This window comes from Orcinus orca, chromosome 7 (genome assembly GCF_937001465.1).
Source record: "Orcinus orca chromosome 7, mOrcOrc1.1, whole genome shotgun sequence".
In the NCBI taxonomy this organism is placed as follows: domain Eukaryota; kingdom Metazoa; phylum Chordata; class Mammalia; order Artiodactyla; family Delphinidae; genus Orcinus; species Orcinus orca.
Window position 1 is genome coordinate 2075737 of NC_064565.1, and position 144179 is coordinate 2219915.

Genomic DNA, 144179 nt, shown 5'->3' on the forward strand with positions numbered 1-144179 from the left:
CCCAGTTTGCAATTTCTGCGGAAGATGAAAAGGAATAGGGAGAATCAATGACAGACTAGCTGGAGGTGTCTGGACGGGCAAATTTAACTCTCATTTCCCACCAGGAAGAGGAATTAACCAAAGGCTCAGCATGCCGTGCCAGAACCAGATTAGGGCCTGAAGCAATCCTGCGGAGTTGCGGCCAGCTCACAAGAAAACGAGTTGAAGAAAGGAGCTCAGGGGCACTGTAATTCACAAACCTGCAGAGTTATAAATGACAGCTATCGTCCAAAAATATACTGAAGTAAGGCTGCCAAGAGGACTTGAAAGCAGGGCAGAATTGCAGGAAACCGATTTCAGGAGGTAGACTGGAATTGCATTTAAATCATAGGAAAAGAGGCAGAACGTTGACAATGATGCACTTGGCCAAAAAGGGCGTATGCGTTTTTTCCTGAATATATTCAGGAAAAAACGCATACGCACTTTTTGACCAACCAGGCAAGCTTGCAAAGGAAATCTGCACTACAATGAAGTCTCACTTCCCCCCACTCAAAAGGGCCATCTGAAAAAAGTGTAAAATCCAGAAAGGCAGGACAGGCCATGGAGAACTGGGAGCCTTGTTATGCTGATGGGCGGGATGTAAATTGCCAACAGCCACTCGGGAGAAGTGTATGGTGTTTCCTGAAACACCTAAAAAACAAAGCAACAGAGCCTAGGGCACTTCCACTTATGGTCCTATAGCTCACAGTAATTAGAATCAAAAAGACAGAGCCACCCAAAAGTTTGGGATGGCTCTGTTTACAAGAAACTCATTTACGGTACAAGTTCAATATCGCAGAAATTGAAAAATGGATAAAGAAGTTGTGGTACTTAGGTACAATGCAATATCACTCAGCAATCAAATCTATGTCATCAGGCCCGTAGCAGCATAATGAGTGGATTCAGGTATGATGAATCTAACTGAAATAATTCACACAGAAATAGAAACATCATAAGATATCACTAATAAACGGAATGTAAACTTGGCTACACAGGAACAGAATTACAAACAGAACAGGGTCTCAAATTTAGAAAACCAACTTATGCTTGCTTAAGGGGAAACGTGAGTTGGGGTGCTGCATAAAACCAGAGATTGAAATGAGCACAGATAAAGTTCCTTAAGCCAAATATGGAATAGACAAGAGCTACTCCTTGCTCAATGAAATGGACTCAACACCCCATATTAAACGCCTAAGAATGTACCTGACTAGTAAGTATCTTAAAACCTATGGATTGCTGTCTCTGAAAGAGAATCAAGCATGTGTACAGGGGTATAAACGCTGTAGTGATAGGATTGGAGAGGTTCGGTGAACAAATGAAGACCCTTTGAAGTCATATTGCATGGTACCCATTCCACGGGTCTCAACTCTCCAGGTTTAACGTATTCTTCCTTCAGCTAAAACATGCATGTGGAACCCAGAGTATGATCAACCGTGTGATCGGGAGACGTGTTCCAATATGTCTCAGTTTTCGTCCCTGGTACTCGGGTGCAACATTCCAGACGCTTTACTAACACTCTCCCGACTTGGAGAGTCAGTGCCTTTAACCTCCTGTTTGGCCCAGTTTGCAATTTCTGCGGAAGATGAACAGGAATAGGGAGAACCAATGAGAGACTAGCTGGAGGTGTCTGGAAGGGCAAATTTAACTCTCATTTCCCACCAGGAAGAGGAATTAACCAAAGTCTCAGCATGCCGTGCCGGAACCAGATTAGGGCCTGAAGCAATCCTGCTGTGTTGGGGCCAGCTCACAGGAAAGCGAGTTGAAGAAAGGAGCTCAGGGACACTGTAATTCACAAACCTGCAGAGTTATAAATGACAGCTATCATCCAAAAATGTACTGAAGTAAGGCTGCCAAGAGGACTTGAAATCGGGGCAGAATTGCAGGAAACCGATTTCAGGAGGTAGACTGGAATTGCATTTAAAGCATAGGAAAAGAGGCAGAACGTCCACAATGATGCACTTGGCCAAAAAGGGCGTATGCGTTTTTTCCTGAATATATTCAGGAAAAAACGCATATGCCCTTTTTGGCCAACCAAGCAAGCTTGCAAAGGAAATCTGCACTACAATGAAGTCTCACTTCCCCCCGCTCAAAGGGCCATCTGAAAAAAGTGTAAAATACAGAAAGGCAGGACAGGCCATGTAGAAGTGGGAGCCTTGTTATGCTGACGGGCGGGATGTAAATTGCCAACAGCCACTCAGGATAAGTGTATGGTGTTTCCTGAAACACCTAAAAAACAAAGCAACAGAGCCTAGGGCACTTCCACTTATGGTCCTATAGCTTAGGGAAATTAAAATCAAAAAGACACAGCCACCCCAAAGTTTGGGACAGCTCTGTTTACAAGAACTTAGTTTATGGTACAAGTTCAATATTGCAGAAAGTGGAAAATGGATAAAGAAGTTGTGGTACTTACGTACAATGCAATATCACTCAGCAATAAAATCTATGTCATCAGGCCCATAGCAGCATAATGAGAGGATTCAGGTATGATGATTCTAACTGAAATAAGTCACACAGATAATGAAACATCATAAGATATCACTAATACACGGAATGTAAACCTGGCTACACAGGAATTGAATTACAAAACAGAACAGGGTCTCAAATTTAGAAAACCAACTTATGCTTACTTAAGGGGAAAGGTGAGTTGGGGTGTTGCATAAAACCAGAGACTGAAATGAGCACAGATAAATTTCCTTAAGCCAAATATGGAATAGACAAGAGCTACTCCTTGTTAAACGAAATGGACTCAATACCCCGTGTTAAACGCCTAAGAATGTACCTGACTAGTAAGTATCTTAAAACCTATGGATTGCTATGTCTCCGAAAGAGAATCAAGCGTGTGTACAGGGGCATAATCGCAGCAGTAATAACACTGGAGAGGTTCGGTTAGCAAATGAAGACCCTTTGAATTCATATTGTATGGTACCCATTCCACGGGTCTAAACTCTCCATGTTTAAGCTATTCTTCCTTCAGCTGAAACATGCATGTGGAACCCAGAGTATGATCAACCGTGTGATCGGGAGACGTGTTCCAATATGTCTCAGTTTTCGTCCCCTGGTACTCGGGTGCAACATTCCAGATGCTTTACTAACACTCTCCCGACTTGGAGAGTCAGTGCCTTTAACCTCCTGTTTAGCCCAGTTTGCAATTTCTATGGAAGATGAACAGGAATAGGGAGAACCAATGAGAGACTAGCTGGAGGTGTCTGGACGGGCAAATTTAACTCTCATTTCCCACCATGAAGAGGAATTAACCAAAGGCTCACCGTGCCGACCCGGAACCAGATTAGGGCCTGAAGAAATCCTGAGGTGTTGCGGGCAGCTCACAAGAAAGCGAGTTGAAGAAAGGAGCTCAGGGGCACTGTAATTCACAAACCTGCAGAGTTATAAATGACAGCTATCGTCCAAAAATATACTGAAGTAAGGCTGCCAAGAGGACTTGAAAGCGGGGCAGAATTGCAGGAAACCTATTTCATGAGGTAGGCTGGAATTGCATTTAAAGCATAGGAAAAGAGGCAGAATGTCCACAATGATGCACTTGGCCAAAAAGGGCGTATGTGTTTTTTCCTGAATATATTCAGGAAAAAACGCATACACACTTTTTGGCCAACCAAGGAAGCTTCAAAGAAAATCTTCACTACAATGAAGTCTCACTTCCCCCCGGTCAAAAGGGCCATCTGAAAAAAGTGTAAAATCCAGAAAGGCAGGACAGACCATGGAGAACTGGGAGCCTAGTTATGCTGATGGTCGGGATGCAAATTGCCAATAGCCACTCAGGAGAAGTGTATGGTGTTTCCTGAAACATCTAAAAAACAAAGCAACAGAGCCTAGGGCACTTCCACTTATGGTCCTATTGCTTAGGGAAATTAAAATAAAAAAGACACAGCCACCCCAAAGTTTGGGACAGCTCTGTTTACAAGAACCTCGTTTACGGTACAAGTTCAATATCGCAGAAAGTGAAAAATGGATAAAGAAGTTGTGGTACTTACGTACAATGCAATATCACTCAGCAATGAAATCTATGTCATCAGGCCCATCGCAGCATAATGAGTGGATTCAGGTATGATGATTCTAACTGAAATAAGTCACACAGAAAAAGAAACGTCATAAGATATCACTAATACATGGAATGTACACTTGGCTACACAGGAACTGAATTACAAAACAGAACATGGTCTCAAATTTAGAAAAGCAACTTATGCTTGCTTAAGGGGAAAGGTGAGTTGGGGTGCTGCATAAAACCAGAGATTGAAATGAGCACAGATAAAGTTCTATAAGCCAAATATGGAATAGACAAGAGCTACTCCTTGCTCAATGAAATGGACTCAACACCCCATATTAAATGCCTAAGAATGTACCTGACTAGTAAGTATCTTAAAACCTATGGATTGCAGGGTTTCCCTGGTGGCGCAGTGGTTGGGGGTCCGCCTGCCGATGCAGGGGACGCGGGTTCGTGCCGTGGTCTGGGGAGATCCCGCATGCCGTGGAGCGTCTGGGCCCGTGAGTCATGGCCGCTGGGCCTGCGCGTCCGGAGCCTATGCTCCGCAACTGGAGAGGCCACGACAGTGAGAGGCCCGCGTACCACAAAAAAAAAAAAAAAAAAAAACTATGGATTGCTATGTCTCCGAAAGAGAATCAAGCGTGTGTACAGGGGCATAAACGCAGCAGTGATAGGATTGGAGAGGTTCGGTGAGCAAGTGAAGACCATTTGAAGTCATATTGCATGGTACCCATTCCATGGGTCTCAACTCTCCAGGTTTAAGGTATTCTTCCTTCAGCTAAAACATGCATGTGGTACCCAGAGTATGATCAACCGTGTGATTGGGAGACGTGTTCCAATATGTCTCAGTTCTCGTCCCCTGGTAAACGGGTGCAACATTCCAGACGCTTTACTAACACTCTCCCGACTTGGAGAGTCAGTGCCTTTAACCTACTGTTTGGCCCAGTTTGCAATTACTGCGGAAGATGAACAGGAATAGGGAGAACCAATGAGAGAGTAGCTGGAGGTGTCTGGATGGGCAAATTTAACAATCATTTCCCACCAGGAAGAGGAATTAACCAAAGGCTCAGCGTGCCGTGCCGGAACCATATTAGGGCCTGAAGGAATCCTGTGGTGTTGCGGCCAGCTCACAAGAAAGCGAGTTGAAGAAATGAGCTCAGGGGCACTGTAATTCACAAACCTGCAGAGTTATAAATGACAGCTATTGTCCAAAAATATACTGAAGTAAGGCTGCCAAGAGGACTTGAAAGCGGGGCAGAATTGCAGGAAACCGATTTCAGGAGGAATCAGAATTGGATTGCATTTAAAGCACAGGAAAAGAGGCAGAACGTCGACAATGATGCACTTGGCCAAAAAGGGCATATGCGTTTTTTCCTGAATATATTCAGGAAAAAACGCATACGCCCTTTTTGGCCAACCAAGCAAGCTTGCAAAGGAAATCTGCACTACAATGAAGTCTCACTTCCCCCCGGTCAAAAGGGCCATCTGAAAAAAGTGTAAAATCCAGAAAGGCAGGACAGGCCATGGAGAACTGGGAGCCTTGTTATGCTGATGGGCGGGATGTAAATTGCCAACAGCCACTCGGGAGAAGTGTATGGTGTTTCCTGAAACATCTAAAAAACAAAGCAACAGAGCCAAGGGCACTTCCACTTATGGTCCTATAGCTTAGGGAAATTAAAATCAAAAAGACACAGCCAGCCCAAAGTTTTGGACGGCTCTGTTTACAAGAACCTCGTTTACGGTACAAGTTCAATATCGCAGAAAGTGAAAAATGGATAAAGAAGTTGTGGTACTTACGTACAATGCAATATCACTCAGCAATGAAATCTATGTCATCAGGCCCGTAGCAGCACAATGAGTGGATTCAGGTATGATGATTCTAACTGAAATAAGTCACACAGAAAAAGAAACATCATAAGATATCACTAATACAAGGAATGTAAACTTGGCTACATAGGTACTGAATTACAAAACAGAACAGGGTCTCAAATTTAGAAAAGCAACTTATGCTTGCTTAACGGGAAAGGTGAGTTGGGGTGCTGCATAAAACCAGAGATTGAAATGAGCACAGATAAAGTTCCTTAACCCAAATATGGAATAGACAAGAGCTACTCCTTCCTCAATGAAATGGAGTCAACACCCCATATTAAATGCCTAAGAATGTACCTGACTAATAAGTATCTTAAAACCTATGAATTGCTATGTCTCTGAAAGAGAATCAAGCGTGTGTACAGGGGCATAAACGCAGCAGTGATAGGATTGGAGAGGTTCGGTGAGCAAATGAAGACCCTTTGAAGTCATATTGCTTGGTACCCATTCCATGGGTCTCAACTCTCCAGGTTTAAGGTATTCTTCCTTCAGCTAAAACGTGCATGTGGAACCCAGAGTATGATCAACCGTGTGATCGGGAGACGTGTTCAAATATGTCTCAGTTTTCGTCCCCTGGTACTCGGGTGCAAAATTCCAGACGCTTTACTAACACTCTCCCGACTTGGAGAGTCAGTGCCTTTAACCTCCTGTTTGGCCCAGTTTGCAATTTCTGCGGAAGATGAACAGGAATAGGGAGAACCAATGAGAGACTAGCTGGAGGTGTCTGGACGGGCAAATTTAACTCTCATTTCCCACCAGGAAGAGGAATTAACCAAAGGCTCAGCGTGCCATGCCGGAACCAGATTAGGGCCTGAGGCAATCCTGCGGTGTTGCGGCCAGCTGACAGGAAAGCGAGTTGAAGAAAGGAGCTCAGGGGCACTGTAATTCACAAACCTGCAGAGTTATAAATGACAGCTATCGTCCAAAAATATACTGAAGTAAGGCTGCCAAGAGGATTTGAAAGCGGGGCAGAAATGCAGGAAACCGATTTCAGGAGGTAGACTGGAATTGCATTTAAAGCATAGGAAAAGAGGCAGAACGTCCACAATGATGCACTTGGCCGAAAAGGGCATATGCGTTTTTTCCTGAATATATTCAGGAAAAAACGCATACACACTTTTTGGCCAACCAAGCAAGCTTGCAAAGGAAATCTTCACTACAATGAAGTCTCACTTCCCCCCGGTAAAAAGGGCCATCTGAAAAAAGTGTAAAATCCAGAAAGGCAGGACAGGCCATGGAGAACTGGGAGCCTTGTTATGCTGATGGGCGGGATGTAAATTGCCAACAGCCACTCTGGAGAAGTGTATGGTGTTTCCTGAAACATCTAAAAAACAAAGCAACAGAGCCTAGGGCACTTCCACTTATGGTCCTATAGCTTAGGAAAATTAAAATCAAAAAGACAAAGCCACCCCAAAATTTGGGACGGCTCTCTTTACAAGAACCTCATTTACGGTACAAGTTCAATATCGCAGAAAGTGAAAAATGGATAAAGAAGTTGTGGTACTTACGTACAATGCAATATCACTCAGCAATGAAATCTATGTCATCAGGCCCATAGAAGCATAATGAGTGGATTCACGTATGATGATTCTAACTGAAATAAGTCACACAGAAAAAGAAATATCATAAGATATCACTAATACACGGAATGTAATCGTGCCTACACAGGAACTGAATTACAAAACAGAACAGGGTCTCAAATTTAGAAAACCAACTTATGCTTGCTTAAGGGGAAAGGTGAGTTGGGGTGCTGCATAAAACCAGAGATTGAAATGAGCACAGATAAAGTTCCTTAAGCCAAATATGGAGTAGACAAGAGTTACTTCTTGCTCAACGAAATGGACTCAACACCCCATATTAAACGCGCAAGGATGTACCTGACTAGTAAGTATACTAAAACCTATGGTTTGCTATGTCTCCGAAAGAGAATCAAGCATGTGTACAGGGGCATAAACGCAGCAGTGACAGGATTGGAGAGGTTCGGTGAACAAATGAAGACCCTTTGAAGTCATATTGCATGGTACCCATTCCACGGGTCTCAACTCTCCAGGTTTAAGGTATTCTTCCTTCAGCTAAAACATGCATGTGGAACCCAGAGTATGATCAACCGTGTGATCTGGAGACGTGTTCAAATATATCTCAGTTTTCATTCCCTGGTACTCGGGTGCAACACTCCAGACGATTTACTAACACTCTCCCGACTTGGAGAGTCGGTGCCTTTAACCTTCTGTTTGGCCCACTTTGCAATTTCTGCGGAAGATGAACAGGAATAGGGAGAACCAATGAGAGACTAGCTGGAGGTGTCTGGACGGGCAAATTTAACTCTCATTTCCCACCAGGAAGAGGAATTAACCAAAGGCTCAGGGTGCCATGCCGGAACCACAATAGGGCCTGAAGCAATCCTGCGGTGTTGCGGCCAGCTCACAAGAAAGCGAGGTGAAGAAAGGAGCTCAGGGACACTGTAATTCACAAACCTGCAGAGTTATAAATGACAGCTATCGTCCAAAAATATACTGAAGTAAGGCTGCCAAGAGGACTTGAAAGCGGGGCAGAATTGCAGGAAACCGATTGCAGGAGGTAGACTGGAATTGCATTTCAAGCATAGGAAAAGAGGCAGAACGTCCACAATGATGCACTTGGCCAAAAAGGGCGTATGCGTTTTTTCCTGAATATATTCAGGAAAAAACGCATACGCCCTTTTTGACAAACCAAGCAAGCTTGCAAAGGAAATCTGCACTACAATGAAGTCTCACTTGCCCCCGCTCAAAAGGGCCATTTGAAAAAAGTGTAAAATCCAGAAAGGCAGGACAGGCCATGGAGAACTGGGAGCCTTGTTATGCTGATGGGCGGGATGTAAATTGCCAACAGCCACTCGGGAGAAGTGTATGGTGTTTCCTGAAACATCTAAAAAACAAAGCAACAGAGCCTAGGGCACTTCCACTTATGGTCCTATAGCTTAGGGAAATTAAAATAAAAAAGACACAGCCACCCCAGAATTTGGGAAGGCTCTGTTTACAAGAACCTCGTTTACGGTACATGTTCAATATCGCAGAAAGTGAAAAATGGATAAAGAAGTTGTGATACTTACGTACAATGCAATATCACTCAGCAATGATATCTATGTACTCAGGCCCGTAGCAGCATAATGAGTGGATTCAGGTATGATGATTCTAACTGAAATAAGTCACACAGAAAAAGAAACCTCATAAGATATCACTAATACACGGAATGTAAACTTGGCTACACAGGAACTGAATTACAAAACAGAACAGCGTCTCAAATTTAGAAAACCAACTTATGCTTGCTTAAGGGGAAAGGTGAGTTGGGGTGCTGCATAAAACCAGAGACTGAAATGAGCACAGATAAAGTTCCTTAAGCCAAATATGGAATAGACAAGAGCTACTCCTTGCTCAACGAAATGGACCCATCACCCCATATTAAACGCCTGAAAATGTACCTGACTAGTAAGTATCTTAAAACCTATGGATTGCTATGTCTCCGAAACAGAATCAAGTGTGTGTACAGGGGCATAAACGCAGCAGTGGTAGGATTGGAGAGGTTCAGTGAGCAAATGAAGACCCTTTGAATTCATATTTCATGGTACTCATTCCACGGGTCTCAACTCTCCAGGTTTAAGGTATTCTTCCTTCAGCTAAAACATGCATCTGGAACCCAGAGTATGATCAACCGTGTGATCGGGAGACGTGTTCAAATATGTCTCAGTTTCGTTCCCTGGTACTCGGGTGCAACATTCCAGACGCTTTACTAACACTCTCCCGACTTGTAGAGTCAATGCCTTTAAACTCCTGTTTGGCCCAGTTTGCAATTTCTGCGGAAGATGAACAGGAATAGGGAGAACCAATGAGAGACTAGCTGGAGGTGTCTGGACGGGCAAATTTAACTCTCATTTCCCACCAGGAAGAGGAATTAACCAAAGGCTCAGCGTGCCGTGCCGAATCCAGATTAGGGCCTGAAGCAATCTTGCAGTGTTGCGGGCAGCTCACAAGAAAGCGAGTTGAAGAAACGAGCTCAGGGGCACTGTAATTCACAAACCTGCAGAGTTATAAATGACAGCTATCGTCCAAAAATATACTGAAGTAAGGCTGCCAAGAGGACTTGAAAGCGGGGCAGAATTGCAGGAAACTGATTTCAGGAGGTAGACTGGAATTGCATTTAAAGCATAGGAAAAGAGGCAGAACGTCCACAATGATGCACTTGGCCAAAAAGGGCGTATGCGTTTTTTCCTGAATATATTCAGGAAAAAACGCATACGCCCTTTTTGGCCAACCAAGCAAGCTTGCAAAGGAAATCTGCACTACAATGAAGTCTCACTTCCCCCCAGTCAAAACGGCCATCTAAAAAATGTGTAAAATCCAGAAAGGCAGGACAGGCCATGGAGAACTGGGAGCCTTGTTATGCTGATGGGCGGGATGTAAATTGCCAACAGCCACTCGGGAGAAGTGTATGGTGTTTCCTGAAACATCTAAAAAACAAAGCAACAGAGCCAAGGGCACTTCCACTTATGGTCCTATAGCTTAGGGAAATTAAAATCAAAAAGACACAGCCAGCCCAAAGTTTTGGACGGCTCTGTTTACAAGAACCTCGTTTACGGTACAAGTTCAATATCGCAGAAAGTGAAAAATGGATAAAGAAGTTGTGGTACTTACGTACAAGGCAATATCACTCAGCAAGCAAATCTATGTCATCAGGCCCGTAGCAGCACAATGAGTGGATTCAGGTATGATGATTCTAACTGAAATAAGTCACACAGAAAAAGAAACATCATAAGATATCACTAATACAAGGAATGTAAACTTGGCTACATAGGAACTGAATTACAAAACAGAACAGGGTCTCAAATTTAGAAAAGCAACTTATGCCTGCTTAAGGGGAAAGGTGAGTTGGGGTGCTGCATAAAACCAGAGATTGAAATGAGCACAGATAAAGTTCCTTAACCCAAATATGGAATAGACAAGAGCTACTCCTTCCTCAATGAAATGGACTCAACACCCCATATTAAATGCCTAAGAATGTACCTGACTAATAAGTATCTTAAAACCTATGAATTGCTATGTCTCCGAAAGAGAATCAAGCGTGTGTACAGGGGCATAAACGCAGCAGTGATAGGATTGGAGAGGTTCGGTGAGCAAATGAAGACCCTTTGAAGTCATATTGCTTGGTACCCATTCCATGGGTCTCAACTCTCCAGGTTTAAGGTATTCTTCCTTCAGCTAAAACGTGCATGTGGAACCCAGAGTATGATCAACCGTGTGATCGGGAGACGTGTTCAAATATGTCTCAGTTTTCGTCCCCTGGTACTCGGGTGCAAAATTCCAGACGCTTTACTAACACTCTCCCGACTTGGAGAGTCAGTGCCTTTAACCTCCTGTTTGGCCCAGTTTGCAATTTCTGCGGAAGATGAACAGGAATAGGGAGAACCAATGAGAGACTAGCTGGAGGTGTCTGGACGGGCAAATTTAACTCTCATTTCCCACCAGGAAGAGGAATTAACCAAAGGCTCAGCGTGCCATGCCGGAACCAGATTAGGGCCTGAGGCAATCCTGCGGTGTTGCGGCCAGCTGACAGGAAAGCGAGTTGAAGAAAGGAGCTCAGGGGCACTGTAATTCACAAACCTGCAGAGTTATAAATGACAGCTATCGTCCAAAAATATACTGAAGTAAGGCTGCCAAGAGGATTTGAAAGCGGGGCAGAAATGCAGGAAACCGATTTCAGGAGGTAGACTGGAATTGCATTTAAAGCATAGGAAAAGAGGCAGAACGTCCACAATGATGCACTTGGCCGAAAAGGGCATATGCGTTTTTTCCTGAATATATTCAGGAAAACACGCATACGCCCTTTTTGGCCAACCAAGCAAGCTTGCAAAGAAATCTTCACTACAATGAAGTCTCACTTCCCCCCGGTCAAAAGGGCCATCTGATAAAAGTGTAAAATCCAGAAAGGCAGGACAGGCCATGGAGAACTGGGAGCCTTGTTATGCTGATGGGCGGCATGTAAATTGCCAAGAGCCACTTGGGAGAAGTGTATGGTGTTTCCTGAAACATCTAAAAAACAAAGCAACAGAGCCTAGGGCACTTCCACATATGGTCCTATAGCTTAGGGAAATTAAAATAAAAAGACACAGAAAGCCCATGGTTTGGGATGGCTCTGTTTACAAGAACCTCGTTTACGGTACAAGTTCAATATCGCAGAAAGTGAAAAATGGATAAAGAAGTTGTGGTACTTAAGTACAATGCAATATCACTCACCAATGAAATCTATGTCATCAGGCCTGTAGCAGCATAATGACTGGATTCAGGTATGATGATTCTAACTGAAATAAGTCTCACAGAAAAAGAAACATCATAAGATATCACTAATACACGGAATGTAAACTTGACTACATACGAACTGAATTACAAAACAGAACAGGGTCTCAAATTGAGAAAACCAACTTATGCTTGCTTAAGGGGAAAGGTGAGTTGGGGTGCTGCATAAAACCAGAGATTGAAATGAGCACAGATAAAGTTCCTTAAGCCAAATATGGAGTAGACAAGAGTTACTTCTTGCTCAACGAAATGGACTCAACACCCCATATTAAACGCGCAAGGATGTACCTGACTAGTAAGTATACTAAAACCTATGGTTTGCTATGTCTCCGAAAGAGAATCAAGCATGTGTACAGGGGCATAAACGCAGCAGTGACAGGATTGGAGAGGTTCGGTGAACAAATGAAGACCCTTTGAAGTCATATTGCATGGTACCCATTCCACGGGTCTCAACTCTCCAGGTTTAAGGTATTCTTCCTTCAGCTAAAACATGCATGTGGAACCCAGAGTATGATCAACCGTGTGATCTGGAGACGTGTTCAAATATATCTCAGTTTTCATTCCCTGGTACTCGGGTGCAACACTCCAGACGATTTACTAACACTCTCCCGACTTGGAGAGTCGGTGCCTTTAACCTTCTGTTTGGCCCACTTTGCAATTTCTGCGGAAGATGAACAGGAATAGGGAGAACCAATGAGAGACTAGCTGGAGGTGTCTGGACGGGCAAATTTAACTCTCATTTCCCACCAGGAAGAGGAATTAACCAAAGGCTCAGGGTGCCATGCCGGAACCACAATAGGGCCTGAAGCAATCTTGCGGTGTTGCGGGCAGCTCACAAGAAAGCGAGTTGAAGAAAGGAGCTCAGAGGCACTGTAATTCACAAACCTGCAGAGTTATAAATGACAGCTATCGTCCAAAAATATACTGAAGTAAGGCTGCCAAGAGGACTTGAAAGCGGGGCAGAATTGCAGGAAACTGATTTCAGGAGGTAGACTGGAATTGCATTTAAAGCATAGGAAAAGAGGCAGAACGTCGACAATGATGCACTTGGCCAAAAAGGGCGTATGAGTTTTTTCCTGAATTTATTCAGGAAAAAACGCATACACACTTTTTGGCCAACCAAGCAAGCTTGCAAAGGAAATCTTCACTACAATGAAGTCTCACTTCCCCTCGGTAAAAAGGGCCATCTGAAAAAAGTGTAAAATCCAGAAAGGCAGGACAGGCCATGGAGAACTGGGAGCCTTGTTATGCTGATGGGCGGGATGTAAATTGCCAACAGCCACTCTGGAGAAGTGTATGGTGTTTCCTGAAACATCTAAAAAACAAAGCAACAGAGCCTAGGGCACTACCACTTATGGTCCTATAGCTTAGGAAAATTAAAATCAAAAAGACAAAGCCACCCCAAAATTTGGGACGGCTCTCTTTACAAGAACCTCATTTACGGTACAAGTTCAATATCGCAGAAAGTGAAAAATGGATAAAGAAGTTGTGGTACTTACGAACAATGCAATATCACTCAGCAATGAAATCTATGTCATCAGGCCCATAGCAGCATAATGAGTGGATTCAGGTATGATGATTCTAACTGAAATAAGTCACACAGAAAAAGAAATATCATAAGATATCACTAATACACGGAATGTAATCGTGCCTACACAGGAACTGAATTACAAAACAGAACAGGGTCTCAAATTTAGAAAACCAACTTATGCTTGCTTAAGGGGAAAGGTGAGTTGGGGTGCTGCATAAAACCAGAGATTGAAATGAGCACAGATAAAGTTCCTTAAGCCAAATATGGAGTAGACAAGAGTTACTTCTTGCTCAACGAAATGGACTCAACACCCCATATTAAACGCGCAAGGATGTACCTGACTAGTAAGTATACTAAAACCTATGGTTTGCTATGTCTCCGAAAGAGAATCAAGCATGTGTACAGGGGCATAAACGCAGCAGTGACAGGATTGGAGAGATTCGGTGAACAAATGAAGACCCTTTGAAGTCATATTGCATGGTACCCATTCCACGGGTCTCAACTCTCCAGGTTTAAGGTATTCTTCCTTCAGCTAAAACATGCATGTGGAACCCAGAGTATGATCAAGCGTGTGATCTGGAGACGTGTTCAAATATATCTCAGTTTTCATTCCCTGGTACTCGGGTGCAACACTCCAGACGATTTACTAACACTCTCCCGACTTGGAGAGTCGGTGCCTTTAACCTTCTGTTTGGCCCACTTTGCAATTTCTGCGGAAGATGAACAGGAATAGGGAGAACCAATGAGAGACTAGCTGGAGGTGTCTGGACGGGCAAATTTAACTCTCATTTCCCACCAGGAAGAGGAATTAACCAAAGGCTCAGGGTGCCATGCTGGAACCACAATAGGGCCTGAAGCAATCTTGCGGTGTTGCGGGCAGCTCACAAGAAAGCGAGTTGAAGAAAGGAGCTCAGGGGCACTGTAATTCACAAACCTGCAGAGTTATAAATGACAGCTATCGTCCAAAAATATACTGAAGTAAGGCTGCCAAGAGGACTTGAAAGCGGGGCAGAATTGCAGGAAACTGATTTCAGGAGGTAGACTGGAATTGCATTTAAAGCATAGGAAAAGAGGCAGAACGTCGACAATGATGCACTTGGCCAAAAAGGGCGTATGAGTTTTTTCCTGAATATATTCAGGAAAAAACGCATACACACTTTTTGGCCAACCAAGCAAGCTTGCAAAGGAAATCTTCACTACAATGAAGTCTCACTTCCCCCCGGTAAAAAGGGCCATCTGAAAAAAGTGTAAAATCCAGAAAGGCAGGACAGGCCATGGAGAACTGGGAGCCTTGTTATGCTGATGGGCGGGATGTAAATTGCCAACAGCCACTCTGGAGAAGTGTATGGTGTTTCCTGAAACATCTAAAAAACAAAGCAACAGAGCCTAGGGCACTTCCACTTATGGTCCTATAGCTTAGGAAAATTAAAATCAAAAAGACAAAGCCACCCCAAAATTTGGGACGGCTCTCTTTACAAGAACCTCATTTACGGTACAAGTTCAATATCGCAGAAAGTGAAAAATGGATAAAGAAGTTGTGGTACTTACGTACAATGCAATATCACTCAGCAATGAAATCTATGTCATCAGGCCCATAGCAGCATAATGAGTGGATTCAGGTATGATGATTCTAACTGAAATAAGTCACACAGAAAAAGAAATATCATAAGATATCACTAATACACGGAATGTAATCGTGCCTACACAGGAACTGAATTACAAAACAGAACAGGGTCTCAAATTTAGAAAACCAACTTATGCTTGCTTAAGGGGAAAGGTGAGTTGGGGTGCTGCATAAAACCAGAGATTGAAATGAGCACAGATAAAGTTCCTTAAGCCAAATATGGAGTAGACAAGAGTTACTTCTTGCTCAACGAAATGGACTCAACACCCCATATTAAACGCGCAAGGATGTACCTGACTAGTAAGTATACTAAAACCTATGGTTTGCTATGTCTCCGAAAGAGAATCAAGCATGTGTACAGGGGCATAAACGCAGCAGTGACAGGATTGGAGAGGTTCGGTGAACAAATGAAGACCCTTTGAAGTCATATTGCATGGTACCCATTCCACGGGTCTCAACTCTCCAGGTTTAAGGTATTCTTCCTTCAGCTAAAACATGCATGTGGAACCCAGAGTATGATCAACCGTGTGATCTGGAGACGTGTTCAAATATATCTCAGTTTTCATTCCCTGGTACTCGGGTGCAACACTCCAGACGATTTACTAACACTCTCCCGACTTGGAGAGTCGGTGCCTTTAACCTTCTATTTGGCCCACTTTGCAATTTCTGCGGAAGATGAACAGGAATAGGGAGAACCAATGAGAGACTAGCTGGAGGTGTCTGGACGGGCAAATTTAACTCTCATTTCCCACCAGGAAGAGGAATTAACCAAAGGCTCAGGGTGCCATGCCGGAACCACAATAGGGCCTGAAGCAATCTTGCGGTGTTGCGGGCAGCTCACAAGAAAGCGAGTTGAAGAAAGGAGCTCAGGGGCACTGTAATTCACAAACCTGCAGAGTTATAAATGACAGCTATCGTCCAAAAATATACTGAAGTAAGGCTGCCAAGAGGACTTGAAAGCGGGGCAGAATTGCAGGAAACTGATTTCAGGAGGTAGACTGGAATTGCATTTAAAGCATAGGAAAAGAGGCAGAACGTCGACAATGATGCACTTGGCCAAAAAGCGCATATGCGTTTTTTCCTGAATATATTCAGGAAAAAACGCATACGCCCTTTTTGACCAACCAAGCAAGCTTGCAAAGGAAATCTGCACTACAATGAAGTCTCACTTCCCCCCGGTCAAAACGGCCATCTAAAAAATGTGTAAAATCCAGAAAGGCAGGACAGGCCATGGAGAACTGGGAGCCTTGTTATGCTGATGGGCGGGATGTAAATTGCCAACAGCCACTCTGGAGAAGTGTATGGTGTTTCCTGAAACATCTAAAAAACAAAGCAACAGAGCCAAGGGCACTTCCACTTATGGTCCTATAGCTTAGGGAAATTAAAATCAAAAAGACACAGCCAGCCCAAAGTTTTGGACGGCTCTGTTTACAAGAACCTCGTTTACGGTACAAGTTCAATATCGCAGAAAGTGAAAAATGGATAAAGAAGTTGTGGTACTTACGTACAAGGCAATATCACTCAGCAATGAAATCTATGTCATCAGGCCCGTAGCAGCACAATGAGTGGATTCAGGTATGATGATTCTAACTGAAATAAGTCACACAGAAAAAGAAACATCATAAGATATCACTAATACAAGGAATGTAAACTTGGCTACATAGGAACTGAATTACAAAACAGAACAGGGTCTCAAATTTAGAAAAGCAACTTATGCTTGCTTAACGGGAAAGGTGAGTTGGGGTGCTGCATAAAACCAGAGATTGAAATGAGCACAGGTAAAGTTCCTTAACCCAAATATGGAATAGACAAGAGCTACTCCTTCCTCAATGAAATGGACTCAACACCCCATATTAAATGCCTAAGAATGTACCTGACTAATAAGTATCTTAAAACCTATGGATTGCTATGTCTCCGAAAGAGAATCAAGCGTGTGTACAGGGGCATAAACGCAGCAGTGATAGGATTGGAGAGGTTCGGTGAGCAAATGAAGACCCTTTGAAGTCATATTGCTTGGTACCCATTCCATGGGTCTCAACTCTACAGGTTTAAGGTATTCTTCCTTCAGCTAAAACGTGCATGTGGAACCCAGAGTATGATCAACCGTGTGATCGGGAGACGTGTTCAAATATGTCTCAGTTTTCGTCACCTGGTACTCGGGTGCAAAATTCCAGACGCTTTACTAACACTCTCCCGACTTGGAGAGTCAGTGCCTTTAACCTCCTGTTTGGCCCAGTTTGCAATTTCTGCGGAAGATGAACAGGAATAGGGAGAACCAATGAGAGACTAGCTGGAGGTGTCTGGACGGGCAAATTTAACTCTCATTTCCCACCAGGAAGAGGAATTAACCAAAGGCTCAGCGTGCCATGCCGGAACCAGATTAGGGCCTGAGGCAATCCTGCGGTGTTGCGGCCAGCTGACAGGAAAGCGAGTTGAAGAAAGGAGCTCAGGGGCACTGTAATTCACAAACCTGCAGAGTTATAAATGACAGCTATCGTCCAAAAATATACTGAAGTAAGGCTGCCAAGAGGATTTGAAAGCGGGGCAGAAATGCAGGAAACCGATTTCAGGAGGTAGACTGGAGTTGCATTTAAAGCATAGGAAAAGAGGCAGAACGTCCACAATGATGCACTTGGCCGAAAAGGGCATATGCGTTTTTTCCTGAATATATTCAGGAAAACACGCATACGCCCTTTTTGGCCAACCAAGCAAGCTTCCAAAGGAAATCTGCACTACAATGAAGTCTCACTTCCCCCCGGTCAAAAGGGCCATCTGATAAAAGTGTAAAATCCAGAAAGGCAGGACAGGCCATGGAGAACTGGGAGCCTTGTTATACTGATGGGCGGCATGTAAATTGCCAAGAGCCACTTGGGAGAAGTGTATGGTGTTTCCTGAAACATCTAAAAAACAAAGCAACAGAGCCTAGGGCACTTCCACATATGGTCCTATAGCTTAGGGAAATTAAAATAAAAAAGACACAGAAAGCCCAAAGTTTGGGACGGCTCTGTTTACAAGAACCTCGTTTACGGTACAAGTTCAATATCGCAGGAAGTGAAAAATGGATAAAGAAGTTGTGGTACTTAAGTACAATGCAATATCACTCACCAATGAAATCTATGTCATCAGGCCTGTAGCAGCATAATGACTGGATTCAGGTATGATGATTCTAACTGAAATAAGTCTCACAGAAAAAGAAACATCATAAGATATCACTAATACACGGAATGTAAACTTGACTACATACGAACTGAATTACAAAACAGAACAGGGTCTCAAATTGAGAAAACCAACTTATGCTTGCTTAAGGGGAAAGGTGAGTTGGGGTGCTGCATAAAACCAGAGATTGAAATGAGCACAGATAAAGTTCCTTAGGCCAAATATGGAATAGACAAGAGCTACTCCTTGCTCAACGAAATGTACTCAACACCCCATATTAAACGCCTAAGAATGTACCTGACTAGTAAGTATCTTAAAACCTATGGATTGCTATGTCTCCGAAAGAGAATCAAGCGTGTGTACAGGGTCATAAACAAAGCAGTGATAGGATTAGAGAGGATCGGTGAGCAAATGAAGACCCTTTGAAGTCATATTCCATGCTACCCATTCCACGGGTCTCACCTCTCCAGGTTTAAGGTATACTTCCTTCAGCTAAAAGATGCATGTGGAACCCAGAGTATGATCAACCGTGTGATCGGGAGACGTGTTCAAATATGTCTCAGTTTTCGTCCCCTGGTACTCAGGTGCAACATTCCAGACGCTTTACTAACACTCTCCCAACTTGTAGAGTCAGTGCCTTTAACCTCCTGTTTGGCCCAGTTTGTAATTTCTGCGGAAGATGAACAGGAATAGGGAGAACCAATGAGAGACTAGCTGGAGGTGTCTGGACGGGCAAATTTAACTCTCATTTCCCACCAGTAAGAGGAATTCACCAAAGGCTAAGCGTGCCATGCCGGAACAATACTAGGGCCTGAAGCCATCCTGCGGTGTTGCGGCCAGCTCACAAGAAAGAGAGTTGAAGAAAGGAGCTCAGGGACACTGTAATTCACAAACCTGCAGAGTTATAAATGACAGCTATCGTCCAAAAATATACTTAAGTAAGGCTGCCAAGAGGACTTGAAGCGGGGCAGAATTGCAGGAAACCGATTTCAGGAGTTAGACAGGAATTGCATTTAAAGCATAGGAAAAGAGGCAGAACGTCCACAATGATGCACTTGGCCAAAAAGGGCGTATGAGTTTTTTCCTGAATATATTCAGGAAAAAACGCATACACACTTTTTGGCCAACCAAGCAAGCTTGCAAAGGAAATCTTCACTACAATGAAGTCTCACTTCCCCCCGGTAAAAAGGGCCATCTGAAAAAAGTGTAAAATCCAGAAAGGCAGGACAGGCCATGGAGAACTGGGAGCCTTGTTATGCTGATGGGCGGGATGTAAATTGCCAACAGCCACTCTGGAGAAGTGTATGGTGTTTCCTGAAACATCTAAAAAACAAAGCAACAGAGCCTAGGGCACTTCCACTTATGGTCCTATAGCTTAGGAAAATTAAAATCAAAAAGACAAAGCCACCCCAAAATTTGGGACGGCTCTCTTTACAAGAACCTCATTTACGGTACAAGTTCAATATCGCAGAAAGTGAAAAATGGATAAAGAAGTTGTGGTACTTACGTACAATGCAATATCACTCAGCAATGAAATCTATGTCATCAGGCCCATAGCAGCATAATGAGTGGATTCAGGTATGATGATTCTAACTGAAATAAGTCACACAGAAAAAGAAATATCATAAGATATCACTAATACACGGAATGTAATCGTGCCTACACAGGAACTGAATTACAAAACAGAAGAGGGTCTCAAATTTAGAAAACCAACTTATGCTTGCTTAAGGGGAAAGGTGAGTTGGGGTGCTGCATAAAACCAGAGATTGAAATGAGCACAGATAAAGTTCCTTAAGCCAAATATGGAGTAGACAAGAGTTACTTCTTGCTCAACGAAATGGACTCAACACCCCATATTAAACGCGCAAGGATGTACCTGACTAGTAAGTATACTAAAACCTATGGTTTACTATGTCTCCGAAAGAGAATCAAGCATGTGTACAGGGGCATAAACGCAGCAGTGACAGAATTGGAGAGGTTCGGTGAACAAATGAAGACCCTTTGAAGTCATATTGCATGGTACCCATTCCACGGGTCTCAACTCTCCCGGTTTAAGGTATTCTTCCTTCAGCTAAAACATGCATGTGGAACCCAGAGTATGATCAACCGTGTGATCTTGAGACGTGTTCAAATATATCTCAGTTTTCATTCCCTGGTACTCGGGTGCAACACTCCAGACGATTTACTATCACTCTCCCGACTTGGAGAGTCGGTGCCTTTAACCTTCTGTTTGGCCCACTTTGCAATTTCTGCGGAAGATGAACAGGAATAGGGAGAACCAATGAGAGACTAGCTGGAGGTGTCTGGACGGGCAAATTTAACTCTCATTTCCCACCAGGAAGAGGAATTAACCAAAGGCTCAGGGTGCCATGCCGGAACCACAATAGGGCCTGAAGCAATCCTGCGGTGTTGCGGCCAGCTCACAAGAAAGCGAGTTGAAGAAAGGAGCTCAGGGACACTGTAATTCACAAACCTGCAGAGTTATAAATGACAGCTATCGTCCAAAAATATACTGAAGTAAGGCTGCCAAGAGGACTTGAAAGCGGGGCAGAATTGCAGGAAACCGATTGCAGGAGGTAGACTGGAATTGCATTTCAAGCATAGGAAAAGAGGCAGAACGTCCACAATGATGCACTTGGCCAAAAAGGGCGTATGCGTTTTTTCCTGAATATATTCAGGAAAAAACGCATACGCCCTTTTTGACCAACCAAGCAAGCTTGCAAAGGAAATCTGCACTACAATGAAGTCTCACTTGCCCCCGCTCAAAAGGGCCATTTGAAAAAAGTGTAAAATCCAGAAAGGCAGGACAGGCCATGGAGAAATGGGAGCCTTGTTATGATGATGGGCGGGATGTAAATTGCCAACAGCCACTCGGGAGAAGTGTATGGTGTTTCCTGAAACATCTAAAAAACAAAGCAACAGAGCCTAGGGCACTTCCACTTATGGTCCTATAGCTTAGGGAAATTAAAATAAAAAAGACACAGCCACCCCAGAATTTGGGAAGGCTCTGTTTACAAGAACCTCATTTACGGTACATGTTCAATATCGCAGAAAGTGAAAAATGGATAAAGAAGTTGTGGTACTTACGTACAATGCAATATCAATCAGCAATGAAATCTATGTACTCAGGCCCGTAGCAGCATAATGAGTGGATTCAGGTATGATGATTCTAACTGAAACAAGTCACACAGAAAAAGAAACATCATAAGATATCACTAATACATGGAATGTAAACTTGGCTACACAGGAACTGAATTACAAAACAGAACAGGGTCTCAAATTTAGAAAACCAACTTGTGCTTGCTTAAGGGGAAAGGTGAGTTGGGGTGCTGCATAAAACCAGAGATTGAAATGAGCATAGATAAAGTTCCTTAAGCCAAATATGGAATAGACAAGAGCTACTCCTTGCTCAACAAAATGGACTCAACACCCCATATTAAACGCATACGAATGTACCTGACTAGTAAGTATTTTAAAACCTATGGATTTCTATGTCTCTGAAAGAGAATCAAGCGTGTGTACAGGGGCATAAATGCAGCAGTGACAGGATTGGAGAGGTTCGGTGAGCAAATGAAGACCCTTTTAAGTTATATTGCATGGTACCTATTCCACGGGTCTCAACTCTCCAGATTTAAGGTATTCTTCCTTCAGCTAAAACATGCATGTGCAACCCAGAGTATGATCATCCATGTGATCGGGAGATGTGTTCAAGTATGTCTCAGTTTTCGTCCCCTGGTACTCGGGTGCAACATTCCAGACCCCTTACTAAACCTCTCCCGACTTGGAGAGTCAAAGCCTTTAACCTCCTGTTTGGCCCAGTTTGCAATTTCTGCGGAAGATGAACAGGAATAGGGAGAACCAATGAGAGACCAGCTGGAGGTGTCTGGACGGGCAAATTTAACTCTCATTTCCCACGAGGAACAGGAATTAACCAAAGGCTCAGCGTGCCGAGCCGGAACCAGATTAGGGCCTGAAGCAATCCTGCGGTGTTACGGCCAGCTCACAGGAAAGCGAGTTGAAGAAAGGAGTTCAGGGGCACTGTAATTCACAAACCTGCAGAGTTATAAATGACAGCTATCGTCCAAAAATATACTGAAGTAAGGCTGCCAAGAGGACTTGAAAGCGGGGCAGAATTGCACGAAACTGATTTCAGGAGGTAGACTGGAATTGCATTTAAAGCATAGGAAAAGAGGCAGAACGTCCACAATGATGCACTTGGCCAAAAAGGGCGTATGCGTTTTTTCCTGAATATATTCAGGAAAAAACGCATACGCACTTTTTGGCCAACCAGGCAAGCTTGCAAAGGAAATCTGCACTACAATGAAGTCTCACTTCCCCCCGGTCAAAAGGGCCATCTGAAAAAAGTGTAAAATCCAGAAAGGCAGGACAGGCCATGGAGAACTGGGAGCCTTGTTATGCTGATGGGCGGGATGTTAATTGCCAACAGCCACTCTGGAGAAGTGTATGGTGTTTCCTGAAACATCTAAAAAACAAAGCAACAGAGCCTACGGCACTTCCACTTATGGTCCTATAGATTAGGGAAATTAAAATCAAAAAGACACAGCCAACCCAAAGTTTGGGAAGGCTCTGTTTACAAGAACCTCGTTTACGGTACAAGATCAATATTGCAGAAAGTGAAAAATGGATAAAGAAGTTTTGGTACTTATGTACAATGTAATATCACTCAGCAAGCAAATCTATGTCATCAGGCCTGTAGCAGCATAATGAGTGGATTCAGGTATGATGATTCTAACTGAAATAAGTCACACAGAAAAAGAAACATCATAAGATATCACTAATACACGGAATGTAAACTTAGCTACACAGGAACTGAATTACAAAACAGAACAGGGTCTCAAATTTAGAAAACCAACTTATGCTTGCTTAAGGGGAAAGGTGAGTTGGGGTGCTGCATAAAACCAGAGATTGAAATGAGCAGAGATAAAGTTCTATAAGCCAAATATGGAATAGACAAGAGCTACTCCTTGCTCAGCGAAATGGACTCAACACCCCATATTCAACGCCTAGGAATATACCTGACTAGTAAGAATCATAAAACCTATGGATTTATATATCTCTGTAAGAGAATCAAGAGTGTGTACAGCGGCATTAAAGCAGTGAAAATCAGCTAAATACCATAATAAAAATAAAATTCTTAAACAAAACACAATGACAGTGAAATAGAGAGCAATACTTAAGTAATTCATTCAAGACTTCTAATGCAACCTGCATTTACCACATCTACACGCAGAGCTGGGTGACACATAAGGGTGGACACTTGGGGCTCATAAGATTTGTGAGGTTCGGTGAGCAAATGCAGACCCTTTGAAGTCATATTGCATGGTACCCATTCCATGGGTCTCAACTCTCCAGGTTTAAGGGATTCTTCCTTCAGCTAAAACATCCATGTGGAACCCAGAGTATGATCCACCATGTGATCGACAAAAGTGTTCAAATGTATCTCACTTTTCGTTCCCTGGTACTCGGGTGCAACATTCCAGACGCTTTACTAACACTCTCCCGACTTGCAGAGGCAGTGCCTTTAACCTCCTGTTTGGCCCAGTTTGCAATTTCTGCGGAAGATGAACAGGAATAGGGAGAACCATTGAGAGACTAGCTCGAGGTGTCTGGACGGGCAAATTGAACTCTCATTTCCCACCAGGAAGAGGTATTAACCAAAGGCTCAGCATGCCGTGCCGGAACTAGATTAGGGCCTGAAACAATCCTGCGGTGTTGCAGCCAGCTCACAAGAAAGCGAGTTGAAGAAAGGAGCTCAGGGGCACTGTAATTCACAAACCTGCAGAGTTATAAATGACAGCTATCGTCCAAAAATATACTGAAGTAAAGCTGCCAAGAGGACTTGAAAGCGGGGCAGAATTGCAGGAAACTGATTTCGGGACGTAGACTGGAATTGCATTTAAACCATAGGAAAAGAGGCAGAATGTCCACAATGATGCACTTGGCCAAAAAGGGCGTATGCGTTTTTTCCTGAATATATTCAGGAAAAAACGCATACGCCCTTTTTGGCCAACCAAGCAAGCTTGCAAAGAAATCTGCACTACAATGAAGTCTCACTTCCCCCCAGTCAAAAGGGCCATCTGAAAAAAGTGTAAAATCCAGAAAGGCAGGACAGGCCATGGAGAAATGGGAGCCTTGTTATGCTGATGGGCGGGATGTAAATGGCCAACAGCCACACCGGAGAAGTGTATGGTGTTTCCTGATACATCTAAAAAACAAAGCAACAGAGCCTAGGGCACTTCCACTTATGGACCTATAGCTTAGGGAAATTAAAATCAAAAAGACCCAGCCACCCCAAAGTTTGGGACGGATCTGTTTACAAGAACTTCGTTTACGGTACAAGTTGAATATCACAGAAAGTGAAAAATGGATAAAGAAGTTGTGGTACTTATGTACAATGCAATATCACTCAGCAATGAAATCTATGTCATCAGGCCCGTAGCAGCATAATGAGTGGATTGAGGTACGATGATTCTAACTGAAATAAGTCACACAGAAAAAGAAACATCATAAGATATCACTAATATTCGGAATGTAAACTTGGCTACAATAGAACTGAATTACAAAACAGAACAGGGTCTCAAATTTAGAAAAGCAACTTATGCTTGCTTAAGGGGAAAGGTGAGTTGGGGTGCTGCATAAAACCAGAGATGGAAATGAGCACAGATAAAGTTCCTTAAGCCAAATATGGAATAGACAAGAGCTACTCCTTGCTCAACGAAATGGACTCAACACCCCATATTAAATGCCTAAGAATGTACCTGACTAGTAAGTATCTTAAAACCTATGGATTGCTATGTCTCCGAAAGAGAATCAAGCGTGTGTACAGGGGCATAAACGCAGCAGTGACAGGATTGGAGAGGTTCGGTGAGCAAATGAAGACCCTTTGAAGTCATATTGCATGGTACCCATTCCACGGGTCTCAACTCTCCAGTTTTAAGGTATTCTTCCTTCAGCTGAAACATGCATGTGGAACCCAGGGTATGATCAACCATGTGATCGGGAGATGTGTTCAATTATGTCTCAGTTTTCATCCCCTGGTACTCGGGTGCAACATTCCAGACGCTTTACTGACACTAACCGACTTGGAGAGTCAGTGCCTTTAACCTCCTGTTTGGCCCAGTTTGCAATTTCTGCGGAAGATGAACAGGAGTAGGGAAATCCAATGAGAGACTAGCTGGAGCTGTCTGGACGGGCAAATTTAACTCTCATTTCCCACCAGGAAGAGGAATTAAGCAAAGGCTCAGCGTGGCATGCCGGAACCAGATTAGGGCCTGAAGGAATCCTGCGGTGTTGCGGCCAGCTCACAAGAAAGCGAGTTGAAGAAAGGAGCTCAGGGGCACTGAAATTCACAAAACTGCAGAGTTATAAATGACAGCTATTGTCCGAAAATATACTGAAGTAAGGCTGCCAAGAGGTCTTGAAAGCGGGGCAGAATTGCAGGAAAACGATTTCAGGAGGTAGACTGGAATTGCATTTAAAGCATAGGAAAAGAGGCAGAACGTCCACAATGATGCACTTGGCCAAAAAGTGCGTATGCGTTTTTTCCTGAATATATTCAGAAAAAAACGCATACGCCCTTTTTGGCCAACCAAGCAAGCTTGCAAAGGAAATCTGCACTACAATGAAGTCTCACTTCCCCACAGTGAAAAGGGCCATCTGAAAAAATGTAAAATCCAGAAAGGCAGGACAGGCCATGGAGAACTGGTAGCTTTGTTATGCTGATGGGCGGGATGTAAATTGCCAACAGCTCCTTGGGAGAAGTGTATGGTGTTTCCTGAAACATCTAAAAAACAAAGCAACAGAGCCAAGGGCACTTCCACATATGGTCCTATAGCTTAGGGAAATTAATTTCAAAAAGACACAGCCAGCTCAAAAATTTGGAACGGCTCTTTTTACAGGAATCTCTTCTATGGCACAAGTTAAATATCCCAGAGAGCAAATGATGGATAAAGAAGTTTCGGTACTTATGTACAACAGAATACCACTCATCAATGAAATCTGTGTCACCAGGCCCATACAAGCATAATGAGTGGATTGAGGCATGATGATTGTAAATGAAATAAGTCACACAGAAAAAGAAACATCATAAGATATCACTAATAAACGGAATGTAATCTTGGCTACACAGGAACTGAATTACAAAACAGAACAGGGTCTCAAATTTAGAAAACCAACTTATGCTTGCTTAAGGGGAAAGGTGAGTTGGGGTGCTGCATAAAAGCAGAGATTGAAATGAGCACAGATAAAGTTCCTTAAGCCAAATATGGAATAGACAAGAGCTACTCCTTGCTCAATGAAATGGACTCAACACCCCATATTAAACGCCTAAGAATGTACCTGATTAGTAAGTATCTTAAAACCTATGGATTGCTATGTCTCCGAAAGAGAATCAAGCGTGTGTACAGGGGCATAAACGCAGCAGTGATAGGATTGGAGAGGTTCGGTGAGCAAATGAAGACCCTTTGAAGTCATATTGCATGGTACCCAATCCACCGGTCTCAACTCTCCAGGTTTAAGGTATTCTTCCTTCAGCTAAAACATGCATGTGGAACCCAGAGTATGATCAACCGTCTGATCGGGAGACGTGTTCAAATATCTCAGTTCTCGTCCCCTGGTACTCGGGTGCAACATTCCAGATGCTTTACTAACACTCTCCCGACTTGGAGAGTCAGTTCCTTTAACCTCCTGTTTGGCCCAGTTTGCAATCTCTGCGGAAGATGAGCAGGAATAGGGAGAACCAATGAGAGACTAGCTGGAGGTGTCTGGACGGCTAAATTTAACTGTCTTTTCCCACGAGGAACAGGAATTAACCAAAGGCTCAGCGTGCCGAGCCGGAACCAGATTAGGGCCTGAAGCAATCCTGCGGTGTTACGGCCAGCTCACAGGAAAGCGAGTTGAAGAAAGGAGTTCAGGGGCACTGTAATTCACAAACCTGCAGAGTTATAAATGACAGCTATCGTCCAAAAATATACTGAAGTAACGCTGCCAAGAGGACTTGAAAGCGGGGCAGAATTGCACGAAACTGATTTCAGGAGGTAGATTGGAATTTCATTTAAAGCATAGGAAAAGAGGCAGAATGTCCACAATGATGCACTTGGCCAAAAAGGGCGTATGCCTTTTTTCCTGAATATATTCAGAAAAAAACGCATACGCCCTTTTTGGCCAACCAAGCAAGCTTGCAAAGAAATCTGCACTACAATGAAGTCTCACTTCCCCCCGGTCAAAAGGGCCATCTGAAAAAAGCGTAAAATCCAGAAAGGCAGGACAGGCCATGGAGAAATGGGAGCCTTGTTATGCTGATGGGCGGGATGTAAATGGCCAACAGCCACACCGGAGAAGTGTATGGTGTTTCCTGAAACATCTAAAAACAAAGCAACAGAGCCTAGGGCACTTCCACTTATGGTCCTATAGTTTAGGGAAATTAAAATCAAAAAGACCCAGCCACCCCAAAGCTTGGGATGGCTCTGTTTACAAGACCCTCATTTACGGTACAAGTTCAATATCGCAGAAAGTGAAAAATGGGAAAAGGAGTTGTGGTACTTACGTACAGTGCAATATCACTCAGCAATGAAATCTATGTCATCAGGCCCGTAGCAGCATAATGAGTGGATTCAGGTATGATGATTCTAACTGAAATAAGTCACACAGAAAGAGAAACATCATAAGATATCACTAATACACGGAATGTAAACTTGGCTACACAGGAACTGAATTACAAAACAGAACAGGGTCTCAAATTTAGAAAACCAACTTATGCTTGCTTAAGGGGAAAGGTGAGTTGGGGTGCTGCATAAAACCAGAGATTGAAATGAGCACATAAAGTTCCTTAAGGCAAATATGGAATAGACAAGAGCTACTCCTTGCTCAACGAAATGGACTCAAAACCCCATATTAAATGCCTAAGAATGTACCTGACTAGTAAGTATCTTAAAACCTAGGGATTTTTATGTCTCCAAAAGAGAATCAAGCGTGTGTACAGGGGCATAAGCATAGAAGTGACAGGATTGGAGAGGTTCGGTGAGCAAATGAAGACCCTTTGAAGTCATATTGCATGGTACCCATTCCACGGGTCTCAACTCTCCAGGTTTAAGGTATTCTTCCTTCAGCTAAAACATGCATGTGGAACCCAGAGTATTATCAAACGTGTGATCGGGAGACGTGTTCCAATATGTCTCAGTTTTCATCCCTGGTACTCGGGTGCAACATTCCAGACGCTTTACTAACACTCTCCCGACTTGCAGAGTCAGTACCTTTAACCTCCTGTTTGGCCCAGTTTGCAATTTCTGCGGAAGATGAACAGGAATAGGGAGAACCATTGAGAGACTAGCTCGAGGTGTCCGGACGGGCAAATTGAACTCTCATTTCCCACCAGGAAGAGGTATTAACCAAAGGCTCAGCATGCCGTGCCGGAACTAGATTAGGGCCTGAAACAATCCTGCAGTGTTGCAGCCAGCTCACAAGAAAGCGAGTTGAAGAAAGGAGCTCAGGGGCACTGTAATTCACAAACCTGCAGAGTTATAAATGACAGCTATCGTCCAAAAATATACTGAAGTAAAGCTGCCAAGAGGACTTGAAAGCGGGGCAGAATTGCAGGAAACTGATTTCGGGACGTAGACTGGAATTGCATTTAAAGCATAGGAAAAGAGGCAGAATGTCCACAATGATGCACTTGGCCAAAAAGGGCGTATGCGTTTTTTCCTGAATATATTCAGGAAAAAACGCATACGCCCTTTTTGGCCAACCAAGCAAGCTTGCAAAGAAATGTGCACTACAATGAAGTCTCACTTCCCCCCAGTCAAAAGGGCCATCTGAAAAAAGTGTAAAATCCAGAAAGGCAGGACAGGCCATGGAGAAATGGGAGACTTGTTATGCTGATGGGCGGGATGTAAATGGCCAACAGCCACACCGGAGAAGTGTATGGTGTTTCCTGATACATCTAAAAAACAAAGCAACAGAGCCTAGGGCACTTCCACTTATGGTCCTATAGCTTAGGGAAATTAAAATCAAAAAGACCCAGCCACCCCAAAGTTTGGGACGGATCTGTTTACAAGAACTTCGTTTACGGTACAAGTTGAATATCACAGAAAGTGAAAAATGGATAAAGAAGTTGTGGTACTTACGTACAATGCAATATCACTCAGCAATGAAATCTATGTCATCAGGCCCGTAGCAGCATAATGAGTGGATTGAGGTACGATGATTCTAACTGAAATAAGTCACACAGAAAAAGAAACATCATAATATATCACTAATACTCGGAATGTAAACTTGGCTACAAAAGAACTGAATTAAAAAACGGAACAGGGTCTCAAATTTAGAAAAGCAACTTATGCTTGCTTAAGGGGAAAGGTGAGTTGGGGTGCTGCATAAAACCAGAGATGGACATGAGCACAGATAAAGTTCCTTAAGCCAAATATGGAATAGACAAGAGCTACTCCTTGCTCAACGAAATGGACTCAACACCCCATATTAAACGCCTAAGAATGTACCTGACTAGTAAGTATCTTAAAACCTATGGATTGCTATGTCTCCGAAAGAGAATCAAGCATGTGTACAGGGGCATAAACGCAGCAGTGACAGGATTGGAGAGGTTCGGTGAGCAAATGAAGACCCTTTGAAGTCATATTGCATGGTACCCATTCCACGGGTCTCAACTCTCCAGTTTTAAGGTATTCTTCCTCAGCTGAAACATGCATGTGGAACCCAGGGTATGATCAACCGTGTGATCGGGAGATGTGTTCAATTATGTCTCAGTTTTCATCCCCTGGTACTCGGGTGCAACATTCCAGACGCTTTACTGACACTAACCGACTTGGAGAGTCAGTGCCTTTAACCTCCTGTTTGGCCCAGTTTGCAATTTCTGTGGAAGATGAACAGGAGTAGGGAAAACCAATGAGAGACTAGCTGGAGCTGTCTGGACAGGCAAATTTAACTCTCATTTCCCACCAGGAAGAGGAATTAAGCAAAGGCTCAGCGTGGCATGCCGGAACCAGATTAGGGCCTGAAGCAATCCTGCGGTGTTGCGGCCAGCTCACAAGAAAGCGAGTAGAAGAAAGGAGCTCAGGGGCACTGAAATTCACAAAACTGCAGAGTTATAAATGACAGCTATCGTCCGAAAATATACTGAAGTAAGGCTGCCAAGAGGTCTTGAAAGCGGGGCAGAATTGCAGGAAACCGATTTCAGGAGGTAGACTGGAATTGCATTTAAAGCATAGGAAAAGAGGCAGAACGTCCACAATGATGCACTTGGCCAAAAAGGGCGTATGCGTTTTTTCCTGAATATATTCAGGAAAAAACGCATACGCACTTTTTGGCCAACCAGGCAAGCTTGCAAAGGAAATCTGCACTACAATGAAGTCTCACTTCCCCCCGGTCAAAAGGGCCATCTGAAAAAAGTGTAAAATCCAGAAAGGCAGGACAGGCCATGGAGAACTGGGAGCCTTGTTATGCTGATGGGCGGGATGTTAATTGCCAACAGCCACTCTGGAGAAGTGTATGGTGTTTCCTGAAACATCTAAAAAACAAAGCAACAGAGCCTACGGCACTTCCACTTATGGTCCTATAGATTAGGGAAATTAAAATCAAAAAGACACAGCCAACCCAAAGTTTGGGAAGGCTCTGTTTACAAGAACCTCGTTTACGGTACAAGATCAATATTGCAGAAAGTGAAAAATGGATAAAGAAGTTTTGGTACTTATGTACAATGTAATATCACTCAGCAAGCAAATCTATGTCATCAGGCCTGTAGCAGCATAATGAGTGGATTCAGGTATGATGATTCTAACTGAAATAAGTCACACAGAAAAAGAAACATCATAAGATATCACTAATACACGGAATGTAAACTTAGCTACACAGGAACTGAATTACAAAACAGAACAGGGTCTCAAATTTAGAAAACCAACTTATGCTTGCTTAAGGGGAAAGGTGAGTTGGGGTGCTGCATAAAACCAGAGATTGAAATGAGCAGAGATAAAGTTCTATAAGCCAAATATGGAATAGACAAGAGCTACTCCTTGCTCAGCGAAATGGACTCAACACCCCATATTCAACGCCTAGGAATATACCTGACTAGTAAGAATCATAAAACCTATGGATTTATATATCTCTGTAAGAGAATCAAGAGTGTGTACAGCGGCATTAAAGCAGTGAAAATCAGCTAAATACCATAATAAAAATAAAATTCTTAAACAAAACACAATGACAGTGAAATAGAGAGCAATACTTAAGTAATTCATTCAAGACTTCTAATGCAACCTGCATTTACCACATCTACACGCAGAGCTGGGTGACACATAAGGGTGGACACTTGGGGCTCATAAGATTTGTGAGGTTCGGTGAGCAAATGCAGACCCTTTGAAGTCATATTGCATGGTACCCATTCCATGGGTCTCAACTCTCCAGGTTTAAGGGATTCTTCCTTCAGCTAAAACATCCATGTGGAACCCAGAGTATGATCCACCATGTGATCGACAAAAGTGTTCAAATGTATCTCACTTTTCGTTCCCTGGTACTCGGGTGCAACATTCCAGACGCTTTACTAACACTCTCCCGACTTGCAGAGGCAGTGCCTTTAACCTCCTGTTTGGCCCGGTTTGCAATTTCTGCGGAAGATGAACAGGAATAGGGAGAACCATTGAGAGACTAGCTCGAGGTGTCTGGACGGGCAAATTGAACTCTCATTTCCCACCAGGAAGAGGTATTAACCAAAGGCTCAGCATGCCGTGCCGGAACTAGATTAGGGCCTGAAACAATCCTGCGGTGTTGCAGCCAGCTCACAAGAAAGCGAGTTGAAGAAAGGAGCTCAGGGGCACTGTAATTCACAAACCTGCAGAGTTATAAATGACAGCTATCGTCCAAAAATATACTGAAGTAAAGCTGCCAAGAGGACTTGAAAGCGGGGCAGAATTGCAGGAAACTGATTTCGGGACGTAGACTGGAATTGCATTTAAACCATAGGAAAAGAGGCAGAATGTCCACAATGATGCACTTGGCCAAAAAGGGCGTATGCGTTTTTTCCTGAATATATTCAGGAAAAAACGCATACGCCCTTTTTGGCCAACCAAGCAAGCTTGCAAAGAAATCTGCACTACAATGAAGTCTCACTTCCCCCCAGTCAAAAGGGCCATCTGAAAAAAGTGTAAAATCCAGAAAGGCAGGACAGGCCATGGAGAAATGGGAGCCTTGTTATGCTGATGGGCGGGATGTAAATGGCCAACAGCCACACCGGAGAAGTGTATGGTGTTTCCTGATACATCTAAAAAACAAAGCAACAGAGCCTAGGGCACTTCCACTTATGGACCTATAGCTTAGGGAAATTAAAATCAAAAAGACCCAGCCACCCCAAAGTTTGGGACGGATCTGTTTACAAGAACTTCGTTTACGGTACAAGTTGAATATCACAGAAAGTGAAAAATGGATAAAGAAGTTGTGGTACTTATGTACAATGCAATATCACTCAGCAATGAAATCTATGTCATCAGGCCCGTAGCAGCATAATGAGTGGATTGAGGTACGATGATTCTAACTGAAATAAGTCACACAGAAAAAGAAACATCATAAGATATCACTAATATTCGGAATGTAAACTTGGCTACAATAGAACTGAATTACAAAACAGAACAGGGTCTCAAATTTAGAAAAGCAACTTATGCTTGCTTAAGGGGAAAGGTGAGTTGGGGTGCTGCATAAAACCAGAGATGGAAATGAGCACAGATAAAGTTCCTTAAGCCAAATATGGAATAGACAAGAGCTACTCCTTGCTCAACGAAATGGACTCAACACCCCATATTAAATGCCTAAGAATGTACCTGACTAGTAAGTATCTTAAAACCTATGGATTGCTATGTCTCCGAAAGAGAATCAAGCGTGTGTACAGGGGCATAAACGCAGCAGTGACAGGATTGGAGAGGTTCGGTGAGCAAATGAAGACCCTTTGAAGTCATATTGCATGGTACCCATTCCACGGGTCTCAACTCTCCAGTTTTAAGGTATTCTTCCTTCAGCTGAAACATGCATGTGGAACCCAGGGTATGATCAACCGTGTGATCGGGAGATGTGTTCAATTATGTCTCAGTTTTCATCCCCTGGTACTCGGGTGCAACATTCCAGACGCTTTACTGACACTAACCGACTTGGAGAGTCAGTGCCTTTAACCTCCTGTTTGGCCCAGTTTGCAATTTCTGCGGAAGATGAACAGGAGTAGGGAAAACCAATGAGAGACTAGCTGGAGCTGTCTGGACGGGCAAATTTAACTCTCATTTCCCACCAGGAAGAGGAATTAAGCAAAGGCTCAGCGTGGCATGCCGGAACCAGATTAGGGCCTGAAGGAATCCTGCGGTGTTGCGGCCAGCTCACAAGAAAGCGAGTTGAAGAAAGGAGCTCAGGGGCACTGAAATTCACAAAACTGCAGAGTTATAAATGACAGCTATCGTCCGAAAATATACTGAAGTAAGGCTGCCAAGAGGTCTTGAAAGCGGGGCAGAATTGCAGGAAAACGATTTCAGGAGGTAGACTGGAATTGCATTTAAAGCATAGGAAAAGAGGCAGAACGTCCACAATGATGCACTTGGCCAAAAAGTGCGTATGCGTTTTTTCCTGAATATATTCAGAAAAAAACGCATACGCCCTTTTTGGCCAACCAAGCAAGCTTGCAAAGGAAATCTGCACTACAATGAAGTCTCACTTCCCCACAGTGAAAAGGGCCATCTGAAAAAATGTAAAATCCAGAAAGGCAGGACAGGCCATGGAGAACTGGTAGCTTTGTTATGCTGATGGGCGGGATGTAAATTGCCAACAGCTCCTTGGGAGAAGTGTATGGTGTTTCCTGAAACATCTAAAAAACAAAGCAACAGAGCCAAGGGCACTTCCACATATGGTCCTATAGCTTAGGGAAATTAATTTCAAAAAGACACAGCCAGCTCAAAAATTTGGAACGGCTCTTTTTACAGGAATCTCTTCTATGGCACAAGTTAAATATCCCAGAGAGCAAATGATGGATAAAGAAGTTTCGGTACTTATGTACAACAGAATACCACTCATCAATGAAATCTGTGTCACCAGGCCCATACAAGCATAATGAGTGGATTGAGGCATGATGATTGTAAATGAAATAAGTCACACAGAAAAAGAAACATCATAAGATATCACTAATAAACGGAATGTAATCTTGGCTACACAGGAACTGAATTACAAAACAGAACAGGGTCTCAAATTTAGAAAACCAACTTATGCTTGCTTAAGGGGAAAGGTGAGTTGGGGTGCTGCATAAAAGCAGAGATTGAAATGAGCACAGATAAAGTTCCTTAAGCCAAATATGGAATAGACAAGAGCTACTCCTTGCTCAATGAAATGGACTCAACACCCCATATTAAACGCCTAAGAATGTACCTGATTAGTAAGTATCTTAAAACCTATGGATTGCTATGTCTCCGAAAGAGAATCAAGCGTGTGTACAGGGGCATAAACGCAGCAGTGATAGGATTGGAGAGGTTCGGTGAGCAAATGAAGACCCTTTGAAGTCATATTGCATGGTACCCAATCCACCGGTCTCAACTCTCCAGGTTTAAGGTATTCTTCCTTCAGCTAAAACATGCATGTGGAACCCAGAGTATGATCAACCGTCTGATCGGGAGACGTGTTCAAATATCTCAGTTCTCGTCCCCTGGTACTCGGGTGCAACATTCCAGATGCTTTACTAACACTCTCCCGACTTGGAGAGTCAGTTCCTTTAACCTCCTGTTTGGCCCAGTTTGCAATCTCTGCGGAAGATGAACAGGAATAGGGAGAACCAATGAGAGACTAGCTGGAGGTGTCTGGACGGCTAAATTTAACTGTCTTTTCCCACGAGGAACAGGAATTAACCAAAGGCTCAGCGTGCCGAGCCGGAACCAGATTAGGGCCTGAAGCAATCCTGCGGTGTTACGGCCAGCTCACAGGAAAGTGAGTTGAAGAAAGGAGTTCAGGGGCACTGTAATTCACAAACCTGCAGAGTTATAAATGACAGCTATCGTCCAAAAATATACTGAAGTAACGCTGCCAAGAGGACTTGAAAGCGGGGCAGAATTGCACGAAACTGATTTCAGGAGGTAGATTGGAATTTCATTTAAAGCATAGGAAAAGAGGCAGAATGTCCACAATGATGCACTTGGCCAAAAAGGGCGTATGCCTTTTTTCCTGAATATATTCAGAAAAAAACGCATACGCCCTTTTTGGCCAACCAAGCAAGCTTGCAAAGAAATCTGCACTACAATGAAGTCTCACTTCCCCCCGGTCAAAAGGGCCATCTGAAAAAAGCGTAAAATCCAGAAAGGCAGGACAGGCCATGGAGAAATGGGAGCCTTGTTATGCTGATGGGCGGGATGTAAATGGCCAACAGCCACACCGGAGAAGTGTATGGTGTTTCCTGAAACATCTAAAAACAAAGCAACAGAGCCTAGGGCACTTCCACTTATGGTCCTATAGTTTAGGGAAATTAAAATCAAAAAGACCCAGCCACCCCAAAGGTTGGGATGGCTCTGTTTACAAGACCCTCATTTACGGTACAAGTTCAATATCGCAGAAAGTGAAAAATGGGAAAAGGAGTTGTGGTACTTACGTACAGTGCAATATCACTCAGCAATGAAATCTATGTCATCAGGCCCGTAGCAGCATAATGAGTGGATTCAGGTATGATGATTCTAACTGAAATAAGTCACACAGAAAGAGAAACATCATAAGATATCACTAATACACGGAATGTAAACTTGGCTACACAGGAACTGAATTACAAAACAGAACAGGGTCTCAAATTTAGAAAACCAACTTATGCTTGCTTAAGGGGAAAGGTGAGTTGGGGTGCTGCATAAAACCAGAGCTTGAAATGAGCACATAAAGTTCCTTAAGGCAAATATGGAATAGACAAGAGCTACTCCTTGCTCAACGAAATGGACTCAACACCCCATATTAAATGCCTAAGAATGTACCTGACTAGTAAGTATCTTAAAACCTAGGGATTTTTATGTCTCCAAAAGAGAATCAAGCGTGTGTACAGGGGCATAAGCATAGAAGTGACAGGATTGGAGAGGTTCGGTGAGCAAATGAAGACCCTTTGAAGTCATATTGCATGGTACCCATTCCACGGGTCTCAACTCTCCAGGTTTAAGGTATTCTTCCTTCAGCTAAAACATGCATGTGGAACCCAGAGTATTATCAAACGTGTGATCGGGAGACGTGTTCCAATATGTCTCAGTTTTCATCCCTGGTACTCGGGTACAACATTCCAGACGCTTTACTAACACTCTCCCGACTTGCAGAGTCAGTACCTTTAACCTCCTGTTTGGCCCAGTTTGCAATTTCTGCGGAAGATGAACAGGAATAGGGAGAACCATTGAGAGACTAGCTCGAGGTGTCCGGACGGGCAAATTGAACTCTCATTTCCCACCAGGAAGAGGTATTAACCAAAGGCTCAGCATGCCGTGCCGGAACTAGATTAGGGCCTGAAACAATCCTGCAGTGTTGCAGCCAGCTCACAAGAAAGCGAGTTGAAGAAAGGAGCTCAGGGGCACTGTAATTCACAAACCTGCAGAGTTATAAATGACAGCTATCGTCCAAAAATATACTGAAGTAAAGCTGCCAAGAGGACTTGAAAGCGGGGCAGAATTGCAGGAAACTGATTTCGGGACGTAGACTGGAATTGCATTTAAAGCATAGGAAAAGAGGCAGAATGTCCACAATGATGCACTTGGCCAAAAAGGGCGTATGCGTTTTTTCCTGAATATATTCAGGAAAAAACGCATACGCCCTTTTTGGCCAACCAAGCAAGCTTGCAAAGAAATGTGCACTACAATGAAGTCTCACTTCCCCCCAGTCAAAAGGGCCATCTGAAAAAAGTGTAAAATCCAGAAAGGCAGGACAGGCCATGGAGAAATGGGAGACTTGTTATGCTGATGGGCGGGATGTAAATGGCCAACAGCCACACCGGAGAAGTGTATGGTGTTTCCTGATACATCTAAAAAACAAAGCAACAGAGCCTAGGGCACTTCCACTTATGGTCCTATAGCTTAGGGAAATTAAAATCAAAAAGACCCAGCCACCCCAAAGTTTGGGACGGATCTGTTTACAAGAACTTCGTTTACGGTACAAGTTGAATATCACAGAAAGTGAAAAATGGATAAAGAAGTTGTGGTACTTACGTACAATGCAATATCACTCAGCAATGAAATCTATGTCATCAGGCCCGTAGCAGCATAATGAGTGGATTGAGGTACGATGATTCTAACTGAAATAAGTCACACAGAAAAAGAAACATCATAAGATATCACTAATACTCGGAATGTAAACTTGGCTACAAAAGAACTGAATTAAAAAACGGAACAGGGTCTCAAATTTAGAAAAGCAACTTATGCTTGCTTAAGGGGAAAGGTGAGTTGGGGTGCTGCATAAAACCAGAGATGGACATGAGCACAGATAAAGTTCCTTAAGCCAAATATGGAATAGACAAGAGCTACTCCTTGCTCAACGAAATGGACTCAACACCCCATATTAAACGCCTAAGAATGTACCTGACTAGTAAGTATCTTAAAACCTATGGATTGCTATGTCTCCGAAAGAGAATCAAGCATGTGTACAGGGGCATAAACGCAGCAGTGACAGGATTGGAGAGGTTCGGTGAGCAAATGAAGACCCTTTGAAGTCATATTGCATGGTACCCATTCCACGGGTCTCAACTCTCCAGTTTTAAGGTATTCTTCCTCAGCTGAAACATGCATGTGGAACCCAGGATATGATCAACCGTGTGATCGGGAGATGTGTTCAATTATGTCTCAGTTTTCATCCCCTGGTACTCGGGTGCAACATTCCAGACGCTTTACTGACACTAACCGACTTGGAGAGTCAGTGCCTTTAACCTCCTGTTTGGCCCAGTTTGCAATTTCTGTGGAAGATGAACAGGAGTAGGGAAAACCAATGAGAGACTAGCTGGAGCTGTCTGGACAGGCAAATTTAACTCTCATTTCCCACCAGGAAGAGGAATTAAGCAAAGGCTCAGCGTGGCATGCCGGAACCAGATTACGGCCTGAAGCAATCCTGCGGTGTTGCGGCCAGCTCACAAGAAAGCGAGTAGAAGAAAGGAGCTCAGGGGCACTGAAATTCACAAAACTGCAGAGTTATAAATGACAGCTATCGTCCGAAAATATACTGAAGTAAGGCTGCCAAGAGGTCTTAAAGCGGGGCAGAATTGCAGGAAACCGATTTCAGGAGGTAGACTGGAATTGCATTTAAAGCATAGGAAAAGAGGCAGAACGTCCACAATGATGCACTTGGCCAAAAAGTGCGTATGCGTTTTTTCCTGAATATATTCAGAAAAAAACGCATACGCCCTTTTTGGCCCACCAAGCAAGCTTGCAAAGGAAATCTGCACTACAATGAAGTCTCACTTCCCCACAGTCAAAAGGGCCATCTGAAAAAAGTGTAAAATCCAGAAAGGCAGGACAGGCCATGGAGAACTGGTAGCCTTGTTATGCTGATGGGCGGGATGTAAATTGCCAACAGCTCCTTGGGAGAAGTGTATGGTGTTTCCTGAAACATCTAAAAAACAAAGCAACAGAGCCAAGGGCACTTCCACATATGGTCCTATAGCTTAGGGAAATTAATTTTAAAAAGACACAGCCACCCCAAAAATTTGGAACGGCTCTTTTTACAGGAATCTCTTCTATGGCACAAGTTAAATATCCCAGAGAGCAAATGATGGATTAAGATGTTGCGGTACTTATGTACAACAGAATACCACTCATCAATGAAATCTATGTCACCAGGCCCGTACAAGCATAATGAGTGGATTGAGGCATGATGATTGTAAATGAAATAAGTCACACAGAAAAAGAAACATCATAAGATACCACTAATAAACGGAATGTAATCTTGGCTACACAGGAACTGAATTACAAAACAGAACAGGGTCTCAAATTGAGAAAACCAACTTATGCTTGCTTAAGAGGAAAGGTGAGTTGGGGTGCTGCATAAAAGCAGAGATTGAAATGAGCACAGATAAAGTTCCTTAAGCCAAATATGGAATAGACAAGAGCTACTCCTTGCTCAATGAAATGGACTCAACACCCCATATTAAACGCCTAAGAATGTACCTGACTAGTAAGTATTTTAAAACCTATGGATTGCTATGTCTCCGAAAGAGAATCAAGCGTGTGTACAGGGGCATAAACGCAGCAGTGATAGGATTGGAGAGGTTCGGTGAGCAAATGAAGACCCTTTGAAGTCATATTGCATGGTACCCAATCCACCGGTCTCAACTCTCCAGGTTTAAGGTATTCTTCCTTCAGCTAAAACATGCATGTGGAACCCAGAGTATTATCAACCGTCTGATTGGGAGACGTGTTCAAATATCTCAGTTCTCGTCCACTGGTACTCGGGTGCAACATTCCAGACGCTTTACTAACACTCTCCCGACTTGGAGAGTCAGTGCCTTTAACCTCCTGTTTGGCCCAGTTTGCAATCACTGCGGAAGATGAACAGGAATAGGGAGAACCAATGAGAGACCAGCTGGAGGTGTCTGGACGGGCAAATTTAACTCTCATTTCCCACGAGGAACAGGAATTATCCAAAGGCTCAGCGTGCCGAGCCGGAACCAGATTAGGGCCTGAAGCAATCCTGCGGTGTTACGGCCAGCTCACAGGAAAGCGAGTTGAAGAAAGGAGTTCAGGGGCACTGTAATTCACAAACCTGCAGAGTTATAAATGACAGCTATCGTCCAAAAATATACTGAAGTAAGGCTGCCAAGAGGACTTGAAAGCGGGGCAGAATTGCACGAAACTGATTTCAGGAGGTAGACTGGAATTTCATTTAAAGCACAGGAAAAGAGGCAGAACGTCCACAATGATGCACTTGGCCAAAAAGGGCGTATGCGTTTTTTCCTGAATATATTCAGGAAAAAACGCATACGCACTTTTTGGCCAACCAGGCATGCTTGCAAAGGAAATCTGCACTGCAATGAAGTCTCACTTCCCCCTGGTCAAAAGGGCCATCTGAAAAAAGTGTAAAATCCAGAAAGGCAGGACAGGCCATGGAGAACTGGGAGCCTTGTTATGCTGATGGGCGGGATGTAAATTGTCAACAGCCACTGGGGAGAAGTGTATGGTGTTTCCTGAAACATCTAAAAAACAAAGCAACAGAGCCTACGGCACTTCCACTTATGGTCCCATAGATTAGGGAAATTAAAATCAAAAAGACACAGCCACCCCAAAGTTTGGGAAGGCTCTGTTTACAAGAACCTCGTTTACGGTACAAGATCAATATTGCAGAAAGTGAAAAATGGATAAAGAAGTTGTGGTACTTATGTACAATGTAATATCACTCAGCAATGAAATCTATGTCATCAGGCCCGTAGCAGCATAATGAGTGGATTCAGGTATGATGATTCTAACTGAAATAAGTCACACAGATAAAGAAACACCATAAGATATCACTAATACACGGAATGTAAACTTGGCTACACAGGAACTGAATTACAAAACAGAACAGGGTCTCAAATTTAGAAAAGCAACTTATGCTTGCTTAAGGGAAACGGTGAGTTGGGGTGCTGCATAAAACCAGAGATTGAAATGAGCAGAGATAAAGTTCTATATGCCAAATATGGAATAGACAAGAGCTACTCCTTGCTCAGCGAAATGGACTCAACACCCCATATTCAACGCCTAGGAATATACCTGACTAGTAAGATCATAAAACCTATGGATTTATATATCTCTGTAAGAGAATCAAGAGTGTGTACAGCGGCATTAAAGCAGTGAAAATCAGCTAAATACCATAATAAAAATAAAATTCTTAAACAAAACACAATGACAGTGAAATAGAGAGCAATACTTAAGTAATTCATTCAAGACTTCTAATGCAACCTGCATTTACCACATCTACACGGAGAGCTGGGTGACACATAAGGCTGGACACTTGGGGCTCATAAGATTTGTGAGGTTCGGTGAGCAAATGCAGACCCTTTGAAGTCATATTGCATGGTACTCATTCCATGGGTCTCAACTCTCCTGGTTTAAGGTATTCTTCCTTCAGCTAAAACATGCATGTGGAACCCAGATTATGATCAACTGTGCGATCGGGAGACGTGTTCAAATATGTCTCAGTTGTCATCCCCTGGTACTCGGGTGCAACATTCCAGACGCTTTACTAAACCTCTCCCGACTTGGACATTCAGTGCCTTTAACCTCCTGTTTGGCCCAGTTTGCAATGTCTGCGGAAGATGAACAGGAATAGAGAGAACCAATGACACACTAGCTGTAGGTGTCTGGATGGGCAAATTTAACTCTCATTTCCCACCAGGAAGAGGAATTAACCAAAGGCTCAGCATGCCATGCTGGAACCAGATTAGGGCCTGAATCATTCCTGTTTTGTTGGGGCCAGTTCACAGGAAAGCAAGTTGAAGAAAGGAGCTCAGGGGCACTGTAATTCACAAACCTGCAGAGTTATAAAGGACAGCTATCGTCCAAAAATATACTGAAGTAAGGCTGCCAAGAGGACGTCAAAGCGGGGCAGAATTGCAGGAAACCGATTTCAGGAGGTAGACTGGAATTGCATTTAAAGCATAGGAAAAGAGGCAGAACGTCCACAAGGATGCACTTGGCCAAAAAGGGCGTATGGGTTTTTTCCTGAATATATTCAGGAAAAAACGCATACGCACTTTTTGGCCAACCAAGCAACCTTGCAAAGGAAATCTGCACTACAATGCAGTCTCACTTCCCCCCAGTCAAAAGGGCCATCTGAAAAAAGTGTAAATCCAGAAAGGCAGGACAGGCCATGGAGAACTGGGAGCCTTGTTATACTGATGGGCGGGATGTAAATTGCCAACAGCCACTTGGGAGACGTGTATGGTGTTTCCTGAGACATCTAAAAAACAAAGCAACAGAGCCTAGGGCACTTCCATTTATGGTCCTAGCTTAGGGAAATTAAAATCAAAAAGACACAGCCACCCCAAAGTTTGGGATGGCTCTGTTTACAAGAACCTCGTTTAAGGTACAAGTTCAATATCGCAGAAAGTGAAAAATGGATAAAGATGTTGTGGTACTTACGTACAATGCAATATCACTCAGCAATGAAATCTATGTCATCAGGCCCGTAGCAGCATAATGAGTGGATTCAGGTATGATGATTCTAACTGAAATAATTCACACAGATAAAGAAACATCATAAGATATCACTAATACACGGAATGTGAACTTGGCTACACAGGAACTGAGTTACAAACAGAACAGGGTCTCAAATTGAGAAAACCAACTTATGCTTGCTTAAGGGGAAAGGTGATTTGGGGTGCTGCATAAAACCAGATTTTGAAATGAGCACAGATAAAGTTCCTTAAGCCAAATATGTAATAGACAAGAGCTACTCCTTGTTCAATGAAATGGACTCAACACCCCATATTAAACGCCTAAGAATGTACCTCACTAGTAAGTATCTTAAAACCTATGGATGGCTATCTCTCTGAAAGAGAATCAAGCGTTTGTACAGGGGCATAAATGCAGCAGTGATAACATTGGAGAGGTTCGGTGAGCAAATGAAGACCCTTTGAAATCATATTGCATGGTACCCATTCCATGGGTCTCAACTCTCCAGGTTTAATGTATTCTTCCTTCAGCTAAAACATGCAGGTGGAACCCAGAGTATGATCAGCCATGTGATCAGGAGACGTGTTCAAATATGTCTCAATTCTCGGCCCCTGGTACTCGGGTGCAACATTGCAGACGCTTTAGTAACACTCTCCCAACTTGGAGAGTCAGTGCCTTTAACCTCCTGTTTGGCCGAGTTTGCAATTTCTGTGGAAGATGAACAGGAATAGGGAGAACCAATGAGAGACTAGCTGGAGGTTTCTGGACGGGCAAATTTAACTCTCATTTCCCACCAGGAAGAGGAATTACCCAAAGGCTCAGTGTGCCGTACCGGAACCAGATTAGGGCCTGAAGCAATCCTGCGGTGTTGCGGCCAGCTCACAAGAAGGCGAGTTGAAGAAAGGAGCTCAGGGGCACTGTAATTCACAAACCTGCAGAGTTATAAATGACAGCTATCGTCCAAAAATATACTGAAGTAAGGCTGCCAAGAGGACTTGAAAGCGGGACAGAATTGCAGGAAACCGATTTCAGGAGGCAGACTGGAATTGCATTTAAAGCATAGGAAAAGAGGCAGAACGTCCACAATGATGCACTTGGCCAAAAAGGGCGTATGCGTTTTTTCCTGAATATATTCAGGAAAAAACGCATACGCCCTTTTTGGCCAACCAAGCAAGCTTGCAAAGGAAATCTGCACTACAATGAAGTCTCACTTCCCCCCGGTAAAAAGGGCCATCTGAAAAAAGTGTGAAATCCAGAAACGCAGGACAGGCCATGGAGAACTGGGAGCCTTGTTATGCTGATGGGCGGGACCTAAATTGCCAACAGCCATTCGGGAGAAGTGTATGGTGTTTCCTGAAACACCTAAAAAACAGAGCAACAGAGCCTAGGGCACTTCCACTTAAGGTCCTATAGCTTAAGGAAATTAAAATAAAAAAGACACAGCCACCCCAAAAGATGGGACGGCTCTGTTTACAACAACCTGGTTTATGGTACAAGTTCAATATCGCAGAGAGTGAAAAATGGATAAAGAAGTTGTGGTACTTATGTACAATGCAATATCACTCAGCAATGATATCTATGTCCTCAGGCCCGTAGCAGCATAATGAGTGGATTCAGGTATGATGATTCTAACTGAAATAAGTCACACAGAAAAAGAAACATCATAAGATGTCACTAATACTCGGAATGTAAACTTGGCTACACAGGAACTGAATTACAAAACAGAACAGGGTCTCAAATATAGAAAACCAACTTATGCTTGCTTAAGGGGAAAGGTGAGTTGGGGTGCTGCATAAAACCAGAGATTGAAATGAGCACAGATAAAGTTCCCTAAGCCAAATATGGAATAGACAAGAGCTACTCCTTGCTCAACGAAGTGGACTCAACACCCCATATTAAACGCCTAAGAATGTACCTGACTAGTAAGTATCTTAAACCCTAGGGATTGCTATGTCTCCGAAAGAGAATCAAGCATGTGTACAGTGGCATAAACGCAGCAGTGATAGGAATGGAGAGGTTTGGTGAGCAAATGAACACCCGTTGAAGTCATATTGCATGGTACCCATTCCACGGGTCTCAACTCTCCAGGTTTAAGGTATTCTTCCTTCAGCTAAAACATCCATGTGTAACCCAGAGTATGATCAACCGTGTGATCGGGAGACGTGTTCAATTATGTCTCAGTTTTCGTCCCCTGGTACTCGGGTGCAACATTCCAGACGCTTTCCTAACACTCTCCCGACTTGGAGAGTCAGTGCCTTTTACCTCCTGTTTGGCCCAGTTTGCAATTTCTGCGGAAGATGAACAGGAATAGGGAGAACCAATGAGAGACTAGCTGGAGGTGTCTGGACGGGCAAATTTAACTCTCATTTCCCACCAGTAAGAGGAATTAACCAAAGGCTCAGCGTGCCGTGCCAGAACCAGATTAGGGCCTGAAGCAATCCTGCAGTGTTGCGGCCAGCTCACAAGAAAGCGAGTTGAAGAAGGAAGCTCAGGGGCACTGTAATTCACAAACCTGCAGAGTTATAAATGACAGCTATCGTCTAAAAATATACTGAAGTAAGGCTACCAAGAAGACGTGAAAGCGGGGCAGAATTGCAGGAAACCGATTTCAGGAGGTAGACTGGAATTGCATTTAAAGCATAGGAAAAGAGGCAGAACGTCCACAATGATGCACTTGGCCAAAAAGGGCGTATGCGTTTTTTCCTGAATATATTCAGGAAAAAACGCATACGCACTTTTTGGCCAACCAAGCAAGCTTGCAAAGGAAATCTGCACTACAGTGAAGTCTCACTTCCCCCCGCTCAAAAGGGCCATCTGAAAAAAGTGTAAAATCCAGAAAGGCAGGACAGGCCATGGAGAACTTGTAGCTTTGTTATGCTGATGGGCGGGATGTAAATTGCCAACAGCCACTCAGGAGAAATGTATGGTGTTTCCTGAAACACCTAAAATATCAAGGTAACAGAGCCTAAGGCACTTCCACTTACAGTCCTATAGCTTAGGGAAATTAAAATCAAAAAGACACAGCCACCCCAAAGTTTGGGACGGCTCTGTTTACAAGAACCTCGTTTACGGTACAAGTTCAATATCGCAGAAAGTGAAAAATGGATAAAGAAGTTGTGGTACTTACGTACAATGCAATATCACTCAGCAATGAAATCTATGTCATCAGGCCCGTAACAGCATAATGAGTGGATTCAGGTATGATGATTCTAACTGAAATAAGTCACACAGAAAAGTATACATCATAAGATATCACTAACACACGGAATGTACACTTGGCTACACAGGAACTGAATTACAGAACAGAACAGGGTCTCAAATTTAGAAAACCAAGTTATGCTTCCTTAAGGGGAAAGGTGAGTTGGGGTGCTGCATAAAACCAGAGATTGAAATGAGCACAGATAAAGTTCCCTAAGCCAAATATGTAATAGACCAGAGCTATTCCTTGCTCAACGAAATGGACTCAACACCCCATATTAAACGCCCAAGAATGTACCTGACTAGTAAGTATCTTAAAACCTATGGATTGCTATGTCTCCAAAAGAGAATCACGCATGTGTACAGGGGCATAAACGCAGCAGTGATAGGATTGGAGAGGTTCGGTGAGCAAATGAAGACCCTTTGAAGTCATATTCCATAGTACCCATTCCACGGGTCTCAACTCTCCAGGTTTAAGGTACGCTTCCTTCAGCTAAAACATGCATGTGGAACCCAGAATATGATCAACCATGTGATCGGGAGACGTGTTCAAATATGTCTCAGTTTTCGTCCCCTGGTACTCGGGTGCAACATTCCAGACGCTTTACTAACACTCTCCCGACTTGGAGAGTCAGTGCCTTTAACCTCCTGTTTGGTCCAGTTTGCAATTTCTGCCGTAGATGAACAGGAATTGGGAGAACCAATGAGAGACTAGCTGGAGGTGTCTGGATGGGCAAATTTAACTCTCATTTCCCACCAGGAAGAGGAATTACCAAAGGCTCAGCATGCCGTGCCGGAAGTAGATTAGGGCCTGAAGCAATCCTGCGGGGTTGCGGCCAGCTCACAAGAAAGCGAGTTGAACAAAAGAGCTCTGGGGCACTGTAATTCACAAACCTGCAGAGTTATAAATGTCAGCTATCATCCAAAAATATACTGAAGTAAGGCTGACAAGAGGACTTGAAAGCGGGGCAGAATTGCAGGAAACCGATTTCAGGAGGTAGACTGGAATTGCATTTAAAGCACAGGAAAAGAGGCAGAACGTCGACAATGATGCACTTGGCCAAAAAGGGCGTATGCGTTTTTTCCTGAATATATTCAGGAAAAAACGCATACGCCCTTTCTGGCCAACCAAGCAAGCTTGCAATGGAAATCTGCACTACAATGAAGTCTCACTTCCCCCCGGTCAAAAGGGCCATCTGATAAAAGTGTAAAATCCAAAAAGGCAGGACAGGCCATGGAGAACTGGGAGCCTTATTATGCAGATAGGTGGGATGTAAATTGTCAACAACCACTCTGGAGAAGTGTATGGTGTTTCCTGAAACATCTAAAAAACAAAGCAACACAGCCTAGGACACTTCCACATATGGTCCTATAGCTTATGGAAATTAAAATCAAAAAGACACAGTCACCCCAAATGTTGGGATGGCTCTGTTTACAAGACCGTAGTTTACGGTACAAGTTCAATATCACAGAAAGTGAAAAATGGATAAAGAAGTTGTGGTACTTACGTACAATGCAATATCACTCAGCAATGAAATCTATGTCATCAGGCCCATAGAAGCATAATGAGTGGATTCAGGTATGATGATTCTATCTGCAATAAGTCACACAGAAAAAGAAACATCATAAGATATCACTAACACACGGAATGTAAACTTGGCTACAGAGGAACTGAATTACAGAACAGAACAGGCTCTCAAATTTACAAAACCAACTTATGCTTGCTTAAGGGGAAAGGTGAGTTGGGGTGCTGCATAAAATCAGAGATTGAAATGAGCACAGATAAAGTTCCTTAAGGAAAATATGGAATAGACAAGAGCTACTCCTTGCTCAACGAAATGGACTCAACACCCCATATTAAACGCCTAAGAATGTACCTGACTAGTAAGTATCTTAAAACCTATGGATTGCTATGTCTCAGAAAGAGAATCAAGCGTGTGTACAGGGGCATAAACGCAGCAGTGACATTATTGTAGAGGTTCGGTGAGCAAATGAAGACCCTTTGAAGTCATATTGCATGGTACCCATTCCACGGGTCTCAACTCTCCAGAGTTAAGGTATCCTTCCTTCAGTTAAAACATGCATGTGGAACCCAGAGTATGATCAACCGTGTGATCGGGAGACGTGTTCAAATATGTCTTAGTTTTCGTCCCCTGGTACTCGGGTGCAACATTCCAGATGCTTTACTAACACTCTCCCGACTTGGAGAGTCAGTGTCTTTAACATGCTGTTCGGCCCAGTTTGCAATTACTGCGGAAGATGAACAGGAATAGGCAGAACCAATGAGAGACTAGCTGGAGGTGTCTGGACAGGCAACATTAACTCTCACTTCCGACAAGGAAGAGGAATTAACCAAAGGCTAAGCGTGCTGTGCCGGAACCAGATTAGGACCTGAAGCAATCCTGCGGTGTTGCGGCCAGCTCACAGGAAAGCGAGTTGAAGAAAGGAGCTCAGGGGCACTGTAATTCACAAACCTGCAGAGTTATAAATGACAGCTATCGTCCAAAAATACACTGAAGTAAGGCTGCCAAGAGGACTTGAAAGCGGGGCAGAATTGCAGGAAACCGATTTCAGGAGGTAGACTGGAATTGCATTTAAAGCATAGGAAAAGAGGCAGAACGTACACAATGATGCACTTGGCCTAACAGGGAGTATGCGTTTTTTCCTGAATATATTCAGGAAAAAACGCATACGCCCTTTTTGGCCAACCAAGCAAGCTTGCAAAGGAAATCTGCACTACAATGAAGTCTCACTTCCCCTAGGTCAAAAGGGCCATCGCAAAAAAGTGTAAAATCCAGAAAGGCAGGACAGGCCATGGAGAACTGGGAGCCTTGTTATGCTGATGGGCGGGATGTAAATTGCAAACAGCCACTCAGGAGAAGTGTATGGTGTTTCCTGAAACATCTAAAAAACAAAGCAACAGAGCCTAGGGCACTTCCACTTATGGTCCTATAGCTTAGGGAAATTAAAATCAAAAATACACAGCCACCCTAAAGTTTGAGACGGCTCTGTTTACAAGAACCTCGTTTACGGTACAAGTTCAATATCGCAGAAAGTGAAAAATGGATAAAGAATTTGTGGTACTTACATACAATGCAATATCACTCAGCAATCAAATCTATGTCATCAGGCCCGTAGAAACATAATGAGAGGATTCAGGTATGATGATTCTAACTGAAATAAGTCACACAGATAAAGAAACACCATAAGATATCACTAATACACGGAATGTAAACTTGGCTACACAGGAACTGAATTACAAAACAGAACAGCGTCTCAAATTTAGAAAACCAACTTATGCTTGCTTAAGGGGAAAGGTGAGTTGGGGTGCTGCATAAAACCAGAGATTGAAATGAGCACAGATAAAGTTCCTTAAGCCAAATATGGAATAGACAAGAGCTACTCCTTGCTCAATGAAATGGACTCAACACCCCGTATTAAACGCCTAAGAATGTACCTGACTAGTAAGTATCTTAAAACCGATGGATTGCTATGTCTCCAAAAGAGAATCAAGCATGTGTACAGGGGCATAAACGCAGCAGTGATAGGATTGGAGAGGTTTGGTGAGCAAATGAAGACCCTTTGAAGTCATATTGCATGGTTCCCATTCCACGGGTCTCAACTCTGCAGGTTTAAGGTATTCTTCCTTCAGCTAAAACATGCATGTGGAACCCAGAGTATGATCAACCGTGTGATCGGGAGACGTGTTCAAATATGTCTCAGTTTTCGTCCCTGGTACTCGGGTGCAATATTCCAGACGCTTTACTAACACTCTCCCGACTTGGAGAGTTAGTGCCTTTAACCTCCTGTTTGGCCCAGTTTGCAATTTCTGCGGAAGATGAACAGGAATAGGGAGAACCAATGAGAGACTAGCTGGAGGTGTCTGGACGGGCAAATTTAACTCTCATTTCCCACCAGGAAGAGGAATTAACCAAAGGCTCAGCGTGCCGTGCCGGAACAAGATTAGGGTCTGAGGCCATCTTACGGTGTTGCGGCCAGCTCACAAGAAAGGGAGTTGAAGAAAGGAGCTCAGGGGCACTGTAATTCACAAACCTGCAGAGTGATAAATGACAGCTATCGTCCAAAAATATACTGAAGTAAGGCTGCCAAGAGGACTTGAAAGCGGGGCAGAATTGCAGGAAACCGATTTCAGGAGGAAGACTGGAATTGCATTTAAAGCATAGGAAAAGAGGCAGAACGTACACAATGATGCACTTGGCCAAAAACAGCGTATGCATTTTTTCCTGAATATATTCAGGAAAAAACACATACGCCCTTTTTGGCCAACCAAGCAAGCTTGCAAAGAAATCTGCACTACAATGAAGTCTCACTTCCCCCAGGTCAAAATGGCCATCGCAAAAAAGTGTAAAATCCACAAAGGCAGGACAGGCCAAGGAGAACTGGGAGCCTTGTTATGCTGATGGGCGGGATGTAAATTGCCAACAGCCACTTGGGAGAAATGTATGGTGTTTCCTGAAACATCTAAAAAACAAAGCAACAGAGCCTAGGGCACTTCCACTTATGGTCCTATAGCTTAGGGAAATTAAAATAAAAAAGACACAACCACCCCAAAGTTTGGGACGGCTCTGTTTACAAGAACCTCGTTTACGGTACAAGTTCAATATTGCAGAACCTGAAAAATGGATAAAGAAGTTGTGGTACTTGCGTACAATGCATTATCACTCAGCAATGAAATCTATGTCATCAGGCCCATAGCAGCATAATGAGAGGATTCAGGTATGATGATTCTAACTGAAATAAGTCACACAGATAAAGAAACATCATAAGATATCACTAATACACGGAATGTAAACTTGGCTACACAGGAACTGACTTACAAAAGAGAACAGGGTCTCAAATTGTGAAAACCAACTTATGCTTACTTAAGGGCAAAGGTGAGTTGGGGTGCTGCATAAAACCAGAGATTGAAATGAGCACAGATAAATTTCCTTAAGCCAAATATGGAATAGACAAGAGCTACTCCTTGCTCAATGAAATGGACACAACACCCGGTTTAAACGCCTAAGAATGTACCTGACTAGTAAGTATCTTAAAACCTATGGATGGCTATGTCTCTGAAAGAGAATCAACCGTGTGTACAGGGGCATGAAAACAGCTGTGACAGGATTGGAGAGGTTCGTTGAACAAATGAAGACCCTTTGAAATCATATTGCATGGTACTCATTCCACGGGTCTCAACTCTCCAGGTTTAAGGTATTCTTCCTTCAGCTAAAACATGCATGTGGAACCCAGAGTATGATCAACCATGTGATCGGGAGAGGTATTCAAATATGTCTCAGTTTTCGTCCCCTGGTACTCGGGTGCAACATTCCAGACGCTTTACTAATACTCTCCAGACTTGGAGAGTCAGTGCCTTTAACCTCCTGTTTGGCCCAGTTTGCAGTTTCTGCGGAAGATGAACAGGTATAGGGAGAACCAATGAGAGACTAGCTGGAGGTGTCTGGACGGGCAAATTTAACTCTCATTTCCCACCAGGAAGAGGAATTAACCAAAGGCTCAGCGTGCCGTGCCGAATCCAGATTAGGGCCTGAAGCAATCCTGCGGTGTTGCGGGCAGCTCACAAGAAAGCGAGTTGAAGAAAGGAACTCGGGGGCACTGTAATTCACAAACCTGCAGAGTTATAAATGACAGCTATCGTCCAAAAATATACTGAAGTAAGGCTGCAAAGAGGACTTGAAAGCGGGGCAGAATTGCAGGAATCTGATTTCAGGAGGTAGACTGGAATTGCATTTAAAGCATAGGAAAAGAGGCAAAACGTCAACAATGATGTACTTGGCCAAAAAGGGCGTAGGCGTTTTTTCCTGAATATATTCAGGAAATATATATATATAGACTGAAATTGCATTTAAAGCATAAGAAAAGAGGCAGAATGTCAACAATGATGCACTTGGCCGAAAAGGGCGTATGCGTTTTTTCCTGAATATATTCAGGAAAAAACGCATACGCCCTTTTTGGCCAACCAAGCAAGCTTGCAAAGGAAATCTGCACTACAATGAAGTCTCACTTCCCCCCAGTCAAAAGGGCCATCTGAAAAAAGTGTAAAATCCAGAAAGGCAGGACAGGCCATGGAGAACTGGGAGCCTTGTTATGCTGATGGGCGGGATGTAAATTGCCAACAGCCACTGGGGAGAAGTGTATGGTGTTTCCTGAAAAACCTAAAAAACAAAGCAACAGAGCCTAGGGCACTTCCACTTATGGTCCTATAGCTTAGGGAAATTAAAATCAAAAAGACACAGCCACCCCAAAGTTTGCGACGGCTCTGTTTACAAGAACCTCGTTTACGGTACAAGTTCAATATCGCAGAAAGTGAAAAATGGATAAAGAAGTTGTGGTACTTACGTACAATGCAGTATCACTCAGCAATGAAATCTATGTCATCAGGCTTGTAGCAGCATAATGAGTGGATTCAGGTATGATGATTCTAACTGAAATAAGTCACACAGAAAAAGAAACTTCATAAGATATCACTAACACACAAAATGTAAACTTGGCTACACAGGAACTGAATTCCAAAACAGAACAGGGTCGCAAGTTGAGAACACCAACTTATGCTTGCTTAAGGGGAAAGGTGAGTTGGGGTGCTGCATAAAACCAGAGATTGAAATGAGCAGAGATAAAGTTCCTTAAGCCAAATATGGAATAGACAAGAGCTACTCCTTGCTCAATGAAATGGACTCAACACCCCATATTAAACGCCTAAGAATGTACCTGACTAGTAAGTATCTTAAAACCTATGGATGGCTATCTCTCTGAAAGAGAATCAAGCATGTGTACAGGTGCATAAACACAGCAGTGATAACATCGGAGAGGTTCGGTGAGCAAATGAAGACCCTTTGAATTCATATTGCATGGTACTCATTCCACGGGTCTCAACTCTCCAGGTTTAAGGTATTCTTCCTTCAGCTAAAGCATGCACGTGGAACCCAGAGTATGATCAACCGTGTGATCGGGAGACATTTTCAAATATGTCTCAGTTTTCGTTCCCTGGTACTCGGGTGCAACATTCCAGACGCTTTACTAACACTCTCCCGGCTTGGAGAGTCAGTGCCTTTAACCTCCTGTTTGGCCCAGTTTGCAATTTCTGCGGAAGATGAACAGGAATAGTGAGAACCAATGAGAGACCAGCTGCAGTTTTCTGGACGGGCAAATTTAATTCTCATTTCCCACCAGGAAGAAAAATTAACCAAAGGCTCAGCATGCCGTGCCGGAACCAGTTTAGGACCTGAAGCAATCCTGCGGGGTTGTGGCCAGCTCACAAGAAAGCGAGTTGAAGAGAGGAGCTCAGGGGCACTGTAATTCACAAACCTGCAGAGTTATAAATGACAGCTATCGTCCAAAAATATACTGAAGTAAGGCTCAAAAGAGGACTTGAAAGCAAGGCAGAATTGCAGGAAACCGATTTCAGGAGGTAGACTGGAATTGCATTTAAAGCATAGGAAAAGAGGCAAAACGTCCACAATGATGCACTTGGCCAAAAAGGGCGTATGCGTTTTTTCCTGAATATATTCAGGAAAAAACGCTTATGCCCTTTTTGGCCAACCAAGCAAGCTTGCAAAGGAAATCTGCACTACAATGAAGTCTCACTTCCCCCCGGTCAAAACGGCCGTCTGAAAAATGTGTAAAATCCAGAAAGGCAGGACAGGCCATGGAGAACTAGGAGCCTTGTTATGCTGATGGGCGGGATGTAAATTGCCAACAGCCACTGGGGAGAAGTGTATGGTGTTTCCTGAAACATCTAAAAATCAAAGCAACAGAGCCTAGGGCACTTCCACTTATGGTCCTATTTCTTAAGGAATTTAAAATAAAAAAGACACAGGCATCCCAAAGGTTGCGATGGCTCTGTTTATAAGAACCTCGTTTACGGTACAAGTTCAATATCGCAGAAAGTGAAAAATGGATAAAGAAGTTGTGGTACTTACGTACAATGCAATATCACTCAGCAATCAAATCTATGTGATCAGGCCCGTAGCAGCATAATGAGTGGATTCAGATATGATGATTCTAACTGAAACAAGTCACACAGAAAAAGAAATATTATAAGATATCACTAGTACACGTAATGTAAACTTGGCTACACAGGAACTGAATTATAAAACAGAACAGGGTCTCAAATTTAGAAAAGCAACTTATGCTTGCTTAAGGGGAAAGGTGAGTTGGGGTGCTGCATAAAACCAGAGATTGAAATGAGCACAGATAAAGTTCCTTAAGCCAAATATGGTATAGACAAGAGCTACTCCTTGCTCAACGAAATGGACTCAACACCCCATATTAAACGCCTAAGAATGTACCTGACTAGTAAGTATCTTAAAACCTATGGATTGCTATGTCTCTGAAGGAGAATCGAGCGTGTGTACAGGGACATAAACGCAGCAGTGATAACATTGGAGAGGTTCGGTGAGCAAATGAAGACCCTTTGAAGTCATATTGCATGGTACCCATTCCACGGGTCTCAACTCTCCAGGTTTAAGGTATTCTTCCTTCAGCTAAATCATGCATGTGGAACCCAGAGTATGATCAACCGTGTGATCGGGAGACGTGTTCCAATATGTCTCAGTTTTCGTCCCCTGGTACTCGGGTGCAACATTCCAGACGCTTTACTAACACTCTCCCGACTTGGAGAGTCAGTGCCTTTAACCTCCTGTTTGGCCCAGTTTGCAATTTCTGCGGAAGATAAACAGGAATAGGGAGAACCAATGAGAGACTAGCTGGAGGTGTCTGGACGGGCAAATTTAACCCTCATTTCCCACCAGGAAGAGGAATTAACCAAAGGCTCAGCGTGCCTTGCCGTAACCAGATTAGGGCCTGAAGCAATCATGTGGTGTTGGGGCCAGCTCACAGGAAAGCGAGTTGAAGAAAACAGCTCAGGGGCACTGTAATTCACAATCCTGCAGAGTTATAAATGACAGCTATCATCCAAAAATATACTGAAGTAAGGCTGCCAAGAGGACTTGAAAGCGGGACAGAATTGCAGGAAACCGATTTCAGGAGGTAGACTGGAATTGCATTTAAAGCATAGGAAAAGAGGCAGAACGTCCACAATGATGCACTTGGCCAAAAAGGGCGTATGCGTTTTTTCCTGAATATATTCAGGAAAAAACGCATACGCCCTTTTTGGCCAACCAAGCAAGCTTGCAAAGGAAATCTGCACTAGAGTGAAGTCTCACTTCCCCCCAGTCAAAAGGGCCATTTGAAAAAAGTGTAAAATCCAGAAAGGCAGGACAGGCCATGGAGAACTGGGATCCTTGTTATGCTGATGGGCGGGATGTAAATTGCCAACAGCCACTCGGGAGAAGTGTATGGTGTTTCCTGAAACATCTAAAAAAGAAAGCAACAGAGCCTAGGGCACTTCCACTTATGGTCCTATAGCTTAGGGAAATTAAAATCAAAAAGACACAGCCACCCCAAAGTTTGGAACGGCTCTGTTTACAAGAACCTCATTTACGGTACAAGTTCAATATTGCAGAAAGTGAAAAATGGATAAAGAAGTTGTGGTACTTACGTACAATGCAATATCACTCAGCAATGAAATCTATGTCATCAGGCCCGTAGCAGCATAATGAGTGGATTCAGGTATGATGATTCTAACTGAAATAAGTCACACAGAAAAAGAAACATCGTAAGATATCACTAACACACGGAATGTAAACTTGGCTACACAGGAACTGAATTACAAAACAGAACAGGGTCTCAAATTTAGAAAACCAACTTATGCTTGCTTAAGGGGAAAGGTGAGTTGGGGTGCTGCATAAAACCAGAGATTGAAATGAGCACAGATAAAGTTCCTTAAGCCAAATATGGAATAGACAAGAGCTACTCCTTGCTCAACGAAATGGACTCAACACCCCATATTAAACGCATGCGAATGTACCTGACTAGTAAATATCTTAAAACCTATGGATGGCTATGTCTGAAAGAGAATCAAGCATGTGTACAGGGGCATAAACGGAGCAGTGATAACATTGGAGAAGTTCGGTGAGCCAATGAAGACCCTTTGAAGTCATATTGCATGGTACCCATTCCACGGGTCTCAACTCTCAAGGTTTAAGGTACTCTTCCTTCAGCTAAAACATGCGTGTAGAACCCAGAGTATGATCAACCGTGTGATCGGGAGACATGTTCAAATATGTTTCAGTTTTCATCCCCTGGTACTCGGGTGCAACATTCCAGAAGCTTTACTAACACTCTCCCGACTTGGAGAGTCAGTGCCTTTAACCTCCTGTTTGGCCCAGTTTGCAATTTCTGCGGCAGATGAACTGGAATAGGGAGAACCAATGAGAGACCAGCTGGAGGTGTCTGGACGGGCAAATTCAACTTTCATTTCCCACCAGGAAGAGGAATTAACCAAAGGCTCAGCGTGCCGTGCCGGAACCAGATTAGGGCCTGAAGCAATCCTGCGGTGTTGCGGCCAGCTCACAAGAAAGCGAGTTGAAGAAAGGAGCTCAGGGGCACTGTAATTCACAAACCTGCAGAGTTATAAATGACAGCTATCGTCCAAAAATATACTGAAGTAAGGCTGCCAAGAGGACTTGAAAGCGGGGCAGAATTGCAGGAAACCGATTTCAGGAGGTAGACTGGAATTGCATTTCTAGCATAGGAAAAGAGGCAGAACGTCCACAATGATGCACTTGGCCAAAAAGGGCGTATGCGTTTTTTCCTGAATATATTCAGGAAAAAACGCATACGCCCTTTTTGGCCAACCAAGCAAGCTTGCAAAGGAAATCTGCACTACAATGAAGTCTCACTTCCCCCCGGTCAAAAGGGCCATCTGAAAAAAGTGTAAAATCCAGAAAGGCAAGACAGGCCATGGAGAACTGGGAGCCTTGTTATGCTGATGGGCGGGATGTAAATTGCCAAGAGCCACTAGGTAGAAGTGTATGGTGTTTCCTGAAACATCTAAAAAACAAAGCAACAGAGCCTAGGGCACTTCCACTTATGGTCCTATAGCTTAGGGAAATTAAAATCAAAAAGACACAGCCACCCCAAAGTTTGGGACGGCTCTGTTTACAAGAACCTCGTTTACGGTACAAGTTCAATATCGCAGAACCTGAAAAATGGATAAAGAAGTTGTGGTACTTACGTACAACGCAATATCACTCAGCAATGAAATCTATGTACTCAGGCGCGTAGCAGCATAATGAGTGGATTCAGGTACGATGATTCTAACTGAAACAAGTCACACAGAAAAAGAAACATCATAAGATATCACTAATACATGGAATGTAAACTTGGCTACACAGGAACTGAATTACAAAACAGAACAGCGTCTCAAATTTAGAAAACCAACTTGTGCTTGCTTAAGGGGAAAGGTGAGTTGGGGTGCTGCATAAAACCAGAGATTGAAATGAGCATAGATAAAGTTCCTTAAGCCAAATATGGAGTAGACAAGAGCTACTCCTTGCTCAATGAAATGGACTCAACACCCCATATTAAACCCATAAGAATGTACCTGACTAGTAAGTATCTTAAAACCTATGGATTTCTATGTCTCCGAAAGAGAATCAAGCGTGTGTACAGCGGCATAAACGCAGCAGTGAGAACATTGGAGAGGTTCGGTGAGCAAATGAAGACCCTTTGAATTCATATTGTATGGTACCCATTGCACGGGTCTCAACTCTCCAGGTTTAAGGTATTCTTCCTTCAGCTAAAACATGCATGTGGAACCCAGAGTATGATGAACCATGTGATCGGGAGACGTGTTCCAATATGTCTCAGATTTCGTCCCCTGGTACTTGGGTGCAACATTCCACACGCTTTACTAACACTCTCCCGACTTGGAGAGTCAGTGCCTTTAACCTCCTGTTTGGCCCAGTTTGCAATTTCTGCGGAAGATGAACAGGAATAGGGAGAACCAATGAGAGACTAGCTGGAGGTGTCTGGACGGGCAAATTTAACTCTCATTTCCCACCAGGAAGAGGAATTAACCAAAGGCTCAGCGTGCCATGCCGGAACCAGATTAGGGCCTGAAGCAATCCTGCGGTGTTGCGGCCCGCTCACAAGAAAGCGAGTTGAAGAAAGGAGCTCAGGGGCACTGTAATTCACAAACCTGCAGAGTTATAAATGACAGCTATCATCGAAAAATACACTGAAGTAAGGCTGCCAAGAGGACTTGAAAGCAGGGCAGAATTGCAGGAAATCGATTTCAGGAGGTAGACTGGAATTCCATTTAAAGCATAGGAAAAGAGGCAGAACGTCCACAATGATGCACTTGGCCAAAAAGGGCGTATGCGTTTTTTCCTGAATATATTCAGGAAAAAACGCATACGCCCTTTTTGGCCAACCAAGCAAGCTTGCAAAGGAAATCTGCACTACAATGATGTCTCACTTCCCCCCGCTCAAAAAGGCCATCTGAAAAAAGTGTAAAATCCAGAAAGGCAGGACAGGCCATGGAGAACTGGGAGCCTTGTTAGGCTGATGGGCGGGATGTAAATTGCCAACAGCCACTAGGGAGTTGTGTATGGTGTTTCCTGAAACATCTAAAAAACAAAGCAACAGAGCCTAGGGCACTTCCACTTATGGTCCTGTAGCTTAGGAAAATAAAAATCAAAAAGACACAGCCACCCCAAAGTTTGGGAAGGCTCTGTTTACAAGAACCTCATTTACGGTACAAGTTCAATATCACAGAAAGTGAAAAATGGATAAAGAAGTTGTCGTACTTAGGTACAATGCAATATCACTCAGCAATGAAATCTATGTCATCAGGCCCGTAGCAGCATAATGAGTGGATTCAGGTATGATGAATCTAACTGAAATAAGTCACACAGAAAAAGAAACATCATAAGATATCACTAATACACGGAATGTAAACTTGGCTACACAGGAACTGAATTACAAACAGAAGAGGGTCTCAAATTTAGAAAACCAACTTATGCTTGCTTAAGGGGAAAGGTGAGTTGGGGTGCTGCATAAAACCAGAGATTGAAATGAGCACAGATAAAGTTCCTTAAGCCAAATATGGAATAGACAAGAGCTACTCCTTGCTCAACGAAATGGACTCAACACCCCATATTAAACGCCTAAGAATGTACCTGACTAGTAAGTATCTTAAAACCTATGAATGGCTATGTCTCTGAAAGAGAATCAAGCGTGTGTACAGGGGCATAAACACAGCTGTGACAGGATTGGAGAGGTTCGGTGAACAAATGAAGACCCTTTGAAATCATATTGCATGGTACTCCTTCCACGGGTCTCAACTCTCCAGGTTTAAGGTACTCTTCCTTAAGCTAAAACATGCATGTGGAACCCAGAGTATGCTCAACCGTGTGATCGGGAGACATGTTCAAATATGTCTCAGTTTTCGACCCCTGGTACTCAGGTGTAACATTCCAGACGCTTTACTAACAATCTCCCGACTGGGAGAGTCAATGCCTTTAACCTCCTGTTTGGCTCAGTTTGCAATTTCTGAGGAAGATGAACAGGAATAGGGAGAACCAATGAGAGACTAGCTGGAGGTGTGTGGACGGGCAAATTTAACTCTCATTTCCCACCAGGAAGAGGAATTAACCAAAGGCTCAGCGTACCGTGCCAAATCCAGTTTAGGGCCTGAAGCAATCCTGCAGTGTTCCGGGCAGTTCACAAGAAAGCGAGTTTAAGAACGGAGCTCAGGGGCACTGTAATTCACAAACCTGCAGAGTTATAAATGACAGCTATCGTCCAAAAATATACTGAAGTAAGGCTGACAAGAGGACTTGAAAGTGGGGCAGAATTGCAGGAAACTGATTTCAGGAGGTAGACTGGAATTGCATTTAAAGCATAGGAAAAGAGGCAGAACGTCGACAATGATGCACTTGGCCAAAAAGGGCGTATGTGTTTTTTCCTGAATATATTCAAGAAAAAACCCATACACACTTTTTGGCCAACCAAGCAAGCTTGCAAAGGAAATCTGCACTACAATGAAGTCTCAATTCCCCCCGCTCAAAAGGGTCATCTGTAAAAAGTGTAAAATCCAGAAAGGCAGGACAGGCCATGGAGGACTGGGAGCCTTGTTATGCTGATGGGCGGGATGTAAATTGCCAACAGCCACTCAGGAGAAGTGTATGGTGTTTCCTGAAACATCTAAAAAACAAAGCAACAGAGCCTAGGGCACTTCAACTTATGGTCCTATAGCTTAGGGAAATTAAAATCAAAAAGACACAGCCACCCCAAAATTTGGGAAGGCTCTGTTTACAAGAACCTCATTTACGGTACATGTTCAATATCGCAGAAAGTGAAAAATGGATAAAGAAGTTGTGGTACTTACGTACAACGCAATATCACTCAGCAATGAAATCTATGTACTCAGGTGCGTAGCAGCATAATGAGTGGATTCAGGTACGATGATTCTAACTGAAACAAGTCACACAGAAAAAGAAACATCATAAGATATCACTAATACATGGAATGTAAACTTGGCTACACAGGAACTGAATTACAAAACAGAACAGGGTCTCAAATTTAGAAAACCAACTTGTGCTTGCTTAAGGGGAAAGGTGAGTTGGGGTGCTGCATAAAACCAGAGATTGAAATGAGCATAGATAAAGTTCCTTAAGCCAAATATGGAATAGACAAGAGCTACTCCTTGCTCAATGAAATGGACTCAACACCCCATATTAAACGCATAAGAATGTACCTGACTAGTAAGTATCTTAAAACCTATGGATTTCTATGTCTCCGAAAGAGAATCAAGCGTGTGTACAGCGGCATAAATGCAGCAGTGAGAACATTGGAGAGGTTCGGTGAGCAAATGAAGACCCTTTGAATTCATATTGTATGGTACCCATTGCACGGGTCTCAACTCTCCAGGTTTAAGGTATTCTTCCTTCAGCTAAAACATGCATGTGGAACCCAGAGTATGATGAACCATGGGATCGGGAGACGTGTTCAAATATGTCTCAGATTTCGTCCCCTGGTACTTGGGTGCAACATTCCACATGCTTTACTAACACTCTCCCGACTTGGAGAGTCAGTGCCTTTAACCTCCTGTTTGGCCCAGTTTGCAATTTCTGCGGAAGATGAACAGGAATAGGGAGAACCAATGAGAGACTAGCTGGAGGTGTCTGGACGGGCAAATTTAACTCTCATTTCCCACCAGGAAGAGGAATTAACCAAAGGCTCAGCGTGCCATGCTGGAACCAGATTAGGGCCTGAAGCAATCCTGCGGTGTTGCGGCCAGCTCACAAGAAAGCGAGTTGAAGAAAGGAGCTCAGGGGCACTGTAATTCACAAACCTGCAGAGTTATAAATGACAGCTATCATCGAAAAATATACTGAAGTAAGGCTGCCAAGAGGACTTGAAAGCAGGGCAGAATTGCAGGAAATCGATTTCAGGAGGTAGACTGGAATTGCATTTAAAGCATAGGAAAAGAGGCAGAACGTCCACAATGATGCACTTGGCCAAAAAGGGCGTATGCGTTTTCTCCTGAATATATTCAGGAAAAAACGCATACGCCCTTTTTGGCCACCCAAGCAAGCTTGCAAAGGAAATCTGCACTACAATGAAGTCTCACTTCCCCCCGCTCAAAAGGGCCATCCGAAAAAAGTGTAAAATCCAGAAAGGCAGGACAGGCCATGGAGAACTGGGAGCCTTGTTATGCTGATGGGCGGGATGTAAATTGCCAACAGCCACTAGGGAGTTGTGTATGGTGTTTCCTGAAACATCTAAAAAACAAAGCAACAGAGCCTAGGGCACTTCCACTTATGGTCCTGTAGCTTAGGAAAATAAAAATCAAAAAGACACAGCCACCCCAAAGTTTGGGAAGGCTCTGTTTACAAGAACCTCGTTTACAGTACAAGTTCAATATCACAGAAAGTGAAAAATGGATAAAGAAGTTGTGGTACTTAGGTACAATGCAATATCACTCAGCAATGAAATCTATGTCATCAGGCCCGTAGCAGCATAATGAGTGGATTCAGGTATGATGAATCTAACTGAAATAAGTCACACAGAAAAAGAAACATCATAAGATATCACTAATACACGGAATGTAAACTTGGCTACACAGGAACTGAATTACAAACAGAACAGGGTCTCAAATTTAGAAAACCAACTTATGCTTGCTTAAGGGGAAAGGTGAGTTGGGGTGCTGCATAAAACCAGAGATTGAAATGAGCACAGATAAAGTTCCTTAAGCCAAATATGGAATAGACAAGAGCTACTCCTTGCTCAACGAAATGGACTCAACACCCCATATTAAACGCCTAAGAATGTACCTGACTAGTAAGTATCTTAAAACCTATGAATGGCTATGTCTCTGAAAGAGAATCAAGCATGTGTACAGGGGCATAAACACAGCTGTGACAGGATTGGAGAGGTTCGGTGAACAAATGAAGACCCTTTGAAATCATATTGCATGGTACTCCTTCCACGGGTCTCAACTCTCCAGGTTTAAGGTACTCTTCCTTAAGCTAAAACATGCATGTGGAACCCAGAGTATGCTCAACCGTGTGATCGGGAGACATGTTCAAATATGTCTCAGTTTTCGACCCCTGGTACTCAGGTGCAACATTCCAGACGCTTTACTAACAATCTCCCGACTGGGAGAGTCAATGCCTTTAACCTCCTGTTTGGCTCAGTTTGCAATTTCTGAGGAAGATGAACAGGAATAGGGAGAACCAATGAGAGACTAGCTGGAGGTGTGTGGACGGGCAAATTTAACTCTCATTTCCCACCAGGAAGAGGAATTAACCAAAGGCTCAGCGTGCCATGCCTAATCCAGATTAGGGCCTGAAACAATCCTGCGGTGTTGCGGCCAGCTCACAAGAAAGCACGTTGAAGAAAGGAGCTCAGGGGCACTGTAATTCACAAACCTGCAGAGTTATAAATGACAGCTATCGTCCAAAAATATACTGAAGTAAGGCTGCCAAGAGGACTTGAAAGAGGGGCAGAATTGCAAGAAACCGATTTCAGGAGGTAGACTGGAATTGCATTTAAAGCATAGGAAAAGAGGCAGAACATCGACAATGATGCACTTGGCCAAAAAGGGCGTATGCGTTTTTTCCTGAATATATTCAGGAAAAAACGCATACGCCCTTTTTGGCCAACCAAGCAAGCTTGCAAAGGAAATCTGCACTACAATGAAGTCTCACTTCCCCCCGCTCAAAAGGGCCATCTGAAAAAAGTGTAAAATCCAGAAAGGCAGGACAGGCCATGGAGAACTGGGAGCCTTGTTATGCTGATGGGCGGGATGTAAATTGCCAACAGCCACTCGGGAGAAGTGTATGGTGTTTCCTGAAACACTTAAAAAACAAAGCAACAGAGCCTAGGGCACTTCCACTTATGGTCCAATAGCTTAGGGAAATTAAAATAAAAAAGACACAGCCACCCCAAAGTTTGGGACGGCTTTGTTTACAAGAACCTCGTTTACGGTACAAGTTGAATATCGCAGAAAGTGAAAAATGGATAAAGAAGTTGTGGTACTTACGTACAATGCAATATCACTCAGCAATGAAATCTATGTCATCAGGCCCATAGCAGCATAATGAGGGGATTCAGGTATGATGATTCTAACTGAAATAAGTCACACAGAAAAAGAAACATCATAAGATATCACTAATACACGGAATGTACACTTGCCTACACAGGAACTGAATTACAGAACACAGCAGGGTCTCAAATTGAGAAAACCAACTTATGCTTGCTTAAGGGGAAAGGTGAGTTGGGGTGCTGCATAAAACCAGAGACTGAAATGAGCACAGATAAAGATCCTTAAGCCAAATATGGAATAGACAAGAGCTACTCCTTGCTCAACGAAATGGACTCAACACCCCATATTAAACGCCTAAGAATGTACCTGACTAGTAAGTATATTAAAACCTATGGATGGCTATGTCTCTGAAAGAGAATCAAGCATGTGTACAGGGGCATAAACACAGCTGTGACAGGATTGGAGAGGTTCGGTGAACAAATGAAGACCCTTTGAAGTCATATTGCATGGTATTCATTCCATGGGTCTCAACTCTCCAGGTTTAAGGTACTCTTCCTTCAGCTAAAACATGCATGTGGAACCCAGAGTATGATCAACCGTGTGACGGGAGACATGTTCAAATATGTCTCAGTTTTCGTCCCCTGGTACTCGGGTGCAACATTCCAGACGCTTTACTAACACTTTCCCGACTTGGAGAGTCAGTGCCTTTAACCTCCTATTTGGCCCAGTTTGCAATTTCTGCGGAAGATGAACAGGAATAGGGAGAACCTATGAGAGACTAGCTGGAGGTGTGTGGACGGGCAAATTTAACTCTCATTTCCCACCAGGAAGAGGAATTAACCAAAGGCTCAGCGTGCCATGCCTAATCCAGATTAGGGCCTGAAACAATCCTGCGGTGTTGCGGCCAGCTCACAAGAAAGCGCGTTGAAGAAAGGAGCTCAGGGGCACTGTAATTCACAAACCTGCAGAGTTATAAATGACAGCTATCGTCCAAAAATATACTGAAGTAAGGCTGCCAAGAGGACTTGAAAGCGGGGCAGAATTGCAAGAAACTGATTTCAGGAGGTCGACTGGAATTGCATTTAAAGCATAGGAGAAGAGGCAGAACGTCGACAATGATGCACTTGGCCAAAAAGGGCGTATGTGTTTTTTCCTGAATATATTCAGGAAAAAACGCATACGCCCTTTTTGGCCAACCAAGCAAGCTTGCAAAGGAAATCTGCACTACAATGAAGTCTCATTTCCCCCCGCTCAAAAGGGCCATCTGTAAAAAGTGTAAAATCCAGAAAGGCAGGACAGGCCATGGAAAACTGGGAGCCTTGTTATGCTGATGGGCGGGATGTAAATTGCCAACAGCCACTCAGGAGAAGTGTATGGTGTTTCCTGAAACACCTGAAAAACAAAGCAACAGAGCCTAGGGCACTTCCACATATGGTCCTATACCTTAGGGAAATTAAAATGAAAAAGACACAGCCAACCCAAAATTTAGGACGGCTCTGTTTACAAGAACCTCATTTACGGTACAAGTTCAATATCGCAGAAAGTGAAAAATGGATAAAGAAGTTGTGGTACTTACGTACAATGCAATATCATTCAGCAATGAAATCTATGTCATTAGGCCTGTAGCAGCATAATGAGTGGATTCAGGTATGATGATTCTAACTGAAATAAGTCACACAGATAAAGAAACACCATAAGATATCACTAATACACGGAATGTAATCTTGACTACACAGGAACTGAATTACAAAACACAACAGGGTCTCAAATTGAGAAAACAAACTTATGCTTCCTTAAGGGGAAAGGTGAGTTGGGGTGCTGCATAAAACCAGAGATTGAAATGAGCACAGATAAAGTTCCGTAAGCCAAATATGGAATAGACAAGAGCTACTCCTTGCTCAATGAAATGGACTCAACACCCCGTATTAAATGCCTAAGAATGTACCTGACTCATAAGTATCTTAAAACCTATGGATTGCTATGTCTCCGAAAGAGAATCAAGCGTGTGTACAGGGGCATAAACGCATCAGTGATAGGATTGGAGAGGCTCGGTGAGAAAACGAAGACCCTTTGAAGTTATATTGCATGGTACCCATTCCACGGGTCTCAACTCTCCATGTTTAATGTATTCTTCCTTCAGCAAAAACATGCATGTGGAACCCAGAGTATGATCAACCGTGTGATCGGGAGACGTGTTCCACTATGTCTCAGTTTTTGTCCCCTGGTACTCGGGTGCAACATTCCAGACGCTTTACTAACACTCTCCCGACTTGGAGAGTCAGTGCCTTTAACCTCCTGTTTGGCACAGTTTGCAATTTCTGCGGAAGATGAACAGGAATAGGGAGAACCAATGAGAGACTAGCTGGAGGTGTCTGGATGGGCAAATTTAACTCTCATTTCCCACCAGGAAGAGGAATTAACCAAAGGCTCAGCGTGCCGTGCCACAACCAGATTAGGGCCTGAAGCAATCCTTCAGTGTTGCGGCCATCTCACAAGAAAGCGAATTGAAGAAAGGAGCTCAGGGGCACTGTAATTCACAAACGTGCAGAGTTATAAATGACAGCTATCGTCCAAAAATATACTGAAGTAAGGCTGCCAAGAGGACTTGAAAGAGGGGCAGAATTGCAAGAAACCGATTTCAGGAGGTAGACTGGAATTGCATTTAAAGCATAGGAAAAGAGGCAGAACATCGACAATGATGCACTTGGCCAAAAAGGGCGTATGCGTTTTTTCCTGAATATATTCAGGAAAAAACGCATACGCCCTTTTTGGCCAACCAAGCAAGCTTGCAAAGGAAATCTGCACTACAATGCAGTCTCACTTCCCCCCAGTCAAAAGGGCCATCTGAAAAAGGTGTAAAATCCAGAAAGGCAGGACAGGCCATGGAGAACTGGGAGCCTTGTTATGCTGATGGGCGGGATGTAAATTGCCAACAGCCACTCGGGAGAAGTGTATGGTGTTTCCTGAAACACCTAAAAAACAAAGCAACAGAGCCTAGGGCACTTCCACTTATGGTCCAATAGCTTAGGGAAATTAAAATCAAAAAGACACAGCCACCCCAAAGTTTGGGACGGCTCTGTTTACAAGAACCTCGTTTACGGTACAAGTTCAATATCGCAGAAAGTGAAAAATGGATAAAGAAGTTGTGGTACTTACGTACAATGCAATATCACTCAGCAATGAAATCTATGTCATCAGGCCCGTAGCAGCATAATGAGTGGATTCAGGTATGATGATTCTAACTGAAATAAGTCACACAGAAAAAGAAACATCATAAGATATGACTAACACACGGAATGTAAACTTGGCTACAAAGGAACTGAATTACAGAACAGAACAGGGTCTCAAATTGAGAACACCAACTTATGCTTGCTTAAGGGGAAAGGTGAGTTGGGGTGCTGCATAAAACCAGAGATTGAAATGAGCACAGAGAAAGTTCCTTAAGCCAAATATGGAATAGACAAGAGCTACTCCTTGCTCAACGAAATGGACTCAACACCCCATATTAAACGCCTAAGAATGTACCTGACTAGTAAGTATCTTAAAACCTATGGATTGCTATGTCTCCGAAAGACAATCAAGCGTGTGTACAGGGGCATAAACGCAGCAGTGATAGGATTGGAGAGGTTCGGTGAGCAAATGAAGACCCTTTGAATTCATATTGTATGGTACCCATTCCACGGGTCTCATCTCTCCAGGTTTAAGGTATTCTTCCTTCAGCTAAATCATGCATGTGGAACCCAGAGTATGATCAACCGTGTGATCGGGAGACGTGTTCCAATATGTCTCAGTTTTCGTCCCCTGGTACTCGGGTGCAACATTCCAGACGCTTTACTAACACTCTCCCGACTTGGAGAGTCAGTGCCTTTAACCTCCTGTTTGGCCCAGTTTGCAATTTCTGCGGAAGATAAACAGGAATAGGGAGAACCAATGAGAGACTAGCTGGAGGTGTCTGGACGGGCAAATTTAACTCTCATTTCCCACCAGGAAGAGGAATTAACCAAAGGCTCAGCGTGCCGTGCCGGAACCAGATTAGGGCCTGAAGCAATTCTGCGGTGTTGCAGCCAGCTCACAAGAAAGCGAGTTGAAGAAAGGAGCTCAGGGGCACTGCAATTCACAAACCTGCAGAGTTATAAATGACAGCTATAGTCCAAAAATATACTGAAGTAAGGCTGCCAAGAGGACTTGAAAGCGGGGCAGAATTGCAGGAAACCGATTTCAGGAGGTAGACTGGAATTGCATTTAAAGCATAGGAAAAGAGGCAGAACGTCGACAATGATGCACTTGGCCAAAAAGGGCGTATGCGTTTTTTCCTGAATATATTCAGGAAAAAACGCATACGCCCTTTTTGGCCAACCAAGCAAGCTTGCAAAGGAAATCTGCACTACAATGAAGTCTCACTTCCCCCCGCTCAAAAGGGCCATCTGAAAAAAGTGTAAAATCCAGAAAGGCAGGACAGGCCATGGAGAAATGGGAGACTTGTTATGCTGATGGGCGGGATGTAAATTGCCAACAGCCACTCCGGAGAAGTGTATGGTGTTTCCTGAAACACTTAAAAAACAAAGCAACAGAGCCTAGGGCACTTCCACTTATGGTCCAATAGCTTAGGGAAATTAAAATCAAAAAGACACAGCCACCCCAAAGTTTGGGACGGCTCTGTTTACAAGAACCTCGTTTACGGTACAAGTTGAATATCGCAGAAAGTGAAAAATGGATAAAGAAGTTGTGGTACTTACGTACAATGCAATATCACTCAGCAATGAAATCTATGTCATCAGGCCCGTAGCAGCATAATGAGGGGATTCAGGTATGATGATTCTAACTGAAATAAGTCACACAGAAAAAGAAACATCATAAGATATCACTAATACACGGAATGTACACTTGCCTACACAGGAACTGAATTACAGAACACAGCAGGGTCTCAAATTGAGAAAACCAACTTATGCTTGCTTAAGGGGAAAGGTGAGTTGGGGTGCTGCATAAAACCAGAGACTGAAATGAGCACAGATAAAGTTCCTTAAGCCAAATATGGAATAGACAAGAGCTACTCCTTGCTCAACGAAATGGACTCAACACCCCATATTAAACGCCTAAGAATGTACCTGACTAGTAAGTATATTAAAACCTATGGATGGCTATGTCTCTGAAAGAGAATCAAGCATGTGTACAGGGGCATAAACACAGCTGTGACAGGAATGGAGAGGTTCGGTGAACAAATGAAGACCCTTTGAAGTCATATTGCATGGTATTCATTCCATGGGTCTCAACTCTCCAGGTTTAAGGTACTCTTCCTTCAGCTAAAACATGCATGTGGAACCCAGAGTATGATCAACCGTGTGACGGGAGACATGTTCAAATATGTCTCAGTTTTCGTCCCCTGGTACTCGGGTGCAACATTCCAGACGCTTTACTAACACTTTCCCGACTTGGAGAGTCAGTGCCTTTAACCTCCTATTTGGCCCAGTTTGCAATTTCTGCGGAAGATGAACAGGAATAGGGAGAACCTATGAGAGACTAGCTGGAGGTGTGTGGACGGGCAAATTTAACTCTCATTTCCCACCAGGAAGAGGAATTAACCAAAGGCTCAGCGTGCCATGCCTAATCCAGATTAGGGCCTGAAACAATCCTGCGGTGTTGCGGCCAGCTCACAAGAAAGCGCGTTGAAGAAAGGAGCTCAGGGGCACTGTAATTCACAAACCTGCAGAGTTATAAATGACAGCTATCGTCCAAAAATATACTGAAGTAAGGATGCCAAGAGGACTTAAAAGCGGGGCAGAATTGCAAGAAACCGATTTCAGGAGGTAGACTGGAATTGCATTTAAAGCATAGGAAAAGAGGCAGAACATCGACAATGATGCACTTGGCCAAAAAGGGCGTATGCATTTTTTCCTGAATATATTCAGGAAAAAACGCATACGCCCTTTTTGGCCAACCAAGCAAGCTTGCAAAGGAAATCTGCACTACAATGCAGTCTCACTTCCCCCCAGTCAAAAGGGCCATCTGAAAAAGGTGTAAAATCCAGAAAGGCAGGACAGGCCATGGAGAACTGGGAGCCTTGTTATGCTGATGGGCGGGATGTAAATTGCCAACAGCCACTCGGGAGAAGTGTATGGTGTTTCCTGAAACACCTAAAAAACAAAGCAACAGAGCCTAGGGCACTTCCACTTATGGTCCAATAGCTTAGGGAAATTAAAATCAAAAAGACACAGCCACCCCAAAGTTTGGGACGGCTCTGTTTACAAGAACCTCGTTTACGGTACAAGTTCAATATCGCAGAAAGTGAAAAATGGATAAAGAAGTTGTGGTACTTACGTACAATGCAATATCACTCAGCAATGAAATCTATGTCATCAGGCCCGTAGCAGCATAATGAGTGGATTCAGGTATGATGATTCTAACTGAAATAAGTCACACAGAAAAAGAAACATCATAAGATATGACTAACACACGGAATGTAAACTTGGCTACAAAGGAACTGAATTACAGAACAGAACAGGGTCTCAAATTGAGAACACCAACTTATGCTTGCTTAAGGGGAAAGGTGAGTTGGGGTGCTGCATAAAACCAGAGATTGAAATGAGCACAGAGAAAGTTCCTTAAGCCAAATATGGAATAGACAAGAGCTACTCCTTGCTCAACGAAATGGACTCAACACCCCATATTAAACGCCTAAGAATGTACCTGACTAGTAAGTATCTTAAAACCTATGGATTGCTATGTCTCCGAAAGACAATCAAGCGTGTGTACAGGGGCATAAACGCAGCAGTGATAGGATTGGAGAGGTTCGGTGAGCAAATGAAGACCCTTTGAATTCATATTGTATGGTACCCATTCCACGGGTCTCAACTCTCCAGGTTTAAGGTATTCTTCCTTCAGCTAAATCATGCATGTGGAACCCAGAGTATGATCAACCGTGTGATCGGGAGACGTGTTCCAATATGTCTCAGTTTTCGTACCCTGGTACTCGGGTGCAACATTCCAGACGCTTTACTAACACTCTCCCGACTTGGAGAGTCAGTGCCTTTAACCTCCTGTTTGGCCCAGTTTGCAATTTCTGCGGAAGATAAACAGGAATAGGGAGAACCAATGAGAGACTAGCTGGAGGTGTCTGGACGGGCAAATTTAACTCTCATTTCCCACCAGGAAGAGGAATTAACCAAAGGCTCAGCGTGCCGTGCCGGAACCAGATTAGGGCCTGAAGCAATTCTGCGGTGTTGCAGCCAGCTCACAAGAAAGCGAGTTGAAGAAAGGAGCTCAGGGGCACTGCAATTCACAAACGTGCAGAGTTATAAATGACAGCTATAGTCCAAAAATATACTGAAGTAAGGCTGCCAAGAGGACTTGAAAGCGAGGCAGAATTGCAGGAAACCGATTTCAGGAGGTAGACTGGAATTGCATTTAAAGCATAGGAAAAGAGGCAGAACGTCGACAATGATGCACTTGGCCAAAAAGGGCGTATGCGTTTTTTCCTGAATATATTCAGGAAAAAACGCATACGCCCTTTTTGGCCAACCAAGCAAGCTTGCAAAGGAAATCTGCACTACAATGAAGTCTCACTTACCCCCGGTCAAAAGGGCCATCTGAAAAAAGTGTAAAATCCACAAAGCCTGGACAGGCCATGGAGAACTGGGAGCCTTGTTATGCTGATGGGCGGGATGTAAATTGCCAACAGCCACTCGGGAGAAGTGTATGGTGTTTCCTGAAACACTTAAAAAACAAAGCAACAGAGCCTAGGGCACTTCCACTTATGGTCCAATAGCTTAGGGAAATTAAAATCAAAAAGACACAGCCACCCCAAAGTTTGGGACGGCTCTGTTTACAAGAACCTCGTTTACGGTACAAGTTGAATATCGCAGAAAGTGAAAAATGGATAAAGAAGTTGTGGTACTTACGTACAATGCAATATCACTCAGCAATGAAATCTATGTCATCAGGCCCGTAGCAGCATAATGAGGGGATTCAGGTATGATGATTCTAACTGAAATAAGTCACACAGAAAAAGAAACATCATAAGATATCACTAATACACGGAATGTACACTTGCCTACACAGGAACTGAATTACAGAACACAGCAGGGTCTCAAATTGAGAAAACCAACTTATGCTTGCTTAAGGGGAAAGGTGAGTTGGGGTGCTGCATAAAACCAGAGACTGAAATGAGCACAGATAAAGTTCCTTAAGCCAAATATGGAATAGACAAGAGCTACTCCTTGCTCAACGAAATGGACTCAACACCCCATATTAAACGCCTAAGAATGTACCTGACTAGTAAGTATATTAAAACCTATGGATGGCTATGTCTCTGAAAGAGAATCAAGCATGTGTACAGGGGCATAAACACAGCTGTGACAGGAATGGAGAGGTTCGGTAAACAAATGAAGACCCTTTGAAGTCATATTGCATGGTATTCATTCCATGGGTCTCAACTCTCCAGGTTTAAGGTACTCTTCCTTCAGCTAAAACATGCATGTGGAACCCAGAGTATGATCAACCGTGTGACGGGAGACATGTTCAAATATGTCTCAGTTTTCGTCCCCTGGTACTCGGGTGCAACATTCCAGACGCTTTACTAACACTTTCCCGACTTGGAGAGTCAGTGCCTTTAACCTCCTATTTGGCCCAGTTTGCAATTTCTGCGGAAGATGAACAGGAATAGGGAGAACCTATGAGAGACTAGCTGGAGGTGTGTGGACGGGCAAATTTAACTCTCATTTCCCACCAGGAAGAGGAATTAACCAAAGGCTCAGCGTGCCATGCTGGAACCAGATTAGGGCCTGAAACAATCCTGCGGTGTTGCGGCCAGCTCACAAGAAAGCGCGTTGAAGAAAGGAGCTCAGGGGCACTGTAATTCACAAACCTGCAGAGTTATAAATGACAGCTATCGTCCAAAAATATATTGAAGTAAGGCTGCCAAGAGGACTTAAAAGCGGGGCAGAATTGCAAGAAACTGATTTCAGGAGGTACACTGGAATTGCATTTAAAGCATAGGAAAAGAGGCAGAACGTCGACAATGATGCACTTGGCCAAAAAGGGCGTATGTGTTTTTTCCTGAATATATTCAGGAAAAAACGCATACGCCCTTTTTGGCCAACCAAGCAAGCTTGCAAAGGAAATCTGCACTACAATGAAGTCTCATTTCCCCCCGCTCAAAAGGGCCATCTGTAAAAAGTGTAAAATCCAGAAAGGCAGGACAGGCCATGGAAAACTGGGAGCCTTGTTATGCTGATGGGCGGGATGTAAATTGCCAACAGCCACTCAGGAGAAGTGTATGGTGTTTCCTGAAACACCTGAAAAACAAAGCAACAGAGCCTAGGGCACTTCCACATATGGTCCTATACCTTAGGGAAATTAAAATGAAAAAGACACAGCCAACCCAAAATTTAGGACGGCTCTGTTTACAAGAACCTCATTTACGGTACAAGTTCAATATCGCAGAAAGTGAAAAATGGATAAAGAAGTTGTGGTACTTACGTACAATGCAATATCATTCAGCAATGAAATCTATGTCATTAGGCCTGTAGCAGCATAATGAGTGGATTCAGGTATGATGATTCTAACTGAAATAAGTCACACAGATAAAGAAACACCATAAGATATCACTAATACACGGAATGTAAACTTGACTACACAGGAACTGAATTACAAAACACAACAGGGTCTCAAATTGAGAAAACAAACTTATGCTTCCTTAAGGGGAAAGGTGAGTTGGGGTGCTGCATAAAACCAGAGATTGAAATGAGCACAGATAAAGTTCCGTAAGCCAAATATGGAATAGACAAGAGCTACTCCTTGCTCAATGAAATGGACTCAACACCCCGTATTAAATGCCTAAGAATGTACCTGACTCATAAGTATCTTAAAACCTATGGATTGCTATGTCTCCGAAAGAGAATCAAGCGTGTGTACAGGGGCATAAACGCATCAGTGATAGGATTGGAGAGGCTCGGTGAGAAAACGAAGACCCTTTGAAGTTATATTGCATGGTACCCATTCCACGGGTCTCAACTCTCCATGTTTAATGTATTCTTCCTTCAGCAAAAACATGCATGTGGAACCCAGAGTATGATCAACCGTGTGATCGGGAGACGTGTTCCACTATGTCTCAGTTTTTGTCCCCTGGTACTCGGGTGCAACATTCCAGACGCTTTACTAACACTCTCCCGACTTGGAGAGTCAGTGCCTTTAACCTCCTGTTTGGCACAGTTTGCAATTTCTGCGGAAGATGAACAGGAATAGGGAGAACCAATGAGAGACTAGCTGGAGGTGTCTGGATGGGCAAATTTAACTCTCATTTCCCACCAGGAAGAGGAATTAACCAAAGGCTCAGCGTGCCGTGCCGCAACCAGATTAGGGCCTGAAGCAATCCTTCAGTGTTGCGGCCATCTCACAAGAAAGCGAATTGAAGAAAGGAGCTCAGGGGCACTGTAATTCACAAACGTGCAGAGTTATAAATGACAGCTATCGTCCAAAAATATACTGAAGTAAGGCTGCCAAGAGGACTTGAAAGAGGGGCAGAATTGCAAGAAACCGATTTCAGGAGGTAGACTGGAATTGCATTTAAAGCATAGGAAAAGAGGCAGAACATCGACAATGATGCACTTGGCCAAAAAGGGCGTATGCGTTTTTTCCTGAATATATTCAGGAAAAAACGCATACGCCCTTTTTGGCCAACCAAGCAAGCTTGCAAAGGAAATCTGCACTACAATGCAGTCTCACTTCCCCCCAGTCAAAAGGGCCATCTGAAAAAGGTGTAAAATCCAGAAAGGCAGGACAGGCCATGGAGAACTGGGAGCCTTGTTATGCTGATGGGCGGGATGTAAATTGCCAACAGCCACTCGGGAGAAGTGTATGGTGTTTCCTGAAACACCTAAAAAAGAAAGCAACAGAGCCTAGGGCACTTCCACTTATGGTCCAATAGCTTAGGGAAATTAAAATCAAAAAGACACAGCCACCCCAAAGTTTGGGACGGCTCTGTTTACAAGAACCTCGTTTACGGTACAAGTTCAATATCGCAGAAAGTGAAAAATGGATAAAGAAGTTGTGGTACTTACGTACAATGCAATATCACTCAGCAATGAAATCTATGTCATCAGGCCCGTAGCAGCATAATGAGTGGATTCAGGTATGATGATTCTAACTGAAATAAGTCACACAGAAAAAGAAACATCATAAGATATGACTAACACACGGAATGTAAACTTGGCTACAAAGGAACTGAATTACAGAACAGAACAGGGTCTCAAATTGAGAACACCAACTTATGCTTGCTTAAGGGGAAAGGTGAGTTGGGGTGCTGCATAAAACCAGAGATTGAAATGAGCACAGAGAAAGTTCCTTAAGCCAAATATGGAATAGACAAGAGCTACTCCTTGCTCAACGAAATGGACTCAACACCCCATATTAAACGCCTAAGAATGTACCTGACTAGTAAGTATCTTAAAACCTATGGATTGCTATGTCTCCGAAAGACAATCAAGCGTGTGTACAGGGGCATAAACGCAGCAGTGATAGGATTGGAGAGGTTCGGTGAGCAAATGAAGACCCTTTGAATTCATATTGTATGGTACCCATTCCACGGGTCTCAACTCTCCAGGTTTAAGGTATTCTTCCTTCAGCTAAATCATGCATGTGGAACCCAGAGTATGATCAACCGTGTGATCGGGAGACGTGTTCCAATATGTCTCAGTTTTCGTCCCCTGGTACTCGGGTGCAACATTCCAGACGCTTTACTAACACTCTCCCGACTTGGAGAGTCAGTGCCTTTAACCTCCTGTTTGGCCCAGTTTGCAATTTCTGCGGAAGATAAACAGGAATAGGGAGAACCAATGAGAGACTAGCTGGAGGTGTCTGGACGGGCAAATTTAACTCTCATTTCCCACCAGGAAGAGGAATTAACCAAAGGCTCAGCGTGCCGTGCCGGAACCAGATTAGGGCCTGAAGCAATTCTGCGGTGTTGCAGCCACCTCACAAGAAAGCGAGTTGAAGAAAGGAGCTCAGGGGCACTGCAATTCACAAACCTGCAGAGTTATAAATGACAGCTATAGTCCAAAAATATACTGAAGTAAGGCTGCCAAGAGGACTTGAAAGCGGGGCAGAATTGCAGGAAACCGATTTCAGGAGGTAGACTGGAATTGCATTTAAAGCATAGGAAAAGAGGCAGAACGTCGACAATGATGCACTTGGCCAAAAAGGGCGTATGCGTTTTTTCCTGAATATATTCAGGAAAAAACGCATACGCCCTTTTTGGCCAACCAAGCAAGCTTGCAAAGGAAATCTGCACTACAATGAAGTCTCACTTCCCCCCGCTCAAAAGGGCCATCTGAAAAAAGTGTAAAATCCAGAAAGGCAGGACAGGCCATGGAGAACTGGGAGCCTTGTTATGCTGATGGGCGGGATGTAAATTGCCAACAGCCACTCCGGAGAAGTGTATGGTGTTTCCTGAAACACTTAAAAAACAAAGCAACAGAGCCTAGGGCACTTCCACTTATGGTCCAATAGCTTAGGGAAATTAAAATCAAAAAGACACAGCCACCCCAAAGTTTGGGACGGCTCTGTTTACAAGAACCTCGTTTACGGTACAAGTTGAATATCGCAGAAAGTGAAAAATGGATAAAGAAGTTGTGGTACTTACGTACAATGCAATATCACTCAGCAATGAAATCTATGTCATCAGGCCCGTAGCAGCATAATGAGGGGATTCAGGTATGATGATTCTAACTGAAATAAGTCACACAGAAAAAGAAACATCATAAGATATCACTAATACACGGAATGTACACTTGCCTACACAGGAACTGAATTACAGAACACAGCAGGGTCTCAAATTGAGAAAACCAACTTATGCTTGCTTAAGGGGAAAGGTGAGTTGGGGTGCTGCATAAAACCAGAGACTGAAATGAGCACAGATAAAGTTCCTTAAGCCAAATATGGAATAGACAAGAGCTACTCCTTGCTCAACGAAATGGACTCAACACCCCATATTAAACGCCTAAGAATGTACCTGACTAGTAAGTATATTAAAACCTATGGATGGCTATGTCTCTGAAAGAGAATCAAGCATGTGTACAGGGGCATAAACACAGCTGTGACAGGAATGGAGAGGTTCGGTGAACAAATGAAGACCCTTTGAAGTCATATTGCATGGTATTCATTCCATGGGTCTCAACTCTCCAGGTTTAAGGTACTCTTCCTTCAGCTAAAACATGCATGTGGAACCCAGAGTATGATCAACCGTGTGACGGGAGACATGTTCAAATATGTCTCAGTTTTCGTCCCCTGGTACTCGGGTGCAACATTCCAGACGCTTTACTAACACTTTCCCGACTTGGAGAGTCAGTGCCTTTAACCTCCTATTTGGCCCAGTTTGCAATTTCTGCGGAAGATGAACAGGAATAGGGAGAACCTATGAGAGACTAGCTGGAGGTGTGTGGACGGGCAAATTTAACTCTCATTTCCCACCAGGAAGAGGAATTAACCAAAGGCTCAGCGTGCCATGCCTAATCCAGATTAGGGCCTGAAACAATCCTGCGGTGTTGCGGCCAGCTCACAAGAAAGCGCGTTGAAGAAAGGAGCTCAGGGGCACTGTAATTCACAAACCTGCAGAGTTATAAATGACAGCTATCGTCCAAAAATATACTGAAGTAAGGATGCCAAGAGGACTTAAAAGCGGGGCAGAATTGCAAGAAACCGATTTCAGGAGGTAGACTGGAATTGCATTTAAAGCATAGGAAAAGAGGCAGAACATCGACAATGATGCACTTGGCCAAAAAGGGCGTATGCATTTTTTCCTGAATATATTCAGGAAAAAACGCATACGCCCTTTTTGGCCAACCAAGCAAGCTTGCAAAGGAAATCTGCACTACAATGCAGTCTCACTTCCCCCCAGTCAAAAGGGCCATCTGAAAAAGGTGTAAAATCCAGAAAGGCAGGACAGGCCATGGAGAACTGGGAGCCTTGTTATGCTGATGGGCGGGATGTAAATTGCCAACAGCCACTCGGGAGAAGTGTATGGTGTTTCCTGAAACACCTAAAAAAGAAAGCAACAGAGCCTAGGGCACTTCCACTTATGGTCCAATAGCTTAGGGAAATTAAAATCAAAAAGACACAGCCACCCCAAAGTTTGGGACGGCTCTGTTTACAAGAACCTCGTTTACGGTACAAGTTCAATATCGCAGAAAGTGAAAAATGGATAAAGAAGTTGTGGTACTTACGTACAATGCAATATCACTCAGCAATGAAATCTATGTCATCAGGCCCGTAGCAGCATAATGAGTGGATTCAGGTATGATGATTCTAACTGAAATAAGTCACACAGAAAAAGAAACATCATAAGATATGACTAACACACGGAATGTAAACTTGGCTACAAAGGAACTGAATTACAGAACAGAACAGGGTCTCAAATTGAGAACACCAACTTATGCTTGCTTAAGGGGAAAGGTGAGTTGGGGTGCTGCATAAAACCAGAGATTGAAATGAGCACAGAGAAAGTTCCTTAAGCCAAATATGGAATAGACAAGAGCTACTCCTTGCTCAACGAAATGGACTCAACACCCCATATTAAACGCCTAAGAATGTACCTGACTAGTAAGTATCTTAAAACCTATGGATTGCTATGTCTCCGAAAGACAATCAAGCGTGTGTACAGGGGCATAAACGCAGCAGTGATAGGATTGGAGAGGTTCGGTGAGCAAATGAAGACCCTTTGAATTCATATTGTATGGTACCCATTCCACGGGTCTCAACTCTCCAGGTTTAAGGTATTCTTCCTTCAGCTAAATCATGCATGTGGAACCCAGAGTATGATCAACCGTGTGATCGGGAGACGTGTTCCAATATGTCTCAGTTTTCGTCCCCTGGTACTCGGGTGCAACATTCCAGACGCTTTACTAACACTCTCCCGACTTGGAGAGTCAGTGCCTTTAACCTCCTGTTTGGCCCAGTTTGCAATTTCTGCGGAAGATAAACAGGAATAGGGAGAACCAATGAGAGACTAGCTGGAGGTGTCTGGACGGGCAAATTTAACTCTCATTTCCCACCAGGAAGAGGAATTAACCAAAGGCTCAGCGTGCCGTGCCGGAACCAGATTAGGGCCTGAAGCAATTCTGCGGTGTTGCAGCCAGCTCACAAGAAAGCGAGTTGAAGAAAGGAGCTCAGGGGCACTGCAATTCACAAACCTGCAGAGTTATAAATGACAGCTATAGTCCAAAAATATACTGAAGTAAGGCTGCCAAGAGGACTTGAAAGCGGGGCAGAATTGCAGGAAACCGATTTCAGGAGGTAGACTGGAATTGCATTTAAAGCATAGGAAAAGAGGCAGAACGTCGACAATGATGCACTTGGCCAAAAAGGGCGTATGCGTTTTTTCCTGAATATATTCAGGAAAAAACGCATACGCCCTTTTTGGCCAACCAAGCAAGCTTGCAAAGGAAATCTGCACTACAATGAAGTCTCACTTCCCCCCACTCAAAAGGGACATCTGAAAAAAGTGTAAAATCCAGAAAGGCAGGACAGCCCATGGAGAACTGGGAGCCTTGTTATGCTGATGGGCGGGATGTAAATTGCCAACAGCCACTCCGGAGAAGTGTATGGTGTTTCCTGAAACACTTAAAAAACAAAGCAACAGAGCCTAGGGCACTTCCACTTATGGTCCAATAGCTTAGGGAAATTAAAATCAAAAAGACACAGCCACCCCAAAGTTTGGGACGGCTCTGTTTACAAGAACCTCGTTTACGGTACAAGTTGAATATCGCAGAAAGTGAAAAATGGATAAAGAAGTTGTGGTACTTACGTACAATGCAATATCACTCAGCAATGAAATCTATGTCATCAGGCCCGTAGCAGCATAATGAGTGGATTCAGGTATGATGATTCTAACTGAAATAAGTCACACAGAAAAAGAAACATCATAAGATATCACTAATACACGGAATGTACACTTGCCTACACAGGAACTGAATTACAGAACACAGCAGGGTCTCAAATTGAGAAAACCAACTTATGCTTGCTTAAGGGGAAAGGTGAGTTGGGGTGCTGCATAAAACCAGAGACTGAAATGAGCACAGATAAAGTTCCTTAAGCCAAATATGGAATAGACAAGAGCTACTCCTTGCTCAACGAAATGGACTCAACACCCCATATTAAACGCCTAAGAATGTACCTGACTAGTAAGTATATTAAAACCTATGGATGGCTATGTCTCTGAAAGAGAATCAAGCATGTGTACAGGGGCATAAACACAGCTGTGACAGGAATGGAGAGGTTCGGTGAACAAATGAAGACCCTTTGAAGTCATATTGCATGGTATTCATTCCATGGGTCTCAACTCTCCAGGTTTAAGGTACTCTTCCTTCAGCTAAAACATGCATGTGGAACCCAGAGTATGATCAACCGTGTGACGGGAGACATGTTCAAATATGTCTCAGTTTTCGTCCCCTGGTACTCGGGTGCAACATTCCAGACGCTTTACTAACACTTTCCCGACTTGGAGAGTCAGTGCCTTTAACCTCCTATTTGGCCCAGTTTGCAATTTCTGCGGAAGATGAACAGGAATAGGGAGAACCTATGAGAGACTAGCTGGAGGTGTGTGGACAGGCAAATTTAACTCTCATTTCCCACCAGGAAGAGGAATTAACCAAAGGCTCAGCGTGCCATGCCTAATCCAGATTAGGGCCTGAAACAATCCTGCGGTGTTGCGGCCAGCTCACAAGAAAGCGCGTTGAAGAAAGGAGCTCAGGGGCACTGTAATTCACAAACCTGCAGAGTTATAAATGACAGCTATCGTCCAAAAATATACTGAAGTAAGGCTGCCAAGAGGACTTAAAAGCGGGGCAGAATTGCAAGAAACTGATTTCAGGAGGTACACTGGAATTGCATTTAAAGCATAGGAAAAGAGGCAGAACGTCGACAATGATGCACTTGGCCAAAAAGGGCGTATGTGTTTTTTCCTGAATATATTCAGGAAAAAACGCATACGCCCTTTTTGGCCAACCAAGCAAGCTTGCAAAGGAAATCTGCACTACAATGAAGTCTCATTTCCCCCCGCTCAAAAGGGCCATCTGTAAAAAGTGTAAAATCCAGAAATGCAGGACAGGCCATGGAAAACTGGGAGCCTTGTTATGCTGATGGGCGGGATGTAAATTGCCAACAGCCACTCAGGAGAAGTGTATGGTGTTTCCTGAAACACCTGAAAAACAAAGCAACAGAGCCTAGGGCACTTCCACATATGGTCCTATACCTTAGGGAAATTAAAATGAAAAAGACACAGCCAACCCAAAGTTTAGGACGGCTCTGTTTACAAGAACCTCGTTTACGGTACAAGTTCAATATCGCAGAAAGTGAAAAATGGATAAAGAAGTTGTGGTACTTACGTACAATGCAATATCACTCAGCAATGAAATCTATGTCACTAGGCCTGTAGCAGCATAATGAGTGGATTCAGGTATGATGATTCTAACTGAAATAAGTCACACAGATAAAGAAACACCATAAGATATCACTAATACACGGAATGTAAACTTGGCTACACAGGAACTGAATTACAAAACACAACAGGGTCTCAAATTGAGAAAACAAACTTATGCTTCCTTAAGGGGAAAGGTGAGTTGGGGTGCTGCATAAACCCAGAGATTGAAATGAGCACAGATAAAGTTCTGTAAGCCAAATATGGAATAGACAAGAGCTACTCCTTGCTCAATGAAATGGACTCAACACCCCGTATTAAATGCCTAAGAATGTACCTGACTCATAAGTATCTTAAAACCTATGGATTGCTATGTCTCCGAAAGAGAATCAAGCGTGTGTACAGGGGCATAAACGCAGCAGTGATAGGATTGGAGAGGTTCGGTGAGAAAACGAAGACCCTTTGAAGTCATATTGCATGGTACCCATTCCACGGGTCTCAACTCTCCATGTTTAATGTATTCTTCCTTCAGCAAAAACATGCATGTGGAACCCAGAGTATGATCAACCGTGTGATCGGGAGACGTGTTCCACTATGTCTCAGTTTTTGTCCCCTGGTACTCGGGTGCAACATTCCAGATGCTTTACTAACACTCTCCCGACTTGGAGAGTCAGTGCCTTTAACCTCCTGTTTGGCACAGTTTGCAATTTCTGCAGAAGATGAACAGGAATAGGGAGAACCAATGAGAGACTAGCTGGAGGTGTCTGGATGGGCAAATTTAACTCTCATTTCCCACCAGGAAGAGGAATTAACCAAAGGCTCAGCGTGCCGTGCCGCAACCAGATTAGGGCCTGAAGCAATCATTCAGTGTTGCGGCCATCTCACAAGAAAGCGAATTGAAGAAAGGAGCTCAGGGACACTGTAATTCACAAACGTGCAGAGTTATAAATGACAGCTATCGTCCAAAAATATACTGACGTAAGGCTGCCAAGAGGACTTGAAAGCGGGGCAGAATTGCAAGAAACCGATTTCAGGAGGTAGACTGGAATTGCATTTAAAGCATAGGAAAAGAGGCAGAACATCGACAATGATGCACTTGGCCAAAAAGGGCGTATGCGTTTTTTCCTGAATATATTCAGGAAAAAACGCATACGCCCTTTTTGGCCAACCAAGCAAGCTTGCAAAGGAAATCTGCACTACAATGCAGTCTCACTTCCCCCCAGTCAAAAGGGCCATCTGAAAAAGGTGTAAAATCCAGAAAGGCAGGACAGGCCATGGAGAACTGGGAGCCTTGTTATGCTGATGGGCGGGATGTAAATTGCCAACAGCCCCTCGGGAGAAGTGTATGGTGTTTCCTGAAACACCTAAAAAACAAAGCAACAGAGCCTAGGGCACTTCCACTTATGGTCCAATAGCTTAGGGAAATTAAAATCAAAAAGACACAGCCACCCCAAAGTTTGGGACGGCTCTGTTTACAACAACCTCGTTTACGGTACAAGTTCAATATCGCAGAAAGTGAAAAATGGATAAAGAAGTTGTGGTACTTACGTACAATGCAATATCACTCAGCAATGAAATCTATGTCATCAGGCCCGTAGCAGCATAATGAGTGGATTCAGGTATGATGATTCTAACTGAAATAAGTCACACAGAAAAAGAAACATCATAAGATATGACTAACACACGGAATGTAAACTTGGCTACACAGGAACTGAATTACAGAACAGAACAGGGTCTCAAATTGAGAACACCAACTTATGCTAGCTTAAGGGGAAAGGTGAGTTGGGGTGCTGCATAAAACCAGAGATTGAAATGAGCACAGAGAAACTTCCTTAAGCCAAATATGGAATAGACAAGAGCTACTCCTTACTCAACGAAATGGACTCAACACCCCATATTAAACGCCTAAGAATGTACCTGAATAGTAAGTATCTTAAAACCTATGGATTGCTATGTCTCCGAAAGACAATCAAGTGTGTGTACAGGGGCATAAACGCAGCAGTGATAGGATTGGAGAGGTTCGGTGAGCAAATGAAGACCCTTTGAATTCATATTGTATGGTACCCATTCCACGGGTCTCAACTCTCCAGGTTTAAGGTATTCTTCCTTCAGCTAAAACATGCATGTGGAACCCAGAGTATGATCAACCGTGTGATCGGGAGACGTGTTCCAATATGTCTCAGTTTTCGTCCCCTGGTACTCGGGTGCAACATTCCAGACGCTTTACTAACACTTTCCCGACTTGGAGAGTCAGTGCCTTTAACCACCTGTTTGGCCCAGTTTGCAATTTCTGCGGAAGATGAACAGGAATAGGGAGAACCTATGAGAGACTAGCTGGAGGTGTGTGGACGGGCAAATTTAACTCTCATTTCCCACCAGGAAGAGGAATTAACCAAAGGCTCAGCGTGCCGTGCCGGAACCAGATTAGGGCCTGAAGCAATCCTGCGGTGTTGCGGCCAGCTCACAAGAAAGCGCGTTGAAGAAAGGAGCTCAGGGGCACTGTAATTCACAAACCTGCAGAGTTATAAATGACAGCTATCGTCCAAAAATATACTGAAGTAAGGCTGCCAAGAGGACTTGAAAGAGGGGCAGAATTGCAGGAAACTGATTTCAGGAGGTCGACTGGAATTGCATTTAAAGCATAGGAAAAGAGGCAGAACGTCGACGATGATGCACTTGGCCAAAAAGGGCGTATGTGTTTTTTCCTGAATATATTCAGGAAAAAACGCATACGCCCTTTTTGGCCAACCAAGCAAGCTTGCAAAGGAAATCTGCACTACAATGAAGTCTCATTTCCCCCCGCTCAAAAGGGCCATCTGTAAAAAGTGTAAAATCCAGAAAGGCAGGACAGGCCATGGAGAACTGGGAGCCTTGTTATGCTGATGGGCGGGATGTAAATTGCCAACAGCCACTCGGGAGAAGTGTATGGTGTTTCCTGAAACACCTGAAAAACAAAGCAACAGAGCCTAGGGCACTTCCACATATGGTCCTATACCTTAGGGAAATTAAAATGAAAAAGACACAGCCAACCCAAAGTTTAGGACGGCTCTGTTTACAAGAACCTCGTTTACGGTACAAGTTCAATATCGCAGAAAGTGAAAAATGGATAAAGAAGTTGTGGTACTTACGTACAATGCAATATCACTCAGCAATGAAATCTATGTCACTAGGCCTGTAGCAGCATAATGAGTGGATTCAGGTATGATGATTCTAACTGAAATAAGTCACACAGATAAAGAAACACCATAAGATATCACTAATACACGGAATGTAAACTTGGCTACACAGGAACTGAATTACAAAACACAACAGGGTCTCAAATTGAGAAAACAAACTTATGCTTCCTTAAGGGGAAAGGTGAGTTGGGGTGCTGCATAAACCCAGAGATTGAAATGAGCACAGATAAAGTTCTGTAAGCCAAATATGGAATAGACAAGAGCTACTCCTTGCTCAATGAAATGGACTCAACACCCCGTATTAAATGCCTAAGAATGTACCTGACTCATAAGTATCTTAAAACCTATGGATTGCTATGTCTCCGAAAGAGAATCAAGCGTGTGTACAGGGGCATAAACGCAGCAGTGATAGGATTGGAGAGGTTCGGTGAGAAAACGAAGACCCTTTGAAGTCATATTGCATGGTACCCATTCCACGGGTCTCAACTCTCCATGTTTAATGTATTCTTCCTTCAGCAAAAACATGCATGTGGAACCCAGAGTATGATCAACCGTGTGATCGGGAGACGTGTTCCACTATGTCTCAGTTTTTGTCCCCTGGTACTCGGGTGCAACATTCCAGATGCTTTACTAACACTCTCCCGACTTGGAGAGTCAGTGCCTTTAACCTCCTGTTTGGCACAGTTTGCAATTTCTGCAGAAGATGAACAGGAATAGGGAGAACCAATGAGAGACTAGCTGGAGGTGTCTGGATGGGCAAATTTAACTCTCATTTCCCACCAGGAAGAGGAATTAACCAAAGGCTCAGCGTGCCGTGCCGCAACCAGATTAGGGCCTGAAGCAATCATTCAGTGTTGCGGCCATCTCACAAGAAAGCGAATTGAAGAAAGGAGCTCAGGGACACTGTAATTCACAAACGTGCAGAGTTATAAATGACAGCTATCGTCCAAAAATATACTGACGTAAGGCTGCCAAGAGGACTTGAAAGCGGGGCAGAATTGCAAGAAACCGATTTCAGGAGGTAGACTGGAATTGCATTTAAAGCATAGGAAAAGAGGCAGAACATCGACAATGATGCACTTGGCCAAAAAGGGCGTATGCGTTTTTTCCTGAATATATTCAGGAAAAAACGCATACGCCCTTTTTGGCCAACCAAGCAAGCTTGCAAAGGAAATCTGCACTACAATGCAGTCTCACTTCCCCCCAGTCAAAAGGGCCATCTGAAAAAGGTGTAAAATCCAGAAAGGCAGGACAGGCCATGGAGAACTGGGAGCCTTGTTATGCTGATGGGCGGGATGTAAATTGCCAACAGCCCCTCGGGAGAAGTGTATGGTGTTTCCTGAAACACCTAAAAAACAAAGCAACAGAGCCTAGGGCACTTCCACTTATGGTCCAATAGCTTAGGGAAATTAAAATCAAAAAGACACAGCCACCCCAAAGTTTGGGACGGCTCTGTTTACAACAACCTCGTTTACGGTACAAGTTCAATATCGCAGAAAGTGAAAAATGGATAAAGAAGTTGTGGTACTTACGTACAATGCAATATCACTCAGCAATGAAATCTATGTCATCAGGCCCGTAGCAGCATAATGAGTGGATTCAGGTATGATGATTCTAACTGAAATAAGTCACACAGAAAAAGAAACATCATAAGATATGACTAACACACGGAATGTAAACTTGGCTACACAGGAACTGAATTACAGAACAGAACAGGGTCTCAAATTGAGAACACCAACTTATGCTAGCTTAAGGGGAAAGGTGAGTTGGGGTGCTGCATAAAACCAGAGATTGAAATGAGCACAGAGAAAGTTCCTTAAGCCAAATATGGAATAGACAAGAGCTACTCCTTACTCAACGAAATGGACTCAACACCCCATATTAAACGCCTAAGAATGTACCTGAATAGTAAGTATCTTAAAACCTATGGATTGCTATGTCTCCGAAAGACAATCAAGTGTGTGTACAGGGGCATAAACGCAGCAGTGATAGGATTGGAGAGGTTCGGTGAGCAAATGAAGACCCTTTGAATTCATATTGTATGGTACCCATTCCACGGGTCTCAACTCTCCAGGTTTAAGGTATTCTTCCTTCAGCTAAAACATGCATGTGGAACCCAGAGTATGATCAACCGTGTGATCGGGAGACGTGTTCCAATATGTCTCAGTTTTCGTCCCCTGGTACTCGGGTGCAACATTCCAGACGCTTTACTAACACTTTCCCGACTTGGAGAGTCAGTGCCTTTAACCACCTGTTTGGCCCAGTTTGCAATTTCTGCGGAAGATGAACAGGAATAGGGAGAACCTATGAGAGACTAGCTGGAGGTGTGTGGACGGGCAAATTTAACTCTCATTTCCCACCAGGAAGAGGAATTAACCAAAGGCTCAGCGTGCCGTGCCGGAACCAGATTAGGGCCTGAAGCAATCCTGCGGTGTTGCGGCCAGCTCACAAGAAAGCGCGTTGAAGAAAGGAGCTCAGGGGCACTGTAATTCACAAACCTGCAGAGTTATAAATGACAGCTATCGTCCAAAAATATACTGAAGTAAGGCTGCCAAGAGGACTTGAAAGAGGGGCAGAATTGCAGGAAACTGATTTCAGGAGGTCGACTGGAATTGCATTTAAAGCATAGGAAAAGAGGCAGAACGTCGACGATGATGCACTTGGCCAAAAAGGGCGTATGTGTTTTTTCCTGAATATATTCAGGAAAAAACGCATACGCCCTTTTTGGCCAACCAAGCAAGCTTGCAAAGGAAATCTGCACTACAATGAAGTCTCATTTCCCCCCGCTCAAAAGGGCCATCTGTAAAAAGTGTAAAATCCAGAAAGGCAGGACAGGCCATGGAGAACTGGGAGCCTTGTTATGCTGATGGGCGGGATGTAAATTGCCAACAGCCACTCGGGAGAAGTGTATGGTGTTTCCTGAAACACCTGAAAAACAAAGCAACAGAGCCTAGGGCACTTCCACATATGGTCCTATACCTTAGGGAAATTAAAATGAAAAAGACACAGCCAACCCAAAGTTTGGGACGGCTCTGTTTACAAGAACCTCGTTTACGGTACAAGTTCAATATCGCAGAAAGTGAAAAATGGATAAAGAAGTTGTGGTACTTACGTACAATGCAATATCACTCAGCAATGAAATCTATGTCATTAGGCCTGTAGCAGCATAATGAGTGGATTCAGGTATGATGATTCTAACTGAAATAAGTCACACAGATAAAGAAACACCATAAGATATCACTAATACACGGAATGTAAACTTGGCTACACAGGAACTGAATTACAGAACACAACAGGGTCTCAAATTGAGAAAACCAACTTATGCTTCCTTAAGGGGAAAGGTGAGTTGGGGTGCTGCATAAAACCAGAGATTGAAATGAGCACAGATAAAGTTCCGTAAGCCAAATATGGAATAGACAAGAGCTAGTCCTTGCTCAATGAAATGGACTCAACACCCCGTATTAAATGCCTAAGAATGTACCTGACTCATAAGTATCTTAAAACCTATGGATTGCTATGTCTCCGAAAGAGAATCAAGCGTGTGTACAGGGGCATAAACGCAGCAGTGATAGGATTGGAGAGGTTCGGTGAGAAAACGAAGACCCTTTGAAGTTATATTGCATGGTACCCATTCCACGGGTCTCAACTCTCCATGTTTAATGTATTCTTCCTTCAGCAAAAACATGCATGTGGAACCCAGAGTATGATCAACCGTGTGATCGGGAGACGTATTCCACTATGTCTCAGTTTTTGTCCCCTGGTACTCGGGTGCAACATTCCAGATGCTTTACTAACACTCTCCCGACTTGGAGAGTCAGTGCCTTTAAACTCCTGTTTGGCACAGTTTGCAATTTCTGCGGAAGATGAACAGGAATAGGGAGAACCAATGAGAGACTAGCTGGAGGTGTCTGGACGGGCAAATTTAACTCTCATATCCCACCAGGAAGACGAATTAACCAAAGGCTCAGCATGCCGTGCCGGAACCAGATTAGAGCCTGAAGCTATCCTGCCGTGTTGCGGCCAGCTCACAAGAAAGCGAGTTGAAGAAAGGAGCTCAGGGACACAGTAATTTACAAACCTGCAGAGTTATAAATGACAGCTATCGTCCAAAAATATACTGAAGTAAGGCTGCCAAGAGGACTTGAAAGCGGGACAGAATTGCAGGAAACCGATTTCAGGAGGTAGACTGGAATTGCATTTAAAGCATAGGAAAAGAGGCAGAACGTCGACAATGATGCACTTGGCCAAAAGGGGCGTATGCATTTTTTCCTGAATATATTCAGGAAAAAACGCATATGCCGTTTTTGGCCAACCAAGCAAGCTTGCAAAGGAAATCTGCACTACAATGAAGTCTCACTTCCCCCCGGTCAAAAGGGCCATCTGAAAAAAGTGTAAAATCCAGAAAGGCAGGACAGGCCATGGAGAACAGGGAGCCTTGTTATGCTGATGGGCGGGATGTAAATTGCCAACAGACACTGGAGAGAAGTGTATGGTGTTTCCTGAAACATCTAAAAAACAAAGCAACAGAGCCTAGGGCACTTCCACTTATGGTCCTATAGCTTAGGGAAATTAAAATAAAAAAGACACAGCCACCCCAATGTTTGGGACGGCTCTGTTTACAAGAACCTCGTTTACGGTACAAGTTCAATATCGCAGAAAGTGAAAAATGGATAAAGAAGTGTGGTACTTACGTACAATGCTATATCACTCAGCAATGAAATGTATGTCATCAGGCCCATACCAGCATAATGAGTGGATTCAGGTATGATGATTCTAACTGAAATAAGTCACACAGAAAAAGAAACATCATAAGATATCACTAATACACGGAATGTAAACTTGGCTACACAGGAACTGAATTACAAAACAGAACAGGGTCTCAAATTGAGAAACCCATCTTATGCTTGCTTAAGGGGTTAGGTGAGTTGGGGTGCTGCATAAAACCAGAGATTGAAATGAGCACAGATAAAGTTCCTTAAGCCAAATATGGAATAGACAAGAGCTACTCCTTGCTCAACAAAATGGACTCAACACCCCATATTAAACGCCTAAGAATGTACCTGACTAGTAAGTATCTTAAAACGTATGGATTGCTATGTCTCCGAAAGAGAATCAAGCGTGTGTACAGGGGCATAAACTCAGCAGTGATAGGATTGGAGAGGTTCGGTGAGCAAATGAAAACCCTTTGAAGTCATATTGCATGGTACCCATTCCACGGGTCTCAACTCTCCAGGTTTAAGGTATTCTTCCTTCAGCTAAAACATGCATGTGGAACCCAGAGTATGATCAACTGTGTGATCGGGAGACGTGTTCAAATATGTCTCAGTTGTCGTCCCCTGGTACTCGGGTGCAACATTCCAGACGCTTTACTAACACTCTCCCGACTTGGAGAGTCAGTGCCTTAACCTCCTGTATGGCCCAGTTTGCAATTTCTGCGGAAGATGAAAAGGAATAGGGAGAATCAATGACAGACTAGCTGGAGGTGTCTGGACGGGCAAATTTAACTCTCATTTCCCACCAGGAAGAGGAATTAACCAAAGGCTCAGCATGCCGTGCCAGAACCAGATTAGGTCGTGAAGCAATCCTGTCGTGTTGCGGCCAGCTCACAAGAAAGCGAGTTGAAGAAAGGAGCTCAGGGGCAGTGTAATTCACAAACCTGCAGAGTTATAAATGACAGCTATCGTCCAAAAATATACTGAAGTAAGGCTGCCAAGAGGACTTGAAAGCGGGGCAGAATTGCAGGAAACTGATTTCAGGAGGTAGACTGGAATTGCATTTAAAGCATAGGAAAAGAGGCAGAACTCCCACAATGATGCACTTGGCCAAAAAGGGCGTATGCGTTTTTTCCTGAATATATTCAGGAAAAAACGCATACGCACTTTTTGACCAACCAGGCAAGCTTGCAAAGGAAATCTGCACTACAATAAAGTCTCACTTCCCCCCACTCAAAAGGGCCATCTGAAAAAAGTGTAAAATCCAGAAAGGCAGGACAGGCCATGGAGAACAGGGAGGCTTGTTATGCTGATGGGCGGGATGTAAATTGCCAACAGCCACTAGGGAGAAGTGTATGGTGTTTCCTGAAACACCTAAAAAACAAAGCAACAGAGCCTAGGGCACTTCCACTTATGGTCCTATAGCTTAGGGAAATTAAAATAAAAAAGACACAACCACCCCAAAGTTTGGGACGGCTCTGTTTACAAGAACCTCGTTTACGGTAGAAGTTCAATATCGCAGCAAGTGAAAAATGGATAAAGGAGTTGTGCTACTTACGTACAATGCAATATCACTCAGCAATGAAATCTATGTCATCAGGCCCGTAGCAGCATAATGAGTGGATTCAGGTATGATGATTCTAACTGAAATAAGTCACACAGAAAAAGAAACATCATAACATATCACTAATACACGGAATGTAAACTTGGCTACACAGCAACTGAATTACAAAACAGAACAGGGTCTCTAATTGAGAAAACCAACTTATGCTTGCTTAAGGGGAAAGGTGAGTTGGGGTGCTGCATAAAACCAGAGATTGAAATGAGCACAGATAAAGTTCCTTAAGCCAAATATGGAATAGACAAGAGCTACTCCTTGCTCAACAAAATGGACTCAACACCCCATATTAAACGCCTAAGAATGTACCTGATTAGTAAGTATCTTAAAACGTATGGATTGCTATGTCTCCGAAAGAGAATCAAGCATGTGTACAGGGGCATAAACTCAGCAGTGATAGGATTGGAGAGGTTCGGTGAGCAAATGAAAACCCTTTGAAGTCATATTGCATGGTACCCATTCCACGGGTCTCAACTCTCCAGGTTTAATGTATTCTTCCTTCAGCTAAAACATGCATGTGGAACCCAGAGTATGATCAACCGTGTGATCACGAGACGTGTTCAAATATGTCTCAGTTGTCGTCCCCTGGTACTCGGGTGCAACATTCCAGACGCTTTACTAACACTCTCCAGAGTTGGAGAGTCAGTGCCTTTAACCTCCTGTTTGGCCCAGTTTGCAATTTCTGCGGAAGATAAACAGGAATAGGGAGAACCAATGAGAGACTAGCTGGAGGTGTCTGGACGGGCAAATTTAACTCTCATTTCCCACCAGGAAGAGGAATTAACCAAAGGCTCAGCGTGCCGTGCCGGAACCAGATTAGGGCCTGAAGCAATTCTGCGGTGTTGCAGCCAGCTCACAAGAAAGCGAGTTGAAGAAAGGAGCTCAGGGGCACTGCAATTCACAAACGTGCAGAGTTATAAATGACAGCTATACTCCAAAAATATACTGAAGTAAGGCTGCCAAGAGGACTTGAAAGCGGGGCAGAATTGCAGGAAACCGATTTCAGGAGGTAGACTGGAATTGCATTTAAAGCATAGGAAAAGAGGCAGAACGTCGACAATGATGTACTTGGCCAAAAAGGGCGTATGCGTTTTTTCCTGAATATATTCAGGAAAAAACGCATATGCCCTTTTTGGCCAACCAAGCAAGCTTGCAAAGGAAATCTGCACTACAATGAAGTCTCACTTCCCCCCAGTCAAAAGGGCCATCTGAAAAAAGTGTAAAATCCAGAAAGGCAGGACAGGCCATGGAGAACTGGGAGCCTTGTTATGCTGATGGGCGGGATGTAAATTGCCAACAGCCACTCGGGTGAAGTGTATGGTGTTTCCTGAAACACCTAAAAAACAAAGCAACAGAGCCTAGGGCACTTCCACTTATGGTCCTATAGCTTAGGGAAATTAAAATAAAAAAGACACAGCCACCCCAAAGTTTGGGACGGCTCTGTTTACAAGAACCTCGTTTACGGTACAAGTTCAATATCGCAGAAATTGAAAAATGGATAAAGAAGTTGTGGTACTTAGGTACAATGCAATATCACTCAGCAATCAAATCTATGTCATCAGGTCCGTAGCAGCATAATGAGTGGATTCAGGTATGATGAATCTAACTGAAATAATTCACACAGAAATAGAAACATCATAAGATATCACTAATAAACGGAATGTAAACTTGGCTACACAGGAACAGAATTACAAACAGAACAGGGTCTCAAATTTAGAAAACCAACTTATGCTTGCTTAAGGGGATACGTGAGTTGGGGTGCTGCATAAAACCAGAGATTGAAATGAGCACAGATAAAGTTCCTTAAGCCAAATATGGAATAGACAAGAGCTACTCCTTGCTCAATGAAATGGACTCAACACCCCATATTAAACGCCTAAGAATGTACCTGACTAGTAAGTATCTTAAAACCTATGGATTGCTGTCTCTGAAAGAGAATCAAGCATGTGTACAGGGGTATAAACGCTGTAGTGATAGGATTGGAGAGGTTCGGTGAACAAATGAAGACCCTTTGAAGTCATATTGCATGGTACCCATTCCACGGGTCTCAACTCTCCAGGTTTAACGTATTCTTCCTTCAGCTAAAACATGCATGTGGAACCCAGAGTATGATCAACCGTGTGATCGGGAGACGTGTTCCAATATGTCTCAGTTTTCGTCCCTGGTACTCGGGTGCAACATTCCAGACGCTTTACTAACACTCTCCCGACTTGGAGAGTCAGTGCCTTTAACCTCCTGTTTGGCCCAGTTTGCAATTTCTGCGGAAGATGAACAGGAATAGGGAGAACCAATGAGAGACTAGCTGGAGGTGTGTGGACGGGCAAATTTAACTCTCATTTCCCACCAGGAAGAGGAATTAACCAAAGTCTCAGCGTGCCGTGCCGGAACCAGATTAGGGCCTGAAGCAATCCTGCTGTGTTGGGGCCAGCTCACAGGAAAGCGAGTTGAAGAAAGGAGCTCAGGGACACTGTAATTCACAAACCTGCAGAGTTATAAATGACAGCTATCATCCAAAAATGTACTGAAGTAAGGCTGCCAAGAGGACTTGAAATCGGGGCAGAATTGCAGGAAACCGATTTCAGGAGGTAGACTGGAATTGCATTTAAATCATAGGAAAAGGGTCAGAACGTCCACAATGATGAACTTGGCCAAAAAGGGTGTATGCGTTTTCTCCTGAATATATTCAGGAAAAAACGCATACACACTTTTTGGCAAACCAAGCAAGCTTGCAAAGGAAATCTGCACTATAATGAAGTCTCACTTCCCCCCGGTCAAAAGGGCCATCTGAAAAAGTGTAAAATCCAGAAAGGCAGGACAGGCCATGGAGAACTGGGAGCCTTGTTATGCTGATGGGCGGGATGTAAGTTGCCAACAGCCACTCTGGAGAAGTGTATGGTGTTTCCTGAAACATCTAAAAAACAAAGCAACAGAGCCTAGGGCACTTTCACTTATGGTTCTATAGTTTAGGGAAATTAAAATCAAAAAGACACAGCCACCCCAAAGTTTGGGATGGCTCTGTTTACAAGAACCTCGTTTACGGTACAAGTTCAATATCGCAGAAAGTGAAAAATGGATAAAGAAGTTGTGGTACTTACGTACAATGCAATATCACTCAGCAATGAAATCTGTGTCATCAGGCCCATAGCAGCATAATGAGTGGATTCAGGTATGATGATTCTAACTGAAATAAGTCACACAGAAAAAGAAACATCATAAGATATCACTAATACACGGAATGTAAACTTGGCTACACAGGAACTGAATTACAAAACAGAACAGGGTCTCAAATTTAGAAAACCAACTTATGCTTGCTTAAGGGGATACGTGAGTTGGGGTGCTGCATAAAACCAGAGATTGAAATGAGCACAGATAAAGTTCCTTAAGCAAAATATGGAATAGACAAGAGCTACTCCTTGCTCAACGAAATGGACTCAACACCCCATATTAAACGCCTAAGAATGTACCTGACTAGTAAATATCTTAAAACCTGTGTATTGCTATCTCTCTGAAAGAGAATCAAGTGTGTGTACAGGGGCATAAACGCAGCAGTGATAGGATTGGAGAGTTTCGGTGAGCAAATGAAGACCCGTTGAAGTCATATTGCATGGTACCCATTCCACGGGTCTCAACTCTCCAGGTTTAAGGTATTCTTCCTTCAGCTAAAACATGCATGTGGAACCCAGAGTATGATCAACCGTGTGATCGGGAGACGTGTTCCAATATGTCTCAGTTTTCGTCCCCTGGTACTCGGGTGCAACTTTCCAGACGCTTTACTAACACTCTCCCGAATTGGAGAGTCAGTGTCTTTAACCTGCTGTTTGGCCCAGTTTGCAATTACTGCAGAAGATGAACAGGAATAGGCAGAACCAATGAGAGACTAGCTGGAGGTGTCTGGACGGGCAACATTAACTCTCATTTCCGACCAGGAAGAGGAATTAACCAAAGGCTCAGCGTGCCGTGCCGGAACCAGATTAGGACCTGAAGCAATCCTGCGGTTTTGGGGCCAGCAAACAGGAAAGCGAGTTGAAGAAAGGAGCTCAGGGGCACTGTAATTCACAAACCTGCAGAGTTATAAATGACAGCTATCGTCCAAAAATATACTGAAGTAAGGCTGCCAAGAGGACTTGAAAGCGGGGCAGAATTGCAGGAAACTGATTTCAGGAGGTAGACTGGAATTGCATTTAAAGCATAGGAAAAGAGGCAGAACGTCCACAATGATGCACTTGGCCAAAAAGGGCGTATGCGTTTTTTCCTGAATATATTCAGGAAAAAACGCATACGCCCTTTTTGACCAACCAAGCAAGCTTGCAAAGGAAATCTGCACTACAATGAAGGCTCACTTCCCCCCGGTCAAAAGGGCCATCTGAAAAAAGTGTAAAATCCATAAAGGCAGGACAGGCCATGGAGAACTGGGAGCCTTGTTATGCTGATGGGCGGGATGTAAATTGCCAACAGCCACTGGGGAGAAGTGTATGGTGTTTCCTGAAACATCTAAAAAACAAAGCAACAGAGCCTAGGGCACTTCCACTTATGGTCCTATAGCTTGGGGAAATTAAAATCAAAAAGACACAGCCACCCCAAAGTTTGGGATGGCTCTGTTTACAAGAACCTCGTTTACGGTACAAGTTCAATATCGCAGAAAGTGAAAAATGGATAAAGAATTTGTGGTACTTACGTACAATGCAATATCACTCAGCAATCAAATCTATGTCATCAGGCCCATAGCAACATAATGAGAGGATTCAGGTATGATGATTCTAACTGAAATAAGTCACACAGATAAAGAAACACCATAAGATATCACTAATACACGGAATGTAAACTTGGCTATACAGGAACTGAATTACAAAACAGAACAGGGTCTCAAATTTAGAAAACCAACTTATGCTTGCTTAAGGGGAAAGGTGAGTTGGGGTGCTGCATAAAACCAGAGATTGAAATGAGCACAGATAAAGTTCCTTAAGCCAAATATGGAATAGACAAGAGCTACTCCTTGCTCAATGAAATGGACTCAACACCCCGTATTAAACGCCTAAGAATGTACCTGACTAGTAAGTATCTTAAAACCTATGGATTGCTATGTCTCCAAAAGAGAATCAAGCGTGTGTACAGATGCATAAACGCAGCAGTGATAACATTGGAGAGGTTTGCTGAGCAAGTGAAGACCCTTTGAAGTCATATTGCATGGTACCCATTCCATGGGTCTCAACACTCCAGGTTTAAGGTATTCTTCCTTCAGCTAAAACATGCATGTGGAACCCAGAGTATGATCAACCGTGTGATCGGGAGACGTGTTCCAATATGTCTCAGTTTTCGTCCCCTGGTACTCGGGTGCAACATTCCAGACCCCTTACTAACCCTCTCCCGACTTGGAGAGTCAGAGCCTTTAACCTCCTGTTTGGCCCAGTTTGCAATTTCTGCGGAAGATGAACAGGAATAGGGAGAACCAATGAGAGACTAGCTGGAGGTGTCTGGACGGGCAAATTTAACTCTCATTTCCCACCAGGAAGAGGAATTAACCAAAGTCTCAGTGTGCCGTGCCGGAACTAGATTAGGGCCTGAAGCAATCCTACGGTGTTGGGGCCAGCTCACAGGAAAGCGAGTTGAAGAAAGGAGCTCAGGGGCACTGTAATTCACAAACCTGCAGAGTTATAACTGACAGCTACCATCCAAAAATATACTGAAGTAAGGCTGCCAAGAGGACTTGAAAGTGGGGCAGAATTGCAGGAAACGGATTTCAGGAGGTAGACTGGAATAGCATTTAAAGCATAGGAAAAGAGGCAGAACGTCCACAATGATGCACTTGGCCAAAAAGGGCGTATGCGTTTTTTCCTGAATATATTCAGGAAAAAACGCATACGCCCTTTTTGGCCAACCAAGCAAGCTTGCAAAGGAAATCTGCACTACAATGAAGTCTCACTTCCCCCCGCTCAAAGGGCCATCTGAAAAAAGTGTAAAATACAGAAAGGCAGGACAGGCCATGTAGAAGTGGGAGCCTTGTTATGCTGACGGGCGGGATGTAAATTGCCAACAGCCACTCAGGATAAGTGTATGGTGTTTCCTGAAACACCTAAAAAACAAAGCAACAGAGCCTAGGGCACTTCCACTTATGGTCCTATAGCTTAGGGAAATTAAAATCAAAAAGACACAGCCACCCCAAAGTTTAGGAGTGCTCTGTTTACAACAACCTCGTTTACGGTACAAGTTCAATATGGTAGAAAGTGAAAAATGGATAAAGAAGGTGTGGTACTTACGTACAATGCAATATCACTCAGCAATGAAATCTATGTCATCAGGCCCATAGCAGCATAATGAGTGGATTCAGGTATGATGATTCTAACTGAAATAAGTCACACAGAAAAAGAAACATCATAACATATCACTAATACACGGAATGTAAACTTGGCTACACAGGAACTGAATTACAAAACACAACAGGGTCTCAAATTTAGAAAACCAACTTATGCTTGCTTAACGGGAAAGGTGAGTTGGGGTGCTGCATAAAACCAGAGATTGAAATGAGCACAGATAAAGTTCTATAAGCCAAATATGGAATAGACAAGAGCTACTCCTTGCTCAATGAAATGGACTCAACACCCCGTATTAAACGCCTAAGAATGTACCTGACTAGTAAGTATCTTAAAACCTATGGATTGCTATGTCTCCGAAAGAGAATCAAGCGTGTGTACAGGGGCATAAACGCAGCAGTGATAGGATTGGAGAGTTTCAGTGAGCAAATGAAGACCCTTTGAAGTCATATTGCATGGTACCCATTCCACGGGTCTCAACTCTCCAGGTTTAAGGTATTCTTCCTTCAGCTAAAACATGCATGTGGAACCCAGAGTATGATCAACCGTGTGATCGGGAGACGTATTCCAATATGTCTCAGTTTTCGTCCCCTGGTACTCGGGTGCAACATTCCAGACGCTTTACTAACACTCTCCCGACTTGGAGAGTCAGTGCCTTTAAACTCCTGTTTGGCCCAGGTTGCTATTTCTCCGGAAGATGAACAGGAATAGGGAGAACCAATGAGAGACTAGCTGGAGGTGTCTGGACGGGCAAATTTAACTCTCATTTCCCACCAGGAAGAGGAATTAACCAAAGGCTCAGTGTGACGTGCCGGAACAAGACTAGGGCCTGAAGCAATCCTGCGGTGTTGCGGCCAGCTCACAAGAAAGCGAGTTGAAGAAAGGAGCTCAGGGGCACTGTAATTCACAAACCTGCAGAGTTATAAATGACAGCTATCGTCCAAAAATATACTGAAGTAAGGCTGCCAAGAGGATTGAAATCGGGGCAGAATTGCAGGAAACCGATTTCAGGAGGTAGACTGGAATTGCATTTAAAGCATAGGAAAAGAGGCAGAACGTTCACAATGATGCACTTGGCCAAAAAGGGCGTATGCGTTTTTTCCTGAATATATTCAGGAAAAAGTGCATATGCCGTTTTTGGCCAACCAAGCAAGCTTGCAAAGGATATCTGCACTACAATGAAGTCTCACTTCCCCCGGGTCAAAAGGGCCATCTGAAAAAAGTGTAAAATCCAGAAAGGCAGGACAGGCCATAGAGAACTGGGAGCCTTGTTATGCTGATGGGCGGGATGTAAATTGCCAACAGCCACTCAGGAGAAGTGTATGGTGTTTCCTGAAATATCTAAAAAACAAAGCAATAGAGCCTTGGGCACTTCCACTTATGGTCCTATAGCTTAGGGAAATTAAAATCAAAAAGACACAGCCACCCCAAAGTTTGGGACAGCTCTGTTTACAAGAACTTAGTTTATGGTACAAGTTCAATATTGCAGAAAGTGGAAAATGGATAAAGAAGTTGTGGTACTTACGTACAATGCAATATCACTCAGCAATAAAATCTATGTCATCAGGCCCATAGCAGCATAATGAGAGGATTCAGGTATGATGATTCTAACTGAAATAAGTCACACAGATAATGAAACATCATAAGATATCACTAACACACGGAATGTAAACCTGGCTACACAGGAATTGAATTACAAAACAGAACAGGGTCTCAAATTTAGAAAACCAACTTATGCTTACTTAAGGGGAAAGGTGAGTTGGGGTGTTGCATAAAACCAGAGACTGAAATGAGCACAGATAAATTTCCTTAAGCCAAATATGGAATAGACAAGAGCTACTCCTTGTTAAACGAAATGGACTCAATACCCCGTGTTAAACGCCTAAGAATGTACCTGACTAGTAAGTATCTTAAAACCTATGGATTGCTATGTCTCCGAAAGAGAATCAAGCGTGTGTACAGGGGCATAATCGCAGCAGTAATAACACTGGAGAGGTTCGGTTAGCAAATGAAGACCCTTTGAAGTCATATTGTATGGTACCCATTCCACGGGTCTAAACTCTCCATGTTTAAGCTATTCTTCCTTCAGCTAAAACATGCATGTGGAACCCAGAGTATGATCAACCGTGTGCTCGGGAGACGTGTTCCAATATGTCTCAGTTTTCGTCCCCTGGTACTCGGGTGCAACATTCCAGATGCTTTACTAACACTCTCCCGACTTGGAGAGTCAGTGCCTTTAACCTCCTGTTTAGCCCAGTTTGCAATTTCTATGGAAGATTAACAGGAATAGGGAGAACCAATGAGAGACTAGCTGGAGGTGTCTAGACGGGCAAATTTAACTCTCATTTCCCACCACGAAGAGGAATTAACCAAAGGCTCACCGTGCCGACCCGGAACCAGATTAGGGCCTGAAGAAATCCTGAGGTGTTGCGGGCAGCTCACAAGAAAGCGAGTTGCAGAAAGGAGCTCAGGGGCACTGTAATTCACAAACCTGCAGAGTTATAACTGACAGCTATCGTCCAAAAATATACTGAAGTAAGGCTGCCAAGAGGACTTGAAAGCGGGGCAGAATTGCAGGAAACCGATTTCATGAGGTAGGCTGGAATTGCATTTAAAGCATAGGAAAAGAGGCAGAATGTCCACAATGATGCACTTGGCCAAAAAGGGCGTATGTGTTTTTTCCTGAATATATTCAGGAAAAAACGCATACACACTTTTTGGCCAACCAAGGAAGCTTCAAAGAAAATCTTCACTACAATGAAGTCTCACTTCCCCCCGGTCAAAAGGGCCATCTGAAAAAAGTGTAAAATCCAGAAAGGCAGGACAGACCATGGAGAACTGGGAGCCTAGTTATGCTGATGGTCGGGATGCAAATTGCCAAGAGCCACTCAGGAGAAGTGTATGGTGTTTCCTGAAACATCTAAAAAACAAAGCAACAGAGCCTAGGGCACTTCCACTTATGGTCCTATTGCTTAGGGAAATTAAAATAAAAAAGAGACAGCCACCCCAAAGTTTGGGACAGCTCTGTTTACAAGAACCTCGTTTACGGTACAAGTTCAATATCGCAGAAAGTGAAAAATGGATAAAGAAGTTGTGGTACTTACGTACAATGCAATATCACTCAGCAATGAAATCTATGTCATCAGGCCCATCGCAGCATAATGAGTGGATTCAGGTATGATGATTCTAACTGAAATAAGTCACACAGAAAAAGAAACATCATAAGATTTCACTAATACATGGAATGTACACTTGGCTACACAGGAACTGAATTACAAAACAGAACATGGTCTCAAATTTAGAAAAGCAACTTATGCTTGCTTAAGGGGAAAGGTGAGTTGGGGTGCTGCATAAAACCAGAGATTGAAATGAGCACAGATAAAGTTCTATAAGCCAAATATGGAATAGACAAGAGCTACTCCTTGCTCAATGAAATGGACTCAACACCCCATATTAAACGCCTACGAATGTACCTGACTAGTAAGTATCTTAAAACCTATGGATTGCAGGGTTTCCCTGGTGGCGCAGTGGTTGGGGGTCCGCCTGCCGATGCAGGGGACGCGGGTTCGTGCCGTGGTCTGGGGAGATCCCGCATGCCGTGGAGCGTCTGGGCCCGTGAGTCATGGCCGCTGGGCCTGCGCGTCCGGAGCCTATGCTCCGCAACTGGAGAGGCCACGACAGTGAGAGGCCCGCGTACCACAAAAAAAAAAAAAAAAAAAAACTATGGATTGCTATGTCTCCGAAAGAGAATCAAGCGTGTGTACAGGGGCATAAACGCAGCAGTGATAGGATTGGAGAGGTTCGGTGAGCAAGTGAAGACCATTTGAAGTCATATTGCATGGTACCCATTCCATGGGTCTCAACTCTCCAGGTTTAAGGTATTCTTCCTTCAGCTAAAACATGCATGTGGTACCCAGAGTATGATCAACCGTGTGATTGGGAGACGTGTTCCAATATGTCTCAGTTCTCGTCCCCTGGTAAACGGGTGCAACATTCCAGACGCTTTACTAACACTCTCCCAACTTGGAGAGTCAGTGCCTTTAACCTCCTGTTTGGCCCAGTTTGCAATTACTGCGGAAGATGAACAGGAATAGGGAGAACCAATGAGAGAGTAGCTGGAGGTGTCTGGATGGGCAAATTTAACAATCATTTCCCACCAGGAAGAGGAATTAACCAAAGGCTCAGCGTGCCGTGCCGGAACCATATTAGGGCCTGAAGGAATCCTGTGGTGTTGCGGCCAGCTCACAAGAAAGCGAGTTGAAGAAATGAGCTCAGGGGCACTGTAATTCACAAACCTGCAGAGTTATAAATGACAGCTATCGTCCAAAAATATACTGAAGTAAGGCTGCCAAGAGGACTTGAAAGCGGGGCAGAATTGCAGGAAACCGATTTCAGGAGGAATCAGAATTGGATTGCATTTAAAGCACAGGAAAAGAGGCAGAACGTCGACAATGATGCACTTGGCCAAAAAGGGCATATGCGTTTTTTCCTGAATATATTCAGGAAAAAACGCATACGCCCTTTTTGGCCAACCAAGCAAGCTTGCAAAGGAAATCTGCACTACAATGAAGTCTCACTTCCCCCCGGTCAAAAGGGCCATCTGAAAAAAGTGTAAAATCCAGAAAGGCAGGACAGGCTATGGAGAACTGAGAGACTTGTTATGCTGATGGGTGGGATGTAAATTGCCAACAGCCACTGGGGAGAAGTGTATGGTGTTTCCTGAAACACCTAAAAAACAAAGCAACAGAGCCTAGGGCACTTCCACTTATGGTCCTATAGCTTAGGGAAATTAAAATAAAAAAGACACAGCCACCCCAAAGTTTGGGACGGCTCTGTTTACAAGAACCTCGTTTACGGTACAAGTTCAATATCGCAGAAATTGAAAAATGGATAAAGAAGTTGTGGTACTTAGGTACAATGCAATATCACTCAGCAATCAAATCTATGTCATCAGGTCCGTAGCAGCATAATGAGTGGATTCAGGTATGATGAATCTAACTGAAATAATTCACACAGAAATAGAAACATTATAAGATATCACTAATAAACGGAATGTAAACTTGGCTACACAGGAACAGAATTACAAACAGAACAGGGTCTCAAATTTAGAAAACCAACTTATGCTTGCTTAAGGGGATACGTGAGTTGGGGTGCTGCATAAAACCAGAGATTGAAATGAGCACAGATAAAGTTCCTTAAGCCAAATATGGAATAGACAAGAGCTACTCCTTGCTCAATGAAATGGACTCAACACCCCATATTAAACGCCTAAGAATGTACCTGACTAGTAAGTATCTTAAAACCTATGGATTGCTGTCTCTGAAAGAGAATCAAGCATGTGTACAGGGGTATAAACGCTGTAGTGATAGGATTGGAGAGGTTCGGTGAACAAATGAAGACCCTTTGAAGTCATATTGCATGGTACCCATTCCACGGGTCTCAACTCTCCAGGTTTAACGTATTCTTCCTTCAGCTAAAACATGCATGTGGAACCCAGAGTATGATCAACCGTGTGATCGGGAGACGTGTTCCAATATGTCTCAGTTTTCGTCCCTGGTACTCGGGTGCAACATTCCAGACGCTTTACTAACACTCTCCCGACTTGGAGAGTCAGTGCCTTTAACCTCCTGTTTGGCCCAGTTTGCAATTTCTGCGGAAGATGAACAGGAATAGGGAGAACCAATGAGAGACTAGCTGGAGGTGTGTGGACGGGCAAATTTAACTCTCATTTCCCACCAGGAAGAGGAATTAACCAAAGTCTCAGCGTGCCGTGCCGGAACCAGATTAGGGCCTGAAGCAATCCTGCTGTGTTGGGGCCAGCTCACAGGAAAGCGAGTTGAAGAAAGGAGCTCAGGGACACTGTAATTCACAAACCTGCAGAGTTATAAATGACAGCTATCATCCAAAAATGTACTGAAGTAAGGCTGCCAAGAGGACTTGAAATCGGGGCAGAATTGCAGGAAACCGATTTCAGGAGGTAGACTGGAATTGCATTTAAATCATAGGAAAAGGGTCAGAACGTCCACAATGATGAACTTGGCCAAAAAGGGTGTATGCGTTTTCTCCTGAATATATTCAGGAAAAAACGCATACACACTTTTTGGCAAACCAAGCAAGCTTGCAAAGGAAATCTGCACTACAATGAAGTCTCACTTCCCCCCGGTCAAAAGGGCCATCTGAAAAAGTGTAAAATCCAGAAAGGCAGGACAGGCCATGGAGAACTGGGAGCCTTGTTATGCTGATGGGCGGGATGTAAGTTGCCAACAGCCACTCTGGAGAAGTGTATGGTGTTTCCTGAAACATCTAAAAAACAAAGCAACAGAGCCTAGGGCACTTTCACTTATGGTTCTATAGTTTAGGGAAATTAAAATCAAAAAGACACAGCCACCCCAAAGTTTGGGACAGCTCTGTTTACAAGAACCTCGTTTACGGTACAAGTTCAATATCGCAGAAAGTGAAAAATGGATAAAGAAGTTGTGGTACTTACGTACAATGCAATATCACTCAGCAATGAAATCTGTGTCATCAGGCCCATAGCAGCATAATGAGTGGATTCAGGTATGATGATTCTAACTGAAATAAGTCACACAGAAAAAGAAACATCATAAGATATCACTAATACACGGAATGTAAACTTGGCTACACAGGAACTGAATTACAAAACACAACAGGGTCTCAAATTTAGAAAACCAACTTATGCTTTCTTAAGGGGAAAGGTGACTTGGGGTGCTGCATAAAACCAGAGATTGAAATGAGCACAGATAAAGTTCCTTAAGCAAAATATGGAATAGACAAGAGCTACTCCTTGCTCAACGAAATGGACTCAACACCCCATATTAAACGCCTAAGAATGTACCTGACTAGTAAATATCTTAAAACCTGTGTATTGCTATCTCTCTGAAAGAGAATCAAGTGTGTGTACAGGGGCATAAACGCAGCAGTGATAGGATTGGAGAGTTTCGGTGAGCAAATGAAGACCCGTTGAAGTCATATTGCATGGTACCCATTCCACGGGTCTCAACTCTCCAGGTTTAAGGTATTCTTCCTTCAGCTAAAACATGCATGTGGAACCCAGAGTATGATCAACCGTGTGATCGGGAGACGTGTTCCAATATGTCTCAGTTTTCGTCCCCTGGTACTCGGGTGCAACTTTCCAGACGCTTTACTAACACTCTCCCGAATTGGAGAGTCAGTGTCTTTAACCTGCTGTTTGGCCCAGTTTGCAATTACTGCAGAAGATGAACAGGAATAGGCAGAACCAATGAGAGACTAGCTGGAGGTGTCTGGACGGGCAACATTAACTCTCATTTCCGACCAGGAAGAGGAATTAACCAAAGGCTCAGCGTGCCGTGCCGGAACCAGATTAGGACCTGAAGCAATCCTGCGGTTTTGGGGCCAGCAAACAGGAAAGCGAGTTGAAGAAAGGAGCTCAGGGGCACTGTAATTCACAAACCTGCAGAGTTATAAATGACAGCTATCGTCCAAAAATATACTGAAGTAAGGCTGCCAAGAGGACTTGAAAGCGGGGCAGAATTGCAGGAAACTGATTTCAGGAGGTAGACTGGAATTGCATTTAAAGCATAGGAAAAGAGGCAGAACGTCCACAATGATGCACTTGGCCAAAAAGGGCGTATGCGTTTTTTCCTGAATATATTCAGGAAAAAACGCATACGCCCTTTTTGACCAACCAAGCAAGCTTGCAAAGGAAATCTGCACTACAATGAAGGCTCACTTCCCCCCGGTCAAAAGGGCCATCTGAAAAAAGTGTAAAATCCATAAAGGCAGGACAGGCCATGGAGAACTGGGAGCCTTGTTATGCTGATGGGCGGGATGTAAATTGCCAACAGCCACTGGGGAGAAGTGTATGGTGTTTCCTGAAACATCTAAAAAACAAAGCAACAGAGCCTAGGGCACTTCCACTTATGGTCCTATAGCTTGGGGAAATTAAAATCAAAAAGACACAGCCACCCCAAAGTTTGGGACGGCTCTGTTTACAAGAACCTCGTTTACGGTACAAGTTCAATATCGCAGAAAGTGAAAAATGGATAAAGAATTTGTGGTACTTACGTACAATGCAATATCACTCAGCAATCAAATCTATGTCATCAGGCCCATAGCAACATAATGAGAGGATTCAGGTATGATGATTCTAACTGAAATAAGTCACACAGATAAAGAAACACCATAAGATATCACTAATACACGGAATGTAAACTTGGCTATACAGGAACTGAATTACAAAACAGAACAGGGTCTCAAATTTAGAAAACCAACTTATGCTTGCTTAAGGGGAAAGGTGAGTTGGGGTGCTGCATAAAACCAGAGATTGAAATGAGCACAGATAAAGTTCCTTAAGCCAAATATGGAATAGACAAGAGCTACTCCTTGCTCAATGAAATGGACTCAACACCCCGTATTAAACGCCTAAGAATGTACCTGACTAGTAAGTATCTTAAAACCTATGGATTGCTATGTCTCCAAAAGAGAATCAAGCGTGTGTACAGATGCATAAACGCAGCAGTGATAACATTGGAGAGGTTTGCTGAGCAAGTGAAGACCCTTTGAAGTCATATTGCATGGTACCCATTCCATGGGTCTCAACACTCCAGGTTTAAGGTATTCTTCCTTCAGCTAAAACATGCATGTGGAACCCAGAGTATGATCAACCGTGTGATCGGGAGACGTGTTCCAATATGTCTCAGTTTTCGTCCCCTGGTACTCGGGTGCAACATTCCAGACCCCTTACTAACCCTCTCCCGACTTGGAGAGTCAGAGCCTTTAACCTCCTGTTTGGCCCAGTTTGCAATTTCTGCGGAAGATGAACAGGAATAGGGAGAACCAATGAGAGACTAGCTGGAGGTGTCTGGACGGGCAAATTTAACTCTCATTTCCCACCAGGAAGAGGAATTAACCAAAGTCTCAGTGTGCCGTGCCGGAACTAGATTAGGGCCTGAAGCAATCCTACGGTGTTGGGGCCAGCTCACAGGAAAGCGAGTTGAAGAAAGGAGCTCAGGGGCACTGTAATTCACAAACCTGCAGAGTTATAACTGACAGCTACCATCCAAAAATATACTGAAGTAAGGCTGCCAAGAGGACTTGAAAGTGGGGCAGAATTGCAGGAAACGGATTTCAGGAGGTAGACTGGAATAGCATTTAAAGCATAGGAAAAGAGGCAGAACGTCCACAATGATGCACTTGGCCAAAAAGGGCGTATGCGTTTTTTCCTGAATATATTCAGGAAAAAACGCATACGCCCTTTTTGGCCAACCAAGCAAGCTTGCAAAGGAAATCTGCACTACAATGAAGTCTCACTTCCCCCCGCTCAAAGGGCCATCTGAAAAAAGTGTAAAATACAGAAAGGCAGGACAGGCCATGTAGAAGTGGGAGCCTTGTTATGCTGACGGGCGGGATGTAAATTGCCAACAGCCACTCAGGATAAGTGTATGGTGTTTCCTGAAACACCTAAAAAACAAAGCAACAGAGCCTAGGGCACTTCCACTTATGGTCCTATAGCTTAGGGAAATTAAAATCAAAAAGACACAGCCACCCCAAAGTTTAGGAGTGCTCTGTTTACAACAACCTCGTTTACGGTACAAGTTCAATATGGTAGAAAGTGAAAAATGGATAAAGAAGGTGTGGTACTTACGTACAATGCAATATCACTCAGCAATGAAATCTATGTCATCAGGCCCATAGCAGCATAATGAGTGGATTCAGGTATGATGATTCTAACTGAAATAAGTCACACAGAAAAAGAAACATCATAACATATCACTAATACACGGAATGTAAACTTGGCTACACAGGAACTGAATTACAAAACACAACAGGGTCTCAAATTTAGAAAACCAACTTATGCTTGCTTAAGGGGAAAGGTGAGTTGGGGTGCTGCATAAAACCAGAGATTGAAATGAGCACAGATAAAGTTCCTTAAGCCAAATATGGAATAGACAAGAGCTACTCCTTGCTCAATGAAATGGACTCAACACCCCGTATTAAACGCCTAAGAAAGTACCTGACTAGTAAGTATCTTAAAACCTATGGATTGCTATGTCTCCGAAAGAGAATCAAGCGTGTGTACAGGGGCATAAACGCAGCAGTGATAGGATTGGAGAGTTTCAGTGAGCAAATGAAGACCCTTTGAAGTCATATTGCATGGTACCCATTCCACGGGTCTCAACTCTCCAGGTTTAAGGTATTCTTCCTTCAGCTAAAACATGCATGTGGAACCCAGAGTATGATCAACCGTGTGATCGGGAGACGTATTCCAATATGTCTCAGTTTTCGTCCCCTGGTACTCGGGTGCAACATTCCAGACGCTTTACTAACACTCTCCCGACTTGGAGAGTCAGTGCCTTTAAACTCCTGTTTGGCCCAGGTTGCTATTTCTCCGGAAGATGAACAGGAATAGGGAGAACCAATGAGAGACTAGCTGGAGGTGTCTGGACGGGCAAATTTAACTCTCATTTCCCACCAGGAAGAGGAATTAACCAAAGGCTCAGTGTGACGTGCCGGAACAAGACTAGGGCCTGAAGCAATCCTGCGGTGTTGCGGCCAGCTCACAAGAAAGCGAGTTGAAGAAAGGAGCTCAGGGGCACTGTAATTCACAAACCTGCAGAGTTATAAATGACAGCTATCGTCCAAAAATATACTGAAGTAAGGCTGCCAAGAGGATTGAAATCGGGGCAGAATTGCAGGAAACCGATTTCAGGAGGTAGACTGGAATTGCATTTAAAGCATAGGAAAAGAGGCAGAACGTTCACAATGATGCACTTGGCCAAAAAGGGCGTATGCGTTTTTTCCTGAATATATTCAGGAAAAAGTGCATATGCCGTTTTTGGCCAACCAAGCAAGCTTGCAAAGGATATCTGCACTACAATGAAGTCTCACTTCCCCCGGGTCAAAAGGGCCATCTGAAAAAAGTGTAAAATCCAGAAAGGCAGGACAGGCCATAGAGAACTGGGAGCCTTGTTATGCTGATGGGCGGGATGTAAATTGCCAACAGCCACTCAGGAGAAGTGTATGGTGTTTCCTGAAATATCTAAAAAACAAAGCAATAGAGCCTTGGGCACTTCCACTTATGGTCCTATAGCTTAGGGAAATTAAAATCAAAAAGACACAGCCACCCCAAAGTTTGGGACAGCTCTGTTTACAAGAACTTAGTTTATGGTACAAGTTCAATATTGCAGAAAGTATAAAATGGATAAAGAAGTTGTGGTACTTACGTACAATGCAATATCACTCAGCAATAAAATCTATGTCATCAGGCCCATAGCAGCATAATGAGAGGATTCAGGTATGATGATTCTAACTGAAATAAGTCACACAGATAATGAAACATCATAAGATATCACTAACACACGGAATGTAAACCTGGCTACACAGGAATTGAATTACAAAACAGAACAGGGTCTCAAATTTAGAAAACCAACTTATGCTTACTTAAGGGGAAAGGTGAGTTGGGGTGTTGCATAAAACCAGAGACTGAAATGAGCACAGATAAATTTCCTTAAGCCAAATATGGAATAGACAAGAGCTACTCCTTGTTAAACGAAATGGACTCAATACCCCGTGTTAAACGCCTAAGAATGTACCTGACTAGTAAGTATCTTAAAACCTATGGATTGCTATGTCTCCGAAAGAGAATCAAGCGTGTGTACAGGGGCATAATCGCAGCAGTAATAACACTGGAGAGGTTCGGTTAGCAAATGAAGACCCTTTGAAGTCATATTGTATGGTACCCATTCCACGGGTCTAAACTCTCCATGTTTAAGCTATTCTTCCTTCAGCTAAAACATGCATGTGGAACCCAGAGTATGATCAACCGTGTGCTCGGGAGACGTGTTCCAATATGTCTCAGTTTTTGTCCCCTGGTACTCGGGTGCAACATTCCAGATGCTTTACTAACACTCTCCCGACTTGGAGAGTCAGTGCCTTTAACCTCCTGTTTAGCCCAGTTTGCAATTTCTATGGAAGATTAACAGGAATAGGGAGAACCAATGAGAGACTAGCTGGAGGTGTCTAGACGGGCAAATTTAACTCTCATTTCCCACCACGAAGAGGAATTAACCAAAGGCTCACCGTGCCGACCCGGAACCAGATTAGGGCCTGAAGAAATCCTGAGGTGTTGCGGGCAGCTCACAAGAAAGCGAGTTGAAGAAAGGAGCTCAGGGGCACTGTAATTCACAAACCTGCAGAGTTATAAATGACAGCTATCGTCCAAAAATATACTGAAGTAAGGCTGCCAAGAGGACTTGAAAGCGGGGCAGAATTGCAGGAAACCAATTTCATGAGGTAGGCTGGAATTGCATTTAAAGCATAGGAAAAGAGGCAGAATGTCCACAATGATGCACTTGGCCAAAAAGGGCGTATGTGTTTTTTCCTGAATATATTCAGGAAAAAACGCATACACACTTTTTGGCCAACCAAGGAAGCTTCAAAGAAAATCTTCACTACAATGAAGTCTCACTTCCCCCCGGTCAAAAGGGCCATCTGAAAAAAGTGTAAAATCCAGAAAGGCAGGACAGACCATGGAGAACTGGGAGCCTAGTTATGCTGATGGTCGGGATGCAAATTGCCAAGAGCCACTCAGGAGAAGTGTATGGTGTTTCCTGAAACATCTAAAAAACAAAGCAACAGAGCCTAGGGCACTTCCACTTATGGTCCTATTGCTTAGGGAAATTAAAATAAAAAAGACACAGCCACCCCAAAGTTTGGGACAGCTCTGTTTACAAGAACCTCGTTTACGGTACAAGTTCAATATCGCAGAAAGTGAAAAATGGATAAAGAAGTTGTGGTACTTACGTACAATGCAATATCACTCAGCAATGAAATCTATGTCATCAGGCCCATCGCAGCATAATGAGTGGATTCAGGTATGATGATTCTAACTGAAATAAGTCACACAGAAAAAGAAACATCATAAGATTTCACTAATACATGGAATGTACACTTGGCTACACAGGAACTGAATTACAAAACAGAACATGGTCTCAAATTTAGAAAAGCAACTTATGCTTGCTTAAGGGGAAAGGTGAGTTGGGGTGCTGCATAAAACCAGAGATTGAAATGAGCACAGATAAAGTTCTATAAGCCAAATATGGAATAGACAAGAGCTACTCCTTGCTCAATGAAATGGACTCAACACCCCATATTAAACGCCTACGAATGTACCTGACTAGTAAGTATCTTAAAACCTATGGATTGCAGGGTTTCCCTGGTGGCGCAGTGGTTGGGGGTCCGCCTGCCGATGCAGGGGACGCGGGTTCGTGCCGTGGTCTGGGGAGATCCCGCATGCCGTGGAGCGTCTGGGCCCGTGAGTCATGGCCGCTGGGCCTGCGCGTCCGGAGCCTATGCTCCGCAACTGGAGAGGCCACGACAGTGAGAGGCCCGCGTACCACAAAAAAAAAAAAAAAAAAAAACTATGGATTGCTATGTCTCCGAAAGAGAATCAAGCGTGTGTACAGGGGCATAAACGCAGCAGTGATAGGATTGGAGAGGTTCGGTGAGCAAGTGAAGACCATTTGAAGTCATATTGCATGGTACCCATTCCATGGGTCTCAACTCTCCAGGTTTAAGGTATTCTTCCTTCAGCTAAAACATGCATGTGGTACCCAGAGTATGATCAACCGTGTGATTGGGAGACGTGTTCCAATATGTCTCAGTTCTCGTCCCCTGGTAAACGGGTGCAACATTCCAGACGCTTTACTAACACTCTCCCAACTTGGAGAGTCAGTGCCTTTAACCTCCTGTTTGGCCCAGTTTGCAATTACTGCGGAAGATGAACAGGAATAGGGAGAACCAATGAGAGAGTAGCTGGAGGTGTCTGGATGGGCAAATTTAACAATCATTTCCCACCAGGAAGAGGAATTAACCAAAGGCTCAGCGTGCCGTGCCGGAACCATATTAGGGCCTGAAGGAATCCTGTGGTGTTGCGGCCAGCTCACAAGAAAGCGAGTTGAAGAAATGAGCTCAGGGGCACTGTAATTCACAAACCTGCAGAGTTATAAATGACAGCTATCGTCCAAAAATATACTGAAGTAAGGCTGCCAAGAGGACTTGAAAGCGGGGCAGAATTGCAGGAAACCGATTTCAGGAGGAATCAGAATTGGATTGCATTTAAAGCACAGGAAAAGAGGCAGAACGTCGACAATGATGCACTTGGCCAAAAAGGGCATATGCGTTTTTTCCTGAATATATTCAGGAAAAAACGCATACGCCCTTTTTGGCCAACCAAGCAAGCTTGCAAAGGAAATCTGCACTACAATGAAGTCTCACTTCCCCCCGGTCAAAAGGGCCATCTGAAAAAAGTGTAAAATCCAGAAAGGCAGGACAGGCTATGGAGAACTGAGAGACTTGTTATGCTGATGGGTGGGATGTAAATTGCCAACAGCCACTGGGGAGAAGTGTATGGTGTTTCCTGAAACATCTAAAAAACAAAGCAACAGAGCCTAGGGCACTTCCACTTATGGTCCTATAGCTTAGGGAAATTAAAATCAAAAAGACACAGCCACCCCAAAATTTGGGACGGCTCTTTTCACAGGAATCTCTTCTACGGCACAAGTTAAATATCCCAGAGAGCATATAATGAATAAAGAAGTTGCGGTACTTATGTACAACAGAATACCACTCAGCAATGAAATCTATGTCACCAGGCCCGTACCAGCATAATGAGTGAATTGAGGCTCGATGATTGTAAGTGAAATAAGTCACACAGAAAAAGAAACATCATAAGTTATCACTAATACACAGAATGTGAACTTGGCTACACATGAACTGAATTACAAAACAGAACAGGGTCTCAAGTTTAGAAAACCAGCTTATGCTTGCTTAAGGGGGAAGGTGAGTTGGGGTGCTGCATAAAACCAGAGTTTGACATAAGCACAGATACCGTTCCATAAGCCAAATATGTAATAGAGAAGACCTACCCCTTGCTCAACGAAATGGATTCAACAATGAGGTATCACCTCACACCTGGTAGAATAGGCATCATAGAAAATCTACAAACAAAAAATGCTGGAAATGGGGTGGAGAAAAGGAACCCTCTTCCACTATTGTTGGGAATATAAATTGATACAGTCATTATGGAGAACAATATGGAATTTCTTAAGAAACTAACAATAGAATTACCATATGATACAGCAATCCCAGTACTGGACATATACCCAGATAAAACCATAAATCAAAAACAGACATTCACCGCAATGTTCATTACATCACTATTTACAATATCGAGGTAATGGAAGCAACCTAAATGCCCACAGACAGACGAATGCATAAAGCTGTGGTACATATATAAAATGGAATATTACTAAGCCATGAAAAGGAATGAAATTGGGTCATTTGTAGAGACGTCGATGGATCTAGAGACTGTCATACAGAGTGAAGTAAGTCAGAAAGAGAAAAACAAATCTTGTATATTCATGCATTTATGTGGAACGTAGAAAAACTGTACAGATTAACCATTTTGCAAGGCATAAATAGAGCAACAGATGTAGACAACAAACGTATGGACAACAAGGGGGGAAAGCTGTTGGGGGGCTGGTGGTGGGAGGAGTTGAGAGACTGGGATTGACATGTATACATTTATATGTATAAAATAGATAACCAATAAGAACCTGCTGTATAAAAATATAAAATAAAATTCAAAATTAAAAAGAAATAAAATTTAAAAATAAAACAGAAAAAACAATTATTCCCTGCACATACATGTATTTATATGAATAAATTATTTCCATGCTTATATCTGTAAATACAAAAAAGAGGAATAAAATCTACCTTGAACCAAAAACGAAAAAGAGAAAAAAAACACAGAACCCACCAGTTACACAGAGGAAAACCGTATCAGGGCACTTGCTCCAGTTGTAAACAATTCTGAAGTTGGTCAGTGGTGGGGAATCATCTCCCATTCAGCCAGCAGCCCCCACGCAACAAGCGTCCTCATTGCAAAGCTGGGGCACCGTGCCGAGGCATCTGTGAGTAAACGTGAGCTGAGCCCCAGGCCAGTTGCTGCTGAACTATTCCCACCCGTCCCAGGTAAAACACCTGAATATATACAAGGACTTGAAAGCCTAGAGGAAGGGCCATAGAGCCACACGAGTGACAGCATGCAAGTGCCTGCAGGCCAGCCAGGATGGTCCTGGCCCTGGGTGCTCTTCTGGAAGATTTCCATTTCCCTGCCTGAGATACCCGTCCTGTCCCTGCCCCCACTGTTTTTTTCCTTCCTCACCTCTGCCCAGGGAGAAATTCCAGCAGCAGGTATGGGTGACACATCCTCTTCTTTAGCAGGTGGCAGCCTGGCAACTGCTGCAGAAAGTCCAGCAGAGCCCCACTCACACTGGGCCACCCACAAAGCCGTGGCCTCTCACTCCCTCCCACCAGCCCAGCCCCGAGACAGCTGACAGGGCAGAGAAAATGGCGTCAGGCACGGCTGCAGGGGCTCTTGCTGCCTGGAGTGGTATTTATATTGATCTCAACCCAGGCACACCTGGGGAGGGCTGGCCGGCACGGTAAGGCTGCCCAGGTCAGCCAATCATCACCCCTCAGGGGCTCAGAGTTGCAGAAAATGGAACTTGCTGAACCGGCCAGGTCCAAGGAACAGGTGTGGGCTCCTGAGAGTCAGGATAGACAAGGGGCTGCAGCTTTGGCTTGTTTTCTAATCATTTTATCTGGCCCATGAGTGGGAGACAACTTCAAGAAAACCCTCTCCTAATGAGAGGAAGCCAGGAGTCAGGGAGAGGAGGGGTGGGTGGTGGTTGGAGACAGAGGCCTGGTGCCCGGGGTGCAGTGGAAGTCTCTGGAAGACCAGGTGGAGGGAGGCCTCACGGAGTGATGCCCAGGGTCACAGACCTGTCACAGCTGCTGTTTGTTAGTTCAAGTCCTGCTCTGAGGTGCTCTGTGTCAGCTCTGAGCGACAGGTGAGCTGGGGGTGCTCTGCAATGAGGGCTATGTGCACGGTTCCTGTGTGCCCAGCCCTGCCACAGTACCTGCAAGGATAGCTCTGTATCCTGGGAGGGGCCTGACCACAAGAGCCCTGTGGGCTGGGGTGGGGGTGGGGTACCTGCCCAGGTGAGCTCCATATTCTGGGATTGGTCTGACCACGAGAGCCCCATGGGCTGCTGGGGACCTGGTAAAGGATGTCAGGACAGTCAGTGAAGCCACCGAGGATATACCTCCAGTTGCTCCTAATTCCTACACCTGCTGGTCATTCTACCAACCACCAGGACATGGTATTCTGTATTAGTCTTCAATGATGCCTTCTTTTGTATTCCATTAGTCCCAGAGTCACAAGAAATTTTGGCTTGTGAGTGGCAGGACTCAACATACAACTAAAACAATACTTCCGGGCCGTCTGGCCCCAAGGGTGCAAAAATTCCCACACCATCTTTGGGGAAAGCTTAGCTAAAGACCTAAAAGTTCTACCTCTGGAAAAGGAAACCCTCCTTCAATATGCAGACGACATTCTGATCACCAGCTCTACTAAGGAGGCCTCTGAACTACCAAGCCAATAAAGGATAGAAGTTGTCCAAGAAAAAGCTCAAATATCACAGACTGCGGTGACCTGCCTGGGCTTCATTCTCACAGAAGGTCGGAGAAGCCCATCCCAGGAAAGGGAAGAAACCATTTTCAGCCTTACCCCTTTCTAAAACTAGAAGACAGCTTAGGGGTTCCTGGGGAGGCCAGGGTTTGCTGCTTCTGGATCCCTAAATACAGTCTACTAGCTGGGCCTCTATATGAAACACTGAAAGGAAAAGATGATGATCCTTTTGAATAGAATCCAGAAGTGGCCTTTCAAGAATGGAAAGAGCAGTCAATTCAGACCCTTGCCCTGGAACTCCCTAATTTAGCTAAACCCTTTGACCTTTACATTCCCAGTGAAAAGTGAATCGCCATTGGAGAATTAGTGCAAAAACTGGGACCACTTGAAATGGAACAATGCAAGAATGCCATCCAGGTAGGATAAACTACGGTCACCAAGGGGCTTGGCCCACTGCCACATCTGGCCAAGATACTGGCGGTATCTAAAAACCTGGAAATCAGCAGCCCAAAAGGCCACCTCCATCCTAAGGGAAAAGGACCCCACGTGGTGATCCTAACCACCAACCATGCCCTGAAGTTGCAGGGTTCGCTCCGTGGGCACACCGACCTTGAGTGAGGAGGCCCTCCAACTCCAACATCCAGAGAGATAACCGGGGGCAACAGGGCACCATGACAACTCGTGTGAACATCACTTGACCTGGAGTTTCTCTCATAAAACAACAAGAGTGTGTCCCAAAAAGAGTAGACTACTACTTGCAGGGCTTACTGCACCCAGAGGGGAGCTAATAATCTTGGCGGGGGAACCGTATATCACACTGTCACCATAGAAAAGCCTACAGACACCGTGATGATGGTGGCCAATAAGACCGGCTGGACTCCTGTTTACTTCGAAAGGCTGTTGACTCAGTGGCCATCATGGTCCTTGATCACCACTGACCCTGGACTGTCTGGGAGTTGAGCGGGCAGGGCTCTGACACCTGGTGCTGTTTGTACGTTAATTCAGGGGCCTAATTGAAGAAAGTGCAGACTACTGGTCAGAGCATCTAGGCTGGCAGAAACAGTCAGCTTAAGGTGGCCGAACAAATGTGGGGCGGGGTGAAACCGGCCCCCACAGCGTCTCTGCACATCTCTTTCCTGGACCCTTAAAGGTCATTAGAATCTATAACACTTCCAATGCTGGTGCTCAGGTGGACGAGCAGGGAGGCAGGGGGCCTGGGGAGAATCAACGTCACCGGGAGGCTGCTGGGGAGAAGCTCTGACCCTCGGCCCCGGGTATGAGGGCTCCCAACTCAGCACTCAGCAGTTACAGAAGAAGGGTCTGCACCCTCAGCACTCCAAGAATGAGGAACGGGACAAAAGGCAGAGGAGGGGTTTGTCCCCAGCAAAGCCCATTAAAAATCCCTGGGAGATAAAAATAGAATCTGGGCAATAAAGTCAAGTCTAACCTTTTTTATCCTTTGTGCTTTGTCTAATTTCACGTGCTCCTAGGGTCCCGCATGCAGAGGTTCCACACCCGGCACTTCAGACCAGATTTCCTAGTGCAGAATGGCTGGGTCGACACCTCAGCTCCTGGGGCCCAGTGCAGACTCCACGATATAGAGCCTGAGCTACAGCCAACCCGGCCCTCGAGAGCTCCGCCCCCTCCCTCCCACTGACTCTGACAGGATCTCTACACAGCAGCCCAGCCCACAGCCCACGGAGTAGTGCATGCTCTCACCTCTCCATTCTCTGATCAAAATATAAAGTTTCCTTTGCTTGTGAACCAAACTCAGCCTCGATCTGTTGGCCCCAATGACACTGGGCAGGGGGACACTTGTTGGGGTCCACTCTGGAGGATCAGTAACAGAAATTGAGACTATTGTAACCTCAATGAACAGATGTGTGAGCCAAACTGTAGTTAACATAGAACAGTGTATAAGGCTCGGGTAAAATAAGATGTTTCTAACACTTCCATTTGATATTTCCATCACTTTATTATAAGCAAGTTCAGTGAAAAGGTTTGTCTTATTTGCCAGGTCAATATTAGAGAAACGAAGTGATTTCTTTTCAAGGATGTACATCTAATAATCTTGGTTAAAGCTTCAATCTTGTTTTAAATGCTTTTCCATTGAAAATGATACCTCTCTTTCAGCTCCCCCATTTCTGAGAAGTATAAAATCTTATAATTTATTATTACCAAAGGGGAAAGGTGGGAGGAGGGATAAATTAACAGTTTGGGATTAACACATACACACTGCTATGTATAAAATAGATCATCAACAAGGAACTACTGTATAGCACAGGGAACTACACTCAACATTTTGCAATAACCTATAAGGGGAAATAATCTGAAAAGGAATAGATATTTTTATTGACATCATCTATCAATGACAGTTAAAGTGTAACCTAAGGGAAGCTGGTGGTGAGTGCTTCTGACCCTGAAGACTTCAATCATCTAAAGTTTGGACTCTGCCTACTTCCCAAGGCCCTTAATGAACATATGTGTAGCCGTAGCTTAAAAAATTCCCCAGTTTGGGTTTCGGGGAGACACTGATTTTGAAAAAGCCCTGGTGTTCTCCTTACATGAATGGGACTCTTCCTACTGCTAAAACATGTCTGTCACACCCAGAGGATGGTATACCGTCTGATCGGGAAGAGTTTGGAAAAGGCATCTCATCTCCTCATCTCCTGGTGCTCGGGTTCACCCCTCCAGCGTCTTTACTAACAGTCTCCCCACTTGGAGATGTCAGCACTGTCAACATCCTGTTGCGTACAGTTTGGAATTTGTCCAGAGGATGAAGCGGAAGGATGAGGAACAATGAGAGACAAGTCCTAGGTGTTCAGACAGGCACATGTCACTCTAATTTCCAAACAGGAAGACGAATTGACCAAAGGCTAGGGTTGCCCATGGAAACAGTATAGGGCTTGAGGAAATCCTGCTGCTTTGTGGCCAGTTCCCATAAACACAAGTTGAACAATGGAACTCAGGAGCAGTAAAATTCACAAAACTGCAGAGTTGAAAATATCCATCACTGAAAAATGTCTTGAGGAAAGTCAGAGAAAAGGACTTGTAAGCAAGGGAGAATGGCAGGAAAGGGATCTGAGGAGGTAGAAAGGACTCGCCATTAAGCACAAGAAAAGGAGCTGAACATTGCCAACATTGCAGTTGGCCAAAAAGGGTGTATGCGTTTTTTTCTGTATATATTCAAGAAAAGGGCATACACTTTTTTAGCCAACCAAACAGGTGGGCACTGGAAGTCAATACTACAAAAGATATCACTTCGCATCAGTCAGAAGAGCCATCCTCATAAAGCATAAACAACAGAAATGCAGGACAGGGCAAGGAGAAGAGGGAGCCCTGTGAGACTTATAGTGGAAATGTATATTGACAACGGCCATTCTGGAGAAGTGTATTGTGTTTACTAAAGCATCTAAAAAATGAGCTACAGAGCATAGGGCACTTGCACTCATGGGCGTATATCTTGGGAAAAACAAAAATCGAGAGGACACAGGAACCCCAATGTTTACCCCCTCTCTGTTTAAAAGATCCTCGACTAGGATATAACTTAAATGTCTCTGGAGGGAAAAAATGGATAGAGATGTGGTACTTAGGTAGAGTGGAATATTATTCAGCCTGGAAATCAATGAAATATGGCCAGTTGTAACAACTCCGGAGGAGTTACGTATGATCATTCTAAGTGACAGAATTCAAAAAGAAAAAGACACATATCATAAGATATCACTTAAAGGTGGAATCCAAAATGGCTACACATGAAATAAATTACAAAACAAAAACATAGTCAAATATGTAGAAAACACGCATAAGGCTGCTAAACGGGAAAGGTGGGGAGGGGTGAGGCATCATCCAGGAGGTTGAAATTAGCAAAGATACCATTCCAAATACCAAACTGATAATCAACAAGGCCTACACGGTAGCTAAAAGAACTGCACTCAGCACACTCAAGTCACCGGAAAAGAATATATACGACTGGTAAGAATCTGAAAAAGAATTTATTGATGTCTCTCTGTACGTGAATCAAGTGGATGTACAGCAACAAGAAACAGAGCTTTGAAAATCAGCTGTAACCAATATAGTAATAAATTGAAAAAAATAAACGACAGAGAGACAGAGAAAACCTCTTACAACTTTTCCTCAGGGACGGTGATGCAACATGGATTGAACACATCTAGACCCACAGCAGGATGAGACATAAGGCTGGAAACTGTTTGCGCTAAGAGAAATGTGAGGTTGGGTGAGGAAATGCACACCCTCTAAAGTAATACTACCTGGTACCCATTCAATGGGTACCAAATCTGCAGGTTCAAGGGATCTTCCTAACACTAAGCCGTGCCCTCACAAGTACGCTTCCCCTAAACCATTGTCGTACCCTCACCTGGACCCTAATCCGTCCCCATCCCCTAACCCTAACCCTAGCCCGAACCCTAACCCTAACACTTCCCCGAAGCCATCCCCTCACCCGTGCCCTAATCCTAACCCGTATGCTAACACTAACCCGTTTCCTCACACATAAGCTCCCCCTAAACCGTTGTCGAACCCTCACCTGGACCCTAAACCGTCCCCGTCCCCTAACCCTAACCCTAGCCCGAACCCTGACCCTAACCCTTCCCCGAAGCCTTCCCCTCACCCGTCCCCTAATGCTAACCCGTACACTAACACTAACCCATGCCCTCACACGTACACACCCCCTTAACCGTTGTCATACCCTCAACTGGACCCTAAACCGTCCCCGTCCCCTAACCCTAACCCTAGCCCGAACCTTAACCCAAACCCTTCCCCGAAGCCTTCCCCTCACCCGTCCCCTAATCCTAACCCGTACGCTAACACTAATGCGTACCCTCACACGTACGCTCCCCCTAAACCCTTGTCGTACCCTCACCTGGACCCTAAACCGTCCCCGTCCGCAAACCCTAACCCTACCCCGAACCCTAACCCTAACCCTTCCCCGAAGCCTTCCCCTCACCTGTGCCCTAATCCTAACCCGTACGCTAACACTAACCCGTGCCCTCACACGTACGCTCCCCCTAAACCGTTGTCGTACCCTCACCTGGAACCTAAACCATCCCCGTCCCCTAACCCTAACCCTAGCCCGAACCCTAACCCTTCCCCCAAGCCTTCCCCTCACCTGTCCCCTAATTCTAAGCCGTACGCTAACACTAACCCGTGTTCTCACACATACGCTCCCCCTAAACCGTTGTTGTACCCTAACCTGGACCCTAAACCGTCCCCGTCCCCTAACCCTAACCCTAACCCGAACCCTGACCCTAAACCTTCACCGAAGCCTTCCCCTCACCCGTCCCCTAATCCTGACCCATACGCTAACACTATCCCGTGCCCTCACACGTACGCTCCCTCTAAACTGTTGCCGTACCCTCACCTGGACCCTAAACCGTACCCGTCCCCTAACACTTACCCTAGCAAAACTGTAACCATAACCCTTCCCCGAAGCCTTCCCCTCACCCGTGCCCTAATCCTAACCCGTACGCTAACACTAACCCGTATCCTCACACATACGCTCCCCCTAAACCGTTGTCGTACCCTCACCTGGACCCTAAATTGTCCCCATCCCCTAACCCTAACCCTAGCCCGAACCCTAAAGCTAACCCTTCCCCAAAGCCTTCCCCTCACCCGTGCCCTAATCCTAAGCAGTACGCTAACACTAACCCGTACCCTCACATGTATGCTCCCCCTAAACCGTTGTCGTACCCTAACCTGGACCGTAAACCGTCCCCGTTCCCTAACAATAACCCTAGCCCGATCCCTAACCCTAATTCTTCTCCGAAGCCTTCCGCTCACCCGTCCCCTAATCCTAAGCCGTACGCTAACACTAACCCGTGCCCTCACACGTACGCTCCCCGTAAACCATTGTCGTACCCTCACCTGGACCCTCAACCGTCCCCGTACCCTAACCCTAACCCTAGCCTGAACCCTAACCCTAAACCTTCCCCAAAGCCTTCCGCTCAACCGTCCCCTAATCCTAAGCCGTACGATAATACTAACCCGTGCCCTCACACGTACGCTCCCCCTGAACCGTTGTCGTAACCTCACCTGGACCGTAAACCGTCCCTGTCCCCTAACTGTAACCCTAACCCGAAACCTAAACCTAACCCTTCCCCGAAGCCTTCCCCTCACCTGTGCCCTAATCCTAACCCGTATGCTAACACTAACTCATGCCATCACACATACGCTCCCCCTAAACCGTTGTCGTACGCTCACCTGGTCCCTAAACCGTCCCCGTCCCGTAACCCTAACCTTAGCCCGAACCCTAAACCTAACCCTTCCCCGAAGCCTTCCCCTCACACGTCCCTTAATCCTAACCCGTACGCTATCACTAACCCGTGCCCTCACACGTACGCTCCCCCTAAACCGTTGTCGTACCCTCACCTGGACCCTAAACCATCCCCGTCCCCTAACACTAACCCTAGCCCGAACCCAAACCCTAACACTTCCCCGAAGCCTTCCCCTCACCCGTCCCCTAATCCTAACCCGTACGCTAACACTAACCCGTGCCCTCACACGTACGCTAGTCTAAACCGTTGTCGTACCCTCACCTGGACCCTAAACCGTCCCTGTCCCCTAACACTAACCCTAGCCCGAACCGTAACCCTAAACCTTCCCCGAAGCCTTACTTCACCCGTCCCCTAATCCTAACCCGTACGCTAACACTAACCCGTGCCCTCACACGCACGCTCCAGAAAACCGTTGCGTACCCTCACCTGGACCCTAAACCGTCCCCGTCGCCTAACCCTAACCCTAGCCCGAACCCTAGCCCTAACCCTTCCCTGAAGCCTTCCCCTCACCCGTCCCCTAATCCTAACCCGTACGCTAACACTAACCAGTGCCCTCACACGTACGCTCCCCCTAAACCGTTGTCGTACCCGCACCTGGACCCTAAACCGTCCCCATCCCCTAACCCTAACCGTTGCCCGAACCCTAACCCTAACCCTTCCCCGAAGCCTTCCCCTCACTTGTCCCCTAATACTAACCCGTACGCTAACACTAGCCCGTGCCCTCACACGTACGCTCACCCTAAACCATTGTCGTACCTTCACCTGGACCCTAAACCGTCCCCGTCCCCTAACACAAACCCTAGCCCGAACCCTAACCCTAACCCTTCCCCGAAGCCTTCCCCTCACCCGTCCCCTAATCCTAACCCGTACGCTGACACTATCCCGTGCCCTCACACGTACGCTCCCTCTAAACCGTTGCGTACCCTCACCTGGAACCTAAACCGTCCCCGTCCCCTAACCTTAAACCTAGCCTGAACCCTAACCCTAACCCCTCCCCGAAGCCTTCCCCTCACCCGTCCCCTAATCCGAACCCGTACGCTAACACTAACTGGTGCCCTCACACGTATGCTCCCGTAAACCGTTGTACCCTCACCTGGAACCTAAACCGTCCCCGTCCCCTAACCCTAACCCTAGCCCGAACCCTAATCCTAAACCTTCCCCGAAGCCTTCCGCTCACCCGTCCCCTAATCCTGACCCGTACGCTAACACTAACCCGTGCCCTCACATGTACGCTCACCCTAAACCGTTGTCGTACCCTCACCTGGACCCTAAACCGTCCCCGTCCCCGTCCCCTAACCCTAGCCCGAACCCTAACCCTAACCCTTCCACAAAGCTTTCGCCGCACCCGTCCTCTAATCAGAACCTGTACGCTAACACTAACCCATGCCCTCACACGTACGCTCCCCCTAAACCGTTGTCGTATCCTCAACTGGACCCTAAACCGTCCCCGTCCCCTAACTCTAACCCTAGCCCGAATCCTAACCCTAGCACTTCCCCGAAGGCTTCCCCTCACCCGTCACCTAATCCTAAGCCGTACACTAACACTAACCCGTGCCCTCACACGTACGCTCCCTCTAAACCGTTGTCGTACACTCACCTGTACCCTAAACCGTCCCCGTCCCCTAACCCTAACCCTAGCCCGAACCCTAACCCTAACCCTTCCCCGAAGCCTTCCCCTCAACCGTACCCTAATCCTAAACTGTACGATAACACTAACCCGTGCCCTCACACGTACGCTCCCCCTAAACCGTTTTCGTACCCTCACCTGGACCCTAAACCGTCCCCGTCCCCTAACCCTAAACCTAGCCCAAACCCTAACCCTAACCCTTCCCCGAAGCCTTCCCCTCACCCGTCCCCTAATCCTAACCCGTACGCTAACACTAACCCATGCCCTCACACGTTCGCTCCCCCTAAACCGTTGTCGTACCGTCACCTGGACCCTAAGCTGTCCCCGTCCCCTAACCCTAACCCTAGCCCGAACCCTAACCCTAACCCTGCCCCGAAGCCTTCCCCTCACCCGTCCCCTAATCCTAACCCGTACGCTAACTCTAACCCGTGCCCTCACACGTATGCTTCCCCTAAAACGTTGTCGTACCCTCAGCTGGACCCTAAACCGTCCCCGTCCCCAACCCTAACCCAAACTCTAACCCTTCCCCGAAGCCTTCCCCTCACCCGTCCCCTAATCCTAACCCGTACGCTAACAGTAAGCCGTGCCCTCACACGTACGCTCCCACTAAACCGTTGTCGTACCCTCACCTGGACCCTAAACAGTCCCCGACCCTAACCCTAACCCTAACCCTTCCACGAAGCCTTCCCCTCACCTGTCCCCTAATCCTAACCCGTAAGCTAACACTAACCCATGCCCTCACACGTACGCTCCCCCTAAACTGTTGTTGTACCCTCACCTGGACCCTAAACCGTCCCCGTCCCATAACCCTAACCCTAGCCAGAACCCTAACCCTAACCCTTACCCGAAGCCTTCCCCTCACCCGTCACCTAATCCTAACCCGTACTCTAACACTAACCCGTGCCCTCACACGTACGCTCCCCCTAAACCGTTGTCGTACCCTTACCTGGACCCTAAAACGTCCCCTAACCCTAACCCTAGCATGAACCCTAACCCTAAATCTTCCCCGAAGCCTTCCCCTCACCCGTCCCCTAATCCTAACCCGTACGCTAACACTAACCCATACCCTCACACGTACGCTCCCCGTAAACTATTGTCGTACCCTCACCTGGACCCTAAACCGTCCCCATGCCCTAACCCTAACCCTAGCCCGAACCCTAACCGTAACGCTTCCCCGAAGCCTTCCCCTCACCCGTACCCTAATCCTAACCAGTACGCTAACACTAACCCGTGCCCTCACACGTACGCTCTCCCTAAACCATTGTCGTACCCTCACCTGGACCCTAAACTGTCCCCGTCCCGTAAACCTAACCCTAGCCGGACCCCTAATCCTAAACCTTCCTCGAAGTCTTCCCCTCACCCGTCCCCTTATACGGACCCGTACGCTAACACTAACCCATGCCCTCACACGTACGCTCCCTCTAAACCATTGTGGTACTCTCACCTGGACCCTAAACCATCCCCGTCCCCTAACCCTAACCCTAGCCCGAACCCTAACCCTAACCCTTCACGAAGCCTTCCCCTCACTCGTCCCCTAATCCTAACCCGTCCACTAACACTAACCCGTGCCCTCAAACGTACGCTCCCCCTAAACCGTTGTCGTACCCTCAGCTGGACCCTACACCGTCCCCGTCCCCTAACCCTAACCCTAGTCCGAACCCTAACCCTAACCCTTCCCCGAAGCCTTCCCCTCACGCGTCCCCTAATCCTAAGCCGTACGCTAACACTAACCTTTGCCCTCACACGTACGATCCCTCTAAACCGTTGTCGTACCCTTACCTGGACCCTAAACCGTCCCCGTCCCCTAACCCTAACCCTAGCCCGAACCCTAACCCTAAACCTTACCCGAAGCCTTCCCCTCACCCGTCCCCTAATCCTAACCCGTACGCTAACACTAACCCGTGCCCTCGCACGTACGCTCCCCCTAAACCGTTGTTGTACCCTCACCTGGACCCGAAACCGTCTCCGTCCCCTAACGCTAACCTTAGCCCGAACCCGAAACTTAACCCTTCCCCGAAGCCTTCCCCTCACCCGTCCCCTAATTCTAACCCGTACGCTAACACTAACCCGTGCTCTCACACGTACGCTCCCCCTAAACCATTGTCATACCCTCACCTGGACCCTAAACCGTCCCCGTCCCCAAACACTAACCCTAGCCCGTACCCTAACCCTAACCCTTCCCCGAAGCCTTCCCCTCACCCGTCCCCTAATCCTAACCCGTACGCTAACAGTAAGCCGTGCCCTAACACGTACGCTCCCACTAAACCGTTGTCGTACCCTCACCTGGACCCTAAACAGTCCCCGTCCCCTAACCCTAACCCTAGCCCGAACCCTAACCCTAACCCTTCCCGAAGCCTTCCCCTCACCCGTCCCCTAATCCTTACCCTTACGCTAACACTAACCCATGCGCTCACACGTACGCTCCCCCTAAACCGCTGTCGTACCCTCACCTGGACCCTAAACCGTCCCCGACCCCTAACCCTAACCCTAGCCTGAACCCTAAACCTAACCCTTCCCCGAAGCCTTCCCCTCACCCGTCCCCTAATCCTAACCCGTACGCTAACAGTAAGCCGTGCCCTCACACGTACGCTCTCCCTAAACCATTGTCGTACCCTCACCTGGACCCTAAACTGTCCCCGTCCCGTAACCCTAACCCTAACCCGAACCCTAACCCTGAACCTTCCCCGAAGCCTTCCCCTCATGCGTCCCCTAATCCTAAGCCGTACGCTAACACTAACCCATGCGCTCACACGTACGCTCACGTTAAACCGTTGTCGTACCCTCACCTGGACCCTAAACCATCCCCATCCCCTAACCCTAACCCTAGCCCGAACCCTAAACCTAACCCTTCCCCAAAGCCTTCGCCTCAACCTTCCCCTAATCCTAAACCGTACGCTAACACTAACCCGTGCCCTCACACGTACGCTCCCCCTAAACCGTTGTCGTACCCTCACCTGGACCCTACACCGTCCCCGTCCCCTAACCCTAACCCTACCCAGAACCGTAACCCTAAAACTTCCCTGAAGCCTTCCCCTCACCCGTCCCCTAAACCTAATCGGTACGCTAACACTAACCCGTGCCCTCACACGTACGCCCCCCTAAACTGTTGCGTACCCTCACCTGGACCCTAAACCGTCCCCGTCGCCTAACCCTAACCCTAGCCCGAACCCTAACCCTAATCCTTCCCCGAAGCCTTCCCCTCACCCTTCCCCTAATCCTAACCCGTACGCTAACACTAAGCCGTGCCCTCACACGTACGCTCCCCCTAAACCGTTGTCGTACACTCACCTGGACCCTAAACCGTCCCCGTCCCCTAACTCTAACCCTAGCCCGAACCCTAACCCTAACCCTTCCCCGAAGCCTTCCCCTCACCCGTCCCCTAATCCTAAGCCGTACGCTAACACTAACCCGTGCCCTCACACTTACGCTCACCCTAAACCATTGTCGTACCCTCACCTGGACCCTAAACCGTCCCCGTCCCCTAACCCTAAACCTAGCCCGAACACTAACCCTAACCCTTACCCGAAGCCTTCCCCTCACCCGTCCCCAAATCCTAACCCGTACGCTAACTCTAACCCGTGCCCTCACACATACGATCCCCCTAAAACTTTGTCGTATCCTCACCTGGACCCTAAACCGTCCCCGTCCCCTAACCTTAAACCTAGCCCGAATCCTAACCCTAACCCTTTCCCGAAGCCTTCCCATCACCCGTCCCCTAATCCTAACCCGTACGCTAACACTAACCGGTGCCCTCACACGCACGCTCCCCTAAACCGTTGCGTACCCTCACCTGGACCTTAAACCGTCCCCGTCCCCTAACCTTAACCCTAGCCCGAACCCTAACCCTAAACCTTCCCCGAAGCCTTCCCCTCACCCGTCCCCTAATCCTAACCCGTACGCTAACACTAACCAGTGCCCTCACACGTACGCTCCCCTAAACCGTTGTCGTACCCTTTCCTGGACCCTAAACCGTCCCCGTCCCCTAACCCTAACCCTAGCCCGAACCCTAACCCTAACCCTTCCCAGAAGCCTTCCCCTCACCCGTCACCTAATCCTAAGCCGTACGCTAACACTAACCCGTGCCCTCACACGTACGCTCCCCCTAAACCGTTGTCGTACCCTCACCTGGACCCTAAACCGTCCCCGTCCCCAAACCCTAACCCTACCCCGAACCCTAACCCTAACCCTTCCCCGAAGCCTTCCCCTCACCCGTCCCCTAATCCTAACCCGTACGCTAACAGTAAGCCGTGCCCTCACACGTACGCTCACCCTAAACCGTTGTCGTACCCTCACCTGGACCCGAAAGCGTCCCCGTCACCTAACGCTAACCCTAGCCCGACCCCGAAACCTAACCCTTCCCCGAAGCCTTACCCTCACCCGTCCCATAATCCTAACCCGTACGCTAACACTAACCTGTGCCCTCACACGTACACTCCCCCTAAACCGTTGTCGTACCCTCAACTGGACCCTAAACCGGCCCCGTCCCCTAACCCTAACCGTAGCCCGAACCCTAAACCTAACCCATCCCCGAAGCCTTCCCCTCACCCGTCCCCTAATACTAACCCGTACGCTAACACTACCCCGTGCCCTCACACGTACGCTCCCCCTAAACATTTGTCGTATCCTCAACTGGACCCTAAACCGTCCCCGTCCCCTAACCCTAACCCTAGCCCGAATCCTAACCCTAGCACTTCCCCGAAGGCTTCCCCTCACCCGTCCCCTAATCCTAAGCCGTACGCTAACACTAACTCGTGCCCACACACGTACGCTCCCTCTAAACCGTTGTCGTGCCCTCACCTGGACCCTAAACCGTCCCCGTCACTTAACCCTAAACCTAGCCCGAACCCTAACATTAACCCTTCCCGAAGCCTTCCCCTCACCCGTCCCCTAATCCTAACACGTACGGTAACACTAACCCGTGCCCTCACACGTACAATCCCCCTAAACCGTTGTCGTACGCTCACCTAGACCGTAAACCGTCCCCGTCCACTAACCCTAACCCTAACCCTAACCCTTCCCCAAAGCCTTCCCCTCACCCGTCCCCTAATCCTAACCCGTACGCTAACACTAACCTGTGCCCTCACACGTACGCTCCCCCTAAACCGTTGTCGTACCCTCAACTGGACCCTAAACCATCCCCGTCCCCTAAACCTAACCCTAGCCCGAACCCTAATCCTAACCCTTCCCCGAAGCCTTCCCCTCACCCGTCCCTTAATCCTAACCCGTACGCTAACACTAACCCATGCCCTCACATGTACGCTCCCCCTAAACCGTTGTCGTACCCTCACCTGGACCCTAAACCGTCCCCGTCCCGTAAACCTAACCCTAGCTCGAACCCTAACCCTAACCCTTCCCCAAAGCCTTCCCCTCACCAGTCCCCTAATCCTAACCCGTACGCTAACACTAACCCGTGCCCTCACACGTACGCTCACCCTAAATCGTTGTCGTACCCTCACCTGGACCCTAAACCGTCCCCATCCCCTAACCCTAACCCTAGCCCGATACCTAACCCTAACCCTTCACGAAGCCTTCCCCTCACTCGTGCCCTAATCCTAACCGTACGCTAACACTAACCCGTGCCCTCATGCGTACACTCCCCCTAAACCGTTGTTGTACCCTCACCTGGACCCTAAACCGTCCCCGTCCCCTAACCCTAACCCTAGCCTGAACCCTAACCCTAACTCTTCCCCGAAGCCTTCCCCTCACCCGTCCCCAATCCTAACCCGTACGCTAACACTAACCCGTGCCCTCACACGTAGGCTCCCCCTAAACCGTTGTCGTACCCTCACCTGGACCCTAAACCGTCCCCGTCCCCTAACCCTAACCCTAGCCCAAACCCTAACCCTAGCACTTCACCGAAGGCTTCCCCTCACCCGTCCCCTAATCCTAAGCCGTACGCCAGCACTAACCCGTGCCCTCACACGTACGCTCCCTCTAAATCGTTGTCGTACCCTCACCTGGACCCTAAACCGTCCCCGTCCCCTAAACCTAACCCTAGCCCTTCCCCGTAGCCTTCCCCTCACCCATCCCCTAATCCTAACCCGTACGCTAACACTAACCCATGCCCTCACACGTACGCTCCCCCTAAACCGTTGTCGTACCCTCAGCTGGACCCTAAACCGTCTCCGTCCCCTAATCCTAACCCTAGTCCGACCCCTAACCCTAACCCTTCCCCGAAGCCTTCCCCCCACCCGTCCACTAATCCTAAGCTGTACGCTAACACTAACCCATGCCCTCACACGTACGCTCCCCCTAAACCGTTGTCGTACCCTCAGCTGGACCCTAAACTGTCTCCGTCCCCTAACCCTAACCCTAGTCCGACCCCTAACCCTAACCCTTCCCCGAAGCCTTCCCCTCACCCGTCCACTAATCCTAAGCTGTACGCTAACACTAACCCATGCCCTCACACGTATGCTCCACATAAACCGTTGTCGTACACTCACCTGGACCTTAAACCGTCCCCGTCCCCTAACCCTAACCCTAGCCCGAACCCTAACCCTAACCCTTCTCAGAAGCCTTCCCCTCACCCGTCCCCTAATCCTAAGCCGTACGATTACTCTAACCAGTGCCCTCACACGTACGCTCCCCCTAAACCGTTGTCGTACCCTCACCTGGACCCTAAACCGTCCCCGTCCCCTAACTGTAACCCTAGCCCGAAGCCTAACTCTAACACTTCCCCGAAGCCTTCCCCTCACCCGTGCCCTAATCCCAACCCGTACGCTAACACTAACCCGTGCCCTCACATGTACGGTCACCCTAAACCGTTGTCGTACCCTCACCTGGACCCTAAACCGTCCCCGTCCTCTAACACTAACCCTAGCCCGATCCCTAACCCTAACCCTTCCCTGAAGCCTTCTCCTCACACGTCCCCTAATCCTAAGCCGTACACTAACACTAACCCGTGCCCTCACACGTACGCTCCCCCTAAACAGTTGTCGTACCCTCACCTGGACCCTAAACCGTCCCCATCACCTAACACTAACCCTAGCCCAAACCCGAACCCTAACCCTTCCCCGAAGGCTTCCCCTCACCCGTCCCCTAACCCTAACCCATACGCTAACACTAACCCGTGCCCTCACTTGTGCGCTACCCCTAAACCGTTGTCGTACCCTCACCTGGCCCCTAAACCGTCTCCGTCCCTTAACCCTAACCCTACCTCAAACCCTAACCCTAACCCTTCCCCGAAGCCTTCCCCTCACCCGTCCCCTACTGCTAAACCGTAAGCTAACACTAACCCGTGCCCTCACATGGACGCTCCCCCTAAACAGTTGTCGTACACTCACCTGGACCCTAAACCGTCCCCGTCCCCTAACCCTAACCCTAGCCCGAACCCTAACCCTACCACTTGCCCAAAGCCTTCCCCTAACCCGTCCCCTAATCCTAACTCGTACGCTAACAGTTACCCCTGCCCACACACGTACTCTCCCCCAAACCGTTGTCGTACCTTCACATGGACCCTATACCGTCCCCGTCCCCTAACACTAACCCTAGCCCGAACCCTAACCCTAACCCTTCCCCAAAGCCTTCCCCTAACCCGTCACCTAATCCTAACCCGTACGCTAAGACTAACCCATGCCCTCACACGTACGCTCCCCCTAAACCGTTGTCGTACCCTGAACTAGACCCTAAACCGTCCCAGTCACCTAGAACTAACGCTAGTCGGAACCGTAACCCTAACCCTTCCCTGAAGCCTTCCCCTCACTCGTCCCCTAATCCTAAGCCGTACGCTAACACTAACCCGTTCCCTCACACGTACGCTCCCCCTAAACCGTTGTCCTACACTCACCTGGACCCTAAACCGTCCCCGTCCCGTAACCCTAACCCTAGCCCGAACCCTAACCCTAACCCTTCCCCGAAGCCTTCCCCTCACCCGTCCCCTAATCCTAAACCGTACGCTAACACTAACCCGTACCCTCACACGTACGCTCCCACTAAACCGTTGTCGTAACCTCACCTGGACCCTAAACCGTCCCCGTCCCGTAACCCTAACCCTAGTCCGAACCCTAACCCTAACCCTTCCCCGAAGCCTTCCCCTCACCCGTCCCCTAATCCTAACCCGTACGCTAACACTAACCCGTATCCTCACACGTACGCTCCCCTAAACTGTTGTCGTACCCTCACCTGGACCCTAAACCGTCCCCGTCCCCTAACCCTAACCCTAGCCCGAACCCTAACCCTAACCCTTCCCCGAAGCCTTCCCCTCACCCGTCCGCTAATCCTAACCCGTACGCTAACACTAACCCGTGCCCTCACACGTACGCTCGCCCTAAACAGTTGTCCTACCCTCACCTGGACCCTAAACCGTCCCCGTCCCGTAACCCTAACCCTAGCCCGAACCCTAACCCTAACCCTTCCCCGAAGCCTTCCCCTCACCCGTCCCCTAATCGTAACCTGTACGCTAACACTAACCCGTGCCCTCACACGTACGCTCCCACTAAACCGTTGTCCTACCCTCACCTGGACCCTAAACCGTCCCCGTCCCGTAACCCTAACCCTAGCCCAAACCCTAACCCTAACACTTCCCCGAAGCCTTCCCCTCACCTGTCCCCTAATCCTAACCCGTACACTAACACTAATACTTGCCCTCACACGTTTGCTCCCCCTAAATAGTTGTCGTACCCTCACCTGGACCCTAAGCCTTCCCTGTCCCCTAACCCTAACCCTAGCCCGAACCCTAACCCTAACACTTCCCCGAAGCCTTCCCCTCACCCATCCCCAAATCCTAACCCGTACGCTAACACTAACCCGTGCCCTCACATGTACGCTCCCCGTGAACCGTTGTACCCTCACCTGGACCCTAAACCGTCCCCGTCCCCTAACCCCAACTCTAGCCCAAACCCTAACCCTAACCCTTCCCCGAAGCCTTCCCCTAACACGACCCCTAATCCTAACCCGTACGCTACCACTCACCCGTGCCCTCACACATACGCTCCCCCTAAACTGTTGTCGTACCCTCACCTGGACCCTGAACCGTCCCCGTCTCCTAACCTTAACCCTAGGCCGAACCCTAACCCTAACCCTTCCCCGAAGCCTTCCCCTCCCCCGTCCCCTAATCCTAACCCGTACTCTAACACTAACCTGTGCCCTCACATGTACGCTCACCCTAAACCATTGCCGTACCCTCAACTGGACCCTAAACCGTCCCCGTCCCCTAACCCTAATCTTAGCCCGATCCCTAACACTAACACTTCCCCGAAGCCTTCCCCTCACCCGTCCCCTAATCCTAACCCGTACGCTAACACTAACCCATGCGCTCACACGTACGCTCCCCCGAAACCGTTGTCGTACCCTCACCTGGACCCTAAACCGTCCCCGTCCTCTAACACTAACCCTAGCCCGATCCCTAACCCTAACCCTTCCCTGAAGCCTTCTCCTCACACGTCCCCTAATCCTAAGCCGTACACTAACACTAACCCGTGCCCTCACACGTACGCTCCCCCTAAACAGTTGTCGTACCCTCACCTGGACCCTAAACCGTCCCCATCACCTAACACTAACCCTAGCCCAAACCCGAACCCTAACCCTTCCCCGAAGGCTTCCCCTCACACGTCCCCTAACCCTAACCCATACGCTAACACTAACCCGTGCCCTCATTTGTGCGCTACCCCTAAACCGTTGTCGTACCCTCACCTGGCCCCTAAACCGTCTCCGTCCCTTAACCCTAACCCTACCTCAAACCCTAACCCTAACCCTTCCCCGAAGCCTTCCCCTCACCCGTCCCCTACTGCTAAACCGTAAGCTAACACTAACCCGTGCCCTCACATGGACGCTCCCCCTAAACAGTTGTCGTACACTCACCTGGACCCTAAACCGTCCCCGTCCCCTAACCCTAACCCTAGCCCGAACCCTAACCCTACCACTTGCCCAAAGCCTTCCCCTAACCCGTCCCCTAATCCTAACTCGTACGCTAACAGTTACCCCTGCCCACACACGTACTCTCCCCCAAACCGTTGTCGTACCTTCACATGGACCCTATACCGTCCCCGTCCCCTAACACTAACCCTAGCCCGAACCCTAACCCTAACCCTTCCCCAAAGCCTTCCCCTAACCCGTCACCTAATCCTAACTCGTACACTAACAGTTACCCCTGCCCACACACGTACACTCCCCCTAAACCGTTGTCGTAACCTCCCCTGGACCCTAAACCGTCTCCGTCCCCTAACACTAACCCTAGCCCGAACCCTAACCCTAACGCTTCCGCGAAGCCTTCCCGTCACCCGTCCCCTAATCCTAAGGCATACGCTAACACTAACCCGTGCCCTCACACGTACGCTCCCCCAAAACCGTTGTCGTACCCTAAACTGGACCCTAAACCGTCCCCGTCCCCTAACCCTAACCCTAGTCTGAACCCTAACCCTAACCCTTCCCCGAAGCCTTCCACTCCCCTGTCCCCTAATCCTAAGCCGTACGCTAACACTAACCCGTGCACTCACACGTACGCTACCCCTAAACCGTTGTCGTACCCTCACCTGGACCCTAAAACGTCCCCGTCCCCTAACCCTAACCTTAGCCCGAACCCTAACCCTAACCGTTCCCCGAAGCCTTCCCCTTACCTGTCCCCTAAACCTAAACCGAACGCTAACACTAACCCATGCCCTCACACGTACGCTCCCCCTAAACCGGTTTCGTAAACTCCCCTGGACCCTAAGCTGTCTCCGTCCCCTAACACTAACCCTAGCCCCAACCCTAACCCTAACCCTTCCCTGAAGCCTTCCCCTCACCCGTCCCCTAATCCTAACCCGTACGCTAAGACTAACCCATGCCCTCACACGTACGCTCCCCCTAAACCGTTGTCGTACCCTGAACTAGACCCTAAACCGTCCCAGTCCCCTAGAACTAACGCTAGTCGGAACCGTAACCCTAACCCTTCCCTGAAGCCTTCCCCTCACTCGTCCCCTAATCCTAACCCGTACGCTAACACTAACCCGTTCCCTCACACGTACGCTCCCCCTAAACCGTTGTCCTACACTCACCTGGACCCTAAACCGTCCCCGTCCCGTAACCCTAACCCTAGCCCGAACCCTAACCCTAACCCTTCCCCGAAGCCTTCCCCTCACCCGTCCCCTAATCCTAAACCGTACGCTAACACTAACCCGTACCCTCACACGTACGCTCCCACTAAACCGTTGTCGTAACCTCACCTGGACCCTAAACCGTCCCCGTCCCGTAACCCTAACCCTAGTCCGAACCCTAACCCTAACCCTTCCCCGAAGCCTTCCCCTCACCCGTCCCCTAATCCTAACCCGTACGCTAACACTAACCCGTATCCTCACACGTACGCTCCCCTAAACTGTTGTCGTACCCTCACCTGGACCCTAAACCGTCCCCGTCCCCTAACCCTAACCCTAGCCCGAACCCTAACCCTAACCCTTCCCCGAAGCCTTCCCCTCACCCGTCCGCTAATCCTAACCCGTACGCTAACACTAACCCGTGCCCTCACACGTACGCTCGCCCTAAACAGTTGTCCTACCCTCACCTGGACCCTAAACCGTCCCCGTCCCGTAACCCTAACCCTAGCCCGAACCCTAACCCTAACCCTTCCCCGAAGCCTTCCCCTCACCCGTCCCCTAATCGTAACCTGTACGCTAACACTAACCCGTGCCCTCACACGTACGCTCCCACTAAACCGTTGTCCTACCCTCACCTGGACCCTAAACCGTCCCCGTCCCGTAACCCTAACCCTAGCCCAAACCCTAACCCTAACACTTCCCCGAAGCCTTCCCCTCACCCGTCCCCTAATCCTAACCCGTACACTAACACTAATACTTGCCCTCACACGTTTGCTCCCCCTAAATAGTTGTCGTACCCTCACCTGGACCCTAAGCCTTCCCTGTCCCCTAACCCTAACCCTAGCCCGAACCCTAACCCTAACACTTCCCCGAAGCCTTCCCCTCACCCATCCCCAAATCCTAACCCGTACGCTAACACTAACCCGTGCCCTCACATGTACGCTCCCCGTGAACCGTTGTACCCTCACCTGGACCCTAAACCGTCCCCGTCCCCTAACCCCAACTCTAGCCCAAACCCTAACCCTAACCCTTCCCCGAAGCCTTCCCCTAACACGACCCCTAATCCTAACCCGTACGCTACCACTCACCCGTGCCCTCACACATACGCTCCCCCTAAACTGTTGTCGTACCCTCACCTGGACCCTGAACCGTCCCCGTCTCCTAACCTTAACCCTAGGCCGAACCCTAACCCTAACCCTTCCCCGAAGCCTTCCCCTCCCCCGTCCCCTAATCCTAACCCGTACTCTAACACTAACCTGTGCCCTCACATGTACGCTCACCCTAAACCATTGCCGTACCCTCAACTGGACCCTAAACCGTCCCCGTCCCCTAACCCTAATCTTAGCCCGATCCCTAACACTAACACTTCCCCGAAGCCTTCCCCTCACCCGTCCCCTAATCCTAACCCGTACGCTAACACTAACCCATGCGCTCACACGTACGCTCCCCCGAAACCGTTGTCGTACCCTCACCTGGACCCTAAACCGTCCCCGTCCCCTAAACCTAATCCTAGCCCGAACCCTAACCCTAACCCTTCTCCGAAGCCTTCCCCTCACACGTCCCCTAATCCTAACCCGTACGCTAACACTAACTCGTGCCCTCACATGTACGCTCCCCCTAAACCTTTGTCGTACCCTCACCTGGACCCTGAACCGTCCCCGTACCCTAACTCTAACCCTAACCCGAACCCTAAACCTAAGCCTTCCCCGAAGCTTTCCCCTCACCCGTCCCCTAATCCTAACCCGTACGCTAACACTAACCCGTGCCCTCACACGTACGCTCCCCCTAAACCGATGTCGTACCGTTACCTGGACCCTAAACCGTCCCCGTCCCCTAACCCTAACCCTGGCCCGAACCCTAACCCTAACCCTTCCCCGAAGCCTTCCCCTCACCCGTCCCCTAATCCTAACCCGTACACTAACACTAACCCGTGCCCTCACACGTACGCTCCCCCTAAACCGTTGTCGTACACTCACCTGGACCCTAAAGCGTCCCCGTCCCCTAAACCTAACTCTAGCCCGAACTCTAATCCTAACCCTTCCCGGAAGCCTTCCCCTCACCCGTTCCCTAATGCTAACCCGTACGCTTACATTAACCCGGGCCCTCACACGTACGCTCCCCCTAAACCATTCTCGTACCCTCACCTGGACCCTAAACCGTCCCTGTTCCCTAAACCTAACCCGAACCCTAACCCTTACCCTTCCCCGAAGCCTTCCCCTCACCCATCCTCTAATCCTAACCTGTACGCTAACACTAACCATTAGTCTCACACGTACGCGCCCCCTAAACCGTTGTCGTACCCTTACCTGGACCCTAAACCGTCCCCGTCCCCTAACCCTAACCCTAGCCCGAACGCTAACCCTAACACTTCCCCGAAGCCTACCCCTCACCCGTCCCCTAATCCGAACCCGTACGCTAACACTAACCCGTGCCCTCACACATACGCTCCCCCGAAACAGTTGTCGTACCCTCCCCTGATCCCTAAACCGTCCCCGTCCCCTAAACCTAACCCTAGCCCGAACCCTAACCCTAACCCTTCCCCGAAGCCTTCCCCTCACACGTCCCCTAATCCTAACCCGTAGGCTAACACTAACCCTTCCCCTCACACGTACGCTCCCCCTAAACTCTTGTCGTACCCTCACCTGGACCCTAAACCGTCCCCGTCCCCTAACCCTAACCCTAGCCCGAACCCTAACCGTAACCCTTCCCCGAAGCCTTCCCCTCACCCGTCCCCTAATCCTAACCCGTACGCTAACACTAACCCGTACCCTCACAAGTACGCTCCCCCTAAACCGTTTCGTACCCTCACCTGGACCGTAAACCGTCCCCGTCCCCTAACCCTAAGCCTAGCCCGAACCCTAACATTAACACTTCCCCGAAGCCTTCCCCTCACCCGTCTCCTAATCCTAACCCATACGCTAACACTAACCCGTGCCCTCACACGTACGCTCCCCCTTAACCGTTGTCGTACCCTCAACTGGACCCTAAACCATCCCCGTCCCCTAACCCCTACCCTAACCTGAACCCTAATACTAACCCTTCCCCGAAGCCTTCCCCTCAACCGACCCCTAATCCTAACCCGTACGCTAACACTAATCGTGCCCTCACACGTACGCTCCCCCAAACCGTTGTTGTACCCCCACCTAGACCCGAAACCGTCCCAGTCCCCTAACCCTAACCCTAGCCCGAACCCTAACACTAACTCTTCCATGAAGCCATCCCCTCACACGTCCCCTAATCCTAACCCGTACTCTAACACTAACTCATGCCCTCACACATACGCTCCCCCGAAACCGTTGTCGTACCCTCACCTGGACCCTAAACCATCCTCGTCCCCTAACCCAAACCCTAGCCCAAACCCTAACCCTAACCCTTCCCCGAAGCCCTCCCCTCACCCTTCCCCTAATCCTAAACCGTACGCTAACACTAACCCATGCCCTCACACGTACGCTCCCCCTAAACCGCTGTCGTACCCTCACCTGGACCCTAAACCATACCAGCCCCTAACCCTAACCCTAGCCTGAATCCTAACCCTAACCCTTCCGCGAAACCTTCCCCTCACCCGTCCCCTGATCCTAACCCGTTCACTAACACAAACCCGTGCCCTCACACGTACGCTCCCTGTAAACCGTTGTCGTAACCTCACCTGGACCTTAAACCGTCCCCGTCCCCTAACCCTAACCCTAGCCCGAACCCTATCCCTAACATTTCGCCGAAGCCTTCCACTCACCCGTCCCCTAATCCTAACCCGTACACTAACACTAACCCGTGCCCTCACACGTACACTCCCCCTACAACGTTGTCGTACCCTCACCTGGACCCTAAACCGTCCCAGTCCCCTAACCCTAACCCTACCCCGAACCCTAACCCTAACACTTCCTTGAAGCCTTCCCCTCACCCGACCCCTAATCCTAACCCGTACGCTAACACTAACCTGTGCCCTCACACGTACGATCCCCCTTAACCATTGTCGTACCCTCACCTGGACCCTAAACCTTCCCCTTCCCCTAACCCTAAACCTAGCCCGAACCCTAACACTAACCCTTCCCCGAAGCCTTCCCGTCACCCGTCTCCTAATCCTAACCCGTACGCTAACACTAACCCGTGCCCTCACACGTACGCTCCCCCTAAACCGTTGTCGTACCCTCACATGGACCCTAAACCGTCACCGTCCCCTAATCCTAACCCTAGCCCGAACCCTAACACTAACCCTTCCCCGAAGCCTTCCCCTCACCCGTCCCCTAATCCTAACCTGTAGGCTAACACTAAACCGTGCCCTCACACTTACGATCCCCCTAAACCGTTGTCGTACACTCACCTGGACCCTAAACCGCCCCCGTCCCCTAACCCTAAAACTAGCCCGAACGGTAATCGTAACACTTCCCCGAAGCCTTCCCCTCACCCTTCCCCTAATCCTAACCCGTACGCTATCACTAACCCATGCCCTCACACGTACGCTCCCCCTAAACCGTTGTCGTACCCTCACCTGGATCCTAAACCGTCCCCGTCCCCTAACCCTAACACTAGCACGAACCCTAACCCTAACCCTTCCCCTCACCCGTCTCCTAATCCTAACCCGTACGCTAACACTAACCCATGCCCTCACACGTACGCTCCCCCGAAACCATTGTCATACCCTCACCTGGACCCTAAACCGTCCCCGTCCCCTAACCCTAACCCTAGCCTGAACCCTAACCTAACCCTTCCCCGAAGCTTTCCCCTCACCCGTCCCCTAATCCTAACACGTACGCTAACACTAACCCATGCCCTCACACGTACGCTCCCCCGAAACTGTTGTCGTACCCTCACCTGGACCCTAAACCGTCCACGTCCCCAAACCCTAACCCTAACCGAACCCTAACCCTAACCCTTCCCCGAAGCTTTTCCGCTCACCCGTCCCCTAATCCTAACCCGTACGCTAACACTAACCCGTGCCCTCACACGTACGCTCACCCTAAACCATTGTCGTACCCTCACATGGACCCTAAACCGTCCCCGTCCCCTAACCCTAACCCTAGCCCGAACCCTAACCCTAACCCTTCCCCGAAGCCTTCCCCTCACCCGTCCCCTAAACCTAAACCGTACCCTAACACTTACCCATGCCCACACACATACGCTCCCCCTAAACCGTTGTCGTACACTCACCTGGACCCTAAACCGTCCCCGTCCCCTAACCCTAACCCTAGCCCAAAGACTAACCCTAAACCTTCCCTGAAGCCTTACCCTCACCCGTCTCCTAATCCTAACCCGTACGCTAACACTAACCCGTGCCCTCACACGTACGCTCCCCCTAAAACGTTGTCGTACCCTCACCTGGACCCTAAACCGTCCCCGTCCCCTAACCTTAACCCTAGCCCGAACCCTAACCCTAACTCTTCCCCGAAGCCTTCCCCTCACCCGTCCCCTAATCCTAACCCGTATGCTAATAAACCGGTGCCCTCACACGTAAGCTCCCCTAAACCGTTGTCGTACCCTCACCTGGACCCTAAACTGTCCCCGTCCCCTAACCCTAACCCTAGCCTGAACCCTAATCCTAAACCTTCCCCGAAGCCTTCCCCTCACCCCTCCCCTAATCCTAACCCGTACGCTAACACTAACCCGTGCCCTCACACATACGCTCCCCCAAAACCGTTCTCGTACCCTCATCTGGACCCTAAACCGTCCCCGTCCCCTAACCCTAACCCTAGCCCTTACCCTAACACTAACCCATCCCCAAAGTCTTCCCCTCACCCGACCCATAATACTAACCGTACGCTAACACTAACACGTGCCCTCATGCATACGCTCCCCCTAAACCGTTGTCGTACCCTCACCTGTACCCTAAACCGTCCCCGTCCCCTAACCCTAACCCTAGCCCGAACCCTACCCTAACCCTTCACCGAAGCCTTCCCCTCACCCCTCCCCTAATCCTAATGCGTACGCTAACACTAACCCGTGCCCTCACACGTACGCTCGCCCTAAACCGTTGTCGTACCCTCACCTGGACCCTAAACCGTCCCCGTCCCCTAAACCTAACCCTAGCCCTTACCCTAACCCTAACCCATACCCAAAGCCTTCCCCTCACCCGACCCATAATCCTAACCCGTACGCTAACACTAACCCGTACCCGCACGCGTACGCTCCCCCTGAACTATTGTCGTACCCTCACCTGGACCCTAAACCGTCCCCGTCCCCTAACCCTAACCCTAGCCCGAACACTAAACCTAACCCTTCCCCGAAGCCTTCCCCTCATCCGTACCCTAATCCTAACCAGTACGCTAACACTAACCCATGCCCTCACACGTACGTTCCCCCTAAACCGTTGTCGTACCCTCACCTGGACCCTAAGCGATCCCTTCCCCTAACCCTAACCCTAGCCCGAACCCTAAGTCTAACCCTTCCCCGAAGCCTTCCCCTCACACGTTCCCTAATCCGAACCCGTACGCAAACACTAACCCGTGCCCTCACACTTACGCTCCCCCTAAACCGTTGTCGTACCCTCACCTGGACCCTAAACCGTCCCCGTCCCCTAACCCTAACCGTAGCCCGAACCGTAACCCTAACCCTTCCCCGAAGCCTTCCCCTCACATGTCCCTTAATCCTAACACGTACGTTAAAACTAACCCGTGCCCTCACACGTACGCTCCCCCTAAACCGTTGTCGTACCCTCACCTGGACCGTAAACCGTCCCCGTCCCCTAACCCTAACCCTAGCCCGAACCCTAAACCTAACCTTTCCATGAAGCATTCCCATCACCCGTCCCCTAATACTAACACGTACGCTAACACTAACCGCTGCCCTCACATGTACGCTCCCCGTGAACCGTTGTGGTACCCTCACCCGGACCCTAAACCGTCCCTGTCTCCTAACCCTAACCCTAGCCTGAACCCTAACCCTAACCCTTCCCCGAAGGCTTCCCCTCACCCGTCCCCTAATCCTAACCAGTACACTAACACTAACCCGTGCGCTCACACGTATGCTGTCCCTAAACCGTTGTCGTACGCTCACCTGGACCCTAAACCGTCCCCGTCCCCTAAACCTAACCCTAGCCCGAACCCTAACCCTAAACCTTCCCCGAAGCCTTCCCCTCACATGTCCCTTAAATCTAACACGTACGTTAACACTAACCCGTGCCCTCACACGTACGCTCCCCTAAACCGTTGTCGTACCCTCCCTTGGACCCTAAACCGTCCCCGTCACCTAACCCTAACCCTAGGCCGAACCCTAACCTTAACACTTCCCCGAAGCCTTCCCCTCACCCGTCCCCTAATCCTAACCGGTACGCTAACACTAACCCGTGCCCTCACACGTACGCTCCCCCTAAACCGTTGTCATACCCTCACTGGACCCTAAACCGTCCCCGTCCCGTAACCCTAACCGTAGCCCGAAACCTAACCCTAACCCTTCCCCAAAGCCTTCCCCTCACCCGTCCCCTAATCCTAACCCGTACACTAACACTAACCCGCACCCTCACACGTATGCTCCCCCTAAACCGTTGTCGTACCCTCACCTGCACCATAAACCGTCCCCATCCCCTAACCCTAACCCTAGCCCGAACCCTAACCCTAAACCTTCCCCAAAGCCTTCCCCTCACCCGTCCCCTAATCCTAACCGTACGCTAACACTAACACGTGCCCTCATGCATACGCTCCCCCTAAACCGTTGTCGTACCCTCACCTGTACCCTAAACCGTCCCCGTGCCCTAACCTTAACCCTAGCCCGAACCCTAACCCTAACCCTTCACCGAAGCCTTCCCCTCACCCCTCCCCTAATCCTAATGCGTACGCTAACACTAACCCGTGCCCTCACACGTACGCTCGCCCTAAACCGTTGTCGTACCCTCACCTGGACCCTAAACCGTCCCCGTCCCCTAAACCTAATCCTAGCCCTTACCCTAACCCTAACCCATACCCAAAGCCTTCCCCTCACCCGACCCATAATCCTAACCCGTACGCTAACACTAATCCGTACCCGCACGCGTACGCTCCCCCTAAACTGTTGTCGTACCCTCACCTGGACCCTAAACCGTCCCCGTCCCCTAACCCTAACCCTAGCCCGAACCCTAAACCTAACCCTTCCCCGAAGCCTTCCCCTCACCCGTACCCTAATCCTAACCAGTACGCTAACACTAACCCATGCCCTCACACGTACGCTCCCCCTAAACCGTTGTCGTACCCTCACCTGGACCCTAAGCCATCCCTTCCCCTAACCCTAACCCTAGCCCGAACCCTAAGTCTAACCCTTCCCCGAAGCCTTCCCCTCACACGTTCCCTAATCCGAACCCGTACGCAAACACTAACCCGTGCCCTCACACTTACACTCCCCCTAAACCGTTGTCGTACCCTCACTGGACCCTAAACCGTCCCCGTCCCCTAACCCTAACCGTAGCCCGAACCGTAACCCTAACCCTTCCCCGAAGCCTTCCCCTCACATGTCCCTTAATCCTAACACGTACGTTAAAACTAACCCGTGCCCTCACACGTACGCTCCCCCTAAACCGTTGTCGTACCCTCACCTGGACCGTAAACCGTCCCCGTCCCCTAACCCTAACCCTAGCCCGAACCCTAAACCTAACCCTTCCACGAAGCATTCCATCACCCGTCCCCTAATACTAACCCGTACGCTAACACTAACCGCTGCCCTCACACGTACGCTCCCCGTAAACCGTTGTGGTACCCTCACCCGGACCCTAAACCGTCCCTGTCTCCTAACCCTAACCCTAGCCTGAACCCTAACCCTAACCCTTCCCCGAAGGCTTCCCCTCACCCGTCCCCTAATCCTAACCAGTACACTAACACTAACCCGTGCGCTCACACGTATGCTCTCCCTAAACCGTTGTCGTACCCTCACCTGGACCCTAAACCATCCCCGTCCCCTAACCCTAACCCTAGCCCGAACCCTAACCCTAAACCTTCCCCGAAGCCTTCCCCTCACATGTCCCTTAAATCTAACACGTACGTTAACACTAACCCGTGCCCTCACACGTACGTTCCCCTTAAACCGTTGTCGTACCCTCAACTGGACCCTAAACCGTCCCCGATCCGTAACCCTAACCCTAGCCCGAACCCTAACCCTAACCCTTCCCCGAAGCCTTCCCCTCACCTGTCCCCTAATCCTAACCCGTACGCTAACTCTAACCCGTGCCCTCACACGTACGCTCCCCCTAAACCGTTGTCATACCCTCACCTGGACCCTAAAGCGTCCCCGTCCCGTAACCCTAACCGTAGCCCGAACACTAACCCTAACCCTTCCCCAAAGCCTTCCCCTCACCCGTCCCCTAATCCTAACCCGTACGCTAACACTAACCCGCGACCTCACGCGTACGCTCCCCATAAACCGTTGTCGTACCCTCACCTGGACCCTAAACCGTCCCCGTCACCTAACCCTAACCCTAGCCCGAACCCTGACCCTAACCCTTCCCCGAAGCCTTCCCCTCACCCGTCCCCTAATCCTAACCCGTACACTAACACTAACCCGCACCCTCACACGTATGCTCCCCCTAAACCGTTGTAGTACCCTCACCTGCAACATAAACCGTCCCCATCCCCTAACCCTAACCCTAGCCCGAAACCTAAACCTAACCCTTCCCCAAAGCCTTCCCCTCACCCGTCCCCTAATCCTAACCATACGCTAACACTAACCCGTGCCCGCACGCGTACGCTCTCCCTAAACTGTTGTCATACCCTCACCTGGACCCTAAACCGTCCCCGTCTCCTAACCCTAACCCTAGCCCGAACCCTAACCCTAACTCTTCCCCGAAGCCTTCCCCTCACCCACCCCTAATCCTAACCCGTACGCTAACACTAACCCGTGCCCTCACACGTACGCTCCCCCTAAACCGTTGTTGTACCCTCACCTGGACCCTAAACCGTCCCCGACACCTAACCCTAACCCTAGCCCGAACCCTAACACTAACACTTCCCCAAAGCCTTCCCCTCACCCGTCCCCTAATCCTAACCCGTACGCTAACACTAACCCGTGCCCTCACACGTACGCTCCCCCTATACCGTTGTCGTACCCTCACCTGGACCCTAAACCGTCCCCGTCCCCTAACCTTAACCCTAGCCCAAACCCTAACCCTAACCCTTCCCCGAAGCCTTCCCCTCACCCGTCCCCTAATCCTAACCGGTACGCTAATAAACCGGTGCCCTCACACGTACGCTCCCCTAAACCGTTGTCGTACCCTCACCTGGACCCTAAACCGTCCCCGTCCCCTAACCCTAACTCTAGCCTGAACCCTAATCCTAACCCTTCCCCGAAGCCTTACCCTCACCCCTCCCCTAATCCTAACCCGTACGCTAACACTAACCCGTGCGCTCACACGTACGCTCCCCCTAAACCGTTGTCGTACCCTCACCTGGACCCTAAACCGTCACCGTCCCGTAACCCTAACCCTAGCCTGAACCCTAACCCTAACACTTCCCAGAAGCCTTCCCCTCACCCGTCCCCTAATCCTAACCATACGCTAACACTAAGCCATGCCCGCACGCGTACGCTCCCCCTAAACTGTTGTCGTACCCTCACTTGGACCCTAAACCGTCCCCGTCCTCTAACCCTAACCCTAGAAGGAACCCTAACCCTAACCCTTCCCCGAAGCCTTCCCCTCACCCGTCACCTAATCCTAACCAGTACGCTAACACTAACCCGTGCCCTCACACGTACGCTCCCCCTAAACCGTTGTCGTACCCTCACCTGGACCCTAAGCCGTCCCCGTCCCATAACCCTAACCCTAGCCCGAACCCTAAGTCTAACCCTTCCCCGAAGACTTCCCCTCACCCGTCCCCTAATCCGAACCCGTACACAAACACTAACCCGTGGCCTCACACTTACGCTCCCCCTAAACCGTTGTCGTACGCTCACCTGGACCCTAAACCGTCCCCGTCCCCTAACCCTAACCCTAGCCCGAACCCTAACCCTAACCCTTCCCCGAAGCCTTCCCCTCACCCGTCCCCTAATCCTAACCCATACGCTAACACTAACCCGTGCCCTCATGCGTACGCTACCCCTAAACCGTTGTCGTACCCTCACCTGAACCCTAAACCGTCCCCGTCCCCTAACCCTAACCCTAGCCCGAACCCTAACCCTAACCCTTCCCCGAAGCCTTCCCCTCACCTGTCCCCTAATCCTAACCAGTACGCTAACACTAACCCGTGCCCTCACACGTACGCTCCCCCTAAACCATTGTCGTACCCTCACCTGGACCCTAAACCGTCCCCGTCCCGTAACCCTAACCCTAGCCCGAACCCTAACCCTAACC

General features: G+C 46.1%; 1 long non-coding RNA gene across 1 annotated transcript; it reads right to left on the minus strand.

Annotated features, from left to right (window-relative positions):
- Positions 1-5734: 5734 nt before the first annotated feature.
- LOC125965016 (uncharacterized) lies at positions 5735-103001 on the minus strand. Its single transcript, XR_007478447.1, has 3 exons — positions 102973-103001; positions 93273-93354; positions 5735-5901 (listed from the first exon to the last, which is right to left on the minus strand). It is a non-coding gene; the product is annotated as an uncharacterized LOC125965016 (long non-coding RNA).
- Between the last annotated feature and the right edge of the window lie 41178 nt (positions 103002-144179).